At 52.8% G+C, this 137,088-nt stretch overlaps 8 protein-coding genes across 9 annotated transcripts in view; 6 read left to right on the forward strand and 2 right to left on the reverse strand.

Annotated features, from left to right (window-relative positions):
- Positions 1-2,805: 2,805 nt before the first annotated feature.
- Positions 2,806-14,595, reverse strand: WDR81 (WD repeat domain 81). The gene is made up of 10 exons (XM_084272891.1): positions 10,832-14,595; positions 10,430-10,537; positions 10,117-10,307; positions 7,902-8,092; positions 7,470-7,635; positions 7,119-7,284; positions 6,159-6,854; positions 5,841-5,986; positions 5,485-5,664; positions 2,806-4,559 (listed from the first exon to the last, which is right to left on the reverse strand). The coding sequence occupies exons 1-10, from the start codon at positions 14,388-14,390 to the stop codon at positions 4,233-4,235; spliced, it is 5,730 nt and encodes a 1,909-aa protein (XP_084129017.1). The 5' UTR covers positions 14,391-14,595; the 3' UTR covers positions 2,806-4,232.
- A 7,148-nt stretch (positions 14,596-21,743) lies between these two features.
- LOC311198927 (apoptosis-inducing factor 3-like) lies at positions 21,744-29,447 on the reverse strand (the record flags this gene model as incomplete). The annotated part of the gene is made up of 19 exons (XM_084272960.1): positions 21,744-21,852; positions 21,985-22,089; positions 22,505-22,580; positions 22,985-23,083; positions 23,247-23,364; positions 23,453-23,529; positions 23,973-24,036; positions 24,394-24,465; positions 24,877-24,992; positions 25,600-25,730; positions 26,011-26,102; positions 26,561-26,647; positions 27,075-27,187; positions 27,325-27,406; positions 27,488-27,532; positions 27,953-28,062; positions 28,156-28,265; positions 28,433-28,502; positions 29,267-29,447. The coding sequence occupies 19 exons, from the start codon at positions 29,445-29,447 to the stop codon at positions 21,810-21,812; spliced, it is 1,791 nt and encodes a 596-aa protein (XP_084129086.1). The 3' UTR covers positions 21,744-21,809.
- A 7,460-nt stretch (positions 29,448-36,907) lies between these two features.
- Positions 36,908-41,152, forward strand: TLCD2 (TLC domain containing 2; the record flags this gene model as incomplete). Its single annotated transcript, XM_084273159.1, has 4 exons — positions 36,908-37,089; positions 37,549-37,631; positions 38,470-38,552; positions 40,778-41,152. The coding sequence occupies 4 exons, from the start codon at positions 36,908-36,910 to the stop codon at positions 41,150-41,152; spliced, it is 723 nt and encodes a 240-aa protein (XP_084129285.1).
- Positions 41,153-44,423: 3,271 nt separating this feature from the next.
- On the forward strand, positions 44,424-64,233 carry PRPF8 (pre-mRNA processing factor 8). Its single transcript, XM_084273182.1, has 42 exons — positions 44,424-44,531; positions 44,640-44,808; positions 45,428-45,592; positions 45,691-45,909; positions 46,463-46,675; positions 46,952-47,077; positions 47,157-47,262; positions 47,770-47,960; positions 48,127-48,246; positions 48,325-48,514; positions 48,702-48,821; positions 49,150-49,284; positions 49,391-49,520; positions 49,877-50,073; positions 50,171-50,377; positions 50,457-50,620; positions 51,342-51,468; positions 51,589-51,781; positions 52,119-52,306; positions 53,035-53,273; positions 53,772-53,918; positions 54,161-54,371; positions 54,704-54,820; positions 54,909-55,156; positions 55,349-55,528; positions 55,970-56,105; positions 56,674-56,843; positions 57,142-57,271; positions 57,435-57,581; positions 57,772-57,932; positions 58,548-58,739; positions 59,304-59,541; positions 59,777-59,905; positions 60,452-60,565; positions 60,707-60,880; positions 61,139-61,332; positions 61,661-61,900; positions 61,991-62,132; positions 62,436-62,576; positions 62,775-62,914; positions 63,095-63,297; positions 63,907-64,233. Exons 1-42 carry the CDS (start codon positions 44,432-44,434, stop codon positions 64,059-64,061), a joined length of 7,008 nt encoding a protein of 2,335 aa, XP_084129308.1. The 5' UTR covers positions 44,424-44,431; the 3' UTR covers positions 64,062-64,233.
- Positions 64,234-64,344: 111 nt separating this feature from the next.
- RILP (Rab interacting lysosomal protein) lies at positions 64,345-69,306 on the forward strand (the record flags this gene model as incomplete). Of its 2 annotated transcripts, XM_084272815.1 has the most annotated exons (8): positions 64,345-64,602; positions 64,950-65,073; positions 65,484-65,605; positions 65,798-65,986; positions 66,334-66,497; positions 66,645-66,767; positions 67,989-68,072; positions 68,407-69,306. In XM_084272815.1, 8 exons carry the CDS (start codon positions 64,345-64,347, stop codon positions 68,534-68,536), a joined length of 1,194 nt encoding a protein of 397 aa, XP_084128941.1. In that variant the 3' UTR covers positions 68,537-69,306. The 2 variants fall into 2 exon arrangements, with proteins under 2 accessions (XP_084128941.1, XP_084128942.1); XM_084272816.1 differs by lacking the exon at positions 67,989-68,072.
- Positions 69,307-70,622: 1,316 nt separating this feature from the next.
- Positions 70,623-76,970, forward strand: SCARF1 (scavenger receptor class F member 1). Its single transcript, XM_084272979.1, has 12 exons — positions 70,623-70,800; positions 71,518-71,579; positions 71,902-72,003; positions 72,125-72,650; positions 73,048-73,266; positions 73,352-73,480; positions 73,565-73,668; positions 73,836-73,947; positions 74,022-74,146; positions 74,347-74,487; positions 74,835-75,983; positions 76,494-76,970. The coding sequence occupies exons 1-11, from the start codon at positions 70,676-70,678 to the stop codon at positions 75,830-75,832; spliced, it is 2,643 nt and encodes an 880-aa protein (XP_084129105.1). The 5' UTR covers positions 70,623-70,675; the 3' UTR covers positions 75,833-75,983; positions 76,494-76,970.
- A 2,954-nt stretch (positions 76,971-79,924) lies between these two features.
- SLC43A2 (solute carrier family 43 member 2) lies at positions 79,925-113,922 on the forward strand. Its single transcript, XM_084273138.1, has 14 exons — positions 79,925-79,939; positions 81,643-81,839; positions 89,919-90,105; positions 91,087-91,142; positions 91,926-92,002; positions 98,251-98,343; positions 99,161-99,294; positions 99,728-99,930; positions 100,529-100,672; positions 104,130-104,268; positions 104,710-104,842; positions 105,782-105,855; positions 107,564-107,687; positions 108,478-113,922. Exons 2-14 carry the CDS (start codon positions 81,680-81,682, stop codon positions 108,637-108,639), a joined length of 1,686 nt encoding a protein of 561 aa, XP_084129264.1. The 5' UTR covers positions 79,925-79,939; positions 81,643-81,679; the 3' UTR covers positions 108,640-113,922.
- Positions 113,923-115,602: 1,680 nt separating this feature from the next.
- PITPNA (phosphatidylinositol transfer protein alpha) overlaps positions 115,603-137,088 on the forward strand; it is a 28,050-nt gene continuing 6,564 nt past the window's right edge. Inside the window, 9 exon segments of the mRNA XM_084272915.1 lie at positions 115,603-115,692; positions 120,985-121,015; positions 126,978-127,123; positions 127,716-127,805; positions 127,807-127,813; positions 134,352-134,426; positions 134,809-134,892; positions 135,998-136,075; positions 136,963-137,073. Of these exon segments, the coding sequence (XP_084129041.1) occupies positions 115,673-115,692; positions 120,985-121,015; positions 126,978-127,123; positions 127,716-127,805; positions 127,807-127,813; positions 134,352-134,426; positions 134,809-134,892; positions 135,998-136,075; positions 136,963-137,073 (642 nt within the window). The 5' untranslated portion in view covers positions 115,603-115,672.

Here is a 137,088-nt window from a genome sequence, read left to right on the forward strand (position 1 = left end):
GGATGCGCCGAGGGGAGGTGGAAGTGAGGGGGAGCTGGGGGAGAGTGTGAGGGCTGGGTTTGGTTAGAGGGGGACCAGGCCAGAAGGGTACAAAATAACGTGTCCTCTGCAGAGTGCACAGTGGGGTTTTGCAATCGCAGAGCTGACTGGGATCCAGATTTTAGACAGGAGAAATAAAGGCTGTTGTTAAACAACCTCCTGTTAACCCTGAAGGTCACGGCCACTAAACACAGCAGAAGCCAAATTTCCAAAGGTTTTTCAACAGAAATCCACTTGACTAATGACAAGCCCCACAAGCTGTTTTAGCTATGGAAAAGACAATCAGAAGCCTTGCTGGGCCGGGGCACAAGCTAACCCCATAGCAGAGAGGCCACATCCTCCCCCAGCCTGCCTTCCAGGGCTCCTCGCACAGGGATTTGCCCTGTGGTGTGGTGCAGGAGAGACAACTCGCTCCCCTCGCCCTTTGCTGGCTGGGGAGAGGGCAAGGGGAGTGCAGAGACACCCCCTCCATCCATGGCTGGAGTGACTTACCTGTAGGTGACTGTGAAGACAGAGCAGCAGCAGACCCCAGAGAAATGCCATATTCCTGGAACCAAGCGAGAGAGAGGAGTTATTCCCAGCTGCCTGGCAGCAGCAAGCTGAGCCTACTCAGGTCTACAGGGAGAAAATTACCAACCTGGCCAAACAGGTTGGCGCAGGAGCTTGTGGAAAGCGATAGGGAGATGAACAATGCTGTGAAGAAACAACACAGGACTCCTGGGTCCAACGCCAAGGCAGGGAAATTGGAGAGGAAAGGAAGAGGGACCCGCGCTGGAGCTGAGCTGTAACCACAGCCAAGCTCCTACCCGATGCTGGCCCGTTGGATCCTGCAGTTCTGACCCCATCACCCTCCCTTCCCTGGGTTACAAACAGTATTTCCCTAATCAGCCCTGCACAGACTGTGCCTCTGGGTGAAGACCAAGAGCTTCTGCTCCTGTCCTTGCAAACCAGCGAGGTGTGGGCACGGCATCCTCAGCTGTGCCCCTGGCTCCTGGGAGAGCAGATACCAACCTGCCACAGAGGGACTACGGGCGCTGAGCAAGGGCTGCCTCGGAGGGACTGTGCAGGTAGAAAATGCATGGGCAGGGCAGTTCCTCAGCAGTATGTCCTGGAATAGAGAGTCCTCCCCTTCCCAGCACTCGCCTTCCCCCTTTGCTGGCAAACCCAGCCTCTCCCACCCCCGCACTCTGGTTCCTGCATGGGACAAGTTGGGAGCCAGGCTTCCAGGGCCATGGATGAAACCCCAGCCATTCCCTGGTCACCACTTCACCCAGCCATTTCCCCCTTTCCAATAGAAATAACCTCTCAGCAGAAAGACCCCATGCCAAGGCCTGGCTGCTGTCACAGCTGCCACACACTTACCACCCAGCGCTGCTTGCACCCACAACCATGAGGCCGTGACCCCCATTGCCAAGTGGAAGAAGCAAAACTTGAGGCGATTCCATTCCCTCTCCTCCTGCACCCCAATCCTGAAGCTGCCTATAACCCCAAAGTCCCCTTTCTTCCCTGGGGATGCCCATCCTCTGACCCTCTGCTGAATCCACCTCCCTCTCCCAGCGAGGGGGGTGATGCTCCTTGGAGGAGCCCCCATGTACTGTCAAATCCTCATTCGTTTGCCCCTCACCTGTGGCTGTTCATGCCCAGGACGGTGCTGGCACCTGCTTTAGCCCAGCCGGCAGCTCTGCGTGGGGCAAACACGGTCCCTTTCCAGTCCACCCCTCCTACCCGCCAGCAACGACCTTCAGCACCACCCCCCCCGTTTGGGAATTTGGCAGCAAATATTGACCTGCAGCATCCGGTTAAACATTTGTTTGGGGGACAGGAGTGAGTTGTGGGGTGGTTGGAGATGAGGACACACTTTGGGCTGCTGTATCCTCCAGAGAACGTTAACACCAAGCTCACCAGCTCCCAAACTCCCACTGGCATCCAAAGGCTGCTGTCCCTAGCAGGCTCTGCTTTCCACACGCTCCTCATGCCAGGAACATGTGCTTTTATCCCTAACCCTTAGTGGAAACACAGGGCTTGCTATTTATTACCCTGGTGTTGGAATTCTCCTTGCAGGAACCCCCCCCAGCTATTTACTCCCCGTATCCCAGCTGCATCCACTGTATCAGCTTGAAGAGATGGCTGGTGCCCAAGGCCCTGTGCCTGCATACCCGAGCAGGAGGCAGGGATGGTCGAGCTGAGCCAAGAGCAGCTGGTACCCCCCCCGGGGCACAGCACGCACCAGAGCTCTGCCGCAGGAGCTGGCTCTGGCACCGGGCTCCGCGGCACGCACACACTGCCGTGGCACAGAGGAAGAGTCTCAGGGACAGGCAGAACTCCAGCAGTCCTGTCCAGCGCAGTTTTACACCATACAGGGAAGCAATGATGATCCTTCCCAGCTCTGTTCATGTCCTCAGTGGGAGCGGGATCCCTGTGGAGCAGCAGGGAGCACCAGCAGGATGGCAGCGCTTGCAGCTATCCATTCCTTGCAGCGGGTCTCAGTTCCCAAACTCACCCCTGCTGCTGCAACCAGCAACTACTGTGGGACACACCACTGCAACTTCCCCTTGGAAAGCAGATCTGGGTCCCTGTGCCTGCTACACCCACGGCATCCTCACAGCATCCCTCCTCCAGCCCCTCAGGAACACGAGAGGAGGAGTCTCAGGGCATGGACAGAACTCCAGCAGTCCTGCCCAGTTTGGGCTCTGGCTGCCAGCACCACCCAGCCCCGCGCCGCGGCTGCGCCCCTCCAGCACAGAGCTGCCCCCCAACACCCAGCTCTGCATCTTTTCAAAGGTTTTATTAGAAGTAAATATTTACATCTATTGCAAATGGTTAATAGGCAACGCAGGACTGAGAGCTCCCCTTGGGTAGGGAAGGAGGGTGAGGGCCAACTGCTCACCTCCCCACCCCTCCCTGGGAGCGGAGAGCCGCCGTCCCAACCACAAGTGGCTCAGAGGAACTGGCAGCTGGATGAAAGCCCTCTCCCCTCCCAGGACAACATGCAGCAGGCTCCTCCTCTGCCCAAGAGAGTCCCACTCCTGATACTGGCTCTGACTAGGGTGAAGGATGGATGGGAAAAGGGCTGTGAGAGAAGTGAGGCAACTGCTCCTACGGCTGGGTCAAAGAGCGCTCTCCTCGCTGATGGGGTGGGAACAGGCAGTGCTGTCCCAAAGGGAAGGTCAGGAGACAGTGCTGGATCCTGCCTCCTGGCTCCCACCCTACAAGGGCGGGAGGGGACAAAACCGAGCACCTTTTTTTGGTGTCCTGACGTCCCCAGGAGTCTGACCAGCACAAAGGAGAGGATCAAAAGGATTTCTGGAGAGCTGCTGCTGGTGGGTGGCACGCAGGGCATTCCTCACCCGCAGGCAATCACAGGACACCGGGCTGCTGGGGCAAGAACCGCCCTACCCTACTGCTCCAGAAGCAAAAGTCCTCATGGAAGCATCTAGCTCTGGCCTCCCTAGAGGGTCATGTTCCCAAACCGTCCCTCTGCAGCAGCCCATTCCTAAATGAGCTGGCGGAGCAGACGGGGGTTTGTGCCTTGGCTCATCTCCATTCCAGACTCTGCCCTGGAGCCAGTAAGGCAGCAGAAGCGCTCTAGTTAACCTCTGCTCCTCCCATGCAGGCTTGAACTCAGCCAGCAGAACCTCAAGTGGACAGCACACCACAGGAGGAGGAGACGCCCAGCACCACACAGCTCTGAAGGTGGCAGTTCCCAGGCCCAGCTTACGCTATCCTAGTAAGACTGGTCAGTGGTTCAGGAGTGGAAGGGAAGGGCGAGTGCAGGTGGCAGTAGCTATACTGTTGTGTCCTTGTCAAGGGGCACCTCTTACCCCTTAACTGATGGGGGGGAGGACGCCTGTGGTCCATGTTACTCTGGAGGGCAGCTCACAGTCCCCTGGGGATCAGGCACACGTGGTACGGAAAGCTCCAGGCCTCTGCAGGGGTGACAGTGACCTACAACACCCGGTGTTTCTCCCAGCAGCAGTGCAGGTTTCTCAGTTATGGCTTTTTGCTTTTTAAAAGATACAGAAACAGGTTAGAGATGCTTTACCGAGCGCTCGCTACCCCCTCCCCCCTGCCTCCTCTCTTCAGAAACATCTCACTCCATCTCCTTCCGTGAGCGACGCTGCCGGCCTTCGGCTCTACTGCCAGCGCTGTGGGACAAGCCACAAGCTCCTGGCACGGGGGCTGAGGGGGTGTCTCTATGCCAGGAGGCGTATGACACCGTTGTCCGAGCCCAGCAGGAGATGGCATTTCGTGGGCAGCACCGCCAGGCTGGTCAGAGTACCCCGAAAGTTCTCTGAGCTCAGCTTGGTTGTGCTGGTGGGCAGGGCTGAGGCCTCCAGCATGGAGTAGACGCCGATCTTGTTGGCCACGGTGCCAGCCACCACCTCGTTGCCGTAGAGGTCAAACACGTGGATGGGTTCGGATGCAGATTTGTAGTGGTGCAAAGGTTTCTGCTCCAGTTCCTTCCAGACGGTCAGGGAATGGTCTGAAGAGGAGCTGATCACCACATTGCCCTCTGCAGCCTGCAGGAAGGGAAAGGCCAGTGAACCAGCACTGCCCAGCACAACCTCCCCATCCCATCCTGCAAATGACATTAGTGGGCAGCTGCCAACAATCCAGCAGTCCCGGTGCAATCCCTTGGGACAGTCCCAGCCATTTCCAAGCCATCGACGGCACTGAGCAGTATTACCAAGGTATCCAGGTGGACTCTGGGAGCTCCAGGACTCACTGGTGGCTGGAAACCTCCTGCAGTGCTACCTGAGTGCCTCAGAGCTGGCCCGTGTCTCTTCTCAACAGCATCCTGACACTCAACACAACTCGTTTATCATGTTGCTACCACAGCAGGTAAAGAGATTATTGTGTGGTGTCCATCAAACCACACTGCCAAATGATTCTCCTTCTCAGGAAAAGGAATCAGGAGGCTCTCTGACAGCCAAAAACCCTGCTAAGGGTCGAAGCCTGGAGCTGCTTATTAGCAGAGCTAGTGAGAGGGTAAACAACCCACCCCAGTGAACTTTGTTTAACCTGCATTTGGATCAAGGACACTGGAGCCCCAACACTGCTCCCTGAGGGCGGGTAAATATGGACAAGAGTTACTCATTAGAGCGACACTCACCAAGGGGGCTGCAGCCCTGAGGAGAAAGCAACACACGCACGTCTTCACAGGAGACCTGTGTCCTCTCTGCCCCTCGCTGCAGACCTGCTCACCAGGGACTGACAGCAGGGAGGGCTGATCTCCCTTTAACACAGGTTGGACCAAGAACTGCCCCCCCACAGGCAGGAGAGCCTGAGCAGCCTCTTAGGGTACACCAAGGGTTGGAAGAATGCCCAGAGGACAGAGCAGACAAGCCCTGACAAGCCGTGCCAGAAGGATGCTTCAGGCAACCTCGGCGGAACCAGGAGGCCCACGAAGCAGCCTCTCAGCCTGATCCCAGCTGAACCTCTCACCTTGATCTGCAGGATGTCTCCCTCATGGGCAGGCCACCCCCGCATGATGAGACCTGTCCTGGTGTCCAGCAGCACGATGAAACCAGAGGAGAAGCCGGCCATAACGCTGCGCCCGTTCGGACTGACAGCCAGGCAGCGGATGAGCCCGGCGCTCACTCCACTGGCCAGGCGAAACTCGTGCTGCAAGAGAGACAGTCCTGCTACCAGGGGCAGGGGGTGAGGATCTAGGGGATTCGGGATTTAGGGGACAAGAGACCCTGGGGTCCAGCTGAACTCCATGGCCCAAAGCTGGCTGCGCTGCCACCCTTAAGCACACTGATGGAGGAGGGTGGCTCGCAGAGCCCCCGGCTCCCTACCTGTAGCCCCGGCTTCCTGTGATCGATGAAGCGCAGCACGGAGTCCGCGCTGGCCACGGAGATGCTGTGATAGGGAGGTGGCATGGTGGTCACAGCTGTGATGGGGACTTTGCTGTCTAATTCATCAAAAGTCCGGAGAGGTTTGCCTGTGAAGACATGATGGAGAAGTTTACAGCAGCAGATGTATGGAGAAGGCACACAGCAAACTTCCAGTTCTGTGCTGCTTTCCAACAGGAGCCACCAAAACTCCATCCAGCTCCTCCGTCTCTAAGGACTGGACCAATTCATCCAGTCAGCTCTCACCTTCCCCTTTCTTACCTGTGAACTGGTCCCAGATGTGCACGGTCCCATCACAGCTCACCACGTGCTGCGATGCCTCCAGCTGGCTGACGTAGAAAACTGACTTCTTGTGCTCAGCGTAGGTGAAGCGCGGTGGCACCTCGCTGGTGCCGTCCCCGTAGTTGTACAAGGGCCAAAGGCGGACAGTTTTGTCCTTACTGCCACTAAGAAAGAAGTCCTCACTGCCGAGAGGTGCCACGCACTTGATGGCCCCCGAATGCCCTGAGAAACTCTGCAGCTTGATCTGGTGGAAGTGGAAGCGGGGATCGTGCTGGCTCACCCCAATCTCATACTGCCAGTAGGCCAGCCAGTTCCCACACAGCATGTGGGTGCTGCGCGGAAGGTCGTGCTTCAGGGCGTTCTCCTCGCTGGGTGAGCTGGGAATAAAGCCATCAGTGCCAGCACTGAGGCGAAGCAAGCCCAGACCCTCGCGCTGCGTGTCCACGGGGACCTGGATGCGGTTGCCCACCAGCACGCTCCCAAAGGTGCCAGAGTGACAGTCCTCGTGGTGGCCCAAGGGCTCGGTGCCTCGCGGGTCCAGGTCTGAGCCCGCTGCGCTCAGCGTTTGCTCCGGGCTGACCACCTGCAAGCTCTTTGGGTTCACATTCTCCAGGTAGGTGCTGGCCAGCTTCTCAACCAGCAAGTGGTTGGGCACCACCGTCCGGATAACGTCACCTGAAGAGAGAGAGAGAACGCGGCTCCAAGGGAAGGCATTTATCCATCGTCATCTCCCCACCACCACCACCACCACATCCCCCACAAGCCATTCATGCTGCCCCAGCCAAAGCAGTGTGAAGCCTGGTGAGCTACCAACCCAGCATGGAGAAGCAGCTGTGGGTTGCCCCCAGCAGCTCCACACCCTCCCATTTCAGGCCCAGCACGCACAGGAAGAGCGCAGAGCTCTCTCACAACCCCCAGGAGATGGTGGCTGAGCCGTACCTAGCAAGCAAGAGAAGGGGATGTAGGTGATGTAGGCCATCTCAGGGCTAAACACCTTCTGTAACTCCATCAGCACGGCTGGGTCCAGGGCCAGCAGCTTCCCATCCGACAGAGGCACCTCCATCACTGGCACCTCACAGCTGCTCAGTGACTCCGCTGTCAATCCCTGGCCAAGAGAAAACAGGAAGGTACCTGAGATCAGATGCCCTCACCACGTAATTAATTACACAACCGCAGCCTGGGATGGATGCTGCTGACACCAGTGCTGGTGTATGCAGGTATGGCCACCACATTGCCTGCAGCTGGGTACTGGGGGATGGCAGGAGGACCTCTCCCACCCACAACACTCACCTGGTCTTGCAGCTCCTGCAGCAATGAGAACGCCCCAAAGAAGGTTCTCACCGTGTCACTCAAATGCTGCTGCACCATCTCCTGCCCAATCCGCAGACAGATCAAGGCAATTAGGCTGATTGTCTTAACGCACAGGACAACGCGGGCCTGGGCACCACTGGGGAAACTGAAGAGGACATCCATTACCACATAGCCCTTTTCCACCCTTTTCCCCTCCTCTCTTCCATGCTTCCTGCCTTGTCTATATTATCACAGGCTCTTGAGCAGCACAAGCTCTACACACAGGCTGGGTAGGGTGCAAGGAGGGACACATGAGGCCAGGAGCAGCCCCACCACCCCAGAAGCATAAAGCTCCTCACAGAACCATTCCCAAATCCCCAATTCCCAGCTGTGCCAATCCCAGCCAAGAACACAGTGGACTGCAGCACTTACCCAATAGCTGTCGAAGTGAGGAAGCCCAGCACTGGGAGCAGCACCTCCTGGCTGATCTTGGGGAGAATATCCATGAGCGTGGTGTCCGAGAGACACACCACGATCTTCTGGGTCAGTGTCACAGCAGCCAGGAGCCCTGCCTCCTTCCGACTGTTCAGCCGGCCGCCGCCAGACCCACTGCCAGGAGCAACCTGCAAAAGGAGTCCTCCAGTGCCAGGGACACCATCTATCTCCTCAGCAGGACACATCACCCAAGCTCAGCCTCAAAACTCAGCCCAGTGGTGCTGGGCACGGCCCCTGGGGGAGGAACCTGGGCCCTGAGTCTCAGCAGCAGCTTGTGGCTTGTGCTCAGGGGATGAGCCCCAAAAACTGATGGGTGGATGACAGCACAAGACATGAGCCTGGAGAGAATGGGGCACAACATCACAGAATAATTGTAGGGGTTGGAAGGGACCTCGAGAGATCATCCCCAAGCTCAGGCACATCCTCTGGAGGGGTGTATCTATCTAGGGAGCTGCTTTGGCAGGGGGGTTGGACCCAATGATCTCTCAAGGTCCCTTTCAACCCCTGTGATTCTATGATCTCCCTGCGGGATGCTCCCACACCTGGGAGCCTTGGAGGGGAGAGTGACAACCCTCCCTAGAGTGCCCCAGAGCATCACCAGCCTGGACACCATGCAGCATTGTTTGCCAGCACAGGAAGAGGAGAAACCTGTGACATACACATAAGGCAGGAATCAGAGTCCTCTGTGTTGAGCCTGGATGCACAGGCTGCAGTGGAACACTCTGCATGAAACAGCCAAGGACAAACTATGGACAAACCTGCTGCTGACTTCTAGAAATCCAGAATTTCCAACTAGAAATCGAGTTATTCCAGAAATAACTTCCTGAGGCAGAAGAGCAGATCCCTTTTATCTGCTGACAACGTACTGATGCTGGTTGCAGCAATGCCAACCAGTTACCAGCACCAGCAGCAAGGCTGAAGGACTTCTTTCCAGCTTGTCCTATTTCCTAACTCCCAGACAAGCCCAAGAACACAGAGCCAATATCAAAAACCACAAACAATTCCCAGTTCCTGCTATATTTCTTGTCCACCTGCCATCTTCCAGCTCATCACAGAGGCTCTTCCTCTCCCAAAATACCCTGCTCTGCCAAATCCTGCAAGAAGGATTGACTTTATCCTAGCTGTGACCTGCAAAGTTTCATCCTTTTAATACTGGGTTGCCAAATGCTGTTCCTGGGGGGATTCATCCCCTCCTCACTCCGCCCTCAGCACCCCCAGGCATTGAGTTTAGCAAAGCAGAGCAGCTGGAGCTATGATTGCGACTGGGTGGAGACTGATTTTGCTGAAAAATGGGATTTTTTAGGGGAAAAAAAAAATCTAAGATCTCCCCTTCACCACTGGAAAAACTGACAATGCCTTTTTGTTTTCTTGAACTCAACAGCTGTGGCCTCTTTTCCTCTACGTTTCAATTCTCAAAAAAGCTACCCAAGTTTTCCATCTCAAGAAGACTCCACAGCCCAAGTGTTTATTACCACTAGAAAGGGAGTGATATGACAAATAAGCCTGTTCAAACCATTTTAGAACATTTTTTTTGATGAAAAATCAGTTTGTTTTCCAAGCAGCTGCACTGCATGCATTTTCTTGCTATTCAGCCAGGAATTTAAGTTTTTTAAGTCTTGCCATTATCTTTTATATAGCTGGAAAACCTCCTTTAGCCTCTCCCCAGCTCATCCCCTATCTACCCCTACAGACCTCCGTAACAACGCTGCTCCTCCTGCCCATTATCACAACCCCACCCTTGTGCCAGCACCACTGCAGCTCACTCGCCCAGCATGGCAAAAGAAAACCTCTTCCTTTTGCTCTGTGCACACCAGGAAAGGGTCTGGATGGGGAAAACCCCCAGCTGAACTGGGGAAGGAGGGGCTGCCACAGCCCGGTGCGGGTCCATGGTGGCTGAGGCTCACTAAAGAGCAAAGCCAATGGACACAGCGCTCTGGAATTTATAGCTGGGGGTGGAAGTGTCTCTCCCCTCTGCATCAGCCCAGCCAGAGCTGCTCAGCACACAATGATTCAGGTTGAGCTTAACCAAGCACAGATTTTTAGGCAGGAGGCTCCTGGTGAGGCTGGATTGTTTTCTGGGCATCCTCCTTCCGTGCCCGGGCGCAGCTCTCGCCCCAACGCGTGTGAGAAGAGGAGAAACAGCAATACTAACCAGGTAGCTGATGTAGGGCAGGTACTGGTAGGTGAGGACAGGCTCTCCATACAGGTAGGCCACGTGCACGAGACAGGCCAGCACAGGCCTGGACACCTGATCTCCCAGCACTGGCCGTTTCTGGTAGATATTTCCTGTACTCAGGGGACCGTTCTCATCGTTGCTGGGTACAAACTGCTGCCTGGTGGGGCCTGCCCAGAGACAACACCATGAGCTGAAGCAGCAGGCTGTACCCAAGCCCCGGGGCATCCCAGCAGACTGCCTGGGGGCACAGCCCGCTTGGGGAGCCTGGGGTCTGAGGAGCAGACATTACCGACGTAGCAGGACGTGAGCAGACGGAGCAGGTTCCTGGCGATGAAGCGGGACGTGACGGTAGGGCCCAGCTTGGCTGAGAGCCACCTCACCATCTTACAGGCTGTATCTGCAAAACAAAACACAGTCACAAGGATGGAGCCCGGCACAGCGCAGATTAGCTATCACCCAGGCGCTGCCCAGACCCTGCCTGCCCCACAGGCAGCTCCTCAGCTCTTCAGATCCCCACGCTCCATGGGAGACCTGGCATGGTACATTGGTTTTGTGGCTGTCCCCAAGCTGGGACAACAGGCACCCCCAAATCTAGCCCCAGTTTGCCCCAGGCTCTCCCCTCCTCCCACTCACTGCTTTCACGGGTGTTTGCCATGCTCAGCAGAAAGGCTCAAGGCCAGCAGGGTCTTACCCAGGAGGATGGTCTGCTCTTTGTCATCAGAGTGATCCGGCAGCTCCTCTCCCTCTCCATCCTCTGGCTCGCTGCTGTCATCAGCCAGGGTGACATCCACAGAGGCACCGGCATCCACAGCCACCGTCAGCTCTGCATCAACTGCAGTGTCATCGTGCTCCTCTTCGTCATGCTCCTCTTCCTCCTCCTCAGAGTCCTCACTCTGTTTCAGGTCCTGGCTGCTGTCCATCGACTTCAAACTGCTCTTGTCCTTCTGGGAATCCCCGTCCACAGGTCTGTCCTCACCCAGGGACACCTCGCTGGCACTGCTCTTATCGCTCAGCCGCCCAAGGCTGAGCGATTCCTGCTCCTGAGGCTGCAGGGACTCCCCGACGTAGAGGCCGCTCTGGAAGTCCTCACTCTCAGGCAGATAGGCCTGGTCGTGAAAGCTGACGCCTGAGGTGTAGTCAAGGAGGTCAAGCGCAGCAGAGCTGTGCTCCACATCCATTTTGATCTCTTCCCCAAACACACAGGACACCGGGCTTTCCCCTCCACTTTCATCGTCTTCAGCCGTGCCGAGGAAGGCTTTGCTCTCCTCCCCAGAGCTCTCGATGCCGACGAGGATCTGCAGGATGTGTGGCAGCAGGTTCAGGAGGAAGGACTGCAGCCCCAGGCGCACGATCAGCTGGGCCACAAAGCAGTCTGTGTAGAGGTAAAACCTGCCGTGGCGGTAGCAGGGGGTCTCGTACGCTCCGATCAATGGCTTGAGCAAGTATTTATTGGCATTCTTTGGGCCCAGGGATTTAGCTATGGGTTCAAAGAGATACCACGCCGCGTAGACAGCGATGTTCTCCTCGGACATCAGCGATAGGATGAAAGGCAGAAGAATCTCCAAGCCTTCAGGAGTGATTTCAGAAAGGATCCCTTCCAGCTGCTGCCACAGCTGGAAAACAAGTTCCCGGCCCTGACCTTCATCCTCTATCTTCTTCGCCTGATAGGTGAAAATGAATTTATGCAGGGCTGGGAAATACGTGGGGAAGGGGACAATGGAGCTGAAGGGACTGAGGAGCTGCGTGGGACAGGGTGGGGGGAGGCCCTGGGAGATAGGTTTGTATTCAAACAACCGCACCGCACCCCTACCCAGCCTGGTCTTCAGAAGCTTCTCCACTGGCACACTCAGCTGCAGCAGGACGTGCAGCACGTGCTGGAGTGGGGCCGGGATCTCCTTGGGATGGTAGCGGCACAGATTACGCACCACCAGGAACCGCTCCAACAGGGATGCGTCAGGCTTTGAAGGACGAATCCGCGGTGCAAATATAATCTCAGCTACCAAAATGCCCAAAGCTTGCATGTCCCTCTGGTAGAGGTTTGAGAGACCCAGGGGAGGCTCTTCCCACGGCTGCTCCATTAGCTGCATCTCACTGCTTAAGCCTTTAACTAAGAAATTATCCAGTTTCTCCAGTTCTTCCAGGGCCTGGAGTGGATTGAAGCCTTCAGGAAGCGTGATCTTCATGTCAGCCTGATCCACAGCACCTGCCTTGCTCCGGCGGAGAGGTCGGACACCCGAGGTTTTCCCTTCAGTGGCGTAAGTAGGGACGGTGGAGGGTTGTGCTGAAGGCACAGTGGCACAGGGCTGATCAGCAGCTCTACTAGCATTGGAAATTGAATCCAGGGCTTCTGTGCCTTGCTCTAAGTCATCCTCACCAGCCATGGCTTTCTCCCCAGACCAGGTGGTTTCACTAGGAGTAGCCTCCAGGACCATCCCATTAACTGCATCCGTCACCTGGCCTTGGATATCCTCCAAAAATACAGTCTCCCTGATGTTCTGGAGAAGAGGCCGGGCGATGGCTGGAGCTTCAGCAGGCGTGTAAGCAGGTCCCACCATACGCCTGGGATGCGGCTGGTCAAAGAGTTGCACAACCCCGTAAGTTGTCAGATGTGTGTGGTTGTCTACTAGATGGAGACAGACGTTCTTCTCCTTGACAGCATCCTTCCCCAGCAGCTTGTACCCAAAAGTGAGATCAATCCAGTGGTGGAGGTCCTGAGAAACTTCCCTGCTCTCCAGCAGCATGCGGTGAACTTCAATGAACTCCTCGTAGGAGCTACACCAAGACGGCACGTCCAGGTCAGGCATGTCTGGGTGGATGGATCGGAAGATAGAGGGGTCTGTGTAAAACTCTGGGATGCATTCATCCGGCGTCCAGCTCTGCATGCGCTCCATGCTGGCTGGATACTCGTTGGGCTCCCACTGGGACCTCACGTGACAGCACAGCACTGCCTTGGGTGTCCTCCGAGCCGTGTACACGTAGTAGGTGATATCCGAAAGGACATCGGAGATGTGATGGGGGACGTGAAGCTGCTCCCCACTCGACCCACCAGCAACAAACGCCTGCTTGGTCATCTCATAGGTGAAGTCCAGCTGCTTGTCTCCCTTGTTGAGTCGGAACTTGGATTTCCTTAGGTCCCTGAACTTGCCGTTTTTGGTAGTGAAGTCCACCACCCATGGAAGAACCGGGTGGTAATTGGGGTCTCCCATTCTCCTCCCAGCTAAACTGTTTAAACGCATAAGGTAGTCAAAGTTGCTGACCTGCCCGTGCACCCACTGTAACACCAGGTCTCGGAGGTCCTTCTGGCAGGCGGTGCACCTGGCCTCCTGCCCTCGCACGCCAGCGCCGCTTTGCTCGCCCGTTCGCTCCAGGCCCGCCTCCGGATTCGCTTCCTCCTTCTTTGGTCCCTCGTACTCCCTGAAGTTCACACGGAGCCGGCTGCAGAGCTTCTCATCCACTGCTACATCCCGAAGAGAAAAGGCGCCGCAAGCCAGACCCGCCTGGTGACAAGCCCTCACGGCCTGCAGCACGTGGAAGAGGAGGAAGAGGATTTTGGCGTGGCTGTTGGTGAGCTTGGCCGGGCTGAAAGTTACGATGTCGTGCAAACAGTACTGCACGTAAGGGTAGATGACATACAGCATGTTGGCTGACTCCAGCAGAGCTTCAGCCTGCAGCACGTTGGGGCAGGAGGACACACCCTTGGTGGCCGTCATGCTCTCCTTGGCAGGGGAAGCTCCGGGCGCGCTCTTGCCCACCTGAAGGATGGAGCAGCCATAAGCCTTTTGCAGGGCAGCCCGCAGGGCATCCAAGGCTGGCACAGTGGGTGGCACGTCAGCGTGCCGGTACGGCCGCACGTAAAGGCAGTGAGCCCTGCACCACAGGTTTCGGTAATTCTGGGAGGCGACGTTCTGCATGAAGCCGTGTAGGGTGTCCAGGCTGCCATTCCGCTGGTCGGAGGCGGGGGGCTGCACCCGCAGTGGGTACGCCAGCCGCTCTTTCCTCAGCCCGTGGATCTCCACCCGGGTCCAGCCCGCGGGCAGCTTCTGCACGGAGCGCTGCAGGAACGTCCTCACCTCCACGTCGCTCAGCCCCTCCGGCCGTGGGCACAGGCTGGGCAGCACCCGGCGCTCTTTGAGGCTCGCCAGCCATTTCACCGGGACGAAGGCGGTAACGTGGGTCCCCTCAGCGGCGGCGGCCAGCTGCCGACGGTCGATATTCAGGTCCTTCTCCACGCTCTGGAGGAAGCCATCCATATTGGCTTCTGCTGGAAGAAAGGCGGCCCAGAGAGGCTGTGAGTGAGCGGATGAGCGTGGCACCGTCCCTGCCCTCCCCACGGGAGCCCCAGCTTCCCCACAGAGCGGGCGCCATGCAGCGAGTCTCACTTCCCCATTGCAACCCAGGGTGGGGGGTGGGGAACCACACTGCTGTTTTTAGGAGCTTGCTCAAAAGATGCTGTATCTGGGAGAGGGACCTGGGGGTTGATAAAGGACCAGGCCTGGCTGGTGGGGACAAGATGGGACCTCCAGAGCACCAGGGAAGAGGACTGAGGGGAGAGACATGATGGGACCTGCACAGCCCTGGGGCTAGGGAAAGGGACACAGTGGGACCTCTGCGGCCCCAGAGCTGGTAGAAGGGACGTTATGGCACCTCCGTAGGTGCGAGGACTCACGATGGGACCTCCCCAGCCCCGATGCTGGGGAAGGGGACGTGTTGGGATCTCTGCAGCTGGGGACAGGGACATGCCGGACCTGGTGGGCCCTCCGCAGACCCAAGGGAGCTGCGGGGAACGCGGCGGGACCTCCACCGCCCCGTGGGGCGCGGGGCAGCGCCGGGAGGGTGATGAGGGAAGATGCCCATCAGCGGGGAGCACGTCCCCAGCACCGAGACATGGGCCCGCGGCCGGAGAGGCAGCCCCCGGCACCGTGCCCCACAGGGCCCGCGCTAGGGGAGGGATGGCGGTGCGCTGCCCGAACTGCGCCCCGCAGGCCCGAGGCCTCATCCCGGGTGTCCTCATCCCCACCCCAGGGGGTCCCTCACCGCCCCGGGGCCCCCGCAGCCGCCCGGCCCGCGGCCCCGCGTTACCTGGCGGCGGCGGCGGGCTCAGCCACGGCGGGCGGCGGCGGGGGCGGCGCGGGCCCCGGCCATGTTGGTCAGGTGACAGCGGTCACATGCGGCCGCCGCGCCGCCATGTGCCCGGGGGGCGCGGGGCTCCGGGAGGGGGAGGGACAAGGCGGGGGGGGGGGGGGCGGAACGTGGGACACGCACCCCGCCGAGCCCTCGTACCCCCGGAGCGGCCAAGGGGCCGCCGCAGCCGGGGCTGAGAGCCCCGCTCGGGACGCGGGGCCGGGCTCCCTCCAGCGACCGCGGAGACGGAGGAAAGGGGGAGGGAGGGTTTCGCAAGGCTGGGGGCGCGGTGCCTATACATGGGCAGGCGGCGGGGCATGACGCGACTGAGGTCACCGTGACGTCAAATGCGCTCCGGGCTGTCAGCTGGAGTCGGGCGAGCCGAGCTGACGAGGCAGCCGGCCTTAAAGGGGTCCCCGCGGTGGGCGGTGCTTGGGTGGACCCCACCGGCGGCAGGTGAGTGCCGGGCGAGCCGGCGCAAAGAAGCGGGGCCAGGTCAACCCACCCCGGGGCCTTCCCGCCATCCTCTCCGCAGGACCCAGCTCAGCCCCCCAGCCGGCTCCCGGGACAGCCGGGCGCTGCCCCGGGCGCGGTCTCCCTGAGCCAGGTGGAGTGCTGCAGCCGCCGCCCGGAAGACGTCAGGGTTGTCCCGCTGGGCGTGGGGCCGCCAGGTACCGCTCTGCCCGCGGGGGATCCTCCCGCGGCCCCTTTAAGGGCGCAGGGGGCTCCCGCCGGGTAGCGCGGCGCGGCGGCGGCAGCGCGGGGGCGTCACGTGGGCGGGACGTGGAGGCAGCCCATTGGCCCCCCCCCCCGCCCCCTGCCCGCTGCAATCAGCTGTTACTGGGGCGAAGGGCAGGAAACAGCCTTAAAGGGGCGCCGCACCCACTGACACCCCCCTCCCCCCGCCCTTCGGGTGGGTCGCCAGCAGCCAGCCGGGCCCGGGAGAGCAGCGCCGTGGGACCGCGGGGGGCTCCAGTCGCCGGGCCGCGTCGCCCGTCCCCTCCGCATCCCCCCCCCCAGGGCGGCCGGCGCGGAGGTCGCGGCCCCTTTAAAGAAGTTGTCCAGTCATCGCGCGGCGCTGCCAAGTCACCGGGGTCAGCCGAGTTCCCCCGGCCCCGCCCCCCGCGCCGGCTGATTGGTGCTCGGGAACAGCGCTCACTTCTGATTCGCTGCCGACTTCGAGCAACTTCTCGGAATCGGGGCTGTGTCACCGGCCCCGGCGCTGAAAGGCGCGGGCGGCGCCTCCCGGGGGCGGGGCGGGACAGGGTACGGCCGGGGCGGCCCCACGACGGCGCCGCGCCCCGCCAGGGACCCGCCGGGCGGGCCGGGCGCTTTAAGAGCCACCTCCTTCACCCGCTTGAAAATGCCAACTCACAGCACGCGGGGCACGCCGGGAACGCCGCGCCGCACTACACCTCCCGGCGTGCCCCGCGGCGGGGCGGGGCCGGCCGTTTCCTAGGCGACCGCCTGTTGGCCGGGGGGGAGCCCTGCGCTCCCCCCGGGGGGTGGGCGGGGCAGAGAGCCTGCTTTACCTTTCCATTGGCCGAGCGGCGGGCCGGGCCGGGTTGCCATTGGCGGGAGCGAGCAGCAATCAAGACGGAGGCGGGAGCGGCGGGGGCGGGGCGCGGACCTCCTGTCCCGGGAGGCGATTGGTCGGAGGTGGGGTTGGTGGGTGGCTGCGTCATGACTCCGCCAGCTGATCCGAGACGGGAGCCGGCGAGTGGGGCGGTGGGGGGAGGCGGTGGCGGCACCGGGCCCCGGCTCGGGCCGCAGCGGGGCGGCGGCGCTGGGCCGCGCCGCGCAGGTGGGTCTGGCGGGGCCGCGCCGGGGTGGGTGTCGGTGGGTGCCCAAGCTCTGCGCGATGGTCCGCCGGTGTGCTGGGGGTCGGGGCCCCCCGGTTTCGCCCCACCGCGCCCGGTAGTCCCGCCAGGGAAGGTGACCTTTGCCTGGGGCAGGGCGGCGTTGGGGGGCTCGGCTCGGCGCGACCCTCCCGGGGCTCCGCGGGCGCCGCTTGGGCCGGGCGGCTTCTCCCTCGGTGGCGGTAGGGCGGGGTGGTGGGGGGTGGGGTTGGGACCGGGACGCGCTCCCCGCTCCCGGGGGTCCCGGTGGAGCGGCTGGGGCCGCGGCCGGAGCCGCCCCGCGACGGGCGGTGGCCGCCCCGGGGGTGACCTTCACTCCTGGACCGGGCGGGGCAGACTTTGACCTGAGGCCGCTCCCCGCCGTGGGCACGAACCGGAGCATCCCGGGCAGCGCAGGGAGTGGGAGGTCGGTGGGGTGCCCCAGGGGGAGCGGAGAGACGGCGTTACTGTGGAGCGGCGGGAGGGGGCGGGGAGGAACTGTCTCCGTTTGAGGTGGGGGGGTGTGTGTGTGTCAGGAAATTGGTTTTACCGATGGGGGGACGTTGGAAGGGTGGGGGGTGACCTGGTTAATTTCGGAGGGGGGGCACCGGCTGGGGACACGGCGGGTTTTGTTGGCTGGGTGAGCTCCCACTGGGGCCCTCCCCGGTGCCGAGAAGGGGTGGGGAAGAACCCTGTTACTGGCAGCCCCCCTCCCTCTTCCCCCCACCCCCCCCCCCCCATCATCAACCCCCGGTGCCGGCGGGGCCGGTGGCTCAGCGGCGGGTGCTGATTCACGGGCCGGCGGGGGTGGAGCAGGGCCGGGACCCGCTCTCTGGAATCCGGACCAGATGTACCCGGCACGCCAGGAATGCTCGGCATCCCCGCCAGGCCCCGCCGCCGCCACCGCTGCGCCCCCGCCGCCACCGGCCCCGCACTGCGAGAGCCTCCCCGCGGGTCCCCGCCGCGGCACCCACCGGCGGCCGGGCCTTTCCCTACCTCCCGCGGAGTCCCCCGGGGCCGGCCGGGATCCCGAGTGCCTTTTGGAGTGAGGGTGTTGGCGGGGCAGCCCGGGTGGTTTTCTCATCCCCGCAGCAGGGCTGGATGCTGGGCGGGGGGGTGGTGGTGGTGGGAGGGGGGGGGGTTGGTTCCCAGAACCGAATCCCCACTTCCCGAAGCTCCTGGAGGTGCAGGGAAAGGGGGGTTCTGTTTTCCCCTGGGGAAGCAGTGAGGTCCTGGACTGGCCTCCGGGCTGACGTCCTCATCCTCTGACAAAAAAATGACATGGAAAAAAGGCCGCGCTCCCCCCCAAAATTCCCCTGGCAGAGGCTTGGCAACAGCCGCCCCTGACAAAGTGTCTTCCCCGGCAGCCGGCGGCTGGCCCCCGGCCAGGTGGGACCCTGCCAGCCTGGATGCCCGAGGTGAGCAGCCAGGGAATGCCTTAACCCCCTACCTGCGGGAGATCCCCTCCCCTCTTTCTGCTGCCACCGGGCCCTGCCAGAGCAGGTTACCTGATCTAGAATATCGGGCAGAAATGGCCTTGATTCCCCTGCGTGTCGCGGGCCGGTTTGGGGCTGGCTGCAGGTGCTGGAGCTGATAACCCTCCTGCTTTGGGAGAGGGGAGGGATGGGGAGAGTTGAGGTTGGAGCCGCTTCAGGATCCTGCGGGGTCTCAGCTCCCAGGAGCTTCCTTGGAGGGAAGGAAAAGCCGGTGGGTGAGGGCTTGGTGCTGGCATGGGGGAGAGGAGCAGCTCTGCGCCTGGGGTGGCTGCTGTGGGTGACAGCTCGGTGCGGTTTCATCCTGGCTCTGATGTGTGTGTGTGTTCCCTTCCCAGGTGCTGCCCTGCCGCCCTGCTCCTGGCTAACCAGCACCAGTTCTTCAGTGGCAAGCTTTATGTCCTTCTCTAGTAGCTAAAGCTGCCAGTTGAAGAACTGTTGAATGTAGCCACTCTCTTCTTGTCACGGGGGCTTTGGATGTCAGCCAGATCTATACCCCAAGCAACCAGGATCAGCCAGTCTGCAGCATCTTGTGGATTTGAGGGCTGAGGATGAGCTTGACCAGGATGAAGAAGTCTCCTCGTAGCCTCTGGACAGAGCCTTGGCTGGAGGAGTGCCAGGCAGCCCTGCCAGTGGGGCTGTCAAGCAGGGTGTCCCCGTCCCCCACCACGGGTGGGGTGGTACTGAGCTGGGAGATGGCTAGAGAAGACCAAAAGAGGCATTAAACTTTCTATTTTGCTAAACAGTTTGGTTTTAGGAAGTTTGTTGCCTGTGGGGTGCCTGGACTGGCCTGGCAGGGGGGTGGTGGTGCTGGGTGGAGCCGTAGCACTGGAGCTCAGTTCCCAGCTGATGCTGTGTCAGGGTCTGTGGGTGAAGGGTTGGTTGTTTGGGTCCCTTTGGTTTGTCCCAAGCAAAAGAGGTGACTCGAGGCTGGGTGTAGCTCACAGGACTGATCTGCAGCTGAGCTCAGGAGCAGGATTAGTCATGTGGCATGCCAGGCAGCGGGACGGAGCCAGAGGAGAGGGCCAGCTCCACACCCACGCTGCCCTGGTGTGGTCAGAGCTGGGTGTGGTGGGGCTGGACTGCTGGGAGAGGGTGACTCTGGGATGAGGAATCTAGGTGTTTAGAGCTGGCAGTACTGAGAGGGGCCCAGGTGAACCTTGCTGAGCTCCTCTGTGGTCCATGCTCTACCTCGCTGGTGGACAGAAGCAGAAGACTGCCCTGGAATCTGCTCTCCAGGAAAGGAGACCTCCCCTGCATTGCACTGGGTGAGAGGGGAGCTGTCTATAGCTCTCCTACAGTTTGTTGCAGGGTGAAATGTCTCTGTGTGGATCCAGCAAAGGCTCCTGGAGGTGCTTGTCCTATGGGACTGCTAGTACCACTGCCTTGGTGGCTGGGAAGCAGAGCAGTGGCTGGGGGCTGCTGCTTGGAGCCTGCCAGGAAGATCACAGCTCATCCTGGCTCCAAGGGCAGGCAGGGGGGGATTGTCCCCGTGCTGAAATAAGTCTGCAGGGTTTCAACTAAATCTGCCTGTCTGGGCTCCAGCTGCTACCAAATTCTGGCACCTGGTGATGTGCAGAAAGCAGCCTGGCATCCCTTAAACAGTAGAACTGGAGCAAATTCCTTGTCCTAGGGCTTTCCCCCTTCCATAAAGCTGCTCTGCTTGGTGTGTGCTTGCAGCAAGAAGCTGAGTTTCTTCAGGCTCATTGTCACCCAGAGGGAATGGGACCGCTGAACCCCCTCGGATCACTCCCAGAGCTGAAAGGGCTGTGGATGAACACCTCCAGCTTGAGGCAGGGCCCTTCTCTCCCCACAGCTGCCCTGCTGCAAGTCTGTGCAAAATAACCGGCACCTCCTCAGCATTCAACAAGTTCTGGAGTGCACTGTGGGGGTAAAAAGTGGTGTGTGTGTGGGGTGGGGGGTGTGTGTGTGTGTGCAGGATGCTCCAGAGCAAGGAGGAGCAGCAGCTCTTGGGCCATGGTCCCCCTCCCATGCAGCGCGGCGCTGTCGATGCTTGATATGGAGGGGAGCTGTGTGCTCCAGCCACCAGCGTCTCCGCCCTCGCGTGCCTCAGCGTCTGGGTAATGCTCAGATTCGCTGCTTCCTCCTGTCATCATGAGGGACTGACCTGCTCTGCTGAAAACCACCTCGTTTCCCCCGGTAAGATGCGGCTATTTCAGGGCAGAGATTTGCACCCACCAAGCCCCTGGAGTTGGGGAACGTAACCTGCCCGATTTCAGGTCAAATCCCCAAGTGAGAAGGTGCCAGAGTGCTGGTTTGTGCTGGTTAAACACGAAACCAGCGTTGCAGTAGCTCACCTGCTGAGCGAATTGGGGCTCTGGCTCACCCCGGGCGTCACGTAGAAGGTTTTAGGCTGCCACAGTCAGTGTCCCTGCGGGAACTTGCCCGGCTCTCGGGGTTTACCCTTCCTCCTGCAAAGCCCCATGTGACCGATGAGTAAGTGCAGTGCTTCCTGTAGAAAGCACAGCCTCGCTCCCCACTGCCTTGCAAAAAAAAAACCCTACTGACTCTTCCCTCCAGCATCCGGCCACCTCCTCGAAGCATCCAGCACTCAGCAGTGCAGCGGGAGAGGGGATGCCAAGCAGGGCCCTGGAGTCTCTACTGGAGGCTGGCAGCGGGTGGGAAGTGCTCCCCGAGGCAGCTGGTGTGATATTCAAGGTGTCTGAGGGGATGTGGGCAGGTGCTGCTGGCTCAGAGGTTGGGTGGCAGCCTCTGTCCTTAGGGGTTAGGGGTGTTTTGTGCAAGTTCCTGCACACAGATTGTCTAGCTCCCAGCTGGGAGAGCAGCTTGCCTTGGTCACAGCTTCCCTCGCTGGGAAAACCTGCTCTTTGCAAAGCAGAAGGTCAGCATGACCGGTGTGCTGAATGAAAGCTTCCTGCCAACGGCCTGCCAGAGGAGCAGGTTGGTGGATGGGTGGCTGTTCCTGCCTTCTCAGACCCTCAGCTGAGCTCCAGAATGGGGGAATCCTCCTCTTGTCCAGCCCAGCAGATCCATCCCCACCTAGAAGAGGGGAACGTGCTGCTTCGCTTTGCCCCAGCACGCGAGCGAGGAGCTGGGAGCTGCCTGCAAACACCAAATGCAGATGCTGCCTTCAGTTCTATTCATGATTTTATTTCTCTTGTGCCAGGAGGGGAGGATCTGGAGCTATTAACACTTGGTTGACTCCTTGCCCCTCACAGCAGGGCATGTACTGAGCTTAGGTTTCTGCCAGTGAGGGTATGTTGCCGATGTCACAGGCCCTGTGGGTGAGAGTGGGGTGGGGATTTGCACTGACTCCTCTGGGTGCCCTGTCCCTCAGTGGGCTCTCTGCTGGCATGCATGGGGAAACACAGCACAGAGCCGCCCACCAACTCAGTCAGGGTGTCACTTACTCTGCTTCTTCTTTAGAGATTTGTTTCCCTGAATATAAGACTTCTGCAATCAGAGACACCATGGGGTCACAGTTCAGGCTGGCAGCTGCGGTCACGAAGCCGTCCCTGAAAGGGAAGGCAGAAGAATGTGGATCTCTTCAGTGTATGTAACCTTTTGCTGCAGCATCCCTGAGGCGCTCTGCCTGGAGTCCAGCTGTGTTTTGGAGGGCTCAGGGCAGGGTGGTCAGTGCCATGGGGTGCACGGGGACTTGTGGCAGATCGCCTGGGAGGTGGGCACAGAGCCTGGGAGCAGCGGGACAGAGGGAGAGGAGATGTGTCCCAGGCTCCCTGACCAGCTGGTGTCTTCATTGAAGATGGTCCTCTTCTCCTTCCCTGCTTTGGTTTGCTCTGAAACCACCTTGCTGCTGGTTCCATGGGCAGCAGCTGCCTGCAGTGTGCAGCTGTGGGAGGTGATGTGGAGTCACAGGGGACAGGGCTGTGCTGCTGCATTGGGGCACAGACTGGTCATGGATCCACTTACCTAATGTAAAAGATCAGGAACTTCTGTTGGTCCAGGCTGCCTTTCACAACTGTATCTGTGTACCCCTTCCCACAGCCTGCAAGAGAGAGAGAGCATTGCAGCCTGCTCAGGGAGCCCTTGTACAGCATCTGCCATCCATCCCACCTCAGTGCCAGCGCAGGTACTGGTAGAGGGGACAGTGCCTGGCTGGGGTCTGGGGCAGGGCTGGCCCTGAGGCTCTCCTTGGCTTAGAGAGGGCAGTTCTTCCTTGATGACCTCTAAGCCACTGGAGATCAGCAAAAGAACAAGACCTCTGGGTTACCTTCAGCTCTAGAGCTCAGAATCAGGGTTCACACACTCTCCATGGCAGCCAGTCCAAAACTTGAGCTGCTTCAAGTAACCTCTGCAGTTGCTGTGTGTTTACAAACCCAGGTCCAGCTGGTGGCTGAGCAGATGGGCCAGGAAGCAGTTTGGCTGTCCCCATCCCTCTGTCCCTCCTACCTGCGTAGCGGATGCTTTTCCCCAACATCGTGGTCCAGAAGAAAGGAACAGTGTGCAACTCCTTCCCTTTCTTCAGCATGTTTAAGGCAGCAACGTGACCTGTGATGAACCAGCAGAGCAAATATTTTCTTGTGAGTCCTCAAAGAAGCATCCCTGATTCTTATTAACCTGCTGCCCCTCCTGCCCCGTTCCCTCCATGTCCATCTCCAAAGGGAGCTGGAGAAGCGATGCTGCTGCTGCTGCTGCTGCTGCCCTGTCTCACCGTGGGCTTCAGCCACCTGTTGGTGATGGATGCTGGACCGGTCCCCGTTGAGCAGTGCTACAGGGAAGGAGACCACATCCCCTGCAGCGAAGGTGTTTGGGATGCTGGTTTGCATACGCTAACAGAGGGAAAAACCACCCAGTAATTAGTGCGTGGTGAGAGGGGAAGGATTGGGTGTGGAGCAGGGATGCTCAGGGGGAACTCACCAGATCCACCAGGATGGCACCGCTGTCATCTCTGGCGATGGAGGTGCCCTTCAGGAATGCAGAGTTGGGGGACACTCCTGTGGGGAGAGGAGCGATGACAGATGCAGTGAAGCTCCAGGAAAACAGGGAGGAAACTTGGCCCTGGCCCTACAGTGAGGATGTGCCTGTGGCCTGCTCAGCCTGCAGTGCCCAGTGCTTGGTGCTGAGCGGCTCCAGGGGCAATAAAACCAGGGCCCAGCACCAGGCATGCTCTGGTAACACAGCAGGGCCCTACGGAGCTCAGTGAGCGTGCCAGAGTCACACTGAGAGTGTGGATCGCTCCCTCCCTCCTGCCAAGTGTCTGCTCCTGGGCTGCTGGCTTTCTCCAGGTGCTTGGGGCCAAGAGGAAGGGCTGGATGATACCAGAGTGGGGAAGAGACTGCAGGGGATGGCATCCTGAGAACAAACTGTCATGTCCTGGGTTCACTGGCTGCCTCCTCATTCCCAAAGCTGCCTTCCTCTCCCACCTGGGGTCTCTTACCTATCCCCACCACCACCACATCTGCAGGTAGTTTCTTTCCACAGGCAAGAACAGCCTCTGTGACCTAGGGAGGAAGCAAGAATCGTTAACAAAGGGTTAAAAACTCTGTCCTAATTCCTGCAGCCTCCCTGCTGCCTCATTCTTTGCTGTGGGTTATTTTTTTTTTTCCCCTCCCCAGGTTCAGATCACCTTGTCCAACTAAAGTGTGTTGCCAGGAATGTAAGAGAAAGTCATGCTGTTGTCCCTGAGATACAAACACATCCCAGTGCCCTTTGAGCCCAGAGCTGTGCTCAGTGAAAAGAACAGTGAGGGTCTAGACACAGGAGAGGAAAACCTAGATGTACCCCTGTTTATTTGGGTTTGGTTGGGTTTCTTCCCCCCCTAAAATTAGCAGTTCAGGGATCGTGATGACGTGACTGACCTTCCCATCCTTGCCTTTCAGCTCGGAGAGTTCTGTTTTCATGTAGAACTTCACCCCTTTGCTTTGCAGCATCTGCAAAGGAAGAGGAAGCTGGTTGGAGTATTCGCTAGGAAATTCCAGGCTGCACTGCTGTAAAAACAGCTGTACCCAGCCAAAAACCAGGCAGGAGGCTTAGTGCTGCTCCAGGCTGCAGAGAGGTTTTGGTAGAGTCCCTGCCTGGTGCAAGGGCCTGGAAGCCTGGCTTTGCTCTGCTCTCCTGGTGCGGGAGGTGGGTCTAGGATGCAGCAGGGCTTGGGAACGAAGCTGAGCTGGGGACGTGTTGTGGGAGAGGGGTTGGACCCATCTGTACATGAGCAAGGTGGCTTGGCCTGCAGAGTTGTGACTCAGCACTGGGGCTGGATTTCCTGGGCTGTTGTGGATCATGGGGCTGGCTTGGATAGCATGTGTTCTCCATCCCAGAAGTTAGCACCATGTTCTCCTAACCTTCATGGCGACACCTCCAACCTGAGGCCCCAGTGCCTTCTGGAAAGGGAACTCCTTTTTTTCCACCAGTGAGATGGCACCAGCCTTGTCTGAGAGGAAGGCAGCTATCTCCATTCCTGCAAGGGAAAGACACGCTCAAGGTGAGCAAGCTGCAAGCATGAACCTGCACCCTCCTCCTGCGAAACCTTTTCCCCTTCCAGATGAGAACAAATCTGGTGTAGTGCCAGAGCTTAACTGCTCTTCTGTGCCTTTCCAGGCTGAGGCATTTAGTTCCCTGATTCTTCAAGGAGGGGTTGGACTCGATGATCTCTTGAGGTCCCTTCCAACCCCTATGATTCTGTGGTTCATTCTCATGCACTACAGACCCGGATATTAGGAAATGCAAAGAACAGTTCCTGGTTGGGCACAAAACAGCTCCCTTCCTGTGCCTTTACCCCCTTACTTCCCCAGTGCTTCTGGGGAGTCCAGCTTCTCTGAAGGATGGTGAGGCTTCCATAAGGCACTTTACCCCCTGTCCATGTCCAGGAACTGTTTATAGCTCTCAAAGTTTCAGGCTATCAGAGGAAGCAGTGAGTGTGTGTGCTGTGTAACCCCCACCAGCTGTGGAGGAACCCACACAGGCGGTGAAAGAACACCCTGAGAGCCTCTAGTTAGCCTGCACGTGCAGCAGGAGTGGGTCTCAAGGCTATCACTGATGACTTCATATCCACTCCAGCCCAGTACCTACAAATGAAGCTCCTACTATCACCAGATTCTTCCCAGTTGCCAGCTCTAAGATCTTCCTAGAGTCTTCTGGGGTGTGGAGAACACACACATTCTGCAGGTCTGCACCTGGGACTTTGAGAGAGCTGGAGCTGAAAGAGAATCCAGATATATCTCATGATTAGAAATCAAAGAGAAGGGGGGGGGAGGGAGGTGTGTGGATGTGCACAGATCTATGCAGTCTCTTGGCTGTGTCATCCCATCCTGTTCTTATATCTCATCTCCTACCACCTCCCTCTCTTGTGCCTCCAGCAAGCTCTCCAAGCCCTCTTGTCCTGTCTAAGATGTGTGTGGCAAATGCTTTGGGGGTTGGAGCCCATGATCTCTCGAGGTCCCTTCCAACCCCTGTGATTCTGTGGTTTGTGCACTCACTGGCTGCCTGTTGCAATGAGCAGCCGATTGTACTTCTGAGAGGACCCATCCGTGAAGTGGACCTTCTGTTTCTGGAAATCTACTGATGCTGCCTGCAGGAGAAAGATGGCAAAGGTCAGACAGGCCCCTCTGGTGTCCCGCTGCCGTGACTCTGTGCCCTGTTTCTGGACACCCCTGGGGTGAGATGAAGAATGCTGGAGGCTCTCACTTCCCCCAGGCTTCAGGTGCAGTGAGTATGACAGCACCAAACCTGGGTTCCTTTAAGGGGCGTGCAGAAGGCTGGTTTCAAAGGTCACCCTCTTTGCAAGTGACGGGCACGGCTGTCCACGGGTAGCACAGATCAGTGTCACCCCCCCAAGGCACTCACGCCATCCCTAGCACCGGCCTTGGAGTGCTGTCCCAGAAGATAACGAGTGTACTTAGAGCCCTAATTTCTATAAATACTCATAAATAATATCTATAAATATTCCTGCAGGGGTGGGCACCCCCTCCCAAGGCAGGGACAGGACCACAACCACCCACTGAAGACAGAGCTCAGCTGTTCTTGTACCTCTTTCTCTGTCCAGAGCTCTATGCCACGAGCATCGAGGAATTCAGGTTTCCTCAGGTAGATGTCCTCATTTTTCAAGTTCATTTCCTAGAAACAAAATGGGAATAGGAACCAAAGCACTTCTTGGAGCCAGGAATACTTTTGCAGCACTTGCTGGGAAGTTTGCATGGGAGGGAAGTTTTGCATTCGTCAATCACAGCTCTCCACACCGCTCCATCCCCATCGTATTCTTGTTCCCCCTCAGAAAAACCCATCACCTCAAACTCTGGTGGGAAGAACCCAGTGAGAGGGGATAAACCCATTAGCTTATGGTGGACTCCAATCAGAGAACTTCTGGGAGGCAGAAGTGAGATGTTAGTGGGAAGTTATTCCCCTTTTCCTCACGGGTGTCTCAGAATTCCTGCTGCCTTGCCAGAAGGGGCCAGGTGATTGCTCAGCCTGGTCCTGAGCGTGGGTCGTGTCCCTAATTCGCATGGTGTACCCAGGCACAGCCCTGCCCTCATCCCATACAGACCTTGCTCAACTTAGACTTATCATATGGCCCATGTTTCTCTTTGGTGGCCATGATGATCCTGCCAGTAAAGCCCTCTTGGCGAAGCGTCTCTGCACATGCCAGGGCAGCCACACCTACAAGAGATGCTCATCTCAATCCTCTTACACGTCACTATGGAGTAGGAGGAAGGAGGCAAGTCCTCCCTGGAGAAGAGAATGGTGGTTTGCAGCATCTAGGATAAGGGGGATGCAGTACAGACCCCTTCACTGACCTCCACCTAGAAGCAACATCGTGTCCCGGTTGAGAAGGCATCGTCTGCTTGAGTCCTTCACCCGCACGCTGCTTTCTAGATCCTGGAAGAAAGTGAGAAATGCTGAAACCACGCCTAGCCCAAGGTGCTGCTCATGCTTAGTGACAGCAGGTGAGGTCCATACCTTCTTTTTTGCTGTAACAAACACCTTTCCATCTTCCACTGTTACCTGCAGGGGTGAAAGAGCGTGTGAAAGTGCTGCAGTTGTGAGGTTGAGCTTTCCTTGGAGGGTCTGGTCTGTCTGTCTTTAGTACACCAAGAGTGATTTGGATGTCAGATGATGCTGAGGAGCCCCTGAGCTTTTCTCCTCATCCCAAGGATACTCAGGAAGAGGTATAAATCCTTTTTCCTATCTGTAAGAGCTGTGCTGGCTGTGATGAATACCAGGATGTACGGCATCACCTTTGAACAAAGGAGCTTTAGGACAGACAGTTACAACATCCCAAGAAATGATTCCATGTGTAGTTTGGTGTGACCTGGACCATGGACCCCTGGTTGTGTCAGGAAGCTGGAGCTTGTGGGAGGGAACAGGTGTGAATGGTATGGAGGATGTGGCCCAAGCTGGGAGGAGGAAGAGAAATGAAGTCACCTTAAAGCTGGGAAGGCAGTCCAGAGAAGGGTACTCCTCGATGTCTCCAGTTTTGATGTTAAAGCAGGCGCCGTGCCAGGGGCAGCGCAGCCTCTCCCCTCTCAAGACTCCTGCAACAGAACCCCCCACACACACCCCAAACCAAGCAGTGAGGTCTGACCCCTCTGGCAAGGCTTGTCCCCCATGCCCAGCGCCAGGGTTACCTTTGCTGAGTGGGGCACCATAATGGGGGCACTTGCTGCCCAGGGCGCTGAACTCCTTCCTGTTCCTCACCAGCAGCACTGGGTAACCGGCCACCATCACCTCCCACAGCCTGTGGGAGAGTCAGTGAGGTGGGGGGGTGCCCTGGGGAGCAGAAGCTTGGTGCCTCACAGCCAACATGCTGCCCTCTCAACCTCCACCACGGCGGCTCTTGCCACGGCAGTGCCACACCTGCTGCCTGCATGCCAGGCCTCAGCCCCTTCCCCGCTGGGTACTCACTGTCCATCCCCCACATCAGCCTCCTTGCAGACCTCAACGGTTATGGTGTCATCACCGTCCATGCCAGTAGCTGTGGGCAAGCAGAGGGAGGGGTTGGCCACCATGGGTGCTGTTGCCTGTAGGCCCCATCTTTCCCCTCTCAGCTGACTGTCCTCACTGTCACTGCAAAATCCCACCCCAAAACATGGGGGCCCCAGGGGGTCAGCACTCAAGGAGTCCCAAACTCCTGGCACAGCAGAGAAAAACCCCCAACTGGCAGAAAACACACATTTCCCCCCCTTTTTTTTGCTTCTTTTGCTCCAAACCCAAGGCCCACCCCCTGCCCTTTCCCCCCCCCCAGCTCAACACACTTCTCTTGCGTTCAGCCCTTTGAACTGAACTGCAGCACCGGGTGAGCCAGCAGATGTGATTAACAATGGTCGTGCCACAACTCAGTACAGCTATTTATGGCAAGGCATTGCCAACTGGAGCCTGTGGCTGCCCCAAATCAGGGTCTGAGGAACCTCTTCAGCCTCTCCCAAACCTCTCCACCATTTGTGCAGTCGTTCTTTGTGCTGACTGCTGTGAAGGCAGAAATTCCTGCTCAAAACACCTCCTGGGCTAGAAAGGAGCCAAAATCTTTAGTCCTTAGTACCATCCCTGTCTTAGCAATCAGCTGAGAGGTTGAGAAGAAATCTCCATCTCCATTTTGGAGGAAATAAAAGCAAGAAAGGGTGCAGAGGAGCATTGTTTGAGGCAGGTTTTGGTGCAGGGTGGTGAGTTTCTCCTGCAGACCCCCATCGTGCCGCTGCCCTGCTGCTGGATCCCTTAGGAGAAGCATCAGGGGGTACTCACCCTGTCCTGGCGTGGGGGTGGGGAGTGGTCTGGTGACTCTCCCCCAAGTCAGAAAGCCACCGCTGCCGTTGGTGAGCTGCTTCCCTGCTGAGGTGACACCCTCACATCTTACTATGAGCGCTCTTCCTGCTGCCAGCCCACGGCTGGGTGATGCTCTCCCTGAGTTGCACAATGTCCCCATCCATCTTATCTGATTTCTGCAACTGGCCTGCCACTAATTAAGTGTATTTTGCTCAGGTTTAGATTGCAAAAGAATCAAGGGCACATAGGAACTGTCGTGCAGGTGTGGCCTAAAGACCAGGTGTGTCATGTGCAATGGGAACAGAGATTGTGTGGATGCAGTGACACCCCTCCTGTGGCTTCTCTTTGCCTCTGGTCTCAATGGAAAGCGCTCTAGGTTGGTGCAAAGTGGGTTTGCCATGCTTTGGAGTGATACCACTGCTTTTTCTGTGTTTCTGTAACGTTTTAAATGCTTTAATTTGGTTTTTTGTGTAAGCTCTGTTGATTTTAAAGAGCGTGAGGCGTTCAACACCCCTGTGCATGCCTTACAGCCCAGCTCTGCTTCACCTTCAGTCCGCTGATGTCCGGGCACGTGGTCCCATCCTCATGTGCTCCCTGAAGGATGGCATGGAGCAGCTTGCTCCTTGCTTATACTATTTTTGCAGCAAAGTGGGAGTTGCAAAAAGCCAGGAGTAACACCTACGCTGTTTGTGTCTACTCCGTTTCTTATCTTTATTTCACAGTCAATATGTTTCACAACCTTAAAATATGCCTTAAAAGTATTTTTTTGGGGAGGGGGGAGTTACTTGCATTGTGCTTCCATCACCTCAGAGTCACAGAATCACCTCCCTTGCACAGCCAGAGCTTTGCAGGGAACGGCTTTCTGCCATGCTGCGTCCCCAAATCCAGTGTGGGGGGAGGTAGAAATCCTTCACTGGGCACAGTCCAGAGAAGAGGACATGCACAGGGACACTTGGCAAGTGCAAGCTGCCTCATTTATGAAGCAGCTCACTTTCTCAGACGCACCGAGCCGTGAGCACACCTTTCAGTGCCAGGGTGCTGCCCTGTAAGGAGTGATCTCAGCCCACGGGCGATGCACGCCCATGATGGGTGCAGGTGTGAGGTGTTCTCTCCCAAAGCCAACGAGCAGCTTTTGGGTTCTGCCTTCCTGGCCAGGAGCCTGAATTGTGAAGCAATTTGGCTGCTGAACGTCCCTGTTTAAACTCTCTGTAATTATTCCCCAGGAGCGTGTTCCCACGTGGAGAAGCAGCAGCCCTTGCAGAGACATTCTCTGACTCAGCAGAAATTGCTGGAAAATGTTGTTTGCTTATGGATGGAAGCTGCAGCGTGCTGGCAAAGCCCAGGTACAAAAGCAGGCAGCTGCAGGAGGCTTTGAGTCAGATCTTGGTCCTGGGTGGTGACATTCATGCTATAGGGCTGAGCAGCTAATTCAGCTGCTGGGTGCTGCTGGATGGCAATGGGTGCCCCTGGATGCCCAGGGATGCTGTTGGATGCAGCTGAGCACTCAGGGAAAGGCTTTTAGAAAATGGAAAGAGTGGAATGTGGAACAAAATCCCCTCTTCTGATGGAGGCAAAGATGATGGCAAGGGATAGCAAGTTGTAAAGGATGTTGGATGTCAGAGGGAGGGTTTGGGTTAGCTGCAGGGATGTTGTTGCTCGGTGTCTGAGAGCCAGCACCTTGGAAGATGCAATATGTCCTCAAGGGAATCAGGCAAGGGGATGGTATTGGAGGCAGATTTTCAGGAAGATGCTCTGTAAGCAACTTTTGGCCTCCTGTTAGGTAACCCAGAGGGAGATATTCCAAGTGGGTAAGAACTTTGCTTGTAACACAGGAGAAATAAATGTAGGAAGAGAGCAAAAGGAAGCGGCGCCCTCAAAGGCGAGCAGAGCCCAGGTAGGCACTGGAGATCTCTGTCCAGACCTGCCACCTGCATTGCTGCTGACTCACAGGAGCTGCTGAGCCGCCCTCGTAGCTTGCTGGGTATCTCTGCTTTTGCTGTGTTTCCACAGGAGTTTCGAGGAGAAGACTTAATGGGAGTAGCTCTCCTCCCTGCCAGTTCCTGCTGCTGGTGCAGCTCGTCTTGTCATGCCGTGGCTGTCTCCTTGTCCCACCATGGCCTGTCCCCAGCTCTCTCAGGTCAGGGTCCTTCCCTGCCCTGCCAGACTTGCTGATTTTAACCGAGTGTTACCCGTAGAGTCGAGTGTTATTGAAGCCTGTTCAGGCGCAGGAAGAGGAAGCGAGGTGAAAACTGCAGCAGAGCTGAAATGATTAATGGGACACTGCTCTCAGAACAGCTTGGTTTGTGATATTAATAACGAGAGAATTCAGGAGGGAACATAACCTGTTCCAAGTTGTGGAGCCGGCAGCAGCGGGAGATGCAGTTAAGGAAGCTCCTGTGCTTGTATTTGTAAAGGCAGGAGGAATGGAGTGGGCTCAGCACGGCGTGGAGTGGGTGTTGTTAGGGCTGGGATGTGCTTCCACCTTCCCAGGCTCATTCTGAACCTGTCTGAATTGCAAAAAAAGGATTTAAAAACAAAAAAAAAGAGGTATGTGGTCATAAATACATCATGATGCAACCAGAAGGCACCTAGATACCTGTCAAGAATTACATCAGCTTGAGAATGGTGAACTAAGCAGGTTGCCAAAATGCTTATCCCACAGGAGAAGAATGTATGGAAAAGGGAATATTTAGTGGGAGTGACTTATTCTTACAGGGTGAGAAGAACTATATGTGCTGTCTTGTATTTTCTTCCCAAGGATTCATGTCTTGGTGATGGTGAGAGGTGGGGTACGGGCTGGGCAGACACTTGGAAAGGAGGAACCTGAAACCTCACTCATAGCAGCAGATAAAGAATCCAGTAAGTGGGCAAATATGGAGCACATCAGCTACTAAAAGCAGAGGAGAAACAGAAGGAACTGCCCATGCTGCTGTGCCTGTAGGGATTTTGTCCATGTGTCTGTGTGTGGACTTGTTTTTTATCCCCCAGCTCACCTGTGCAACTGGAGTGAGGTGGAGAGAGCACATCCTTTGTGCAACCACATCGTGGCACCTGGTCCACCTCAAGCCCTCAAGAGCCACTGAGCTCACAGCATCCTTAGGAATTTCCCAGGACTTCCAGTCCTGGGGAAAAGGAAGAAGACCCAAAGCTGAGAGCATCCAGAGCAACCTGCCATGGGGTTGTTTGTCATGTGGGCAAAGTGGGGTCTGTGTGGGTGTGGCTCTAGGATGAGGGAGTATTCCTGCACCCCGGGCTGCAGAAGGCAGCGTGGTGTCCTCTGCCAGACTGTTCAAATCCTGAGGTGGGTGGGTGGCTGAGTGATGCACACCTGGGTGTTTCTTGCATTAAACCCTGGAGCTCTTGTGTGTGTGTGAAATGGAGCTAAGGGCTGGGGTAAAAGGCAGTAAAAACTCTCTGCACTGCCAGCTCCAGCAGAAACCCTTTCCCTGCTCACCACATTCCCAGAGACTGATACACCCTTCTCCTGTGGCTGTGGCAAGCAGATCCCCAGTTCCACCTGGAGAATACGTGGCTTCCATGGCAGGAAGGTGTTTCTGGTTGGAAGGGAGGGACACACACTCAAGTTTGCATTGATTCAACTCTCTGCAATACCTGGGCATGCTCTGCCATACACAGGGTGCATCTTGCACACCCTTTCTGTGTAGAGTTACAGGCTTTCTGAATGAAAAGGTGGCTACATGGAGTAAAGCATTCCTATATCATCTGACTTCCTACGGCCCAGCAGCTGGAGCGCTGACACGCTTTAGAGGTGATGATGGCTAATTAAAGTTTGGAAGCCAAGCTGCTTGATTTGTTTTGAGATCTCAGACTCCTCAAATTATTTTAGGTGTGAGCCAGGCCTGGCATTAAATGAGCAGATGGGCTTTATGCCTCCCTGGCTGGAGAGAAGCAGATGAAGGGAGCGAGGCTTTCCAAAAACAGGAGCATGACTTTTGCCAGAAGGACTTTGCTGTGTCAGAAGCTCCCACAGTTGTTGGCTACAGCCAGTCCTGGGCGGCATCTGGGAGCAGAGTGGGTTCCTCCTTGTGTGAGGATGGTGGAGCTGTCCCCATCTCATCATGGGGTGACCTGCAAGCACCCAAAATCCCATCTAGGAATAGCGGGGAGCATGTGAGGGAGGACACAGTTCATGTGGCAGAATTCACAGAATCACAAGGTTGGAAAAGACCTTTAAGATCATGGAGTCCAACCATTCCTGTCCTCTGCTAAACCAGATCCCTGAGCACCTCATCTACCTGTCTGTTAAACACACCCAGGGAAGGTGACTCAGCCTCCTCCCTGGGCAGCCTGTGCCACATCCCCACAGATCTTTCAGGGAAGAACTTTTCCCTCCCATCTGCTCTGACCCTGCCCTGGCACAGCTTGAGGCCATTGCCCCTTGTCCCACCTCCTGTCTCCTGGCTGAAGAGACCATCACCCACCTCTCAGCACCCTCCTGGCAGGTCAGTGTAGGTGGTGATAAGGTCTCCCCTCAGCCTCCTCTTCTCCAGGCTGAACACCCCCAGCTCCCTCAGCTGCTCCTCAGAGGATTTGCCCTCCAGCTCCTTCCCCAGCCTGGTTGCCCTTCTCAGGACACACTCCAGGACCTCAATGTCCTTCTTATGGTGAGGAGCCCAGAATGGACCCAGCACTCGAGGTGCAGCCTCACCAATGCCGAGTACAGGGGCACAATCACCTTCCCAGACCTACTGGCCACACTATTTTTGACACAAGCCAGGATGCCATTGGACTTCCTGGCCACCTGGGCACACTGCTGGCTCATATTCAGCCTGCAGTCACCCAACAACCCCAGGTCCTTCTCTGCCTGACAGCTCTCCAGCCAGTCTCCCCCAGCCTGTAGCACTTCATGGGGTTGTTGTGTCCCATGTGCAGTACTCTGCCCTTGGTGTTGTTAAACCTCACCCCATTATTCACATGGGGTATTATTGAAGAAGTGATGGCTGTATAATAGGGGAAAAAAGGGGTAATCTGCCCCAGAAACTCCTACCAGTGGGAGAGAGAAAAAAGCCATTCCCCAGCTATTGAAATAACCTTCTGTACCCTCACTGTACAGCCTGGCTGCTGCTGCAAAGCCCCAGCTGTGGGGTTAGTTAGCTGTGGTACCCACAGCGCTACGGGATGAACCTAGGCACGCTGGCACTGGGAACAACCCATCACCAGGCTGAGCTGCCTCCCTGCAGAACATGAGGCCGTTTAGGGAGTGTTGGGAAACGTCTTAAAATTTGGGTGGGGGGAAAAAAAATGAAAAAAAGAAGAAGGGGAAAAAAAAAAAGAGTCAGTATTTCCAAATAAGGTGTGAACGAGGAGCCCCATCAGCTGGGGATGCTCTCCCCAGCTCTCCAGCGAGTGCGCAGGGACCTCTTGTGGCAGCCGTGCCTGGGAGCTCCTGTCCCTGCTCTGTCCGGCTTCCCTGGGGACAAGCCCGGCCCCGGGCCGGTGCTGAGTGCTTGGCCCGATCTGGTGTCAAGGGACCTGCTGGTAACGGGGCTTGGGAAGCCTCCAGCTCCTCAACTGTTCCCCCGGTCAATGCCATTGGTGCAGGGGAAGGAAGACTGGAAAACAGAGCTTGTGAGGAACCGCTGCCTAGTGATGAATCCTGGCAAAAGGAAATGAAATCTGGGTTAAATTATCCCCAGAAGTAGTTATGTATGGAGCTCCTGCTGGTGCTGCGGCAGCGGGATCAAAGCCCCTGAACCAGAGGCTCAACTAATCACGGCTTAAATTCCTCCCATGCGGAAGTGGTAGGTAAAAGCTCTCCAGTGTCCAGAAGCATTTTAACTATTCCTGTCCTCAACTCCAGCCTGGCCGAGCGTTCATCTTTCCAAGAGTAACACCCCGAACAGAGGAGCCCCTGGGATGAACAGGGCTGGGCTCACAAAGCATCTCACGGTCTGGGGCTTTACCTGCAGGCAGGTGAAGGGCAGGTTTGTCCCCACGGAAAGGGGCAATGGAGATTTCTGAGCCTAAAAAAAACCTGCAGACAACTTCTCATTCGGAATCAGCTCTCTGCAATTTTACCCTGCAATGAATGGTTAAATGATTTTTTTTCCTCCTCAGTGCCCCGAGCAGCCCGGCATGTCTCCAAGGCACGGCTCCCTTTCCTCAGCGTATCTCAATGCTAAACAGAAATGTCTTTGCGTTTGGCTTTCTCAGTAACAGATTAGCCTATGTGATCCTTCAAGTCCTAATACACGAGATTATTTATAATCCCCTGAGCAGTCAGGGCTGCCAATTACTTCAGGCAGCGTCTCCCTGCCACTTATCCACTATGAAATTACATTGTCTTGTCCGGCTTTTAAGCAAATTTCTGCAGCATGGAACAGATACTCTTCTATCAGTCAGGACCAGCTCAACCCTCTCCTTCAGCTCTGATGTAATCACTCCCCTTCTCAGCATCCCTTACATCAGCGTATGGCTTGTTAGTGTTTGTGTCCATCACCCCAGCCGGGGCAGTGACCGAGAGCTCAGGCTCTGGACGTGTCTGTTCAGCAAAAGAGAAAGGAGAAAGTTTCATCCAAAATTAATACCTCCCAGGAGAGGCAGGGTTTGACATTCATCAGTGTGTACGTGGTGACTCATCCCGTCGGCAGGAGAGACGCACGGTCTGTGCGGCAGCCGCGCTTCTGGTGGAGACATCAAAAGGCAACGAGGGAGCTGTGGAGTTACGGGAAGCTGGGAGAGCAGCGTGGCTGTGGGATGGGACTTAAAAAAAATCATGGGTACAGGATCCTGGATTCCCAGAAACCCCGGACAGCAGAGCTGGGGTATCCCAGGCTAGAGGGGAGCTCCTCTTGGGATCAGGCACAGGAAGGGGGGGTGGAGGGCAGCAGTGCTTGCTGTGGGCAGAGCTTTGGGGGTTTTTCTTGGCAGGGCAATTGGGGCTTTGTGTGTGCTGCAAGTGCCACCAGAATGGGCTGAGTGTGTCTGGGTGAGGGACAGTGCAACAGTGCAAACTGTGTCACAGTCCGGGGATGCTTTGGGGTGAAGGACCACTGGCCACAGCAACCCCCAGGGTGAGGTGCTCAGCCACCTGCTGCCACCGAGGTGGAGGAAGGGGATGAGGAAGGCATCCCCAACTCCAGCACAGTGACGGGACACCCAGGCCTCCCCTCCTGCTTTTGGGCTGGCTGTCGTTTCTGCCATACGGTGCCGGGGGAAGGCTGACGCACACCCCAGGCTGCCCATTTCCCGTTGCCCTCTCTCCCCGTGGAGAGAAGGGGGGGGGAAGCACTGCCCTGCGTGTCTACAACAGCTCCGCGCAGGGAGGGGGGAAGGATGCAGGAAATACCAGCGCCAGCAGCGGGGCGGCTCCCGCAGCCCACCCGGCCCTTCCCTGCGGGGACGATGCTCTCTGTTTCCCCCCTCCCGGCCTCCCCGCTCCCCGCCCCGCCGGCTCCGGGGCCGCGCATCCCGGCCGGGGCAGGGCGGGACCGCACGGCGGGCGTGGGGCGAGGCGGCGCCGGGGAGCTCGGGGCGGGTGGCGGTGCCCAGGGAGGCGGCAGGGCGGGACCCGGGGCCGGGCGAGGCGGAGCCGTCGGGCAGCGCCACCGGTGCCCATGGGAGCCCGGGGGAAGCTGCGGGCCGGTGCATGGATGCCCAATGGCTTTCAGCCCGGGACTGCTGGTGGTGGCCGGTTCCTTCGCCGCCTTCCGCCTGCTGAACCGGGAGCTGGAGCGGTTGGTACCACCGCCGCCCTCGGCCCGGCGCAACCGCTGGAAGTGGCGCAACATCTGGACGTCGCTGGCTCACAGCGTGCTCAGCGGCGGCGGGGCGCTGGCCGGGTGAGCGGCCCGGGCACCCCGGAGTCCCGGAGGGCACCTGGGAACGGGCGGGGGGGGACACACCGGGAGACCCCGATGGGAACCTGTGGGCAGGGGGGCACTAGAGGAGATAGAGCCCACCGAGGGGGTGGGAAGGGGGGAGGAGGGAAGGGGGGTGTTGGGGGGACTCTGAGGAGCACTGGGGAGGATGTGGACCTGGAAACTGGGGAGCACTGGGAAATGGTGGAAGGATCGAGTGGCACAGGGGGAGTAAGGCACACAGAGGCACCAAGGTAGAAGGTGATAGGGAGACTCCAGGAGAAACAGGACAGGGGTGGCCATGGGGGGACCAGGGAGACAAGAGGAGTCTGGGGGGGCAGGAGGGTCTGAGGGGCTGCATTACCGGGGGGCACCAAGGACTCTGGAGGGGAACCGGTGACCAGAGGCACTGCCCAGCACTCACAGCCCCTTTCCCCACAGGTTCTACCTCCACCCCGGGCTGTCCGAGGACCTGGTGGGCACCCACCCGCCCGGGGCACACAGCCTGGTCGCCGTGTCTGTAGGTGAGGTGGGGGGAGTGGGCTGCCCTCTGTTCTTCCCCCCGGGGGGTCTCCAGGGGCTCATCAGTGCCTGACACCAGCCCCTTGAGCCACGTCGCAGTCAGCGATGTCTCAGACACCTCAGACAATCGCCCTATTCTTGGCAAAGGACAGTGGCTCCTTTCTGTCCCACGGCACCCCCAGGAGGTACTGGGCACCATGCTACACACCACTGTCCTCATGGTGCAGCTGGGGCTTGGAGCATCCCAAAAGTGTAGATCCCAACCTGCCAGGAGCTTTGAGTCCTCTGGCTGTGTGAAGCCTTTCCTCCCCCTTTTCCTTGTCACCTTCTTGCAGATCTGTCACCAGTCTTGTGTTCAGTGCTAACGGGCTTCCCAGCATGGCTACAGCTCAGCAAGGAGGTCTGAGTAGCTAAAATGCTGACGTGGGGTCAGCTTGGTGGCAGCAAATCCTGCAGCTCTAAAGGACTCCAGGCTGAAAGGACGTAGGGTGGGATGTGATCCTGGGACAGTAACCTGGGTGAGGGTCTGTGCGCTCACCCTTCTCTGGGAACAGACCCAAGTGGTCAGTCAGCTGGTGCCTCTCCCTAGGACCATGTCCCACAGAGGGATTGCAGGAGGGACCCCACACCACAGTGATTTCCCTCTCCTCCTGGCCACGATCCTGCTCTGTGTGTAACCCACCACCCACCCAGGACTTGGGCTGAGCTCTGGCCATCACTTCCCCGGAGAGGGCTGCTCAGTCCAGTCAGGTGCAGGCCCTGCTGGGGGGGGGGGGGGTCCCTTAGCACAGCCCTTCCTGCCCCCCCCACCTTCTTTGCTCACAGCCTCTCTGATCCCAGGTTATTTCCTTGAAGACTTTGTGGACATGTTGTGCAATCAGAAACTTCACCAGTCCTGGGAGCTGCTCTTCCATCACTCTGTGGTGAGTCGATGGTGCCACAGACCCTGGCACTTGTGGCACCAGGGAGGCTGGGGGTAGGGGGTAGGGGACGGGACGGGGGGTGTGTGTTCCAGTTCAGCTCCTCTGGGTCCCGTGGGACTCGTGCACTCTTTGAGGGTCTGCAGACAGGCACCCAAAGGTGGGGTAGGAAAGGCAAATAACCCAAGTGTGCACAGGGTAGTGGGGCAGAGAGCTTGGCCAGGGCACTGATCCATAACAGCAGCGTGGACAGGCAGTGACCAAGGTGTCCCCACCGGCACTGCCACTCAGCTGCCAGCTCTGGGCCGCTTGAGCATCTGCCAGGAAGGGCTGTGCATTGCCCCCTTCCACCTCCCTCTCCCTAGGGGTCCTCTCAGTCAGGACAGAGTCATGCCCACAGGGCTGGGGTGGCAGGAGCACCTCCTCAGTGCCCTCTGCCTCCCTGGCTCCTGGTTGGGGTTCTCTTTGATCACCTCTGATGTCTGGATGTTGGAGCGCTGTGGATGCTGGGGGTGGGGGGAGTGGGATAGCCTGGAGCTGAGCAGCCAAGATGATGTGTGGTGCAAGGGAGGTACAGGGTCTGCTGGACCTGGGGATGCAGGACAGGGACAGCGCTGGGACCTACCTGGGATGAGATGAGGGAGATGGTGGTCAGACCTGCTGCCTCACAGAGCCCAGTGAGCCCTGCGGCTCTGCAGGCTGCTGCTCCAAGTCAAAAGGTCATCTCCACAATAGAGCTAATTCAGGCCAAGACAGTGACTTAGCGAGCAGGGAGCAGATAATCTCATTAAAGAGCCAATACAGAGAACAGCATTAATGGTATAAACTGAAGAAAGGACTGAGTGTACTAAAGCGTGGGCAGGCAGAGCCTGTCCTCCTGCCTGGCAGGGAGGGTGTGGGGCAGGAATCACACCGGCTCTGCCCCCAGCAGCCCCGTCCTCACCCTCTGCTGCAGCATCCAACAGCCCCAGGTTGCATCTCGCCAGGCTGGGGGCATCCCATGGGGCTCTCTCAGGCACCAAAGCCACTTAATCCCTGCAGCAGTGCATGTGCTGGGAGAATCCCTGAGCCAGCAGCAACCATAGCCCTGGGTTACATGACTCCCTTTCCCTTCCTGCCTAACTGTTCTCTCCTGTGTGGAAAAACCTGCTGGGACACAACCAACTGCATTCCGCAGGGCACAAAAGCAGGGTTAGGTCTGGCTGCTCTGTCTCCTTTGCCAACCCAGAGTTTATGGAAGTGTTTCCCTCTCTTGGGGGATAACCTGCTGGAGAAGAGCTCAGTGGAGAAGGACCTGGGGGTCCTGGTTGATGACAGGGTGGCCATGAGCCAGCAGTGTGCCCTGGGGGCTGAGAAAGACAATGGGATCCTGGGGGGCATCAGGAGGAGTGTGGCCAGCAGGTTACAGGAGGGGATCCTCCCCCTCTACTCTGCCCTGATCAGGCCCCACCTGGAGTATTGTGTCCAGTTCTGGGCTCCCTGGGATAAAAAGGACAGGGATCTCCTGGAGAGAGTCCAGAGAAGGGCCATGAAGATGATTAAGGGCCTGGAGCATCTCCCCTGTGAGGAAAGGCTGAGTGAGCTGGGGCTGTTCAGCCTTGAGAAGAGAAGACTAAGGGAGGACCTAATTAAAGCCTATAATTATCTTAGGCAGGGGATGCAGGGGGAACCAGCCAGCCCCTTTTCAGTGTCTGTGGGGACAGGACAAGGGGCAGTGGCTGCAAGTTGGAGCACAGGGAGTTCCGCACCAACATGGGGAAGAACTTTTTCACAGTGCGGGTGACAGAGCCCTGGGACAGGCTGCCCAGGCAGGTGGTGGAGTCTCCTTCACTGGAGATATTCAAGACCCATCTGGACACCTATCTCAGTGATATGTCCTAGGGAGCTGCTTTGGCAGGGGGGTTGGACCCGATGATCTCTGGAGGTCCCTTCCAACCCCATACAATTCTATGATTCTATGATTCTCCCCTGCCCAGCTGGAAAATAAAAACAACCCACCAACCGCTCAGGTTTCATGTAGCAGTGGGGAGGCCTTATCTTGTGCATGAGGCTGGGCTGGAGGCTTCGTTGCTGCAGAGATGTGTGGGGTGGTGACCAGCGGTTTGGCACTGGCGTGATAACCATTTGCACCTCTGCTCCACGCTGTGCCCAAGCATGGAGGGCTCCAGCTTGCAGCAGCTGAGAGAAACCAGCAGCTGAAGCTCTTGGTTTTTTTTTCTCCTTCCCAGGTGATTGTCTGCTTTGGAATCGCAGTGCTGCTCCATCAGTACGTGGGGTTTGCCCTGGTGGCTTTACTGGTGGAGATCAACTCCATCTTCCTGCACCTGCGGCAGATCCTGCTCATGGCCAACCTGGTGCACACCACCTGCTACCGCCTCAACAGCATCGTCAACCTGGGCACCTACGTGGTGTTTCGCATTGCCACCCTGGCCTGGATGACCCGCTGGCTCTTCCTCAATCGGGAGAACGTGCCCCCGGCAACCTACGCCGTGGGCACGGTGGGCATGGCCATCATGACACCCATGAACATCATCCTCTTCTACCGCCTGCTGCGGAGTGACTTCTTCAAGCCCAGCCGGGATGTGCAGCTGAAGGAGCAATAACCTCCTTCCCCCACGGGGCCTGGGGGATGAGCAGCCCCATGGAGGAGGCCAGCAAAGCGCAGCGGAGAGTGAGCGTGGCTGTTTCAGCCACCTTGCTTGGAGAGTCCACACTAACAGAGCACCTGGGCTTCTCTCGTGGCTGTGGATCCTGAGCCCTGCGCTGCAGGGAAGGTGCTCACCGAACAGGGATTGGGGCTTTGCTCCTCCTGCACCTTTGGATGATGTGGTTGGACAAGCGGGAGCTGCTTAGAGAAGCCCTAACAGCTTTTGCAGCTCTCTGCAGCACCACTGAGGTGGGAAGAGAGCAGAACAGGAGCTTCCCCAGTGCTCTTCAGGAAACACAACCACCACAGCACATATCTAACCCCTTTGGCGCTGTGCCCTGCAGCATCACGTCAGCCAGGGGACAGACACTGCACTCAGCCCTGCGTTGCATGTCCCATGGGAGAACCACCTGGCAAGAGAGGCTCCAAGGCTTTGCCCTCAAGGCCAGGGCCAGTAAAAGCCAAATCCTGCGCTCATGAGTCCTCCCTGAGGAGATTGTCCCAGGTGGGTGATGGAAGGAGAGGCTAAAGCCCATCTGGGTGGGTTGCTGCCCACTGTGGGGTCCAGCTCAGGGGCAGAGCCCCATGTGTTGCAGCGCTGTGCTTGGGGACATGCAGACAACTTCTCCTGACAACTGGAGCTTTTTCCACGCTGTTTTGTTCCCAGGTATGTTAAGTGCCCATAAATGAGCACAGGAGAGCATGAGTTGCTGGCAGGGATGATGCTATGTGACGGTCACCTCCCACAGACAAGGAGTTTAGACGGGCCAGATTCAGGCATCTGGCACGAATGGGAAGTCCTGCTGCAGAGCCCAGTGTAACAGTCTTACCCAGCAGCAAGGGCTCTTACTAACACGAGCATTTAATAAACAGCTGCACACAAAACAGCTTGAGAGGAAGGGGTTTAGGGGAAAAAGGGGACTCAGCATCCCAGCCGCCTCACCGCTTCTCACCCCACATTACAAACACGCTGGTCACTGGCACAGTATAACTCTCCTGGGTTTTTTTTCCCCCCTCTTCTCTTTTCCATGGAGGAAGACAAAGGTGTTTCTGGTTCCTGCCAACACTCTCCTGCCCTCGTAGGCAAAGGGAGGTTGTGGTTTCCTCAGGGCTGGCAACCAGGAGGCGAAATGTCAGCAGGGCTGGTGCCAGTTCCTGCCGTGGCTCTGTGTCACCTTTAGCCCTGCTGCAGTGAGCCACTGGCGACCTGCAGGGCTGGGAAATAGGGCAGGCTGCAGGCAGAGCACCCAGCACGTGGCTTCGCTGCTCTCATTCCCGACGCTGGCTCCCAGCAAAGCTGAGATCCTTCGGTTCCCTCTGCCTGTCCCTGGAGACTTCCTGGGACAGGCAATCAGGTGGGGTTTATATTTCCGCCCCCCCCCCTTGCATTTCCCTTTCCCCACTGATTGCCACACGCTGAACTGTTCCCCAGCTGCCCAGAGCTGTGTATAAAAGCAAGATCATCCCACTCGGGATTACGTGTGCCAGTTTGGAGACATCCACTGGATCTGTCGTGTTTTCTGTGTGGCAAACAACCTCTAACTGAAAAATATGTCTCTTTTGCTTTGAAAAGCTGGGGGATAGGCTGAAGCAGAGTGCAGCTTGGAGTAGGTGGCACTTGTTTTGAGGAGGAAAATAAGGGAACAGGCACATTTCTGCCCGGGCAGGGAAAGACGAGCAATGCATGTGGGCAGTGGGAGGTTGGAGGCGACTCGTGGCCAAAGCTGCTTATGATTCTATTTGTGGAGAGCGCGGGGAAGCTCGCAGGTGCTGGAGACACCACCTCTGTGTTTGGGTTTGTCACCTCCAGCAGTGGTTAAGTGCCCGTGTGCCTCTTGCAGATCCCACCTGGGGCGGAGGGGGCAGCCAGGTCTCCAGCTTTGTGTTCACCTTTTTCTAGCCAGTTTTCTAGGAGCTGCTCTGCTCTTAGCACAGCCTCTGCACCCGCTCAGCAAGGCTCGCTCTGTCCTCCAGCCTCTGCCCACACCAGAGGCATTGCTCAAGGCCCAGATTGTGTTACCACATTCCGTCTGTCACGTGGATGTCATGTACCCCGGGGAACACGGGTCTGGGGGCCCAAGAAGCCTGTTTTGGGAGCCTCTAATCGGATGTGATTTTCCCCCAGTGCTGCAGTGGGACAAATGGCAGCTTTGCAGCTCGCTGCCTCCAGATACAGGGGTACCCAGTGTGTGTCCCTCCTGATGGAAGATGTCAACAGCCTTGGCTTGGGGGACTTTGGGAAGGGACCTGCCCTTCTAACCCCTCCATACAGGGGTCATGGGGCTAGAGGGAGTGTCTCCCTCCAGTGATTATCTGCAGGGGAGCTACGCCCCAGCTCCCCACCCTCCCACACCCTCCTCAGCCCCACCACACATCCCTCCAGCCGAAGAGCCCACAGCACAGCCCTGTGACTCTCCCCAGGGGGGCTCCCTGAAGCCCCTGCCCAAAGCCCCAAGGCAAACGACTGCCCGGCAGCAGAACGGCCCCTGGGGCCGTGCCGAGCCCCCTCATCTGCCCGCAGGGCGCTGGGTGGGCACAGCGGGCAGGGGGGGGCTGCGCCCCGGGGGGCTGGCAGGGGGCACTCAGGGGTGGGAGGCATCGCTCCCCGGGGACTCGGGGGTGCGCGGCCCCCGACGGGGGCACACGGGGTGGGGGGGGGGGGGAAGCGGGCGCCGTCCCCGCTGAGGGGGCACCGCAGCCCCCGGGCCCTGCCCCGCGCCCCCGCCCCGGAGGCCCCGCGGCGCCCCCTACAGGTAGCGTGGGGTTATCCGGGCCAGACGCTGTCCAATCAGAGCCGGCGTCGAGCTGTCAACACCGCCTCTCTTCGCCAATCAAAAGCAGCGAGAGGCGGGACCGGAGAAGGTTCGGCGTTCCACCGGAAGTGGGCGACAGACAGCGCTTCCTTTCCACTCCGGCCCTTGGTCCCGCCTCCTGTCCCTCCTCTACGTCCTGATAGGCTGCGCCTCTTGTCTGCGGGGCTGCACGAAAGCCGATTGGTCAGGCCTTCTGACCGCACGCCTTCCCGACATCCGGGTCTCTGAAGCGCGGTGGCGGCGGCGCGGGGCCGCCATTGTGGTGGGGGCCCGCGGGGTGCCGCGGCTGCCGGTGAGCGAGGGCGGGGGGCGGCGGGGGCCTGGGGGCGGGTGGGGGATGCGGCGGGGGAGGCCGGGGGTGGCCTCGGCCCAGCCCTGAGCCCACCGCCCCCCCCTTTCTCCACCCCCGCAGGTGCGTCGCCATGGCCGCTGTCTTCCCGTACCGCGGCGGCTGCGCCCCGGTGCCCGCCCCGCTGGCTCCGCTGCCCGACTACATGTCTGAGGAGAAGCTGCAGGAGAAAGGTGGGTAGGGCCGGTCCCCTGCAACCCCCCCCCCCCTCCCGCCCCCCATCCTCCCGAGCGGCTCCGGCCCCGGGCTCGGGCCTGAGTGCCGCCTCTCTGTCCCCGCAGCCCGCAAATGGCAGCAGCTGCAGGCCAAGCGCTATGCGGAGAAGAGGAAATTCGGCTTCGTGGACGCGCAGAAGGAGGACATGCCCCCCGAGCACGTCCGGAAGATCATCCGCGATCACGGTGACATGACCAACAGGAAGTTCCGGCACGACAAGCGTGTCTATCTGGGGTAAGGGAGCCCCCACACCCCGCCCCCCACCCCCGCCCACCCCCGGCTGTGTAACAGGCGGGAGCTGAGCCCAGCCCTGCTCTGCAACCTTGTCACAGCTCCTCGTTGAAGGGAGAGCCCCTTCTCCAGAGGGTTTCCTACATCAGTCCAGCGTATAAAGCACCTTCCCTCAGGAGGAAGGGATCCCCAGTTGTACTAGGATAGCAACAGAGGATAAGCAAAGGAAGGTGTTGCTTTGAATTTATGAGAAAAACATTGCCTTTGGTAACACATTGTGTCTAGAAGGGTGGAGTGTGAAGTAGCCAGCATCATGATCCATCACACTAACCATTGCACATCCAAAAACTCCAGATGCTCATTTGCAGTGGGTTTGTTCTCATTTGTAACATTCTTAACGTGTAACAGTCTTGGAAGCCAATCCAGTAGAAAACATTGGTAGTGTGATGTGTGAAGCACAAGGAGAAAATAGAAGGTTTGTGGATTTGTCACTGGAGGCTTCTATGAACAGGGTTGATGAACGGTTTTCAGGAATGAAAGGCGTGGAGGTGATTGGGTTTGTGACAGATGGATTCTCTTGAGATCCTTTCCAACCCTGATTTCCCTTGCTATCTGATTGCAGTGCTCTGAAGTACATGCCTCATGCTGTTCTGAAGCTCTTGGAGAACATGCCCATGCCGTGGGAGCAAATCAGAGATGTTCCAGTCTTGTACCACATCACGGGCGCCATCTCTTTCGTGAACGAGATCCCCTGGGTGATAGAGCCCGTGTACATTGCTCAGTGGGGGTAAGTGCCTTCTTCCTTTGCCCTGGTGGGAACCTGGGAGCAAACATTTGTGCAGCCACAGTAAAAGTGACACTTAATGGTCTCTGGGTTTCTGCCAGCTCCATGTGGATTATGATGAGGCGAGAGAAGAGAGACAGGCGCCACTTCAAGAGGATGAGGTTCCCCCCGTTTGATGATGAAGAACCCCCTCTGGATTATGCTGATAACATTCTGGATGTGGAGCCCCTGGAAGCGATTCAGCTTGAGCTGGATCCAGAGGAAGATGCTCCGGTGTTGGACTGGTTCTATGACCACCAACCCCTGAAAGACAACAGGAAGTATGTGCCTCTGGTAGCACAGCTCACTGGGAGAGGGGGGAAGAAACAAATGCCCCACATAGATTGCCTGAACATAGCCATAGATAACCTTTGGTTGTGTTATGCTGGGCTATGGGTGGTGTTGGTGGGGAGAGAAAAACCTTCCCTCAAGGATGGGCCTCTTGTCTTCAGAATCCAGTGAGGGCAAATAAGGCCTCACTCTCCAGGAGAGCTGCTGCCCAGTTAACTGCTAAAACTTGGATGTCTCTTACTATGCTGTAAAGATGATGATCCATTTTTTCTGTTGGAATTTGAATTGATATTTGCTATAAGTGCACAGATGCTGTGTACCAGTTTGTTTATGCAGCACAGAAACTGAAGCAGTTGGTAATTTCTGGGCAGATGTAGTCCTGCAGCCTTTCTGTCTGTCTAGGAGGGCCATTGTGTTGTCTGTCCTTAATATGTTCACCAAATAATAGGCAGTGAAACGTGCTTTGTTGTTTCTGGTCCTTTGGTAAAGGCCCACTTGTCTTCCAGCTGTGTGGTGAGTCTCTTGGGCTTTGTTCTTCTGCAGGTATGTGAATGGCTCAACGTACCAGCGCTGGCAGTTCACCCTCCCGATGATGTCCACGCTGTACCGCCTGGCCAATCAACTGCTCACTGACCTTGTGGATGACAACTACTTCTATTTGTTTGACCTGAAAGCATTCTTCACCTCCAAGGCACTGAACATGGCTATCCCTGGAGGTCCTAAGTTTGAGCCTCTTGTTAGAGACATCAATCTTCAGTAAGTGTTGGGTGTAAGAGGGAAGAGAAGTGGTTATCTGGGGAAAGGGCTGGGAAGGTTGATGTGTTACCAAGTCTCTTGCCTTGGGTGAGCTATTCCTGGGTGTTTTGCTTTCTTTAGCATTAGGTCTGTGATGCACTTACTGCTTTGGACACTGAATGGTTGTTAGAGTGAAGAGAAAGCTAAAGGAAAAGTACTGCTGTGTCTTCACTCAAGAATGTTTGCCTTTCTGTCCCCTGGATGCTCATATAACTTATTTTTTTTGTCTCATTTGAGGGATGAAGACTGGAATGAATTTAATGACATCAACAAAATTATCATCAGGCAGCCAATTAGGACTGAGTACAAAATTGCTTTTCCATACCTGTACAATAACCTGCCACACCATGTCCACCTGACCTGGTAAGTGCAGCAGCCTCAAGAGCAGAGAGGGGAAGGGAAAGCTGCTGGCATGCTCTAACACAGGCTGTGTGTCATACAGGTATCATACTCCCAACGTTGTTTTCATTAAAACTGAAGATCCTGATCTCCCAGCTTTTTACTTCGATCCGCTGATCAACCCCATTTCACACAGACATTCTGTCAAGGTGAGTCACCCTTCAGGAGAGCCTGTGATATAAACCCTGCATGTGGAGGTGATGTGGCTTCAGCACCTTGTTTGTAACCTTGCTTCTGGTGGTGGCACACACACATAGGTACTGAGAGACAAAGCAGCAGCCCTTCCACAAACCCCACCACGGTTGGCATCTGTAGCCTTTTTCTGCACAAAGTTGTCTCCTTTGGTCTCTGTAGGATAAAGCCCAATCTGTAATTAACAGTGTTATTTTAGAGTCTTCTGGTAGGTTATTGATCGTTTTGCTTGTCCTCAGTGTATTCATGGAGGTGACATCTCCCTTGAGTTACCTCTGTAACACCTAGCTTTGGTTTCAGTAGCCACAGTTAGTTCTTGAGCCTTGTAGACTTCTTTTTGCTTCTCCAAATCCTCAGCACTCTCACCCTGCTACCATACAAGCAAAGAGAAGGTTCTTTCCTTTGTTAACTCTGACAGCTGAAGCAACCAGAAAACATGTTGTGTGTTGGTTTCTGCATTTCAGAGTCAGGAACCGTTGCCTGATGATGATGAAGAGTTTGAATTGCCAGAGTTTGTGGAACCTTTCCTGAAGGATACCCCGCTCTACACAGATAACACAGCCAATGGCATTGCCCTGCTGTGGGCTCCACGGCCCTTCAACTTGAGATCTGGAAGGACTCGGAGAGCTCTTGACATCCCACTGGTGAAAAACTGGTGAGTTCTTTCAAGGGGAAGGGATAATAATGTCACAATCACCAGGACATCTCATTACAGTGAAAATAAAATAAAGTTACCCTGTAGTGATTGGATTCTAGAGGTTTTTAGGAGAGTTTCTGGAGGCTCTTCTCTCAGGAATGTGAATTACCTGTGTTATCTCTAGGTATCGTGAGCACTGCCCAGCTGGCCAGCCAGTGAAAGTGCGAGTCTCCTATCAGAAGCTACTGAAATACTATGTTCTGAATGCACTCAAGCACAGACCCCCCAAGGCCCAGAAGAAGAGGTAATTTGGGGTCTGTTCAGTGGGGAACTGCTGGTCTGAGCAGGGAATTGAGCTGATTCTGTTCTTTGCTTACTCCAGGTACCTGTTCCGCTCCTTCAAGGCTACCAAGTTCTTCCAGTCGACGAAGCTGGACTGGGTGGAAGTGGGCCTGCAGGTGTGTCGCCAGGGCTACAACATGCTGAATTTGCTGATCCACAGAAAGAACCTGAACTACCTTCACTTGGATTACAACTTCAACCTGAAGCCTGTAAAGACCCTCACCACTAAGGTATTGGTCCACGTGCCGTTTTACTCAACGGTAACGTTTACCTGAAGATTGTTAAGTAGCTAGTGTGGTAAAACAGGCCACAGTGCCTCAACTGCTCCGTTGTTGTGCAGAATGAGCAAATCAGAGAGCTGTTTCATGCTTACATAACATCATTACATAAATGCTGGGGTTTTTTAATCTTTTCCAGGAAAGGAAAAAATCTCGGTTTGGTAATGCTTTCCATCTGTGCCGAGAGGTTCTGCGGCTCACTAAGCTGGTGGTAGACAGCCATGTCCAGTACAGGCTTGGGAATGTGGATGCATTTCAGGTAAGCTCTTCTCTTTCTCTCTGCATTTGTTTTAAGGGAGGCATAGGAGTTGAGAGGAGGGGTGGGATATCTGGGTAGGATTACACAGGGTGCACAAAATGACTGGGTATTGGAGTGTTCTGGAGGAGAGGGAAGGATGAAAGTGTGCAGTGTTGCATGAGTTCTGCTTTTACCTTAGTTTATAAGAATTGATCATTGTATGAATCAGCAGTGTAGGAGCTTTCTGTGGCCTGATAGGCTTTGCCCTTGGCTGTGAAATAAACCTGGCTTCTTGAGACAATGTGAAGAGTGTTTATTGCTACCTCTGACTGTGCTCCCTGCATTCCAGTTGGCAGATGGCTTGCAGTACATCTTTGCCCACGTGGGTCAGCTGACAGGAATGTACCGATACAAGTACAAACTGATGAGGCAGATTCGTATGTGCAAGGACCTGAAACATCTCATCTACTACAGGTTTAACACAGTAAGTTCCACCTTTCCACGTGATGGTGATGCTAAACTGAGCACCAAGGGGGGAATTCTGGAGTGTCAGTAAGTGACCTGCTGCTACTGTGTCTCTGTTTCTCCAGGGGCCTGTGGGCAAAGGTCCTGGCTGTGGCTTCTGGGCTCCAGGCTGGAGAGTATGGCTGTTCTTCATGAGGGGCATCACGCCGCTGCTGGAACGCTGGCTGGGGAATCTGCTGGCCAGGCAGTTTGAAGGTCAGCATGTCTTGTAAATCTTGGGCGTGGGAAGAGTGTGTGGTAAAGATTAATACTGTTCACTTGCCAGCTTGAAGGCCACTTTGCTGTTCCAAGTGGGGGTCTGTATCCGTGCTCCACATGGGTGCCATGGGCTCTGACTGGTTCAGAAAAGATGCCAAATAGAAGTGGGGCTCCCTTCCTCATAGTGCTGTGGGGTCTGTACCTTCCTAATTGTTGACTCCAGCTCCAACTCAGCGAGGTTGTGGCAGTGTAATTTCTTCAGACACCCTGCACGTCCTTGCACTCCTGCATTAGGAAGAAGAGGAGCACTGCCCAGTAATGTCAGACCTGCTGAGGTGCTTTGCTTTTCCCAGGCCGTCACTCCAAGGGTGTAGCAAAGACTGTCACAAAGCAGCGTGTGGAGTCTCACTTTGACCTGGAGCTGAGGGCAGCTGTTATGCATGACATTCTGGACATGATGCCAGAAGGGATCAAACAGAACAAAGCCAGAACCATCCTGCAGCATCTGAGTGAGGCCTGGCGATGCTGGAAGGCCAATATCCCCTGGAAGGTGAGTCTCTCACTTGGCCTTTCGGTTCGATTTTAACATCTCCCAGGTAAGAACTGCTCCTCACTCCTGCCTCCTTCACGCTGCTGTCACTCTGCAGGTACCAGGGCTGCCAACTCCTATTGAAAACATGATCCTGAGGTACGTGAAGGCAAAAGCTGACTGGTGGACAAACACAGCTCACTACAACAGGGAGCGGATCCGTCGGGGAGCCACTGTGGACAAAACTGTCTGTAAGAAGAATCTGGGCCGGCTGACCAGACTCTACTTGAAAGCTGAGCAGGAGCGGCAGCATAATTACTTGAAGGTACTTCTGTCCACCCCAAATGGGTGCTGTTTTCATAGGGAAGCTTTCACTGAGTAATGCTGGTGGTGTGGTTCTGCAGGATGGACCTTACATCACTGCAGAAGAGGCTGTTGCTGTGTACACAACCACCGTGCACTGGCTGGAAAGCAGGAGGTTCTCACCCATTCCCTTCCCCCCGCTGTCGTACAAGCATGACACCAAGTTGCTTATCTTGGCTCTGGAGAGGCTGAAGGAAGCTTACAGGTAAGCAGTGGGAAGCGGTTGTCGTCTTGGGAAAGGCTTCTTCAGCTGTTTTGTTATCCATTATCCCTGGATTTGAGTGTGTTCTTCATGGGATCTGCTACTTGGGGCAAAACCAGTGCCGTGCATGGGGATGTGGATTGTGAAGAGTTCCAGATCTCAATAGTACTGCTTGGTTGAATGTTTTCATCACACTGATGAAAGACACTGTGTCCAGTTCTGGGATCCCTGGAGAGAGTCCAGTGGAGGCTACAGAGATGATTAAAGGCCTGGAGCATCTCCCCTGTGAGGAGAGGCTGAGTGAGCTGGGGCTGTTCAGCCTGGAGAAAAGAAGACTGAGAGGGGATCTGATTAATGTTTATAAATATCTGAAGTGTGGGACACAGGGGGAAATGGGCAGCCCCTTCTCAGTGTCTGTGGGGACAGGACAAGGGGCGATGGCCTCCAGTTGGAGCACAGGGAGTTCCGCACCAATATGTGGAGGAACTTCTTCCCGGTGAGGGTGATGGAGCCCTGGGACAGGCTGCCCAGGGGTTGTGGAGTCTCCTTCTCTGGAGATATTCTAGACCTGTCTGGACGCCGACCTGTGTGACCTGTCCTAGGGACCCTGCTTTGGCAGGGGGTTGGAATTGATGATCTTTTGAGGTCCCTTCCAACCCCTGGGATTCTGTGATGCTGTGGCTGTTCCTTTGTTCACGCTTGAGCTGTTCTTTCTCACTTTCAGTGTGAAATCTCGCCTGAATCAGTCACAGAGAGAGGAACTGGGCTTGATTGAACAGGCGTACGATAATCCTCATGAAGCTCTGTCCAGAATCAAGCGACACCTTTTAACTCAGAGAGCCTTCAAGGAGGTAAGTGTCTTGGTGAAAGCCAGACCATACTAAAAGTTATGCTGCATTCAGGAACTGGATGGCAACAGGCTTTGTGTTCTCTGTCAGCTCTGAGCCTCAGTTCTGCTGCTTCTCTTTTAGGTGGGTATTGAGTTCATGGATCTCTACAGCCACTTAGTTCCTGTTTACGATGTTGAGCCCTTGGAGAAAATCACAGATGCTTACCTGGATCAGTACTTGTGGTATGAGGCTGATAAGCGGAGACTCTTCCCTCCATGGATCAAACCTGCTGACACTGAACCTCCTCCCCTCTTGGTGTACAAGTGGTGCCAAGGTTTGTGGGGTTTTCTATTCTCTGCAAAAATGAGTTTTCCTGTCAGGAGCTTGCTTCCCCTTGGGAGCTGAGCTTTTGTATTTGCAACTTGCAGTCATTAAAGGCCGTATTTTCTAAGTTTATATATATATATATATATACTGGAGGAGGAGAACTTCCATACCATTTGTGGTTGCTTTGCTTATTTCTATTCACATTTTTGGGTAGTCAGGAAGCCCCAGTGTGGAAAAAACAGACATTACGTAAAATACGCTGATGTCTTGTGCCACGAGGGTTGTTCTCCACTCTGAGGAAGGCATTTTGTCACTTAACATAACAAGCTTGTGTGTCTCTGCAGGCATTAATAACCTCCAAGACGTTTGGGAAACAAGTGAAGGTGAATGCAATGTGATGCTGGAGTCTCGATTTGAGAAGATGTACGAGAAGATTGACTTGACGTTGCTCAACAGGCTGTTGCGTCTTATTGTTGATCACAACATCGCTGACTACATGACAGCCAAGAACAACGTGGTGATCAACTACAAGGTAACAGCTGCTCTCAGGAAAGGGGGGTGTGTAGACTGTAAAATTGAGAGCTTTTGGACCCATGAGGAAGGAGGGGACACAAGACTCGCCAGAGAAAGAAGAGATGAGGGACTAAGAAAACCAGGCCCCACCTGGAGTGTTGTGTCCAGTTCTGGGCTCCCTGGGATAAAAAGGACAGGGATCTCCTGGAGAGAGTCCAGAGGAGGCTAAGGAGATGATGAAGGGCCTGGAGCATCTCCCCTGTGAGGAAAGGCTGAGTGAGCTGGGGCTGTTCAGCCGGAGAAAAGAAGACTAAGGGGGCACCTTATTAATGTTTATAAATATCTTAAGTAGGGGATGCAGGGAGAAATGGGCAGCCCCTTTTCAGTGGTCTGTGGGGACAGGACAAGGGGAAATGGCTGCAAGTTGGAGCACAGGGAGTTCCACACCAACATGTGGAAGAACTTTTCCCCAGTGAGGGTGAGGGAGCCCTGGGACAGGCTGCCCAGGGGGTGTGGAGTCTCCATCTCTGGAGAGATTCCAGCCACGTCTGGATGCTGCCCTGTGCAATATGAGCTGGGGAGCTGCTTTGGCAGGGGGGTTGGACCCCATGAGCTCTGGAGGTCCCTTCCAACCCCTGTGATTCTGTGATTTCTGGGTCCTAGGAAATAGAGCAACTGCTCAGGTAAAAGGTCTGTCATGTGTTGTGACAGTCAGTCAGGTTCTAACAATTCCCCTTGTCTCCTCAGGACATGAATCACACCAACTCCTACGGGATTATTCGTGGGCTGCAGTTTGCCTCTTTCATCGTCCAGTATTATGGGCTTGTGATGGACCTGCTGGTGCTGGGTCTGCACCGTGCCAGTGAAATGGCTGGGCCTCCCCAGATGCCCAATGACTTCCTCAGCTTCCAAGACATCGCTACTGAGGTGGCCCATCCCATTCGCCTCTTCTGCAGATACATCGACCGTATTCACATCTTCTTCAGGTGAGAGCTCCAGGGTCCTGCTTTCCTCAGCCCAACTTCTCTTCTGGCATCTTGCAGCAGATGCTGTGAATGTGGGAATCATGTGCCCAGGCTTTGGCTCTCTTTTCTAAGAAAGAGGAGTATTTGAATCAGCAAAATTCCCAGAACAACCTTTTGCTTTCACTGCTTTGCTGTAGCTTCACTGGATCAGCAACACTATCAAAAGTTCAATTGTTACAGATTTTCCACTGGCTAAATACAGCTTTTCTGAATAAAGTTTGCTGTCTGTTCATGGCAAGGTAACCAAAACAGTCCTGGTTTGCCCTGTGCTAATGAAACTGAAGTCCCCTTCCATGGGAGGGTACAGAAATTGGATCATTACCTTCAGACATGCTGTGGTGAACAGCTATCCATAAGCTGTTGTTATCCATAAGCTATCCAAAGCCGTTACTGTCTGGGCAAACCGGTGTTCTGAGAAGTTGGTCATGTAACTCCAGATCCTCCTCTCTGTGCTCCCAGGTTTACAGCAGATGAGGCAAGAGACTTGATTCAGCGGTACCTGACAGAGCATCCAGATCCCAACAACGAGAACATTGTAGGCTACAACAACAAGAAGTGCTGGCCCCGGGATGCTCGGATGCGCCTCATGAAACATGATGTGAACCTGTAAGTGGTGCTGCCTGGAAAAAGCAAGTGATGGGATAGTGGGAAAAATAGTGATAAATAACTGTTGGGAGACTGATAGGCAGGTGCTCAGGAGGAAAAGTAAGATGTCAGGGGTCTGTACTGTAATTCTGGCAGTGAGTGATGGGTGTGAGAAACTGTATAGTGCTAAGGCAGCACTGAGAACTTGCCCAGTTCCTATTTCTCTTCAGTAACAGCCTGTCACTGCACATCTTGTTTTTCAGTGGTCGTGCTGTATTCTGGGATATCAAGAACCGTCTGCCTCGATCGGTCACCACAGTGCAGTGGGAGAACAGCTTCGTGTCTGTTTACAGCAAGGATAACCCCAACTTGCTCTTCAACATGTGTGGGTTTGAGTGCCGCATCCTGCCCAAGTGCCGCACCAGCTACGAGGAGTTCACCCACAAGGATGGGGTCTGGAACCTGCAGAATGAGGTAGGGTGAGGGGTTGGTGGGCTGGGAGAGCAGTGCTCGCTTGGTCTGTGCCTGCCAGCAAAGCAGGGCTGGCATCTGCTTGTGGAGCCTGCTGAAGAGCACGCCTTGGGCAGCTCTAGCTGGGACCACTAGCAGGGTAGTTAAAACAAACTGGGTATGGACTTTCCTTACTGGGCTGGATGGGAAATCCTTGGCTGGAAATGAGCAGAGACCTGAAACTGTAGAGCTGCTGTTCAGTCTCTCCCCATATTTCATAAATATTTGGATGGCAAGAGCTCACCTTGCTTGGAGGGGGTTTCCAGGAAGGAACTGATGTCCTTGTGCTCTCGTAGGTCACCAAGGAGCGCACAGCTCAGTGCTTCTTGCGTGTGGACGATGAGTCGATGCAGAGATTTCACAACAGGGTGAGGCAGATCCTCATGGCCTCCGGCTCCACAACCTTCACCAAGGTAAAGTTGGGAGGAAGATGTGTGACTTGAGATTTCTGCAGATGCTCAGAGAACAGGCTGAGACCTGATCCTTTGCTTTTGTTTCTAGATTGTCAATAAATGGAATACAGCTCTGATTGGCTTGATGACCTATTTCCGGGAAGCTGTTGTAAATACCCAGGAGTTGCTCGATTTGCTGGTGAAATGTGAAAATAAAATCCAGACTCGAATCAAAATTGGTCTGAATTCCAAAATGCCCAGCCGTTTTCCACCCGTGGTGTTTTACACCCCTAAAGAGCTGGGAGGGCTGGGCATGCTCTCCATGGGCCACGTTCTCATCCCACAGTCTGACCTCAGGTGAGTTATGCTGCTCTGTCCTTGCTGCTCACGTGAGTTGGGTGTTTTGTTGGATGCTCTTTCCCATAGAAATAGGTGAGAATGCTAGGTGGTGGTGGGCTAGTGAGTTATGTTGCCTTTATGGTAGGTCATAGCAGTATGACCTGTGAATTCCTATCGCTCCTGCCTCACTCTTGTGCCTCCTTGCTGCAGATGGTCCAAGCAGACAGATGTTGGCATCACTCACTTCCGCTCAGGAATGAGTCATGAAGAGGACCAGCTCATCCCAAATCTGTATCGTTACATCCAGCCATGGGAGAGTGAATTCATTGACTCTCAGAGAGTATGGGCAGAGTATGCCCTCAAGCGACAAGAGGCCATAGCCCAGAACAGGTACGTCTGTGTGTGCAGTCACATCTCTCTGTGTGGGGACAAGCAGAGGGTTGAAGTCTTGCACTGTCTCAGGGTTCTAGAGAACGTGCTGGACCAGTGATACAAGCTGCTGTCTTACCACTGGAGGAGGTATGGACTCTGCAACACCTGTGGCACAGTTTGAGGGAAATGGTGTCCCAGGTGGTGCCAGGAAAGCTGATGTCAGAGCTATCTGCAGTTACTTCTGTGTACTTAAGGGGGCAGGCTTTTCCTTCGGGCTGTTTGACATCAGTGTGGTTCATAGTGATGGCTATAGAAGCTCTGCTGAGCCTCTGAGCGCTTGGCATTTTAGACCATCTCCTGCCAGAACCCTGAGATCTGTGTTACTCTGTGGTGGCATCACCTGAAATAGTCCTTAGTGCATTGAGAGGTAACGAAGCGAGGTGGGTTTCTTTTCTACAGGCGTCTGACGCTGGAGGATCTGGAGGACTCATGGGACAGGGGAATTCCTCGTATTAACACCCTTTTCCAGAAGGACCGGCACACCCTGGCCTATGATAAAGGATGGAGAGTCAGGACTGACTTCAAACAGTATCAGGTATTGACTGGGAATTTCTCTAGCTGATTGTGAGGTTCAGACAATGTCCTTTTGCCTTGGGTTATTGCAGGTCCACTCCCTTGTAGGACCTGTATCTTGGGACTAGTAGAAGGTGTTGAGAACCAAGTGCTCCAAAATCTAGTGGCTTTTGAAGTGTTTAGGTAGGTGGCAGTGTCACACCACGCTGGGCACAGATGTGTTTCCAGAAATGCATCCTGGAAAGGGGGGCAAAAAAAGGTTCCAAAACAAACATTCCAGAATTTGGAGCTTTAACAACAGTAGAAACTTTTTATTACTAAAAACCTTTAATGGTGACTCTGTAGAAAGTTTTTCAGTCCCTGCAAGATAAAAATACTGTCTTAGATTCCAGCCAGTCTGAATTGCATAGGTTCAGCAGGTTCACTGACTGAACTCATGTTTTAGATGAGAGATGTCCTCTAGGGTTGAGGCTGTGAGGGGTTTTGCTCGTTGGCTGACACAGTCCTCATTATCTTGGTTCCTAAAATAAGCGTGGCCAGGTTAAGTGATGTGAATACAGAGCTGCTCACGAGTGCTCTGTGGTCTGCAGGTCCTGAAGCAGAACCCGTTCTGGTGGACACATCAGCGCCACGATGGGAAGCTCTGGAACCTGAACAACTACCGCACAGATATGATCCAGGCACTTGGTGGAGTAGAAGGGATCCTGGAGCACACTCTCTTCAAGGGCACTTACTTCCCCACATGGGAGGGTCTCTTCTGGTAAGAGAATCCTTGACACGGGGCCTTGTTCTGCAAAGTGGAGCTTAGTGGTGCAGGTGGAGGGGTCCTTGGCCCAGTACAATCCTTGCTGTACTGATTCTGCTGAGTCTTTTCCATTTTTCAGTCATCACTTGAGCACACTGTATAGCTCAGTTGGGAGGGCACCTTGGGTTGGGAAGTGCCTTTGCATGAAGCCATCTTCCCTGCTCCTGGTGTGTGTTCCCTGCCTCTGTGACACGTGGCACATGGTAGTGGAGGTGAGGGACCTTTTGTGTAATTGACTGTCTGCCCTTTCTAGGGAGAAAGCCAGTGGCTTTGAGGAATCCATGAAGTGGAAGAAGCTGACAAATGCCCAGAGATCGGGTTTGAACCAAATTCCAAACAGAAGATTCACCCTGTGGTGGTCTCCTACCATTAACAGAGCCAACGTGAGTACCTGGTGTTTGTACCTGTAGATATTACTGAACTGCAGTTAATCAATCTAACTCATTCTTCAGAGCAACTCCTACAGGTGAACTAAACCTCCATAACAGGAGCTGCTTTCTAAACTTCCATCAGTTGCCTGTGCTCACAGCTGCTTTTCCTTTGCAGGTGTATGTTGGTTTTCAGGTGCAGCTGGATTTGACAGGCATCTTCATGCACGGCAAGATCCCCACGCTGAAGATTTCTCTCATTCAGATTTTCCGAGCTCACTTGTGGCAGAAGATCCATGAGAGCATTGTCATGGACTTGTGTCAGGTGAGCAGTGTGGTGACTCAGTTGGTTTCAGCGTGCTCAGAAAGGCCTCCTGCTAGCAGCAGAGACTGACCCAGGGACTGGAGCAGGGGTTCAGCAGTTTGGCAGGGAAGGGGGAGGAAACAGGGTTTTCCTGGGTGCCTAATTAGTTCTGTGCTGAGGATAGATTCATCTTTGACTGCCTTTTTCTCAGGTGTTTGATCAAGAGCTGGATGCTCTGGAGATTGAGACGGTGCAGAAAGAGACAATCCATCCCAGGAAGTCATACAAGATGAATTCCTCATGTGCAGATATCCTCCTCTTTGCTTCCTATAAGTGGAATGTGTCACGTCCATCATTGCTTGCAGATTCCAAGTGAGCCTTTCTTTTTTCCCTCTCCATGATCTTGCTGCTGAGTCTGTCATCTTAAGCCAAAACCCTTATCTCTTGAGCAAAGGGTTGGTTTTCTCTGGGGTTGTGGGAGGACACAGTCATGCCTGGCAAAGTGTTGGGCTCATTTGGGTGGGTAGTTGCAGCATCTCCTAGCATTGCCTTCAGAAAAATGTGGAGGTGGTCTTTGGTCATGTTTTCTCCTCTGTTTGACCCTGAGCTTAGGAGCTCTGAAGGGTTCTTCAGGAAACCCCACAAAGCTCTGCTGTCCTGGGGCCAGAATCTGGAGCGAATTGTACACCATCTGCACCCATGCTGTGTTTAGTTTGTCTGAAACCTCACCACACAATCCCCAGGGGAGATGACCCTCATGATTCAGAGTAGGGGAGTAACTGTGCTGCTTAGTTTAAACCTGCAGCTGAACCCATTTGGCTGAGAGTTTCTCTTAACAGCTTCTGCCTTCAGCAGTTGTATGAAGAGAGCAGTAGAGTCCCACGACAGAAGGGTTTGCAGATATAGCTGGCCTCTTTTTCAGATATGCAGCGACTGCAGGAGATTTTTTGTGCAAGATTAAATGGTTCTGGCTTGCTTTCTCCTTAGAGATGTGATGGACAGCACCACCACTCAGAAGTACTGGATAGATATCCAGCTGCGCTGGGGAGATTACGATTCCCACGACATCGAGCGCTACGCCAGAGCCAAGTTCCTGGACTACACTACAGACAACATGAGTATCTACCCATCTCCTACTGGTGTGCTCATTGCCATTGACCTGGCCTATAACTTGCACAGGTGAGATCTGCACCTTCTGCATTCGGCTGCAGCTCCTAGTTTGTATCTTGGTGTGTCTCTGAACTGGCTTGGAGGATGAGGGGAGAAGGCAGAAGCTGATGGGATGCAGTGACTGGGATAAGGCATCTGCTTACGAGCTGTCTGCTTGTTGAGTAACAGTTCAGTTCTCCCAGCTTGTTAGTCATTTGTTCTCTTAGGAGATAGTTCTGTCAGACTGCTCCTGGAGCTGAAGGACAGGCCTTGTTTCAGGGTCCCCTTCAAGTGGGGACAGCTGTTCTTCACTGGAAATCTAGGGGGAAGAAGCCCCAGCAAGCAGACCTCTGCTCCAGTGTGCTTGTTCAAGATGCAGGTTTTCAAAGGACTGCAGCATGTGCACGCTGTGGCTTCCTGCTGTAGGGAAAAGCTGTAGGTGAACAGCTCCCACAACACAGCAAGAGAAATCATACATCAGCATTCAGCAGGCAGAAAGGTGCCTGCTGCTGCGTGGAAAGTATTGTGCATAGACAGCCCTTCATCTCAGAGCCGGTGACAACAACAAGGTCTCCTGTTTGTTTTCCTCTCCAGTGCTTATGGGAACTGGTTCCCTGGGAGCAAACCTCTGATCCAGCAGGCTATGGCCAAAATTATGAAAGCAAATCCTGCCCTGTATGTGTTGAGGGAACGGATCCGCAAGGGGTTGCAGCTGTACTCCTCTGAGCCCACAGAACCGTACCTCTCCTCCCAGAACTATGGAGAGCTCTTCTCCAACCAGATCATCTGGTTTGTGGATGACACCAATGTGTACAGAGTGACCATCCACAAGGTAAGACCTGAGGGGAAAGGATGGGGACTGTAAGTGGCCTGTGCTTGGGGTGATTATGGAGGAATGCACGATGGAAAACTGGGAATCAGCATGGAGACAAGTTTTTGTGGTGTGCACAGAACAGCTCTTGTTTTCCTGTGTGGTTCCTGCTCTGAGCACACAACGACTCGGCTCTTGCATAGAGGTGTGGATATGCTTCTCTGCCTGTACTTCTCACTTCCACTTCTTTTCTCAGACTTTTGAAGGGAATTTGACCACAAAACCCATCAATGGAGCCATTTTCATCTTCAATCCCAGAACTGGGCAGCTCTTCCTGAAGATCATCCATACGTCTGTGTGGGCAGGACAGAAGCGTCTAGGACAGGTAGGGTCTGGCTGCCTGCTGTGCTCTGGGCTGGGCTCTGACTGTTTGGGACACTCATTGAGCAGAAAACATCATCAGGGTCTTCATCTTCCTGCTTCCCAGCATGTAATCCATGCTCAGGCCAGCACTAGCATGGGATGTCAAAAGAGTGCAGGCGGTGGTGGTGGAAGGTTTTTGAGGCTCTGAGGTGTAAAAAACCACACATCTTCAAGGAGGACTTGAGGAACAGCACTGTGCTTGCTGTTAGAGCAAATCATGTTGCACTTGGCCGTACATCCAGTGCAGTGAGAAGATTCTCAGGTGGCAAAGTCAGGGAGGAGGTGTAGCCAGCTATTTTTTTCTGAGCCAGTCAGAAGTAACTGAACTCCAGGAATGGGAACTGCCCTCTGTGACCAGTAAGAAGAAAATGCTGGGTCTTGTCACTGAACTGGAACAAGCCATAAATTTCAGTTGTATTTTTAGAATTTGGTTTGAGTCTGTAAATCCCAGTGGCACGGAGGTGCTGCTTTAGCAGAGGGATACTTCTAACCCTGCTGTCTTCTGTAGCTGGCCAAGTGGAAGACAGCTGAAGAAGTGGCTGCCTTGATTCGATCGCTTCCTGTGGAGGAGCAGCCGAAGCAGATCATAGTGACACGGAAGGGCATGTTGGACCCACTTGAGGTAACAATGCAGATACTGCTCTGTGAGGACATCAAATCTTTGGGGGATTAGAAGATGCTGATGTGTTTCTGGGAAGGAATTGAGCTGCATGAGTGTTGTGCAGTGCTTGTGAGCTAATTCCTCGTCTCGATTAAACCCCAGGTGCACTTGCTGGATTTCCCCAATATTGTGATCAAAGGCTCAGAGCTGCAGCTGCCCTTCCAGGCCTGTCTGAAAGTGGAGAAGTTTGGTGATCTCATCCTGAAGGCAACCGAACCCCAGATGGTTCTCTTCAACCTGTACGACGACTGGCTGAAAACCATCTCTTCCTACACGGTGAGCACAACGTGCCTCGTCCGCGCTTCGCTCTGCTGCTGCTGAATGAGGTGGGAGCCGAGGCTGCAGAGAATCCCTTGCAGTTTGTCACATGGGAGCACTGAGCTCTTGAGTCCATCTGGATTTTCCTTCACATGGATTCCACTGCCAATGCTTGTGCAGTGTCAGGACACCCAAACAGAGGAGCGCTCTGCTAGGGCCTTGTATGTTTGATGTCCTTCTTTGTGACTAACTGCATCTGCTGTTCTCTCCTCCAAGGCGTTCTCTCGCCTGATCCTGATTCTCCGGGCACTGCATGTGAACAACGATCGAGCCAAAGTTATTCTGAAGCCAGATAAGACAACCATAACAGAGCCTCACCACATCTGGCCAACCCTGACAGATGAGGAGTGGATCAAGGTGGAGGTGCAGCTGAAGGATCTCATCCTTGCTGACTACGGCAAGAAGAACAAGTAAGCCACTGTCCAGCTGCAATAATCCTTCCTGCTCTAAGAGCTGTTGGCCAGAGTGCTCCGTGTAGGGAGTAGAAGCCTTTCATGGGCCCTTGGCAATGAACTGCCAGCTTTGTAGGGAAGGTGGTTGTTACTGTTCATTGTTTTCTAGTAAGGCAGATAAAAATGTCTGCCCTGCACTTTTTCATGTGATTTAGTCCCTCTTTGTGTCTGGAAAGTTCTGGTTTCGTTTTTTCTCACACCCTGAGTGGTGCTGAGCTGGTTCCTTAGCAAGAAGGGTGCAGAATGTATTTTGAAATGCCTGATGTGGGTGAATTTTCTCTTCCAGTGTGAATGTCGCATCCCTGACGCAGTCAGAGATCCGAGACATTATCCTGGGCATGGAGATCTCTGCCCCCTCTCAGCAGAGACAGCAGATTGCAGAAATTGAGAAGCAAACCAAGGAACAGTCCCAACTGACAGCCACACAGACCCGCACCGTTAACAAGCACGGGGATGAAATCATCACCTCTACAACCAGCAACTACGAAACCCAGACCTTCTCCTCCAAGACTGAGTGGCGAGTCAGGTAGGAGGGCAGGCAGGGAGGTTGTGCAAGGTCAGAGGGCTCACAGAAGGATCTGCACACCCTCTGACATGGTCTCCTCTTCCTTCACAGAGCTATTTCTGCTGCCAACCTCCACCTCCGAACAAACCACATCTACGTTTCATCGGATGACATAAAGGAAACGGGCTACACCTACATTCTGCCCAAGAATGTGTTGAAGAAATTCATCTGCATCTCGGACCTGAGGGCCCAGGTGAGCAGGCACAGAGTCAGTTACAGTTGTAGCCCGTGCTGCTGGGGCACACACCCATCCTGGGCAGTTTGGGACCTGATGGCAAAGAGCCAGGTGAACCCCTTGGTGCTGGAGACACAAGTTGGAGCCAGGTCCTGATGGCTCCTTGTGGCCCAGATGTCAACAAAATTGTGATGTTCTCCTCTAGTGAGAACCTGCCAGCCAAGAGAGACTCTCCTCAGGAGCTAAGGGCAGGGCCCACCCGCTCTCATGGTTACACAGAGTCTTCTTCTGGGCTTTTAAGGAGGGTGTTTGTGTTTCTAGATTGCAGGTTACCTGTACGGAGTGAGCCCCCCTGATAACCCCCAAGTGAAGGAGATCCGGTGCATCGTGATGGTGCCCCAGTGGGGAACACACCAGACTGTGCATCTCCCAGGGCAGCTGCCACAGCATGAATATCTCAAGGTGAGTTGAGCTTCTGCTCCCAGCGTGGGTGGAAGTTCCTTGTGCTGGGTAACAAGGACCTGAGGGCAGCTGCTCAACGTGTCTGTTGGCTGTGTGGGGCTTCGGGGACTCGGCTGAAAGAGGAGCCTTTAGTCCCTGTGTGATTTTTTTACGTGCTTTGAGCGATCTTCATTCCTTTCTAAAACACTCTTTTCTCAGGAAATGGAACCTCTGGGCTGGATTCACACCCAACCAAACGAGTCCCCTCAGCTCTCGCCGCAGGATGTCACCACCCATGCCAAGGTCATGGCTGACAACCCCTCCTGGGATGGGGAGAAGACCATCATCATCACCTGCAGGTGAGAGGCAGCGAGAGGCCTCCCTGTGCCCCCCTCTGCTCAGGGAGGGCCTGTGGGTGAAGCTCTTGGGAACAAGTTACAGTCTCAGACCAAAAATTTGGCAGAAAAGGGAGTGTTTGCTCATTTCTGGTTTCCCTCTGCCCCAAATCAGTCTGACTTGCCCTGTCTCCTTCCTTTCAGCTTTACACCAGGCTCCTGCACGCTGACAGCCTACAAACTGACCCCGAGCGGCTACGAGTGGGGCAGGCAGAACACGGACAAAGGCAACAACCCCAAGGGCTACCTGCCATCCCATTATGAGAGGGTGCAGATGCTGCTCTCAGATCGCTTCCTCGGCTTCTTCATGGTCCCAGCACAAGGGTCCTGGAACTACAACTTCATGGGTGAGCTTCCCCCCCCCCCCACCCCAGGAAAAGGAACAGGAAGGGACACAACATAAATAGCTTGATGAAAAGAAGGAAATGGGATGTGTTCCTTATGCCTTCTAAAGCTTGACCTTCCTCAGAGCACCTGGCAGGGTTTTACCAGTGTTGTGGTCTGACCTTTCCTTGGTACCAGCACTGGAATGTCAGTTCTGAATGATCTTTCTGTGGGAAGAGAGCAAACTGACAGAGGGGAGAAGCAGACATCTTGTCTTTCTGGAGCGCAGTGTCTGCTCTACTGCCACTGAATAATTAATCCCTCATCAGGCAGAGGAGATGGTAATGGAAAATGCAGGAGAAAAGCTGTGCCCAGGAGGTTCTGGTATGCAGAAGGGGTTAGGAAACAAAGAGAGGGGCAGACACAGGCTCCTGTTGAGCAGAAACGGACTAGGGGTGCATTGCTCTGTAACTCTACAGGGAGGAACCCAAAGGGGGGATGATTTTGTGGGTTTAGAACCCTCTTTTTCTGGCAGGGTGTGCTTAAACCTTTACCGTGTGAGGGTAGAGAGCTTTGCTAGGCTGCTGCTGAGTGCCTTTCACTCCTGATGGGTGCTGGACTCTCTCTTCTAGGTGTTCGCCACGACCCCAACATGAAGTACGAGCTGCAGCTGGCCAACCCCAAGGAGTTCTACCACGAGGTCCATCGCCCTTCTCACTTCCTCAACTTCGCCCTGCTGCAGGAGGGGGAGGTCTACTCTGCCGACCGGGAGGACCTCTACGCCTAGTCCCGCCCTCCCCCCCAGTACTGTCCCCCCCCACTCTTAGTACTGTTGATATTCAACAGCGTCGGTCTGTCCTCCCCCTGCTCCTCACCCCCTGCTCACCCCCCGTGCCCCCCGCCCCGGGCCCTGCCTGGTCGTTGTGTTCTCTCCCCCTGGCTCAATAAATTTTTTACGAACGGGAGCGCTGCCGGTGAGATCCCGCCTCGGGAAGGGGGCGGCCCCGGACGGGGCGGGCCGGGGCCGGGGCAGGGCGGAGCGTGTGCGGGGCCTGGGGCAGCGGCGGGGGATGGCGGAGCCGTGGCGGGAAGCGGAGCCGCTGTGGCGGACGCCGCCGGAGCGCCTGGGCCCGCCGCACATTTACCGTATGGCGGGGGCGCTGGGAGCCGAGCTGCGCCGCCTCTCCGGCCGCTTCGGCCCCGAGGCCGTGGCCGGGCTGGTACCGCCCGTCGTGCGGCTGCTGGAGCTGCTGGAGGCGCTGGTGGCCCCGGCGGCGGCCGCCGAGGGGGAGGCAGCGGCAGCGCCGGCCGGGCGGCAGGACGCGGAGGTGAGCGTGGCGGGGGGGCTCGTCCGACCCTTCGGCCGCGGCCTTGACCCGCGCTGGTCTTTGCAGGGGTCCCCGTGGGGATGGCCCTGACCCGGCTGGCCCCGGGTCCCCGGCGGTTGGTCTCAGCCGGCTGTCCTCGCTCCCCGGGTGGCCCTGATGGGGCTGTCCCCACCCCCCGGGACGGCTGGGACCCGGCTGTCCCCGCTCCTCGGGATGGCTCTGACCCAGCTGTCTCCACCCCCGGGGTGGCCCTGACCCGGCAGTCCCCACGCCCCCTCCGGGACGGCCTCGACCCGCCTGGCCCCGCTCCCCGGGATGGCCCTGACCCGGCTGTGGTCGTCCCCCAGGACCCAGAGCAGCGGTTGTGGGAGGCCGAGCACCGGGAGCGAGCCCTGCACGGCCGCCTGGCCCGCCTGGAGGAGCAGAACCGGCAGCTCTTGGGGCAGCTTGCGGAGAGCCAGTCCCACGAAGGTGGGTGTCCCGGTGGGTTTGGGCTCCCCTGGTGCTACCGGGTCACCCTGCGGGGGATGACAGGTTGGGTGGAGGTCTGAACCAGCCACTCAGCCTGGAGACTTGTCCTATTGAGCAGCACAAGTGTTATCTTGTTTTGCAAGTTTATAGGGACCCTGAACCCCCAGAGCACATCCCAAACCTCCAGGAAGGTGGTGGAGGATGCAGGCTGCTGTTGCCTGCACAAGGATGTGTCAGGCACAGCCTGAAGCACCCAGCTCCCCTCTTCCCGCTGTCCCTACTCTGGTATCTGCCAGGAACGTTACAGTTTGGCTTTGCAGAAGCACCAAAGAACCTCCTAGTGGTGTGGGGTTGGGGGAATCCTTGGGTCCTGGGGCCACTCACGCCTGTCTGCCCGTGTCTGGGCTCAGATAGCACGGCGCGGAAGGAACGGGAGGTGATGCTGCGGCTGAAGGAGGTGGTGGACAAGCAGAGGGATGAGCTTCGTGCCCAAGCCCATGAGATAGTCTGCAAGAGCCGAGACACAGAGGCGGTGAGAGCTTGTGGGTGTGGTGGGTAAAGGGCCTAGGGACCTCCTTTCACGTCACCTCGCCCCGGAGGCTGTCACAGCCGGTGATCCTGCTGGGGCAGATGCCTTTCCCATGGCTCTGCATGGGCTGATGTCCCTGGGTGGGGGCCCAGAGCTGCTGCCCTGCCTCACTCTGAGCTGCCCTGGTCCCTCCAGCTGCAGGAGCAACTGCATCGCTTCATGGCCATGAACGAGGACCTGCGTCACAAGGTGGCCGTGGTGCAGGCTCAGCTCAAGAGCACGCTGGAGAAGAAGTCAGACCTGGAGGCTGCGATGCTGCAAACCCAGAAGGAAATGAGCAGGAGGAGCAGGACCAGCCCTGAGATCCAGCAGCCACCCAGCCCTGTGAGTCCAAGTCTGTGGCCCTGCTGCTACAGGGCATCACTCACATCAGCATGACCTGCCCAGCCCTCCCAGGGGCTCCTGGCACCCCCGGAACAGGACTGAGTGAGGCACTGTAACGGGAGGAAAAGGCAGAAGAGGCTTGGAGGATGAGGAGGGTTTACCATGTGTAGTAATGGGTTGTGGGTGCCGGCTGACCTGGGGAGCTGCTGTGGTCCGTGGTGGGCTGCAGCAGCTCCAGACCAGCAACTCATTCCTGAGACTCTGCCCGCTCTGCCTGCCCATGGCACCCAGCCTTGGGGCTGGGCATTCAGCATCTCCGCTCATCTGCTGACTCTCTGTCCCTGCAGGAAGCAACACCGTCACCCACAGAGGAGCTGCAGCACCAGGACGTGGGCAGGAGCCCTCCTCACTGCTGCTTCTCCAAGGAAGAGCTGCAGCAGATCCTGCAAGAGCGGAACGAGCTCAAGACCAACCTGTTCTTGGTGCAGGAGGAGCTGGCCTATTACCAGCGGTGAGTCCTGCCACAGTGATGTGGGGCAGCGAGCCGGGTCCCTCCTGTCCCTGCAGCCACCCGTGGTCCCTCAGAGGCTGCTCCTGGTGCTGTTGGGGTGGATTTCTTTGCTGGGCTCTCAGTTAACGAGCTGCTGCTCTTTACCAGAGAGCTGCTAAACGAAGAGAGAGTTCCCGGCTTCTTCCTACACGCCATGAAATCGACTATCAAAAGGCAGAGAAGAAAAATCAGGGCCAAAATGCTGGGAACGGAGGAGGAGTCAGCAAGCAGGTGAGTCCTGCTGCCAGGGCAGGAGGATGGGCAGGACAACCTGGCTGGCCAGCTGCTTCTGCGTGCTGCGACGCCCGGCAGGCAACTTCCGGGCCAAGAGCTGCCTCCTCCCTGCCTCCTTCCTGAGATCAAAGGTTTTAATGGCTGCAGTGGTTGTCTTGTCTTGTCCTGGCTGAGCCCTGGGAGCCACCACAGGAGCTGGGCCTGTCTCTGCTGCCGCTCTCCTGTCCCCACCACCAGCTAAATGCCGCTCGTCCCTGCGCCGCGGATGTGGCAAAAGGGGAGGGGGGGTGGTGGCACTGGGACTGCTGGATGGGGAAGGCTGGTCCCTGTGCGGTACAGCTGGAGGCTGTCTGCTGGAGAGCCTTTGAAGGTGACAGTAGAGATGTTCCCTGAAGGCTCCAAGAGATGTTCATGGGCAGTGTTGGCTCCAGCAGACTTCTCACGGCGGGGAGGGAAGGGGAGGACAGGCCCCTGCTGGGGACCAGCCCCTGCTCCTTGCAGCTGCTGGAGGTGGTGGGGCAGAGCCTGGGCTAAAGCTGCCCTGTGGCATGGGCAGAGCTGGGTCTCGCTGGCTTTCAGGGACTTTAATGAAGGTCTGAAGGGGGCTGAGCTCTTCTGTGCTACTGAAACCTGCTGCTTGCTTGTGCGGGGGGTCCCTGCTGCAGCAGGGGGACCTGGAGGTGTTGGGTCCTGCCCGCTCACCTCCCTGCCTGGTGAGGATAGCTGCTGCTGTACGAACCCCCTGCAGTCATCTCTCCTGGGGTATCCTACTGCCTGTGAGGCCTGACTGTCACCTCCCTCGGTGCTGGGCTGTCACCCACCTCACACCGAGCCACAGCTGGAGATGCCGACTGTCAGGCTGCTCCCCTGGAGAACGTGCACTTGCTGTGTGGGGTGAGATGCCCAAAGACTCCACTGCAGCAGCAACTGGGGACACACCACCAAGTGCCTGAGGTCTGAGGCTGGTGTCTGAAGGGCCTCACAGCTCTTGGTCGCTGAGGCAGGGTTGGGACAGGAGCATCGCTGCAGCTGGCTGTGGCTTTGGGGCAGGTCAGAGCCTGATGGTGTTTTGTGGGACAGACAGCAGCCACCTCCACATGCCCAGCTCTGCAGCAGACACCCCTTGGATTGGGAGGGAGCCCCTGGGTTGCTCTGGCACTTGCTCGTGGGGAGCCTGTGACTCAGCACAGGTTTTTTCCCCACTCCTTTGTGCTGCAGTGATGAAGATCAGGGCTCCTGGCACCTGGCTCATGGCACGGACTGCACAGATGCTCAGCCTTCTGAATCCAAAATTAGAAGCTTGTAAGTTTGCTGCTGGGGGTGGGTGGCTCTGCCAGCAGCGAGGAGGGTTGGGGCTTGGCTGCAGACTTGGCACCCACTGAGCTTGGTGCCTGCACTGCTGGGTACGAGGGGATGGAGCCAGGCTGCTCGGTGTGGGGCTGGCAGGGATGCTGCCACAGTGGGGGTTGCTTGGTTCAGGGGATCTGCCTTGCCCAGGGCAGGGGCGTGTCTCACTGCCCTCCCCACCCCCGGGGACTCGATGTCCCCCTGCCACCAAAGCAGAGGGAGTTGGGGATCTGGCTGCTTCCCTGAGAAGGCTCCTCTCCCCCACCACCGTTATCTGCTCTCTCTGCAGTTTTGGGCTGTGGTATCAGGGCAGCAGCAAGGACCCCCCCGCATCCAGCAGCTCCGGAGCCTGGGAAATCATTGACTCACTGGACGAGCCAGCAGGCAGCTGCCCAGACAGAGCCACCCCACCCCTCTGACCCCCTGAACAGGAACCGAATCTGGCTTCTCAGCAGCACTTCTCAGCATCTTCGAGAGCAGCACCGCAGCCCTGGCCACTTCCCTGTGCTGTGGTGCCGGCAGAGCGGCGGCACGGGCACCCTCCCTGCAGCCTCCCCGGGATGCTTGGCTGCAGGGTGCCAGCCTGGCACAGGACAACATGGCACCGTGGGGCATCTCTGCCCATCAGCCAAACCTTTTGTTGTGCCCAGGGCTTAACCACAAGGGTCTGGCACAGCTGTGCCCCTGCTCCCCACTTCTCAGTGCTGCTCAGCGCTGTGGGGGTCTGCACCCCTTTCCTGCCCCTGCACCCAACAGGGCTCTTTCTGTCTACTTGGTGGGTCTTTCTGCCAAGCACCTCCACTCACAACCCAGGACCCCATGGTGGGATCCTGTCCTGCTGGGGCTTCACCCCTTTCCACCCATCCCTCCCCCCATCCCTGCAATGTGAAGATGGAGTTGGGATGCCCAGCCCAGTGGGTGCTGTCCCTGGTCACAGCACAGCTGGGGGGGGGGGGCTGAGCACGCTGCACTGGGTGTCAGGGTGCTCCCGTGTCTGGGGACGGTCAGGATCAGCACTGCCAGTGCCACTCCCACACTTCCCAGGAGTGGGGTGAATCAGGGACCTCTTCCTGCTCCTACTGGGACCCCCAAAACTGGAACAATCCTCGTGTTCACAGGGCTGAGTTGGGCCTCCTGGGTCAGGACCTTTCTAGCTCTGGGACCAGAGTCAGAAATAAATCAGTCTCATTTCTCCCCAGAGGAACCTGCTGCCGCCTCTGCTCCTTCCCTGGGCAGGGCAGGGGGATGCTGCCGGGCTTCACTCGCGCCGCTGCAGCGCGGTCATCGCTTGTCGTGTGCTGGGGCAAAGGGCTGGGGCCAGTAGAGCTGTGCCAGACCCCAGAGCCCTAAACTACACTGGGGACAGAGGCTGCACAGGGGCTGTGGCCCTGGGTGTGATGGAGTTAAGTCCTGCACGGCAGCAGGAGCTTCCAGCACGGGGGCCGCTGGCCAAGCCGGCCTTGGGTAGGAAAAAGGTGTTTCCTGTGCATCTGCTGACACAAAGCTCCTGGGGAGACACGAGGTGGGATGGCAGCCAGCAGTGGTTCAAAGGCCATCACAGAGCAGGCTGTGTCCCCAGGGGGGGATGTGGGGACCGCACGTTTCAGCCCCTGCCAGGGGTGGGCAGGTCCCAGGGGGTCAGGGCTGGGGGAGGCAGTGGGTGCCTCATCTTGGTTGGGGGGGATGTTGGCTGAAGCAGCTTTGGGGGTGATGGAAGATGGCACAGGGGAAGGAGGCGGCCACAGGTGAGATGTTTGGGTGGGTGCCGGTTCTTACGTGGTCATGCAGAGCCCACAGTCACCCATTTCTGCTTCTGGGGTGGCAGTAAGGGCCCAAAATAGCCCGTGGGACAGCATTTGAGACTGCACCTGGAATATTGTGTCCAGTTCTGGGGCCCTCAGCTCAAGAAGGACATAGAACTCCTTGAAAGAGCTCAGTGCAGGGCCACAGAGATGATGAAGGGAGTGGAACACCTTCCTCTTGGGGACAGGCTGAAGGAGCCAGGCCTCTTTAGCTTGGAGAGAGGAGACTGAGGGGTGTCCTCATCAATGTCTATAAATATGTAAAGGGAAAGAGACAGGAGGCTGGAGCCAGGCTTTTCTCAGGGATGGCAGCGACAGGATGAGGGGCAATGGGTGCAAGCTGGAGCAGAGGAAGTTCCATGTGAATATAAGGAGGAACTTTGTCACTGTGAGGGTGACAGAGCCCTGGGACAGGCTGCCCAGAGAGGTTGTGGAGTCTCCTCCTCTGGAGACATCCAAACCCCACCTGGATGCGTTCCTGTGGGATTTAGTCTGGGTGATCCTGCTCTGGCAGGGGCGTTGGACTAGATGATCTTTCATGGTCCCTTCCAACCCCTAACACTCTGTGTTTCTGTGGTTCCTGATCTCTTCCCCCCCCTCCTCCCCCGCCCCACTCCTGACGTCTGGATCGGGGCGCCTCCTCCCACATTTCCTCAGGAAGAAACCCAAGGCTGGCGGGAGGAAGAGGCCGCACCACAGGAGGGACAGCACAGGACAGACAGGACAGACAGACACTGGTGCAGGGCTGGGGAGCTGATGGGATTTGGGCCCTTGTCCCTCACCAGGATGGGGAGTGCCCGGCCCATCCTCTGCCTCCAGCTGTGGCTGTGGGTGCAGAGCTCTGCCCAGGACCTCGACCCCGATGGCAGGAACGTCTGCAGGTAGGTGCCATGGGGGTCCCTGCTTGTCACCCTCTGTCTCCTGGGGCCTCTCCAGTGGGTCATCATCCATCTGTCCTTCCATGGACAGAGATCTGAGCCTGCCAGCACGGGGATACTGAGACTGGGGTGATGCTGGGGAGCGTGGTCAGGGCACACGCGGGTGTTTGGGGCATCCAGACCCTTTCTCTTGGGGTTATTTCTCACGCAGCCCCAACATGTGGGGCAGTGGGGGGGACATGGGAGTGTTGGCACAACCCTCATTGTGCACTAGGTGGGAAATGGAGGTGTAGTAAACCCCAAAGGCCTCTTGAAGCTGATGTCTCCTCTGCTTTTCTGCTGCGTCACCTCTCCGGTTGCTCTGGGCAGCAGCAGTAGTGCCTTTGCTCGTCACCAGCAAAGCTCTGAGCCACCCCCAGAGCATGGGGGAACCTAGATGGGCTCCACAGTGGCAGAGCCAGGCTGCCCCACCGCTCGTCCCCACCAGGCAGCCCCACCACCCATCCCCACTGCCCAGCCCCACCACCCACTCGGGCTGCAGCCTCTTAAATTTCCTTCCATTCTGCTGGCTTCCTTCCGGAGCAATGCCTCCAGGGCCGTGCCGCTTCCCTGCCTGGCAGGCCCACGTTCACTTCAGCCAAAGCTGGGAAGCCCCATGCAAACCCCCCTCTGGCCCCAGTACCCTTCATCCCAGCTGATGGACCCTGGGTCTCTCCACAGGCTCCCCGCCGGCCCGGCGTGCTGCCCCGGCTGGAAGCAGGAAGGGCGGGAGTGCACGGCTGGTGAGTGATGGATGGTGATGGAAGCCCAAAGCTCGGGCCCTGTGCTCAGCCACACGGCTCCTCCACAGCCCTGGGTGTCAGGGAGAAGCCTGACAGCTTTCCTCAAGCAGAGGCAGTGGGGTGCTGCACCATGAGGACCCCCCCCCCCAAACTCCCGCTGAAGAAGCTGCTGGGCCAGAGGGACTGAGTGGGGAGGGGGATGGTGGTGTCCCTGGGAAGGTTCCTTCAGCAGGGGATGCCCCGGCCGTGGGTGGTTTGGCAGTGGGGTACGACCCAGGGTGGGTGTCATCACACGCTGACGTGCCTGTCCTGCCACTGGCAGCACTGTGTGAGGGGGAGGACGCCTGCGGGGCCGACGAGGTGTGTGTGAGACCTGGGGTTTGCCTCTGCAAACCCGGCTTCTTCGGCGCAGACTGCAGCTCCCGTGAGTACTTCTCTAGGCCTCAGCCCCCCACCATCCCTCTTTGCCAGCCTGGATACTTGGGGCACTGCCAGGCTTCCCCCTTACCCCCTCCCCCATCCTTCCCATCTCCCTCTCTCTGCAGCCTGTCCCGAGCGGTACTGGGGCCCTGACTGCAAGAGGAGCTGCCCGTGCTACCCCAACGGGCGCTGCGACCCGGCGAGCGGGCGCTGCACCTGCGACCCCAACCACTGGGGACAGCTCTGCCAGTTCCCCTGCCAGTGTGGCCCCCACGGCCGCTGCGACCCCCTCACTGGCGCCTGCCGCTGCGAGCCGGGCTGGTGGGCACCCACCTGCAAGAGGCAATGTCAGTGCAACCCCGCCAGCTCCCACTGCGACCCGCTCACCGGCCACTGCCGCTGCCTGCCGGGCTGGTGGGGCAGGAGGTGCAGCTTCAAATGCTCCTGCAACCTCTCGCCCTGTGCCCAGGAGACGGGCAAGTGCAAATGCAAGGCTGGGTTTTGGGGGCCGTCGTGCCAGCGGCACTGCGACTGCTTGTACGGCTCCTGCAACCCCCTCAGCGGGCACTGCACCTGCCACCCCGGATACCAGGGCAGGAGCTGCCAAGACCCCTGCCCAGCAGGGAAATACGGGTCTCAGTGTGTGCACAGGTGAGCTGGGGGCACTGGGGGTGGGGGGGACGGGCAGTGGGTTCCCAGGGGTTGCAGCCAGACCTAGGATGGGGGGGGGGGGGAACAATTGCAGTCGTGTCTGAGCAGAGCGTGCTGAGCAGCCCTGGCTGGCTGCAGCAACAGGAAGACATCCCACTGATGCCAGCAGAAAGCTCCAGTGTCATCCCAAAGTCCAGTCGCCCTGGGTGCTGCTCCCCAGGGTGATAAAGCAGCCGCTCTCCCCGCTTGCTTCCTGCCCTGCTGTGATGGGCTAGAGGGCATTTCCCCAGGGTCCAAACTGATGCAGGATCCAGTATGGGGTGAAACCTGTGTTTCAGGGAGGGGTGGGGGGGTGTCAGGACCTCACCCCCGCCCCTCACCCCCTCTGCCCGTGCAGCTGTGGGAACTGCAAGCGCAGCCAGCCCTGCTCCCCTGTGGATGGCTTCTGCCTGGCCTGCCAGCCCGGCTGGAACGGGACCCTCTGCAAGGAGCCCTGCACACCCGGCTTCCACGGCGAGGAGTGTCTCCAGCCATGTCCCCGCTGCCGGCACGGGGAGCCCTGCGACCCAGAGACCGGGTCCTGCCTGCACTGCGAGCCTGGCTGGATGGGGCCCAGGTATGCCCAGGGCAGCCCTCAGTCCTCCTGGGGGGTCCCTGCACCGGGGCTCGGTGCCCTGATGCTCTGCTCTCTGCCTCCGTAGCTGCAACAGCTCCTGCCCCACGGGCACCTTCGGTGACGGATGCCAGTTCCTCTGCCCTGAGTGTGTTGAGGGGAGTTGTGACCCTGTGTCAGGAGTGTGCATCTGCCATGCGGGCTACTGGGGAGCCAGGTAAGGCCAGGAGCAGAGCAGGGCTGGGGGGAGAGCCCCCTGCTCTCCCTGAGGGGCTTTTCCCTCCTTTCCTCTCTCTTCCAGCTGCAACGACACCTGCCCGGAGGGGTATTTTGGAGTGAACTGTTCCTCTCCCTGCCAGTGCTCCCGGGGGACCTGTCACCCCATGCGAGGAGACTGCGTGTTGAGTAAGAGCGACCACAAACTTACTCCTCCGTGCTGGGGATGGAGGTGCTGGGGGGTTGCAACGCAGCCTGGTCCTGCCCAGTGCCTCCTGGCCCTGGTGCAGGTTGTGCTCTCCACGTGGGATGGCTCTACAGGACACACAGGACTCAACCCACCTTCTCTTGCACAGGTCTTAAGGACCACGGGGCACTTGCAGCCGCCATCCTCGTCCCTCTCCTGCTGCTGTTGCTCTGTGTTGCCTGCTGTTGCTGTGGGGCCGGCCCTGCAGATGCTAGAGACAGGTATTTTTGTATGTTTGCAACCTTTGATGTGAAGCCACCTCCTGCACCCCCTCACACCCATCTCCCCTGTGCAGGGCGGCTGTGCCGGATGACGACGTGGTGGCCAGGATGAAGCACCACGTGCGGGGGGTGCTGGCGAACCTCAGCGCTATGATACCCTGCTTTTCCCTGGGTGGCTACAAACTCCCCAAAGTCACAGGTGAAAAGAACATGCAGCGCTGCTGAAAGCCCTTCCAGGCTGTCACCCCCCACCCCACATTGTCACTATGTGGGGAGGAGGCTCTCACTTCCCTCCCACTCCCCATCCCACCGCACATCTAAGGGCAGGCGTTGCTCTCCTGCTCCAGCCCTGAGCACCCCAGGGTGCTTGAGGTCAGCTGGGTGTCTTCTCCTCACCAGTTTCCCACCACGACACGGAAATCCCCTTCAACCCCAGCTTCATCGAGCCGCCCTCAGCCACGTGGGTCTCAGACAGCTCCTTCTCCTCCTCCTTTGAGACCGACAACGAGGGACCTGAGTACTCCGTCCCTCCCAGAGAAGGTGATAGCCACAGCTTCCCCCCCTTTCCCCAGCCACCTGCAGCCCTTCTGGGCAGCCCAGGGTCAACCCCGCCCCGTTGCCAACCCTGGGTGTCCCAGGGACAGACACTGGGTGCAAGCAGCAGTTATTTTCATACCCTCGTTTTCCTCTCTGCAAGGACACGGTGGGGGCCAGGCCTGGCCTCGTGTGATGGGCTGTGCCCAGCGTGGGCAGCCCCGTTTCACAACCTCCTCCCAGGAAAACATTCCCAGGGACAATCCTATTGCATCAGCCCTGTCCTGATGTGTCCCTTGGCAGGGGGGGGGGGCAGCTGTGGAAGCCCCAACCCTCACCCCTTTCTCCTACAGGCGTCCCACTGCTGGGGGGAGCTGAGCTGCAGGATGGGGTGTCCCCCCTCGGCGAGGCACTGCTGGACCCATCTGCCTTCAACTCTGAGGATGTCTCTCAGCCCTTCACCATCCCTCGCACCTCCAGCATCGCCAAGGCCAAGCGGCCATCTGTGTCCTTTGCAGAGGGGACAAAATTCGGGGCGGTGGAGACCCCCAGCCCTGGGCGGAAGCCCAAGACCCCGTGGGGTCCATCCAAGCTTTCTTCACCTCTGGGGGACACGGCAGTGGATCCCCCCACTGAACAGCCAGCCAGTGATTGCTACGAGAGTCCTGAACCCCTCAGCAAGGGGGAGGAAAGCCATCGGCCATCGCCCCGGGCCACCCCGGGGGGCCGCCGGCGGGTGGTCTCTGGCACCCGGCACGTGGCCCAAAGAGTGGAGGCTCTTGAAGCAGCTGCAAAATCCGGCAGCTGGGAGGCCAAGGGGAAGGAACCCAACGTCACCACCATCTACATGATGGTGGGAACAGCCGGGCAGGACCCCAAGGCAGAGGCAGGTGGCGACGGACCGGTCCAGGCTGTGCTCAAGCGGCTGGGGAGCTTGCAGAGGGGCAAGTGGGCTGCAAAGGAAGAGCCCAAGGTGAGGAGGAGCACTGAAGCCATACAGAAACCCCCCCGCCGGGCTCTGGCGCAGCACAGAGACTCCGTGAATAGCTGCAAGCAGAGGGAGAGCATCCCAGAGGCTCCCGCCGAGCCATCCCCTGGCAAGCACCAGCATGTCCCTGGGAAGAGACTGTCCTTCCTTCTCTCCTCTCCCTCCCTGAAAAGCACTGGGGCCCAGCATGGGGCCAGTGGTGCTGCAGAGAAGGGCAAAACCTCTGAGTTAGACCCCAGCCTGGAAAGGGATGGAGAGGCTGCCCCGGAGGAAGAGCCGAAATATGAGAACGTGGCCACTGGCACTGCTGATTCATCCCCCAGCCCCACTGCGGAACCACTGGCTGCCCCCAGAGCCACCTGAGCCATCCTCACCTGGACTGGGGCACCGGGAGACCAGGACCCCCTCAGACCCCAGTGTGGGGGAGCTGACATTTCCCTCCCCCCCCCCAAGCTGTGAACTGGAGAGGCATCGAGCCTTCCCCTTGACCCCTCTCCTTGGTGCTGCATTGCAGGTGGGGACCCTTGCTGGCCAGCACAGCCATCGGGATGTGTGATGCTGAGAGCCACAGTGGTGGCAGCCCTGTGGCATTGCCGTGCTTCAGGGTTACTTTCTGCACACCCCCCAACACCCCTCTCCCTCCCCATGTGTCCCATTTTGTGTCTGCCACAACCCGGAGGGACAGCGATGCTCTGGATGCACCTTCATCCCTACACTGGGCATGGGGAGACGTGTCCTGTCCTCCTAACTGGGGCTGGAGGGGGCTGTGCTGGGAGACATGGGGGGCAGCAGCCCAGTTTCACCTTTCCCCCATCCCAGCTCCCACAAAGCTTCCCGGAGCCTCCTGCCACTGATGAGGATTAATTTGTGGAGCTGGGGCAGAGCTGCTGGGCTGTCCCAAGCAGCTTCGTGGGAGATGCATTTTAGCCACATATCCCCGAGGGTGGTGGGGTTGGGAGTGGGGGGTGGGGGGGGTGGGGGGCTCTGTGCTGCTCCAGCTGCTTTTGTCTCCATCCCCATGCAGGGAGCGCAGGGAAAGGCGCGTGGCACGGCCACGGGGTTGGTTTATCGACGGCCTTTTAAACCCCAGGCGATACCAAGCTGCAGTTGTGCAAGAGCAAACGTGGCAGCCGGGCTGTGACCATCAACCTGTGCACCCAGAGCGCCCGCCTGGCCCTGATAAGGATGAAACCTGCCCAGAGAACAGCATTTCTGCCCCAACCGCCCGTCACCGCCTACGCCTCGGTCCTGCCGCCGCAACGCCATCGCTAAGGGGTTGGCTGAGGCACAGGGAATGTGCTGCAGCATCTCCAGCACGGCCAGAGCCCCTCTGGAGGTGCCGGCTTGAGGGCTCTGCTGCCCTGGCAAAGGCGGTTGAGATGCCCAAGAGGGTTCACAGCATGAACTGGGTTTTGATGTATCGAAGTGGTAGAAGTTTCTTGTGTATTTTTGCAGTTGTTTTGTGGGGCATGAAAAAAAACCCTCTGGATGGAAAATTAAACGTTACCAAAGCCCTTTAGGAGTTGGGGTTCCCACCTGCCCTCAGAAAGACTCGGCCAGAAATATTATCCAATGCCTGGAAACTGGTGGCACCTTTAGGCTTTGGGGTTGTTTTTTTCCTTCAATTTCTGTTTCTGTTGAAGCTAATTCTGAATTCTTGTGGTGCTGGAGACTGGGGGCAGAGGGATGGTGAGCAGGCTGTGAGGGGACAGAGGCTGCATCATGTGAATAATCCCACTCCTGCTCTGGCACTGCTGAGCTGGGGGTGCAGGATTTGGGGTGCTCCAGCAAACAGTGGGAGTTTTGCTTTCTTTCCTTTGGCTTTTTTTGCAGGTGCTGCCCTGCAGCACAAGGTGCTGAATCCCCATGGTCCCACGTGGGTGAGGCTTCCAGCTCTGCAGAGAGCACGCAGCACTCCCTCCTTCGCTGGCATCACCCTCTGCTGCGGTTGTAACACCAAATACTCTGGTGTACAGCTCAAACCTGCTCACCCTTGGCTCTGCAAGGCTAGTCTTTGTTTTGATGCTGGTTTATCACAGCCCCACAGTTTATTTATCAGCAGCAATGTTTTTTTTTTCCTAAACCATTTGGATATTTTCAGCCTGTGAGCCGAGCAGCACTGTGCCAGAAGTGAACATCACGTGAGCCGGTTAACCCGGGGCATGGCATGTAAATAGCTGACAACAACCTGACAGCCTTTCCTTTTGAAACAGGCAGTGGGCTTTGAGAAAACGGGGCTCCTGCTGCTGCCAGCACCTTTCGTGTTGGTGGGCTGTGAGGCAGGATGTTTCTTCTGCTGGCAGATGAAGTGTCTTCCCGCTGTCTGGGCAGTGTGGGGAATGGCAGTGGGGAATTTTCAGGGCACGTGGCTGCCCCTGGACATGCCCATGGTGTGGTCACACTGTGCCTTCTTGCTAAGGATCGCTTTGGGCCGGCTCTGCTGTGGCTTTAGTTTGGGATGTGGGAGGGCTGCAAGGCAGAGCTGGCAGGTGAGCGAGGGGTTAACGTCTTCCCGTGCTGCATCTCTGACTTTCCGAATCCGGCTGCAGAGGTTTGAAGCCAGACGGTGGGAAGTGGTTCCCACGCAGGTCTGTGCTCTGCTGGGGCAGCTCTTGGCCTCATGGAGGTAGGGAGAGGCTGGAGACATTCCCCATGGCCAAAGGGGTCTGCCCCCATCACCGCAGCCTTACCATCCATCTCCTTTCCCAACCTGTCCAAGCTCTGCCTTAGAAGAGCACCGCATCGCGGCTCTGCCCGAGCCTGCTGAAGACCTCCCTGCGTGGTGGGGCAGGAGCTGCCACCTCCCTTCCAGCCCAAACTCATTCCTGGCCGGTTCCTACAGACATGTCTTTGTGCCAAAAGGCCCCAGCTTCACTTTATTTTTTTCCTCACCATGATGTTTACTCAGTCCCCGGGTGTATTTATAGACAGCAGCCGATCACCTGATAGCTTCTTTTCTCCTTCTAGGAGAGGAAAACCGAGCTCCCCGCCACGCTCCCGCTGTAGCGAAGGGTTCCCGTGTCCCCAGTCACCCTCCTCACCCTCCTCGTGCTCCTTCCCATCACAGCTCACGTTTCTTGGACACAGTGCCCAGGTTTGGGGGCTGAGGTCTCCCGGGGCCTCGTGCTGTCTCAGCCCCTGCTAAAAACCACCCAGCTCTGATCCCAGCTGCCTTGTTTTCTTCGGGCTTTTTCAATTTGTTTGTTTGCTTTGGCTCACATCCACTCTCCAGCTGTTGCAACGTTTTTACCCTTATCCCACAGCCGAGGTCGAGGAGTTTCCTCTTCCCACCCGCCGCAGCCGTGCCCCTTTCGCAGGGACGGGTCCACCTCCGTTTGCCCGGGCCCTCGGTTCTGCTGAGTGGCTCAAGAGATGTTTACCTACCCCGAGCGCTGTTTTCATCCCCTTTCAGAGGAGAAAACATCCCCTCTAACGATTTCCAGGGGTACGTGGCCACCTCCTCCAGCCTGGGACCTTGCTGATGAGGGAGGGGTCTCAGGCGGGAGTAGAAATCCCACGGGAGAGCACCCTGGAAAACAATGTGATGTGAAAATTGGGCAGAGCCGGGTGCGCCCGGGCTCAGAGCGGCTCTTGTGGCTTGCAGTGATTTTACTTCCACTGTGCAGCGCAGCCGGCGGTGCTCCTGGGTGTCGAGGGACCGGTACCCCTCGGGTTGTGCGGGGGGAAGGGTGGGGGGTCTGGGATGGGTGAGTTTCACAGGACGGATCCGGTGCCTGTAACCGCAGCCGGACGACGGGAGCCGCTGTTCCCGAAATGGCTCCGGTGCTCGGCTGGGCTTGTACGTTCCGGCGGCAGCGCGGTGCGGTTCTCCCGGCTGCCGCCCGGGGCCGGCGGAGACCGGCCGCAGCCGGCACCAAACCCCGCAGGGAATTTCCCGCTGTCGCTGCGGGACCGCGCCGTGCCGGGAGGTGGAGCGGGCGGGCCGGCGGGGCCCGGCATCATCACCTCCACCCGCCGGCGGTCCCGTTTTAATCCCTTTCCCCTGGGTTTTGTTCTTTTTTTTTCCCTGGAAAGCGGCGAGACCCATCACCGCGCCCGGGAGCCGCTGGCCCGGCGCTGCGGGGATGGGGCGGGGATGGGGCGGGGGGGCACACGCGGCTTTCGGGTGTTCCAAGGTCCCCGCTGAGGGATCCCCCCCCCCATCCCCGTGCCCAGCCCCGGCCTCCGACCGGGGAAACAGCGGCTGTGGCATCCGAGGGGCGTGTGCCCGGCCCGGTGCGGCGGGACCGGGGGGTGGGGAGGGAGGGATCGGGGTGGGTGAAGGGGAGGGAGGGAGGGACCAGGGGGGGTACCCGGGGGTGCGCGGCCCCGGCACGTGCCCCGGCGGCAGCGGAGGGCGCGGTCATTGGCCGGGACGGCGACCAATCAGCGGCGGCCGCTGTTTGCTCCGGAGGACGGATAAAAACCCCGGGTGGGACCGCGGCGGCGCGGAGTGGGGGTGCGGCGGCGGTGAGTGGGGTGCGGGGGGCACGGCTGGGGCCCTGTGTGGGCTGGGAGAGCGGGGTGTGTGCGGGATGGGGCTTGTGTGGGGAGGGAGGGGGCGCGTTGGGGGAGCGGGGTGTGATGTGGGTGTAGGGGGGGGGGGTCGTGCGTGGGAGCGGCGTGCGTTGGAGGGGGGTGGGGGGTTGATGGGGAGGGCTGTGGGGGTTGGTTTGTGGGTCGGGAGCGGGGTGCGTTGTGGGATTGGTTGGGGAAGGGGAGAGCAGGATGCGGCAGGGATGTTTGGGAGGGTTGGGGGATTGATGGGGTGCAGCGTGTGTGTGTGTGTGGGGGCTGTGGGTAGGGAGTGGGGTGTGTTGGGGGAGAGTGGGGTAGGTGAGGTGGCTGGTAGAGGGGAGAGCAGGCGGTCCCTCTTGCCATAGAGGGGGTCTCTGTGCTGAGGAAGGATGTGTGGGGCTGGGGTGGGGGATTGTGGATGCAGGGATGAGGAAGAGGAGGTGGTGGAGGGGATGTGTTGTGGGCTGTGTTGGGGGAGTGGGCCTGTGTGGTGGGGACCTGGCTGCAGGGTGGTTTCCCGGGGTGGGGGTCTCTGCACCAGTTTCTGGGGCTGAGGGGTGGCTCTGTCTGCCTGGCATGCTTGCAGGGAGCTGGGTGCTACCCCCCACAAGCAACCCAGGGCTGGGGCCTCTCCCCTGTGGAAAGCCCTGAGAAGCTGTCCTGGGTGGTGGTGGTGTGCAGCCAGCCAGTCTCCCCACAGTGCCTGGCTGGGGCATGCTGTAGGCTGGGAAAAGGCTCAGCTTGTCTAAAATGGCCACCTGCCTTATGACCCAGGGTTGGCCCGGGTGCTGAGCACCTCAGAGCTCCCTGGAGCAGTCCCTTGGCTACCCAGGGTTGCTCCTGAAACAGCTGCTTACTTTTGGGAGCCCCAGGGGCTAGGATAGGCAGATCTGGAGACAGTTAATGCTGCTGCAGCATCTGTGGGGCAGCCTGGGGATGCCAGTGTGCTGTGGTGGAGCAGTGTGTGCTGTGAGCTGTCCTGGCTGGTGCACCTGGCTGCCTGCACAGTTAGGATGGGGCCCACCTTATCTCCCAGCTGGGTGGTCTCACAGTTACCAAACAGTGCTCCTTGATGAGTTGCAGTATGAGCTGTGTATGTAGGACCCATGATGCATATAGGACTTGTGCTCACCTTCCAGAGCTGATCTGTGCTCCTATGTGGGGCAGAGCAGACCTGGCAGGTTGCTAAAGCTGCTGTTAGGACTGTGGGGTTGCCACTCTGGTCCCAACCTCTGCTTGCAAGCAGCTGGGAGAGAGGCTGGGGTGCTGGCTGAAGCCCCCCCACTCTGACAAGTGATTCTTTGCTGCCTGACCCATACAGGTGATGGGGGAAGTGGGCTGTGGGCAGTCACTAGCCGCTGCGTTTTCATACCTGTTGCTCAGGGAGTGGAACAGAGTCCTTGAATGCTCCTCTGTTGCATGGTGTGTGTGCTGGAGGGGCTGCTCCAAGGGCATCTGTGCTCTCCCACCTCCAGGTAACTCAGCAAACTGGTTGCTACCTGCGAGAACAAGCTTCACACCCGAGTGCCTTGTGTTCAGCAGCAGGTTTGCTTGTGTTCCAGCAGAGAGACCTCTTAAATCAGGCTTTTTTTTTTTCCTTTGAGTAGTGTATGTCATGCCTGTGGCCTCATTCAACATTGTTCTGGTCCCTGCAGGTTGAGACTCTGAAAGAGGCCACCTTCCCAAGCAGCGATGGCACCCACGCTCGCAACGGCCCATCGCCGGCGCTGGTGGATGGCGTCCACAGCCATCGTAGAGAACCTGCTCTTCTCTGCTGTCCTGCTGGGCTGGGGCTCCCTCCTCATCATGCTGAAAGCAGAAGGGTTTTATTCCTACCTGTGCTACGGGTTAGGTAAGGATGCTCTTGGAGATTTGTGTGAATAAGTTGCTGCTGAAGGTTGTTGGTGTGGTTCCCCGTCCCAGGGTGGTGTGGAACTGGCTAGAGTAGGGCTGAGCCCTAGATCAGTCCTGGGGTGGAAGGAAAGGGATGTGTGCTCCTTTCCCACACTGATGCTGGGGTGGTTTAACCCACCAGGCAGCTAAAACAACCAAACAGCTATCTGCTCACTTCATTGCCCCCAGTGGGATGGGGAGAGAATTGGGGTGGGGGGGGAGATAAAACTTGTGGGTTGAGGTAAAAATAATATGATAGAAAAGGAAGAGAATAATAATAAAAGAGTATATGAAACAAGTGATGCACAGCACAGTTGCTCATCACCTGCAGACCACCAGCAGCCAGCCAGTTCCTCAGCCATGGTTCCAAGCCCTGGCCAGCTCCCCCAAGCTGTAACTGAGCATGATGGCATATGGTATGGATTATTGGTATATCCTTTTGTCCAGTTGGTCAGCTGTCCTGGCCGTGTCCTCTCCTTGCTTCTGGTGCACACCAGCCTCTGCACTGGCTGAGTGGTGTGAGAGGCTGCAAAGCCCTTGAGTTGGTGTAAGCATTGCCTAGCAACAACCAAAATACCAGTGTGTTATCAACATTATTTTCCTAAATCTAAAACACAGCACTGTACCTGCTACTAGGAAGAAGGTTAATGCTCTCCCAGACAAAACCAGGACAGGTGCCATCCTTGTGATGTTGTAGTGTCTCTGTAGTTGGTGTTGCTTTGCAGAGTGATTGAAAAAGAAACCTTAAAGATTAGGTAAAGCTTTTCTGGAAAGCTGTTTCCACTTGGCCATGAGTTCTTCCTCTGCATGGTGGCCTGGCTGATATGTGCAAGGGAAGGTTTGCTGCATTCTGGAGGATGATGGTTTATAGGGAGAGTGTCCTGAGACTGTAGGAGGAACCTATGGGTACTCTTTCCTTAGTGGGAGGAAAGAAAAGAGCATGAGTGAAAATGAGATTGAGCAAGTCCAGCACTGCTGTTGAAGTTGCAGAAGTGAATTCAACTGATGTTTTCTTCTTCCCCTTCAAATGCATGGGGTGTGCTCAAACCAGGCTCTGTCTCTGGTGGCTTGAGATCCACCTTCTGGCCCTGCCAGAAGAAGCAATTGTCCATGTTGCAGACCCAGCCTTGCAGGGAAGGAGATGGTCTTGTGGCATGGGAAGGATAACCCTGGGAAAAACCACATGAAGGTGGACATAGGTATACCTCAGCCTGGACTTGGGGAGACCTCTGGACTGGGTAATCCCAGGGTGTGGTAGGGTGGACAGTAGTGCTGACAGGAATGTGAGGGCAAAGGTGTGGTATGGATTTGGAAAGCTGTTGTAGTGACAAGAGGTTTGCATGTGCTTGGAGAAGGGAACAGCAGAGCAAAGAGGCGGCAGGAGTGAGGTGGTTGGGCTCTGCCCAGAGATGTGTGATGGTGGATGAGATGAGAAGGTTGATAAAGCCCATTTAGGGCTGGTGAGCATGGAGATGGAGCAGGAAGCAGTAGGGGAAGAAGGAGGTGGAAAGAGAGTGGACCCCAGAGCTTTCAGTGTGTAATGGCTGAGAATAGCAGGGGGGGAAGCTGAACAAAGTCCAGGCAAAAAGTGACTGTAAATAGTTGTGGTGATATTTTATTCCTTTCCTCATTCAGCAGCTGCTTGCTGTGGCCTTCTCTGCTCTATGCCTGTGCCCACAGGCTGCCTCCTGTCTTGCAGAGCCTGAGTTGGTGCACCTGGCAAACACCAGTTTCTCTTGTACCAGCTGTAGGTGGCTGCTCACTCTCCATCCTGTGCTCCCTGTGTGGTGTGGCCCTTCCCAGGGTGCCTGTGCCACTCAGGTCCCCAGCAGTGCTATGGCCTGAGGGACAGTCCTCAGTCGCTGGAGCCACTGTGACTTTGTCACAGGCCTGTGAAGAGATCTCATTAAACCTATCAGGTGGAGACTTTCTGCCACCAAGATAACACACTGGAGCTGATAAGCAAATGCTGACTGTCTCTGAAAGCAGGCATTTTCCTATCTGCTTCCTGAGATGGGCCCTGCTGACGAGAGGCCTGGCTTCACTTGGGGCCCACCTCCTATTCTTTGCTTTGATTGCTTTCAATTCATCCCCCTTTGCCCCAAAACAGAGACCTTCCCCTTGGCTTCTCACCCATGTTTGCCAGTCTGTGGTCTGTCTGGCTTTCCCCATGGGAGCACCCGTGCCACAGACTGCAGGGAAGATGCAGATGTGTGGCCAGTGGTGAAATTGCTGTCCTGGGGGGGAAATGTCTTCCTCCCAGGGACCAACCTGTGCCCTGAGGCAAGAGAACATAATCCCTGGAAAGAAATGTATGTAGTCAAATATTATCATCAAATACCTGGCCATCACTGATGTACTCAGTGGTGGTCTGTGATGAGCATCGAGGACCAGTTATACCTGTTTCCCCATTGATCCATTCTTCCCCTCCTCTGTTCTTCTCCCCATTGTGCTAATCACAGTCGGGATTTGGTTGGGAAGAGGCTCAGCTCCAAGTGTGGGGAGAGTGGAATCACTTGCAGCAGTCACCAAGCTGAGTTTGACCTTTGCTGGGATGAGGATGGCCCAGCAGCTGCCCTTCTAGCACAGCCTATTCAGTTCTGCAGCCTTGGTGGGTACTTGGCTGGAAGGCTGGTGCAAACAAATTGTGACTAGTAGCCTGTGGGCACTTGTTGTCCTTAATGCTGCTGTGTGCATGTAAGTATTGCAGGGGGTGGAAAGGCTTTTCCTAATGAGCCAAAGGTTCTTGGCAGGGTTTTTGTTTGTCAGCAAAAGCTCTGCACTTTGTGATGCCTTCAACAAAAGAGAAAACTAGACCTTGTCCCTTCTGCAGGCTCCTCTCTGAAAGCAGCAGCAGCTGCCCAGAAAGTGACTGTAGCTCATGAAGGGCTCCTTCACTTTCTGTTGAATCCTTCCCTTTCCCTGTCTGTTCTTGGTTTCTGGTATTGATTTTACTCAGCCACCACGGGAAGATGTGGGGTCTGCTGGCCTCTAGCTTGGTTGTGTAAGGGGGGGGGGGGGAGGTGGACAACTAGGGGGGGAAAAAAAAAATCCCTAACAAATATTTCTAAAGCAATTGTGCAATGAGGTTTGAATGGGGGCTGGGGGTTTGTACCCATTCTGGGCAGCAGGTTTGGCCACATCCTGAAAGGTATGTTTGAAATTTGCTGACAAGGAGCTTGGTAGTGACACTTTGTTCCCATTTTAATTTTACTACGCTACTATGTGCCCTTTAACCAACTGAAGCAGCATCTTTTATTCGGTGCAAGTGCTGATTTCACAGTCTTTATCAGGATTTGAGCCTTATCAGCTGCTAAAGAACTTGATGTGTTCAGGGTTTTGCATCACCCTGATGGTACTGGGATTGGGAGGCTCAAAGCTTGGGTGCCTGAGATGTGCTTTCAGAAAAGAAAGAAATCTTGCATGTGATGATTTGCTCATGAAGAGCAGAGATAAGGAGCTCCTTGGACAGAGGGCCTTCCTCTGAGTCAGGGCAGCAGAAACCAAGAGGATGATAAGCTAATTCACTTAGCTTTTCACTCAGTCAGGTTGAGGTGCCTTGACACAGGCGTAGGGAGAGGATGCTGCCCTACAGCTCTTTGTTCCTATTCATCTGGGGGTCTGTGGTGGGGAACTTGAAGTCTGAAGGTCCCTTTCAAGCTGGTGAGATGGGGACAGCTGGTGGAAAGGCTGCACAAACGACCCTGTAAACAGGAAAAAGGTGAAGGCTGTGAGCTCCCCTGCTTGGGCAGGAAATACTGTGTTGGTTAGCAGCTGGTGGTGGTACCACAAAGCCTCATGAGAGGTGCCCAGAGCCAGAACAGCTGTAGAAAGAAATCACACCTGGGAGAGAATGGCAGTGTAACCAGAGACTGCCTGGGACATGAGGCTTTGAGGCGTGTGTCCAAAATGGGGCTCCTGGAAACTCAAGTGGCTGCAAAGAGGGGGGGAAACCCAAAAAAATGGCATTTGCAATGGTATAAAGCAAGAACATCTCCTCCCAGTTCCCAGAAGTATGACACCATCCTGAAAAGAGAAAACATGTTCTTATGTGGGCAGGCTGCAGATCAGTTGTTTGCACATGTCTCTCACTGTGCTTTTCCTTTTTTTTTTTACCCAATGCTCCCAGACTCTCTGGCCCTGGTTTTGGTGGTGTTGGTTTGTGGGTTCTTTCCCTCCTCTTTATTTTTTAGTTTGTTAAAAGAAGGAAAGTGAAGCTATGCAGGCTGTCCTCCCTCTGTGGAGCTATTGCCAGGGTGGCTGGGGGTGTCTTCCCTCCTTGGCTCCCTCTGATCCATGACACAAGATGAAAGGAAACCTCCTCTCTGCTGCCTGAGATGGCAGTTACTCTTGAAAAAGCCAGACTCGTTCCTCCACTAACATAGTGTGTGCCTGGGATTTGAAGAGGTCAGTAAAGAGCAGTTAATAATTGACCCTCTCATGAAACCCACAGCGCTTAATTTGGGAGAAGGGATGACTTTAAATGTTCCAGCACCAGCCTGAACAAATCCTGGCGCTGAGTTTGACATAAATGATTACCCAGGCAGCCTTCCTCTCACCTAAGCTGTCATTCTTTAAATAGTAACTTGAACTACTAATTGGGCAGTAGAAATCCTGCTGCTTGTAGCGGGAGAGCTGTAAAAATAGGCAGAATGTTCTTGTAATTGCTGATAAAGACTTGCAGCTTCTTCTAGCCTGACGGTGAGACAGCAGTGAGAGTACACGGGCTGAGCCCGTGCCGCTCGCTTACATGGGTGGCACTCTTGTGTGTCAGACCTGGTCTGCTTGCATGCAGGTGGACTTGGCAGGGGAATTTGGGGAGGGCACTTGCTGCTGGCTCCAAGACAGCCCTTCCCCAAAGTGCTGTTGCAGATGGAGCCAGGCACGTAGGAGATATTTTTTTTCCCCCAGCAGTGTGGTGTGTGCTGATCTGGAGCAGGATCTGAGCTGTGATTGTGGGGAAACTGCTGTTTGCTGTAGCCAGGTGAATTAGGTAGGTGAGTAGTTAGGTGGGTGAGTCGTTAGGCAGGTTCTCTGGCCATTAATCTCCTCCTAGCTGCATGTCATCTGCTGCCACTTGCTCTCTGGTCCTGATGACCTGCGAGCACGTGGATCTGCGCTCCTCAGCGAGACAGCTCTTGGCTGGACCTTGTGCATGCTGCACGTACCTGCAGCCCCTCCAAAATGTCCTGTTTATGGAGGTGGCTCAAAGGATCAGAAGATGGCACAGTGCAGAGGGCTGCTTGAATAATTTCCATTACGCCTCAGTGCATCTTCTCTTGTTGCTCAGGGGCTGCTTCTATTTTCACCAACAAGTTGTATTTCCATGTAGTGCCGTTGCCTGGCCCTTCCTTGGAGCTGGTGATGAGCAGCTGTAATCAAGGTGGTTGGTACAAGCAGGGACTGAAGCTTAGTGCCCTGTGCCCAGCCTTCCTGGCTGCAGCAAGCCTTCAGAGAGGGCTAGGTTTCCTTGCTTCTTCTCAGTGGTGTCCTCTTCACCTCCCCAGTGCTGCTGCCCATGCTGTGTTGCTATCAGAGGGTCTGTTAGCAAGTGTTGTGGGAGCTCCTTGGGGTCCTGTTGGAACTGTACAGGTCGATACATTTAAAGCTGGAGTAGATGAATTCCAGTGAGATATTTTTCTTTTGTGATCTTTGTGGGGAGGGCTGACAGGCTTCTGACATGTGCAGCCAGAAGTTTTAAGGTCACTGCACTGTCCATGTCCCTCCACCCTTCTTCTTTTCCACAGCTGAGCTGTCTCTGCAGTGTGCTGACACAGGGAAACCACTACTACTTTGTCCCTATTTCCCCCTCCTTGTTTTCCAAAGTTTAACCTCTCACCCACATCTGTTTCTATGTATTTATCTTTGTGGGGAGCCCAAGAAGCCTTGGTGCTGTGGGTGAAGCTGTGTGCCTGCCTCGTGGAGATACTGTAAGAAGTCAGTGTTTAAGATCCTGGGACATGGCAAGGGGAGATTGTGAGGGGCAGATGGATGAAAGATTGAGGTGAGCTGTGGAAACTGCAGAGAGCCTCCCAAGTCTGTCCAGGACTGATTTCTAAGGATGTGACTTGGGAGCATCAGGCTGGAGTGCTGTCCTCCTGGCAGAAGGGATGCTGGTGGGACACATGGCCTTTTGGGGATATCTCTGTTGCTTACTCTGGTTATCCGGGACTAGCAGGGCAAGAGAAGGGGCAGATCAGGTTATCAATCAGGAGCACATGGCAACGGGAAGGGACAAACAGTTGTCACTGCCAGAGGTGGTTTGAGACCATCTTAGCACAGGAGTTGGTGAGAGGAATGCCATGTGTCTTCCCTGGAGTGCTGGGAGGGAACAGAGGAAGGTTTGCAGGCAGCTCTAAGCTTCAGATATCAGCATCTGAATTCCTGCTAATACCTGATGTCTGGAAGGTGGAGCATGATTTGTTTGCAAAGGACACAAAGCTGGCAGGGTTGTTTTAGCCAGCTGGGAGAGTCGGGGTGAAACCAGTAACTGTACTGGTGCTGAGGGTTGGGCGGAAGGGAAGGAGCTGCGAGGCAGGGCTGTGTGATCCCCAGAGACATGGGGGTGGGGTGAGAGAGCAGCTGAGGGGTTCTCCATGAGCTGACCCAAGCAGCAGATGTGGAGTCTCTTGTATGTGAGACATTCCTGCTCATTCCCTAACTGGCTTCATGTGGGTGGTGACGTAGGAGCCTCCTGCCTGTTCCCCCTTGAATATTGAACTTCGTCAGATCAATTATTAAATATGGAGGAGAGTGTTTTATGTCACTGTCTTGCAGCAGCAGTAAGAAAGCAAGTGCTTTGTCATACTAGCAAAGGTTACTTCTAAGTCAGATAAGTGCTGGGAGAAGGAGAGGTGGAGTGCAGTAAAGCTCTGGGTTAATGAAGGTCTAAAGGCACGCGTGCTGGCTTGAGGAGCTGGAAGCTACCTTGGGACAGGCTTGTAACAGGACCAGAGTTGATGTGAGGTAGTAAAACTCCTGCAGAGAAAAGGGAACTTCTTTCTTCCTTATTTTTCTTTTTTAAAACTGGCCTGTTTGTTACCCAAGGTGGGTTGTGTTCAGCGTGGGAGTTTGCATGTGGGGTTCCTCAGGTACAGGCAGGAAGCAAGAGCTGGCGATAGAATTAATCTGCATGGCCTGAACACACTTGGAAATAATAGGGAATGCTAATTATGGGGCAGAAGGTAAAGACTGCATCAGTCCCTTAATAAATGGAGAAGGCAGGTGAGCTGCCAGCCCTCCTGGGAACAGGGTAGTTAAATCCAGGAAGGATTTTTCAGAGCCGGGGCAGTGGGGAAGCAGGATGGCTGCTGCAAAGCCATCCCTCATCCTGCTGCCTGCAGCGAGGATAGGAAGCTTGTTGTTGGAGCAGGCTGTTGCTCTGTGCCAGGCCTTGTCAGCCCAGTGCTTGATACCCAAAATAACTGATTTGGCTGCAGTTATTGCTTCCAGTTTGGTTAGGGACAAAAATCTGTGAGCACATGCCAGTCGTGGATTAGGAGGACCTTATTTTTGCATTAGTTCCTTCAGGTTTTGCTGGGCTTGGTCCCCTGGAATTGCCAGGGCCTTGCTGTGTAGCTGTTTTTATAAATGAATGAATTTCTGTCCTTAAATCTCTCCTTTAGTTGTTATCCTGCTGCTGCTTGGGATGCTTGTCTCTTCCTGCTCCCAGACAAGCTCACTGGGTTTCCTTTGTCCTTCTGCTGCTGTGCTTTCCCTTCTCCCTTTCCCACTGATTAGAATACGAAATGTGGTGTGGGGGGTGTATTCCTGGTGTGCTGGGGCACCCTGTGTGCAGGGCTTTTCTCTTCCCTCTGTTCTGCAATGCTGCATCCCCAGGGGTATTGCCCAGGGAGGTGGTTGAGTCACCATCCCTGGATGTGTTTAAAGAAAGGGTAGATCAGGTACTTAGGTATATGGTTTAGCATAGGATGGGAAAGGTTGGACTTGATGACCTTAAAGGTCTTTTTCCAGCCCTGTGATTCTGTGATCCCCATCCTAACACGCTGCTGTGATGGTCCTCTATTGTCCTGTGTAGAAAACACCACCAGCAGCCCTGCAGAAAACAGCACAGCTTTGGAGAACAAATGGCCTTCCTGCAATGCCCAGGATGAAATGCTGAACTTGGCCTTCACCATTGGGTCCTTCCTGCTCAGTGCCATCACGCTGCCCCTGGGAATCGTCATGGACAAGTACGGCCCTCGCAAGCTGCGGCTCCTTGGCAGGTTGGTATCCCAGGCTCCCTGGGTGAGCTGAGGGCTGAATTCACACATTGCCTGGGGCAGGTGGGTGCTGTTTGGGTGCTGCCCCTGTCTCTGGGTCCCTGCAGCATTGGGAACTGTAGGAGGAACAGGACTGGGAGCTGCTGGCCGTGCAGGCAGCACTGCAGCAGCTCCAGGGTGACTTCAGCCAGTGCAGTGAATTGCTCTGTACGGGAAGGGACTCCAGGTCCACACTTTGCTCTCCAGTGTTGCTCTCTGCTGCTGGCCAGATGGAGCCTGGAGGCAGAGCAGAGTCATTTGTGAGTCACAGAGGGTAGCTTTTTCCTTGAGCTCCGAGCAATGGCCTGAGAGGCACAAAACCAAGATGTTACATCATCGCTTGCAAGCCGGAGAGTTAACTGGGGGATAAACATGCCCTGCTTGCCTTTTTGAGGACCCTTTTCTGTTGCATGTTGCTTTCTGCCTCAAATAGCAAGGTCTTCAGCTGCATCCACCTTGGCACGTAGGGATTAGTGACTTCTTGGACACAGTACTGTGGAATTTTCATGGGCTGAACTGTACCAGAAACCAACCTGGCCCGTGGGCAGAGTGAGGAAAACCAGGGCAAGGCTCAGACCCTGCTACAGAGGAGCAGGTAGAGCTGTGAGCACTGTGGCCACAGCTGGGTCTCAGGATGAAGGCTGCTGCTGTCTTCTGTCACCTTGAGGTGAGGGCTGGCAAAGCTCTGCTGGAAAACCAGCGGGGAACTGGGTCCAGCCAGAGCTGCATCAGTACTGGGAGGAAAGGTCACTCCCTCAGCCCTTGTGCAAGGCTTGTCTGTAATATTTGGGTCTTTCCCTGGGTTTTGCTTTCAAAATTGTTATCTTCCCCCTCTCTTACAGAAAATATTGTGCTTGCTTAATGAGATAGTGGGGAGGTAGAAGCATATGTAACTTACTGTGCGTGAGGCTGGCTAAGAAGCTCATGGTTTTGGTTCCCTTTCAGTGCCTGCTTTGCTGTGTCCTGTGTGATGATTGCATATGGTGCCAGTAACCCAGACTGTAAGTGGGCATTTTCTCTGCTGAGCTGGGAGGGTTTTGGGGCTCTGGATTGGGTTTTTGGGGGAAGCAGAGAGCAACGTGCATGGGACTGTGTCCTACATCATGCCTCCAGACTGTCACTCCTCCAGTGCTATACTGGGGTTTTGCTGAGGACACAAGCCAAGCATCTGCTGGCCTATGGGAGCCGAGTAGCTTGTGGGGAGTGGGAGGCTGGGGTTTCACAACTCTAAACAGAGAGTATGGCAAGGGCCAAGGGTCTGGGATAGCCAGGTCTGGTCTCAGCTTTGTGTTTGGGCAGGGCCAGGTCCTGTAAAGGAGCAATTCCAAATACATTACTGGCTCTTCTGGGGTTGGGAAATAGGTAATAGCTCATGATGTGTGGTTGGCTTTCCTCACCAGGGATAGATGGAGCTTGCTCCTCAAGACCAGATAGTGAAATGACACTTTGGATCCAGTTCTTTCAAGTGAATCTTGCTTTTAAGACTCGTTCAGACAAGCTGCATCAGCAAGTCTGTTCATTAGAGAAAAGAAACCCTTCCATCCTTGGAGAGAGAGAGAGATGATCCCATCCTGAACTCTGTCTTGGAGGAGAGCCCTGGCCCTCCCCCTCTGTGTGGCTGGGGTGGTGGGTGCTGGGTCAGGAACAGCGTGGTGCATCCTGAGGGTGTGGATTCACTGAGGTTTTTAGTGTTGGGACCAAAGCCCTGGGGGCTCTGTCTTCTTTCCCTCTTCACCCCAGTAAAACCTAAGGGCTTTTTTTAAATTATTATTTTCTTGTTGCAGCTCTGTCTGTGCTGATATTCATTGCACTGGCTCTGAATGGCTTTGGTGGGATGTGCATGACCTTCACATCACTTACGGTAAGTGAAGAGTTATTATCTGACTCTGTTTTGCTCCCTGCCATGTCTGTGAGCTGGGCTGGGAGGAAAGAACAAAGTTCATCTTTTGCCTGTGACTTGAATAATGCACATCTTTGTGTGGTATAAAGGGTAAGTGGTCATTCCAAGGCTTTTTTTCCCCCCTAGTCTTTTTTTTTTTTAACCTGCCCCTTGCATCTCAGGTGAAGGTGGCAAGGGAAAGGGAGTATTTTTGTCTAGAGCTCAGATTGTCATATGCCTGTACACGCAGTGCTCAGCTATTTGGCAGAGGCTGGAGGTGTGTTTGCACTGGATTTAGCATTGACACATGGCAAGAAGAATCAGCAGGGCACAGACCCTTGTAGTTGGGTATGACCAGCGCTCTGCAAGCGCAGCTTGTGTCTCACTCCAGAAAAACAGTTGTTCTTGAGCACAAAAGCTTCTGTTCTTGGAATGGTGAGAGTCCCTTCCAGGTTTCCTTAGAAATGCTGCGTTGTTGGATGCACCCAGCTCCATCTGCACAGCCTGCTTAGGTCTGTTTAGTCTGTGGATTGTATTGCAAGCACTGGTCAACAACTGTCAGCTGGATCTCTACGTTTTGGGGTGGCTATTGCCTGCAAACAGAAGCAGTATTGTCCTCCAAGTAGCTGCTTCATTTTCTACCTCATTACCCTGATCCTTGTCAGTGTGACTGAAACAGGGCTGGGTGGAAAGTCTCTCAGAAAACAGTCTGGGAAGCACTGATGTTTTCCTTGAGCTGTGGCTGAAAACTTCCTGATTTGGACTGCGTTACTTTGAACTTGCAGCTGAAGTAATACTTTCTGTGACTGTTACCTCTAATTTAACAAGGCTCAGACACTGGCTGAGACTCCTGAGACCTAAATTTGGCAGCGGCTGGGTTTACAGATCACTCTGTGTACTGTGGTGTTGCTGTTCCTTTCATATACTCAAAGCTTTCAAAACTCTGTGCAGATGTCGGCCTCTCCTTCATACTCAGTGTTCCTCCACTGGAAGATTTGGCCATGGTCCCAAAGAACTAAGGGGCAAATGTCATCCTGCCACGCTTCAAACAAAAGCAAGGGAGAGAGGAGCACATCAGTACTGCTGGGGTGGGTGGGTTGGGATTCCCATCCCACAGCTCCCAGCATTGGTCCTCTCTGGGTGGTTATTATGGGGTCAGAGATTATTTTAGAGCCATCGGTGATGATAGGAGGGTAGGGAAGAAATATATTGGAAGTGCTGTGGCTTTTAGTGCCAGGAGACATAAACAAAGCCACTTGTTAGCACCCTCATTAGTGAGCCAGTTCCGCAGCACTAAAGTAATACAGTGGCAGGAAAAAGGTCAAGTCTTCCAAGAAGAGATCTAAGCCTTGAAGAGCTCTGAACTGGGTAGCAATGCTGGGTTCGCACAGGGAGACCTTGAGTGGAGCACACACCCTCCAGACAGCAGGGCCTTTCGTGAAGAGCCAAGGTGGCTTCAGGCCTGACTTCTCAAATCCAGGCTCGTGCTTCCACATTTCAATACCTGATGCACATGAATGTGATTTAAAGAGTCCAACCTGAGAGCAGTGGTGATGGTGAAAAAGCAGGTGTTATTTTGCTCACTGGCAGCTTCCAGTTTCACCCCCTGCCCGGTTCCTCCTGCACACTGGGGTGCTCACAGTTGTGTGGTGTGGTTGATCTCTTGGGGTGCCTTCCACCTGTGGTCTGTGGAGACAGGGGAACGTGGCAAGGGAGGGCCCTGGGGATGGTGGGTCTGTGGCTTGCAGTCTCTGGGCAGGGTGGTCCGCACATGCTGCGCTCTGCCTTGTGCCCCAGAGAGGCTGGAGTGAGCGCTGGAGAGGGACACTTGAAGACCTTGTTTTTTTAAGGACACTCATTACACAGAGGTGACGAGCGCTAATCAAGTGCTGGTGCCAAGTAAGCTTGTTCCTCCTGACCCAGGCACTGGCTGCCGAGCGCGCACGTGCGCGCACAAGTCAGAGCGGAGTGACTTCCTTCTCCTGCCAGCTGCAAGTGACCTGAAGTGCTCCAGGAAATGGGTCAAACCCACTGGTGCATGAGCTGGTCCTCTGCCAGGCCCGGCGGGTTCCAGTTGTTGCTTCATAGCAGGGTGGGCGTGAAAGGAGCCCCTCAGTGTGTGGGGGGTGGGATGCTCCTTGGGTGCTGCGGCTTCATGGGGTGTTGAAACCTCTCGGGACACCTGTGTGTGTGTGGGGGCACAGTGTGATTCCCCCAGGGAATGGGGATTCTTGGTGCCTGTGCAAGGGATATGTAGGATCTCTGAGGATTACAGCCTGGGACAATACTCCATGAAGCTTTGCCTCTTAGGTTTTAAAGCCTTTTTCAGTAACAAGTCCCCAGGGCATCGTGTAAGCACATGGCAAGCTGCAGAGCCAAAGCAAGCTGTCGTTCCTGGGTGCCTTGCGTTGTGGCTTGGGGAGGAGGGGGGAGCGAGCGGTGCTGTTCCCAGTTTTGGGAACAAGGTCAGGCTGTGCCTGTTGTTAAAATGCAGAGGGGGAGATTTCTGCCTCGTGACTTAGTCTTAGCCAATATAAGTGAAGATTGGAAATGGAAACAGATCCGTGTTGGTGGCTCTGACAGCAACATAGGAATCTGGCACTGGTTCTGCTCTGAAGCTATTTCATGCTAAGAAATAAACATGTGTGATAAATTACCACAAAGAGCCTTTTATAGATTGTTTTCTGTCCTGTTTTCCTTTCAAAGAATTACAGCTGCTTTGCTCCTATTTTCTGCTACAAACAGCACCCTTTAATCGGAGCAGGGGAGTATCTCTGAGTAGGGAATCTTCTCTGCTTGGAAAAATCAGGGAAATTTAGGGCTCTGATATTTTTTGTTTGAAGAAAGGGAATTTCCAGGTGCTTTGGGTGAAGCAGGCAGTCTGAGGCTTCCCTGAAGAACATACTTTTAGTGTCTGTGTAACTTCCAAATATACCACTGATATGGAAAACAAAGTTTAGCTTGAACAGAAATACCCTTCTCCAGTAGCCTAGTTCTCAGTCCCTTGGCTCTTTCTGTTGTTCTTTCAAATGGTCCTTGCAAGAGGAGAGGGAACTGGGTTTGGTAATACTACACTGGAGTCTTTTTGTGTATGGAACATGTCCTGGAAAAAGCTGAAAACGTTATAAAAATGATCAAAGGTCTTAAACTTACTATAGGGAGATGAAAAAATAATCTGCAAGAGGAAATTACTTTACAGGTATGCAATCCTAACCAGATGATAAAGGACTCTACGAAAAACCAGTTATAGTATGGTGAGAGTAAGTTGGTATCTCTCAAACAGGGCATAAAGTTAATAACACACTGTTAGTGACCTTTAAACAGGAGGCATAAGAGTTTTTGGCATTGTAGGGATTGCAGAATTGGGGCTGCCATGTCAGAATGGGCAGGAGTTAGTGGAGTCGTCCCTTCTGGCCTGTGGGAATAAGATCAGAATGAAGATTGGATCTTTTTGGTGGCAGATAAACAGAGAGCCCACTTGCTCTGTGGCTTGTTGTTTTCTCTCTGTGGTTCATTTTTATTTTCTGATGCTTGCTGCTACGAAGACAGCATGAAAAATGGCTTAGTAAATATTGTGTGTTATTTTAGTAGCTGGTCTTTAGATGAGACCTGCGGAGGCATTGCCAGCGCTGGCACTTAGTCAGAGGTTTTCTGTCTGGGTCTGAACTACTTTTCCCTTCGTCTCCCCTCTTGCCCCTCCAGGTAGTCTCAGATTTCTTTTCCTCCCAAGTGCTCAGTGTTTGCAGTTTCTGCTTTGCTTGGGTTGGATAAGACCTAAAATCTCCTATGTCCAATTGTTTTTAATCTAATTGCTTGCTTGGTGCCAAATTGGACTTGAGGAAATCTCCAGCCTTTCTAGGACTTCTGCCCCCGTCAAGGCAGAAGCAGACTTGGGTTTTCCTGGATATGGCTGCTTGCTTTCAGGCTGCTCTCTGTCTCCAGTAGCCCTCAGAGCAGGAGGATCCACCTGGGAGTTGCTTGTATGCTGTATGAAAAAGGCTTTTTGTGATCTCTGGGGAAAACCAGCCCGAGCCAAGAAGCAGCTGTGTTTGTGGAGCTCTTGCCCTGTGCTGAGCTCCCCAGTGGGAGCAGCTGGTTGTAATTTCTGGAGATTATTTTAGGTTTGGGGCATTGGAGATTAAATGAATGCTCTGCCTGGTGATGGTGACTAGCCTTTTTTTTGCAACCTGCAGATAACTGTGTTCTGCAGATGCTGTTTTCTGGGGTGTGTATTTAGGCCACTGCTTCCAAGAGGAGATTTTTCTAGGGTTTTTTTTTTTTTTAATGTGTGCCTGGTAACAGACCTTTGGATCCTCTGCTGTTTCCTGTCTGCAGCTCCTGAAAGCAGCCGGTTGGCAGCTCTCCCGCATGCAGGGACCTGGGGGTGGGTGTGGGGATCCTCGCTGCAGAGGAGTGCAGCATTTTCTGCCTCCCCGCTGCCTGTGCCTGCTCGGGGTTCACCCATCGGGCTCTGTACATCACTGCTGCTGTTCCCTGCCTGGGGTTAGCTGAGGACCTGGAGGCTGCACTGCATAGGAAGCTCTGCAGTGAGACAGAGGGGATGATAAACAGCCAGATGGACTCTGGAGTGTTCCTGCACAGGAATACTTGTGTTGTAAACACGCTGGTCCTGCCGTGACACAAGCCAGATTTGCTTTGCCTTATATGCTACTCCTGGGAAAGATGGATTTGTTTTTCAGCACTGAAAGGGGAATGTGATGACAGCATTTGCTTGCTCAGGCTCGGTTTAATGTTCTCTGAATCATTTTGTTCAGCAGCATCTTTAAACAGATAACATGCTGGTTATGCTTGCAGGCCTAGAAGGCACCCACTGTGTCCTGGTTTGAGGCGCTCTGAGGCTCACCTGGGAGTGATGCCCAAGTGAATTTGGGGGAGTAAGTGACCCAAAAAAGGAGGTGGGAGTGTACCTGAGCAGAGTCTCTGCCTGCTGACCGGCTTCAGGAGGTATCAACTGAGCTCACTGCAGCCAATCCCTTCAAAGCTTATCCCTGGAATATCCATTTTACAAGCCATCAGTAGTCAGTGATAGAAACTTGCTCAGTTCTGGGTGGGGGCTTTCTTGGAGGTGTTTTGTGGGGGTTTTAGTGTATTTTTTTATTCTTTTTTAGACAAATAAGGAGTTCTTCCTTGCCCTGAAGTGGGAAGGTCTCACAGCTCTTTATACCTACTCCATTCTGCTTTTGGGCCCTGAGTGGGAGCAGGGGCTGAACAGCCAGCCTGGAGATATTTTTGCTGTTGAGGTGGCAGAAGTGGCTGCTGTGAGCTGCTTCTAGCTGGCCCTGCCAAGAGCATTGCTTTCCCAACAGATCCTTGCAGAACCAGCCTGGTCTGCTCTCAGCAATGCCATCACACCTGATAGGAGCCCAGGCAATGAAGTGGGGTAGGTGGCAGGAATAGCAGTGTGAGGTGCTGTTGCTGGCTGCAGAGGAGTTCAGCAGCTTCATAGCTGTGCTGGGCAATAAAGCCTTGGATATCTAGCACTTGTAATTGCCTTCCTGTGCCTAGCCCCAAGCTAGTATGCTTTGGCATCTGAAACATCAAGTGGATGGAGAAATGACCAGCTTGAGGTCCTTTCATGGAGGGCCTTCTTTCACAGAAGGCACCAGGGACCTAGCTAGAGATGGAAATCTGCAAGCAACAGAGTTTGCATTTGCTCTGTTCCCTCTTGTTTTAAGAGGAACTTGCTGGTCTACTGCAAAGCTTTGCATGCAGACCCAAGATGGTAAACAAACCTGGCAGTTCAAGGTGCAAGATGTGTTAAAGACTATTCAGGAATCACAACGTGTGTCTAAAAAGAGGGTGATGGGTAGCAAACTTGGGCACATTTTTTTGGAGAGGAAAATAGGTGGTGGTTGCAGGCTTGGGGTAAGGAACTCTTAAAGGAAGTGTAAGGGCCAGAGCAAACGCTCCTGTGATAAAGATAACTGATGCAAAGTATGCTGTCAGTCTGGAAAGTAGTAATGTCATTAAGTGCATAAATCGTGGGTTGTAGAAGTTCCTTGACACTGGTGACAGCAATGCAGCTTAGGGCAATATCCTGAGACGTCATTCTTCAGTAAAACCAGCTGCTTTAGATTCTGGTATCCAGAAGTCTTCATACAAAATGCCAGATTTACTCTACTGTTAACTTTATACCTTTTGAAAACAGCCTCCTCCTTCTTCCCTTCACTTGACAGCAGCCTGTTTCAACCAAGTTTTCTTTTCCCCAGCTGCCCAACATGTTTGGTGACCTTCGTTCCACGTTCATTGCTCTGATGATTGGCTCCTATGCTTCTTCTGCTGTGACTTTTCCAGGAATCAAGGTGAGGCTGTGGGGTTGTGACTCATGACTGGTGTGGTGTGCTAGAGTTTTGCAGCATTTAGCAATAATGTGGCAAGAAAGCAGGGCCGTTTGTTAAAGCCCTTGTTTAGAGATGTGTGGTTGCAAGATTCAGTTCCTGTCTGTTAAAAAGACTTCCCAAGTGACTGCCTTGAGAATACAACAAACACTACAAAGAGAAAATGGCCTGTTTGCTAATAGAGGGTAAAATTGTAAAGTTGCTGATTCAAAGTGGAAAATCTGTAGATTTTCTTATGAAAGGTTGGGTTTTTTTAAGCTCTAAAGAGTATAGATGTGTATTAAAAACAGACATGTGTATACTTGATCTGTGTGACTGTCCCCGATCGTTGGCTTTGAACATAGTTCAGAGCTAGCAAACAGCACTGAAGGGGTGGAAGGTATGACCATGATGGATGCCTTGGTAAATTGCTAGTGGTTCTGAACTGGAGATGGCTCATTGCAGAGTTAGCTTAAGGGAGGTACAGGAAAGGTAAGGCAGTTGCAAGTGTGCAGGGAAGTTCCTGCTGGCTTTCCAAGGAGAAGATCCTAGATGAAAACCTTTGGCATACTGTTCCAGATGGACATCCTGTTGTTGTTGCTCTAGCTGCTGTTAGAGATGTGCATATGCACATCTCTTTTTCAAGCCTGCATGTCACAGTGTTGTTCTTTGTTACCCCTTGAGTTAAACACATTTCAAATGTGGCATGTTGTTCCTTCCCACAGCTTTCTCTCAGACCTCATTGGAAGAATATTGAAGTGTCTTTCTGATCTGAAAAACCTGTTAATTTCTGATTTTTCAGGTTATATATGACTTTGGGGTCTCCTTCATCCTTATTCTGCTTGTCTGGGCAAGCTGTGCAGGACTAGTTTTCCTCAACTGTTTCTTCAATTGGCCACTGGAGCCTTTCCCAGGACCAGAAGACATGGACTACTCGTAAGTGTCCTCTAGACTGGCCTTGAGGGCTAATCCCATTCGTAGTCGTCTAGAAAGTGCTGACACAGCTAATTTAGAGGAGTGGACAGGGAACTCCCTTGCATGTTGTTTATTGCTGCCATTCCCTCTTCGGCTGAGGATTTATGTCTGCTACTAGTGTTATGTCTTGACTGCTGAATACCTGTGGAAAGCAGAACTTTCCAAAGTGGAGGAATCTTAAAGGAAAATGATCTGTCAGTAGCCATAAATATTTCTATATTGACCTGTGCCAAATTGGCCCAGGGGAAGTATCTCTGTGCTCTGGACCATTTGTGGCTTTGTAGATGGAAACTAGTGCCTTAAATCCACACATAGCCTTTCTGACTCCTGCCACTTTGCTGCCTCTGACTTCCCACCCTGTGTTGCAGCTCTCATGCTTTTTGCTGCCCAACAGGGTGAAAATAAAGTTCAGCTGGCTGGGCTTTGACCACAAAATCACTGGGAAGCAGTTTTACAAGCAAGTAACGACTGTGGGGCGCCGTCTCAGTGTGGGGAGCTCCATGAAGGGCCCCAAGGAGCCGACAGCCTTGCAAGAGAACAACAAGCTCTGTCTATCTACGGTGGACCTAGAAGTGAAGTGCCAGCCTAGCAACACAGGTGTGGTTCCGTGAGTGCCCTGGGGATGTGTGTGCTTGCACAAGGCTGTCAGCCTCTCAGTTCTGCTCCTGACCTGTTTATGAGATAGCAATACATGATCCATGTGTTGCCAGGGCCAAATACCAGTCACCATTATTTGGATACAAGTTCAGTTATATAAGGAATCCTGTCCTTGTATAGTTGCCTAAATACATCATACATTATTGTCAGTGGTGGGGACAACAGCGTGGCTAACTGGTAAGGCTGCAGAAGGTCTCTGCTGTCTCTTAGGTAGGCTGTTGCCATGACAAGCAAGCCTTCCTTAATCAGTTTGAAGTTCATTTTTGCTCTAATCCAGAATTAGGAGAGTCTTCCTTCCTGTTTCCCTTGCCCCAGTTCCCTGGTAGCCAGACTCCAAGCATCCATAGCTGTTCATTAGGGAAATCTGTAAGGCACCAAGTAGTTGTAAACTGAACTCCTTGGAGCTGCCACTGGCACACAGTGTTGGAATAACTAGCTAGAAGACCTGCTACCACAAAGGCCAAAGCCTCTTCTGAAATTGTGCATGTTTATGAGGGTATGTTCCCTTCTTCAGAGACTCTTCTTATTTCTTCTGCAGCTTCCCCCTCCTTCATGAAGAGTGTCTTCAGTCCCATCTTGTTGCTCAGCCTGATCACCATGTGTGTCACTCAGCTCCGACTCATCTTCTACATGGGAGCCATGAATACCATCCTTGAGTTTCTGTCTGGAGATGAAGATCAAGGTAGGTAGCTTGAAGACTTGTATCTGCTTCCTTGGAACCAGTACCTGACCTGGACTTAGACCTTGAAAGGGGCCAGCGAGCCTGATTACTCAGCAGATACACAGTGTATGGCAATTAGGGGTGTCAGAGGGCGGCGGACAGCTGCTGGTAGGGTCTACTGGAGGGCTGGAATGGGCCCAGGGCAGAGGGGCAGCGAGGTAGGAACTTGAATGTCAAGCTAATTTTAGCCCAGTGTCTGTTAAATACTATTCCATGTTGCTTCCCCAGAAGGATTGTTGAAAGCAGCCTCTCAGGATGGGCTGTGATAACTAATTTTTTTTTTAAATGGAAAACCTATTTCATCAGGTATTTGCTCTCCTTATCCTAAGCAAGCACAAACTACAGAGCAGCTGACTCCCATGACTAATGGTTGGACTAGGTGTCTCAGCCCAGCAACTGGGGGTGGGAGAAGTGAAGTCATAGCTGTTTTGTGCAGCTTGGTGTGTGCTGGGGAGGCTCAGGGGCGCTCGCCATGCTGGACTTCTCTGTATTTATAGCTCTGATTCAGTACATGGAGCAAACAGGAAAGAGTGCACTAGTTTTCTGCTTTTGAAAATACCCAGGATTGCAAAATAAGGCATACTGCTCTTTTTTTTTTTTTTTGTCCTTTGTAGTAAAATCCAGTTTGAACTTGTTAAATCTGGATGGCGTGAAGCTGATAAATCAGGAGGCACTCCTCTGAAAACAGGAGTGAGCTCGGGGGAGGGAAGGAAACTCCAAGTGCCCTGGCATTCTCTGAATTACTCTGTCTCCTGAGCCTTTGACAGCCTGCAGCATTCGGCTCTTTATCTCCTGGCTCAAGAGCCAGTTTAGACATTAAACAGTAAAAAGGACAAACTTCACGCTGCCTTCCTTTCCCAGGGCAGCTGAGTTTGCTCCTTACCTTGTAACTCTTTCACACTGATTATTTTTTTCCCCCTTTCTTTTTACCTTGGCTTGCTCTAGTTATTTCTCTTCCCTTTTTTTTCCCCCTCCCCTCCTTGGTATTTTAGAATTAATATTAACTATACGTGCTGCCAATTCTGTTTAGATCAAGCTCCGTGTTGAAAAAGGGGTTGTGCCCCTTGGCTATATTGCATGTTTTTTCCATGCCATCTTTGAGATTTCTTCACAATTTCCCCCCCCCCCCCTTCCTCCCCCTAAGCATAGCCTGGGCTCGCAGTGCAGGCTGCTGTCTTGGTGTTTCCATGGCATCAGCAAAACAGTGGGGTTGTGTAGTCGCAGCAGTGTCAGGCTGCAAGAGCGGTTCCAAAACGTGTGTGGCTCTCTAGAAATTGTAATCTCTGTGGATCAGGAGGGGATGGGATGCTGCTCCCTTTGATTCCTCGTCCTCCTTGCAATTACTTACTTGGATGGGGTTTGCTTAGAGAGCTCCTTCCACCTGCAACTGCCCTTGGGAGCACTTGGCAAGGGGAGAAGAAAGTTGAGTCAATGCTGCGAGCGTCATGGTCAGAGAAAATGTAAATATTCCTGGGAGCAGCACAGGAGAGAAGGATGTGGGAAAAACAATGCAGATAGGGAGTAAAGGCTTTAAGTTGCACGGAGTTAAGTGTCCTTAAATCCTGCTTCCTGTGCAGATTATGGTGACCTAGACCTGTTTTGCAATCTGGAGGTTGGAAGCGCAGTCAGCCTGTGGCTACTTTATCTTCTGAAAACCCCCAAAAGACTGGGAAGAAGCTGAAGGGGCTCAGTAGCGGTGTCAATGTATTGTAGAAAGGCAGGAGAGAGTATGCTTGTGTCCAGAACTTGAAATTTGGCCACGTTGCTCAGAAATTTGATACTTTGCCTTCAAATGTGGTAATACTTGGTGATCTTGGGTAGAATCAGAGTGGGCTGGAAAACTCAGCTGTATGAGGTGCTTTCCTCATGGAAAGATGAGTAGAACAGTGGATGTCAAGGCTTGTGCCCAGGTGTGCAACCTTCATCTGTTTGCCCTGTCTAGGCTTCTATTTCTGCCACATGTATTTCTGCTGGTATTTGCTAGCTGTTGTTCTCTTTTCTTTTCTTTCCCCCCTTTCCTCCCCAGGAAAGGTTAAGGCAGTAGGTAAATGGAGGAGGCCCTGTTTTGTAGCCACTACTGTGTTTCCTTCTTTTCTCTTGCTGACCCCATAAATTTTATTCCTGGCTTCAAGTTGGCTTCTGCTCTTGCTGTTTAGAGCCCAAGATTAAGTGTTCAGAATAGCATAAAGTAGTAAAACATCAACAGCGTGGCTTGGTTCTTACCCTCTATTAAAAAATAACCAGACAACAGCAAATCAGCTCTAGGAGTGTTTGTAAAGGGTGATGCCACCTGTCTCTCTTGGCTACAGCAGTTGCTATAATGAGATGGGATGTGGGGCCACTTCAGGGCTTGCCTTTGCAGAGGTAATGGGGGCATGAATATGAGTTTGGAGCTGGAAGTTCCTTTCCATTCCCTTGCCAGCAACTGGAGCCAGGAAAGTATCATCAGGTGTCACGCCTGGGCACAGTGAAGCATCCCTTCTGGGACATGCTGCAACTGTATAGGAGAGAAGGGTTTGTTGGAAACTTCTTTCCATTACCAAGCTGACTTGGGTGTATATTGTGGCTGTACTGCCTTGGCTAGGTCTTGAAAGCTCTTTCTGGTGGTTCAGCTTGTGAGCGCTCTGTGCTGAGACGAGCAGTTTCAGTATGACATCCTAATTTTGGAGCTCTGGTATATCATGAGTCATCAGCCCGTTTGCATGATACCTACAAAAATCATCATGTGGGCTGCAGAGAGGAAGTGGAAAAAGCACTGTGGACTGGGGGAGCTGTTGAAGGGGCAGTCAGTTGAAGTCTGCTGGCATCAGCTTTCCCTTAGCAAGCCATGTAGACACTTCTCTCATCTTTAACGCATGGGAAATGTTCATTAGTTTGAGGTTTTAAATGATTACTCTCAGATGCTGGGTCTTTTTGCTGCTAATCTCCACTCCCTGCCCCCTAAGCTTGTCTATTCTGCACAAAATGGGTTAGTCCTGACCTTCCTGCTTGGCTTGTCCTTGATGGAGCTCTCAGCAAGGCAGGAGAGGAGGTGACTAAGACAGGACTGACTGTGTAGGATACGTTGCTTGTAAGAATTTTCCCAGCCAAAAGAAACCCCACTGGCACCAAGCAGTTGCTGGGTCCCATTCCTGGGGCTCTACTTGCTGTTGGGGTGATGCTGCTCAGCGTTAGTGCAGGATTGGCATGATTGAAGCAAGTGTGCCTAGTATGTCCACTCTGACGTCATCTTTGAGAGGCTAAATGATGAAGCAGGGCTTTGGTGTCCCAGCTCCTTCAGCCCTGTCTGTTAGCACATGGGGTCTGGGATCTCAGCAAGAGTGATCAGTGGCGGAGGAACAGTTTCTTTTGTCTCTTTCTTCCTGTTGCTCTTATACCACTCTTTTTAATCCTTTTTTTCTTGTTTTTCTTCCTGCAGTGGCTCTCTACACATCCATTTTTGGGGTATTACAGCTGCTGTGCTTGCTAACAGCGCCAGTGATTGGGTACATCATGGACTGGCGAATGAAAGAATGCGATGATGGCTCAGAAGAGAATGAGGAGAGCAACGCTGAGCAGTGCGTAGCGTGCGCCACACGGGACATGCAGCCACGTAGCAGGCCCCCCTCTGCTCTGCATAATGTGTTTTGTGATGAAAGACTGAAAAGAATATTGGTTCTTCAGTATAGAAAAAGAAAGCCTGAAGGAAGACTTGATAATTGCAGAGGAAAGGAGCAAACTATCTTCCATGGCCACTAAGATCAGTCAAGAGGAGCAAATGTAAATTGTAGTAGGGAAGGTTCAGACTTCCCTTCTAGCCTAACAGTAAGAGTAACAGCACTGAAATAATTGCCCTGATGTTCCTCAGCTTCCACTGATGGAGATCCCAACACCTCCTTAGGCAGACCTCTAGCCAAACTGGTTTAGACAGAGTTGAGGTGGTATGTGGAGAACCTTGCTGTGAGTTCCAGTAGCTGCTGAAAGTGCTTGTTGTAACCGAGGTTTTACTGTCCTTCCAGAAGTGACAAGAAAAAGAAAAAACGTGATCGTCAGATCCAGAAAATCACCAATGCCACCAATGCCTTTGCATTCACAAATGTCCTGCTGGTTGGATTTGGAATCACCTGTCTTATTCCTAACCTACCGTTGCAGGTGAATAGGTGAAGTGGGTGGGCATACCAGAGGGGCTGGAAGTGTGGGTCCTGACAAAGTGGCAAGCAGAACAGTGCCAGGAAGTCCTGCAAGTCAGCAGAACCAGTTAGTGACAGGAGGGCTTTCTGGCACTGCTGGGAGACTTCCTTTCTGCTTTGGGAGCCCCAGTCTTAGAATCAAAACACATAATACCATGCAGTTTACACCTCCTGAGAGAACCTAAAGAAGCAGTTAGGGTTAAAATGTCCAAGTTGATCCACAATTTATGCATGCTTAGAAGCTGTGTACACTTTCCTATGGAGATCCTCTCAGCAGTGCCTCTGCATCTAACCTGGGCTCAACTTAAGCTGCTGACGGTCAGAAAACTGGCTGCAAGCACGACACCGATATACACAGCAGGTTATTTCTGCATCAAATGCTTTGCCCAGTGGTACCCATGGGATTATAAACCTGTTAAAATATTTGTTTTGTGGCACCATCTGTTTCTGACAGAGGAGTTCAGTGATTTTTATGCTGTTTGCAAACATGCCTCAGTGACGTAGGCAAATAGATAAGGTTTGCTCATACTCACATATTGTCTGTAGTAACTTGTGGAAAATTAACTAAATTGGCCACAAACAACAAAAAAAGCATTGTGACCCTGGCCACAGGGCACTAGGGTTATGTCCTTGCAGCAGTGCCATCTACGAAGGAGGTAGGTCTTGTGTGTGGTTAACCTCAGGGGGCACCGCGCGTCAGCCTCTGCTGACAAAGCAGTGCTTGTAGAGGTGAGTACAGGTTTCTTCCGTTGTGCTGACCTGTCAGGTTTTGGTTCTGGGTTCCTGAAGCCCACCTCTGCTCCAGAAAGGAGAAGGGCTTTTAGGGAAGTGTGTGCACTGGGGTCTGGAGGACCGAGGTGGTGTCTCTGACTTGACGTTTTTTCTGCTTCTCTCTCTGCAGATTCTTTCCTTCATTTTACACACAATTGTGAGAGGATTCATCCACTCAGCTGTGGGAGGCCTCTATGCAGCTGTGTAAGTCTCTGCTTACCTATAGTGTGTGGCTGGACAGATAAACTGATATTGGGATGATAAGCTGCCCAGGTGAGAGGGAGATAGGAAGTGAAGCCTTCATGGTCAGAGGGGGAAAATGATGCAACTTGTTTCCTCAGTCACCACTGGATATGACAGTAGCTGGATTGAAGTCCTTAGCTGGTGCTTTCCTTGTTTAGAAACAGCTAAACCCTTTGGCACAGCTACTGCAGTGAGACAGGCAGGGCTATACATGGGCCTCACGTGAGACTGGGCTATTGACACTGAGGTTATAGAGTAAAAACTCAGGGTGTTTTTTGTCTCATAATGAGTAGCTATGTGCATGTCTCCAGGTAAAACATTAACATAATTGAATACATTGCTACTGGTCGGCTCTGAAATTGCATTGGTAAAGAATTGCTCAAGATACTATTACTGATGCCCACTCCCTTTCCCAGGACAGATCATCCATCCTGTTTCCAGCTTATCAAACTTATCAATAGCTGGATCTAAATGCTGTCTTCCTTATTAAGCAATGGTTTTTGTTTTGAAAACAGATCTGCCCCTCTGTTCTGAGCTGTGGGACAGAGGAACAGAAAGAAGCTGTTACCTTTCAGAGAATCATAGAATTGTTGATGTGGGAAGGGACTTCTTGAAACACTTTAGTCCAACCCTTGTGCTCAAGCAGGGTCAGCTACAGCAGGTTGCTTGGGACTGTGTCCAGAGGGGTTTTGAGTATCTTCACAGACGGACACTCCACAAACTCCATCTGTCAAGAGGCTTTTGATCCCAGTGTCTGGGGAATCCAGACTAGAAAACCCACCATTCAAAAATGCATAAACTTTTGCTTCCCTAGCAGCTGGAAGCAAAAGATTTTTGTATTAGGAAAGGTAAATGCCTGTTGCTGTACATAGTCCCTTGCTTATAAACTAATCCTGTTTGGCCATTGCAACTCCCTGGAATTTCCTGGAGTTTGAGGTATTTTTGCTTTGAATGGAACTTCTTTGAATATTTGAAGGTTGATGCACTTCTTTCTTTCCAAGCTTAAGTTTAACCTGATCTTTTTTTATTCACTGCTCAGTCAGGGAAAGAGAAAGATGTTAGATTGTTCCTGAAATTTATTTTCCCCTTAGTAGCTGATATCCAGTGCTTTCCAGCCAGCAGTACTTAGTCTGACATAGGATCAGACTTGTCCTCTAAAATGGAAAACACATACTAACCTGTTGTGCAGGTTTCAGGCACTTCTAAAGGGAGCAAATTGTTATGACCGGATGAAAATGATTGCTCAGCTGCAAATGTTGTCATCTGGATAAAGAGGCCCTGCTTTTAACTTGTAAATATCAACACACTTCTCCCTTTGCAATCGGAGCAGTAGTTGTTGTATAAGCACTTCCACCTGCCTAGGGTCCAGCTGCAAAACAAGTGCTGGATTTGAGGTTTCTTAAGTTTGAGAGCTCAGGATGAGGATGAGAATACACTGGAGAGGAAAGCCCCAGCCTTGTCATCGGCTGCACTCTGCTTGAGAGCACCATGCAGCCGTTGGGTATAGCTAAACACTCTGTGAAGGAGTTCAGGAGAGACAAGTTCTTCATATTCTGCCTGTCTTGGGACTCTGCTCTGTTGTGTTAATCAACTGGGAATGTAATCTGATCTGGGTGATGTGAACAGTCAAGGTGACATATAATAATGCTGTTGCTTTCTCTGTTGACAGATACCCCTCTACTCAGTTTGGCAGCTTGACAGGGTTGCAGTCGTTGATCAGTGCCCTCTTCGCCCTTCTGCAGCAGCCTCTTTTTATGGCATTGACAGGACCCTTGGAAGGAGATCCTCTCTGGGTAAGTTCTTAAATTTATTGTGAAAGCTCAGTGGCTGAGTTGATTTTTTGGCTCATTTCTTCGGAAACAAAAGACCTCCTGTGCATGGACCAAGGTTAAAAAGCTGCAGTTTTACATGTCCTTCAGTCTGCTGTTACCTTGGTGCTGTCCAGGAGACCCTTCCCTGTGTGAGTAATGATTCCCTGGGAAGGAAGGTCATTAACCCTTCTGCTCATGTATGGAAAGGAAGGAAGGGTGAAGGTGAAGGGGAGTCAAAATCTGTCAAGTAAAAGTGAGTGAGTCTGGGGGGGGGGCCTCAATGCAGCAGAAACAATCGGTTCAAATTACCAGTAAAACTTAGTTTGCCAGTGCTAATGTCTGGAAAGCCAAGTAGCTGTTGAGGGTAGACCTAGGGTGGTGTCTTGATGGGAATCTGTCTTGGGTGGTGCTGGGCAGGCTCCTGGTCTCTAGGCTACACGTGCCCACCCCAGCAGCCTGTTGCTCGTCAATTGGCCAGCTTGATGTAGAAGAACTGCAGTTTAAATAGCCCTGCTTGCTCTGTGGAACAGGACTCCTGCAGCCCTGATCCAGAGCAACAAATTCTTGCAGTGTTTAGCTTATATACATGGTGCTCTGGGCACAGGGGTGTAAATATAAATACAGTGGGGGGTTGTTGCCAATACACTGAGCAGGGTGTCACCCAGTTTGCTCACAGCTGAGTGACGTGGGCTGAGCTTTGACACTTTGGTATGCACAACTGGGCTGTCATTGTCTTAGCTTGCTCAAATTTGTTTTGCCTTTCTTCTTGCAGGTGAACGTTGGCTTGCTTGTTGTGAGCTTCCTGGGCTTCTGCCTTCCAATCTACCTGGTCTGCTACAGACGCAGGCTAGAGAGAGAAAGACAACAGAAGATGGATGATGCCAAACTCTTTTTCAAAATCAATGGCACTCCTAACGAGGAAGCCTTTGTTTAAACTGGTGCTTCAAATCCAACCTCCCCTGTACAGGTTCCTACCACATCCGTGGGTTCTACCTGTGGTGTAAGCCAGGCTTTTTCTCTCCTGGCTCTGCCAGTCTTTGCTCATCACTGGAGTAAGGGCTGGACATCATGACTGAGACTTCCTCAGATATATGGCAAGAGGAGACTTCCCACTCCTTACTCCAGAACATGGGACACTTTTCCTTTTTATGAATGCCACGCAGATATCGTGTCTTAAATTATCCCCTGATCACACTCACTAGTGACAGAGTCTCTGCATATAAAAGAGGGGAGAGAAGGAATAGAAGGATGGGGGAAGCAGGAAGAAAGACCATAATTTGAGTTCTAAATGTAACACACTGAAGCTTCTTCCCCACCCCTCCTTCCCCCGACCTTGGCTGACACCGTCTCAGATGCAAGCTGCACTCTCCTCCTTCCCTGAGGCTTCATAATGGTCTTTCTGCTTGATACGTAGCTGGACCCAATGGTTTTGCTGTCTATCCAGACATACCCTAGACTGTTCTTAAAGCAGGGACAGGGATTTTATTCCTATGTGCACAGCTTCAGTGTATTGCTAAATGTTGGCTGCTAGCACTGACAGCTCCCAGACCTTTTATTACTGCAAATAACACAGACTGTGAGCAATGGATCTGCCTTCCACACTGAAACGAAGAGCCTACTGGACTGCTTGGTTCTAGACCTACTCTTCTTCCCAGCCTGCAAACCACCTGTACGTGTGTTAAACTGTCTGCAGTCCTGGAACCTTTGAGACAGGAATTGGATCTTGTTTACTGATGAAGTGCTTTTGAGACGTGTTGCCTTTTGCCTCTTCTTCCCTCTGACGTGACCCTGGGAGGGGGAGCAGCAGTGTGTATTTACTAAAGTGGAGAACTTTCTGGATGCTGGGTTCTGGGGCTCCAAATACCTTGGTGCTCACGTTGTGAGCTGACTTGCTGTCAAAAAGAATCAAGAGTGCAGAAACACTCCTTTGTGTCTGGTAACTGGATCCTGTGGACGTGGCAGGGTGATGGTGATGTAATTTTTCCTCTAGCCATAGCTTATTTACGTTGTTCTGATAATAGCCTCCAAGCTGCTGAACACCAGGTTACTGTGACTGACCAAAAAGCTGCAGGTTTGTCTGTATTAAGAGCCTTCTATGATGCTCTGTCTGGACAGAGCACGTGGTGATTGATTGTATGGTGAAGCTGACTTAGAGCAATACATGTGGGTAAAGGCCTGTTCATTGTGGAGGGAAAACAAAAGGAATTCTTAACCTGCTTGTTTTTATAGAGATTTTCCTAAGTTTTGTCCAAAGTTGACTTTTCTGCCCTCAACTTTCCGGTTGAGGTCAATAGCTCTGCCTCAGTAGCTTTGTGACTAGCATTAATAGCACCATTTGGACCTGCTCAGGGCAGGACTGTGGTGCTGAGGATGAGTGTTACCAGCGGGCGTGCAGCAGCATCGCACGGGACTGGGCTCAGCTACTGGCTGTGGGAAGGTTGGGGCAGAAATAAAACAGCTACAAAGGTGGAGTGGTGTTGTCTTCTGAGCTACAAACTCCAGCATTACCATAGAGCCTGGCAGGGGTAAATCATTCGACTGCTCTGTGTCTGGTTGGGGAAGTCCAGGATTCAATCACTGCCCCGCAGGCGCTAAGCTGGGGGTTACAAACAGCAGTGCACTCGGACCTGGAAATTACCTGGAAACTGGGACTCGGCTCTCTTGCTGATGGTTTGAAGCACAGCCGGGCCTTCACCTTCCCTACGGAGCGAAGTTTGACCTCTCGCACGGCCGGCTGGAAGCCCTGTAGTGACCCTTGCTGGTGGCTTCGCCAGCACGGGCTGAGGAGGCAGCTCTGTGAGGCAGCAGCGCCCTCTCGAGTCACTGCCTCCAGCCGGGCTGCTGCGGGCGGCTCGGGTGCAGCTCCACTCCACGGTACCTTTTAGTCTTCAGTCACTCGGTTGGGAATGACTTGCCACTTGAGTATTTTACACACCTGTGGAAGCTTTTTTTTTTCTTTTTAATGTGTTGCCTTTTATTAAATGTGTTTGTTCCAAGGCAGCCTTACTGCCTGCTGTCAGCGCTCTGCTGTTCCTGAACTTGTCCTTTGTTGGCTTCTAGCTTTGGTGACTATTTAGTGACCTTCCCAGCTTTTCTTTTGTGTCAAGCAATAATTAAAGGGGTGGAGTTCTGATTCAGTTTCCTGTTCACCTGGCATTCTCAAGTGCATGTTCAAGAGACCCACCAGCACTAGTATAGCTGCCCTAGAATTCCAGAGAGCTTTCTGTGGATTTCAGCATTTCATATCCCTATACTTACTCCTAAATGTTTTGAGGAGGAGATTCCTACTCTTGCTCAGAGATAAGTGACACTACAATGACAGATTAGGTATGTTTTTAAGTAAAAGCTCAGACAGGTGAGTGCATGCCATAGTTCTCAGGCTCTTAAAACAGCTGTTGGAGGGTCTCAGTGGGTGAGCTCAGCATTATTTCCACCTCAGTTTCAGGAGATTTAATTTGATAGCTTCCACTCACGTCATGTGAATTCCTGATCTTTGAAAAATGGTGGGATATAGAATGGTGCGTTTTCATTACGTCACCATGGAGATGATGCTGCCTTTGAAGTATGTCCAGCTAAATTAAACAAAGAACCTCTTCTTCCTGCTGTCTACCTCCCTACAACAGTTCCCAGTTCCTGCCCTTTATTAGGAATATCCTCTAACCCAGTTTCATCTGGAAAAAAATAGTGGATAGGGTGGTTAGTATGTTGGCTGATATGTCGTGGTGTCTACAAGCTGCTGGTCAGCTGTGAGGAATAAGAGCTCATGCCTTGGAGTTAACAGTTTCAGGCTCTGTTTGCAGCTGGAGAGTAAGTGTGGCTTTGGCATGCAGTCACCAGGACTAGGGCTACACAAGCTGTGTAGCTGTTTGGGGTTGAGCAGACAAACAGGAGTGGTTTCTCACGCAGCGCGAAGTCCAACGGTGGGTTCAAGCATAGTGGGGAATGGAAGTGTAACTAGTTTTGAAAAGGGGCTGGTTTAAACAACGGTCTGATGCATCTGTTAACTCAGGGAGATTTTAAGTTGCTGTAAATAAGAAGGAAAGATTCCTTTTCTACGTGCTCTGTCTCTTAAGAATCGGTCCGAGATGGAGAAAATAAGCGCTGGGCTAGGTAAAGCCCTGGTCTCATCTGATGTGAACTGAGCTAACTTTAACAGTGGTCTCAAATAATGATCTATCAACCCCCCCCCCCCCCCCCAAACTGTGTCTGCATGCAAGGTGGGCAAATAATCTACTGCTTGTGGCATAGCTGCTTCAATGCAGCACCTCCCAAAGGGGTGAGCCCCGCGGAGCACTGAGTATTCTGGCTTCAGCCTCTAAGTGTTCTCTTGCAGAAACAAAGGCTGTTGGGACGGTCCTGTTACATGTGAATCATGTTCATGGGCAGTTTGCCTCATCCTTTAATGCTTATGGAGATGTAATTGTGGGTTACTTAGGTTTGGAATGGAGAACAGCATCACTGCTTTCTAGCCAAGTGATGCAGGACCAAGAAACTTCCTGACGCGCTCTTCTGTGGGCGTGAGCCACCTCATTGGGGAAAAAACAAATGGGCCACCAAAGACTGGGAAGCCACATCAATTTAAATCAATAATGCATCTACCTGTGTAACTCAAATATAGGTCAATATATTTAACTGCTTTAAATTTAATTTCTAAATACTTAAATTTAATTCCTAAATACTTGGGTTTGGGGGGTGGGTTATGCCCCTTGTACCTCCTTACCCTCATCCATCTGAGGAGGGTGGTCGTGGGAAACACCTCACCCCCATGGAACATCATCACTAACTGAATGTAATTAAGCAGAAACCTGATCTGTGAGCACTTGCTGTTTGTAGGAGCTCTCAGTTAAGGGTGTTGCCGCATCAAGGTGATTGCACCTTCTGGATAATCTGCTCCTGGCCTCTACAGACTCTCACGTGCACTTAATACATGTGTCCACGTTTAAAATAAATAAAGACCAACTAAAGAATGGGCAAGGGAGGGATGACAGCTTTTTCCTAAGCCCCATCAACAGAGTCTTTAAAACACTAATGCAATGATGCTATCATGAGGAGCAGACAGAAATCTGCGCTGTTTTGCTTTAACAGATACTTAAAAGTTTATTCAGTTACTGTCTGAGAGTATCTGGATCCTCGAGATGAAACTGGACACGTGTCTGAGGAAACAAGAAAGACAAATCTTGCTGAGATTCCAACTTAACCGCAGTGCTGCTACAGCCATTGAAATGTTTAAGTCCCACACCACTGCCTGGCCTCTTTGTGCTCTGTTTACAAAGGAAAATTGTAGGATAATGAGATTTTAATTAAATCAGTAAATCACTGAAATGTTTTCAAGTAGATTTCCCTCTTGACAGGCTAATGAATTTGGAAAATATGCCACAAAAATATGCAGTAGATACTGTAGGGTAAAAAGATTGAAATCTTTAAAACTACAAGTTTTGGGTTTTGAGGTTTTTTAAAATTTTTTTCTGAGTCTTTTCTGAATCTGGAGAGGTTTTGTTAGTCCCTACTTCCCATTTAAAAAGTGCAAAGTACTCATAATGGAAACTAGTATCACAGCAGGATTCCTGATGGAGAGGGACTGATTTTTTTTTTTGAGGGGGTTGTTTTTTTTTCTAAGTAATAATAATAAAAAGAGCCACTCCTGATTTCTATTTCAGAATGTTATCTTCTCTGGTATAGCTGAAACAGCGATGTGTTGTAGAGGACAGGTACAGTTGGACTTGACGATCTTAAATGTCTTTTTCAACCTAGTCATTCTGTGATTCTGTTCTGTAGATGCAGTCTTACATGTTAATTATAAACCCTACAGCTCCTTGTTTTTTTACCTGTGCTGCTCAGCCTGGCTGTGCAATCTGTTTTTCTCAAGTGTCCTGTGCTCCATGTTGTCATCCTCATGCTTGTCACTTCCTTGTGCCTGACCCTCTGTGATTGGCTTTTTATTCCTGGGACAACCCCCTTTTCAGGAAGCCCCATTTTTTTTTAAGCTGATGGCATTAGCCTTCCCCACCTCCTGTTCACTGAAATTCTTTTTTTTGGTAGCATTTGTCAAAATTGAATTGTAAGCTCCTTGGGGCAGGCCTGTGTCATCTTTTCTGTGTTTGTATGGTGATGTGCACTCCTGCAGTACTATTGAAAAATAAATGTGGTAATAAGTTAATCATTAGTTTTCCTTTTGAGGCTGAATGTAATAAATCATCATGTATTGCTTGGCTCCTAATGAGGTGATGTAAGCGTGAATATTACATGTGGTGTCACCTGCCCAAGGGCATGATGCCTGTTGAATGTTTCCTTCTCTAGGTTAGGAGCTAACAGCCAGGTGTCGATCGACTGCTGTTGGAGGGGAAAAAAAAGAGAAATCTTGTTTAAAATAAATAACACAGCATCTTGAGAAAGAGAATTGAGCTCCGTTACACAAAGTTGACGTGCGGAAAATAGACTCTATAACTCGAAAGTTATAAAGTAGGTATGTTTATTCAGCGCTGGGTGCACGGGGGATCTCTCCACCACAAGCGTGCACACCTACACAGCAAGCCGTTTGTGTATTTATACAATCTAATAATGAATATTCATTTTACACCTATACATATTAATTACCTGTACCCGCCTACCCTCGCCTCGTATGCTAATTAGTTTATCATCTTTCGCGCTTGCGCAGATCCTTCAAAAAAATGAGGGGCCTGGGTCTCTGGTGGTCCGTGGGGTGAAGGCCCCGAGTCTTCCTCACGATGTACTTTTCAACTTTCTTGCCTGGAATGCAAGAATCTTGCCAACCTGCAGTGTTCTTATCGGTTTGGACCAATTTATGTTCCTACAGGGAGACCTACGGATGTATTCCAGCTATCTGTTCCCTCATTAGCAAAGAGATAATTGACATTTCTGTGATGGATGTTATCCTGTTCCCATTCTGCCTCCTGAAATTTTCCTACAGCTGTTCCCTACAAAATCTACCTCCTTGCAAGCCAGTTCCTGTGGGCCTCCTTATCTGTTTCTTCAAGCTACATAATTACATGACTTAAGTCTTGTGAGCTATTCTTTCTATTTCTATATGCCCCCCCCCACATCAAAGTGAGCTGGATTAAAATAGCGAAAGACGAAAAACTGTGGCCTTAGACAGGAATGCTACAGAAGAGCTGTGGGTGGCAGTGGGAAAGCTGCTCACCTGGGGTATCCACGCTCCAGCCTGGCCATGCTAAAGGTATGGCAATCTATTTTTCCAGTCAGATAAGACAAGCCTCGCTCTGTCGTTTCAAAGGAGTAAAACTAGCTTTCTCTGGCAGCTTTTTATTGAGTGTGGGTCAGGTAAAAGGTTTGGGGTTTTAAAAGTCGTGAATATCCAGGCTTATTCTTAACGCCAAGCACAGCTGGAGCGGCTGCTGCTTGGAAGCAGTGCTGAGAACCAACCAGGACTTGAAGACGCCATAAATCGCGACCTGGGGCGCCAAGGTGGAGCCCCATTCCCTTAGGAAACCCTTCTCCGATCGCACCCTGGCTGCCTCCGTTAATACCCACGTCGTTCGCCAGCCCTGCTCTCCGAAAAGCTTTTATTTAGTCACTGAGCCACCCCCTCCACACGCCTCGAGGAGGGAGTGCGGGGCTGGTAGTGCCTGGGAGCGCCTCTGCCTCAGGCCGGGCTGAGGGGCGGGGAGCGCGCTGAGGCAGCCGCTCCCGCCCAGGGGCGCGGAAGGCGGGAATGTCTCTCGCCCGCACCCCCGCCCTCGCCCCGCGGTCGACGGCATCCCGCCTGCGTGCGCGCTGCTGAGGTAAGGACGCCTGCGTGGCGCCATGACGCAGCCGTTGCCGCAGAAACGCCCCGCCCCTGCTCCCGCCGCCTCGGCTTTCCCCCCCCTCCCCCTTTTCCCCCCCCCGTCCCGTCCCGGTGCGGCGCGGTCCAGCCCAGCGGAGCGGCCGGGAGGTGCCTGTCACCTTCAGCGGGCCGGCCCGGGCGGGAGGTGCTCGGCGACGCCGTCATGGTGCTCATCAAGGAATAGTGAGTACGCGGAGCTCCCCCCCCCCCGTCAACCCCGTCCCCCCCTCCGGCTGTGCCCCGGTCACCCCCGGCCGTTCCCGGGTGGCGCTGGCCCGGGCCTGGCGCGGTGACCAGCTGCGAGGGGCGGCCCGGCCATACCCTGCACTGCGGCCGGCGTCGGGCCGCGGAGGGATGGGGGGGCGAGGGGGGGAATGGGGAGCGCTGTGTGAGGGCCACGGCGCTGGTGGGGGCGGGAGTGAAGGTCACGGCGGCGGGAGTCGGGGCTTCCCGGGAGCCGGCGGCTGCCAGCGGCACCCTCCGCTTGGGCTACCGGCAGGTACCGGCCTCCCGCTCTCCCCCTCTGCGCAGCGCCGCTGCGGCTCTCCGGGACTCGGCCGGGCGGCTTTGGGAGCCCCCGCGGCGGGCGGCCCGGTTCGTGTTCCCCGGCCCCTTGTCCTCGCTGCCGGCTCCTCACTGTGTGTGTGTGTGGGGGGGGGGGGGGGGGTTAGGGGGGCTTCCTGGTGGCTCGGGAGGGTCTTGATGGCGCCGAGGGCCTTGCCGGTGTCGGAAGTCTGGCTGGCACCCCAGCTGGGAGCCGCCGGGTCCGTGTACAGAGGTGTCGGGGAGGCAGTGGCATCCTGCCCCCCTTCCCCTTGTCGCAGAGCTCAGCGGGGAGCCTGGTTTTGATCCCCCTCCTCCCCTTCAGCTGTGTGATTTCTGAGTAGAGACTCGAGCAAGGGTGAACCCGCCCGAAATAAGATAGCTCCACAATAATCCCCTTGGTGGGGGGATCCTCACCTTGGAGTTCTTCGCTGCCTGTGACGCTGCTGCGGTTCTTCTGCCCCGTGACGGGGAAGGAGTGGAAAACAGGCTGGACAATCAGTCGTGAGTGTGCGTGCAGCTATTAGTCACATCGCTTTTCCTAGCCTTTCATTCTGCTCCTTTATGCTCGATAACATGGCATGCTCTTTTGGGCCGCTGTACTTTGGATAGGTGTCTTCCAGCTCTGCATCTTACTGCATGTATTTCTTCCCTGAATTCCTAAGGTTAACTTAACTGTGTTCTTAATTTAAGCACGTTCCATCCTTTTAAACTTCTTCTGACTGAGGCTTCTCCCCACCACCCCCTTTGATAGCTGGCATCCCAATGACAAAGTGGGTTTTCAAGTCTTAGACACATTTGCCGTCACGACAGCGTCCTCTTCATAGCGGTTACTTTGCCAGATCGTGGACCGTGGTGTGGATTTAGATCTTAAAACTATATTGGGGGTTGTATTAATCCTCATAGTTGTCTTTAATCTTTACTTCCCACCCCCCACCAAACAGCAGACCCTTGCTGTTTTTATCCAGGAGTAGGGATGTAGAATTTAAGAGCAGCAGCAGAGCTGATCTTTGCAACATAGAGACACCGTTACCTGCTGTAGCGTTAAACTGGATCGCAGACAGAAACGGTGCTTAGTGCTTAGTTTCAGTGCATGAAAAGATAATTAACTTGCTGTTCTGTAGCACCCATTTCATTGATGTTTTCCTATTAATGTAGTTGCTTAATGCACTTTGTACTTTTCCTCTTACAGCACCTGTCTGGTTTATTTCTATTCCCGTTCATATATCTTTTTCATGCTTCTGCTTACAATCGCTTGCCCTGTACTGCAGTAGAGCACACTGGCCAGTGAGCTATGCTACCTACAGGGTGTCTTGTGAAGGTGTACTTTGAATTTCTGCCATTTCTCAGATTTCTGAGGCTGTGAACAATTCGTTTGGAGCATCGTTTCCAAAAGTCATTTGACTTGATAGTATCATTTACCTTACCAAATCAACGTATCTCCTGGTCTTTCACATTGCCTGTTCCAGAAACAAAATGCAAAGTGTAAATGTTAAGACTGAGGGGTAAAATTACCAGAATTACTAAATTTGTTTCTTTTTACAGAAGCATAATTTCTATTTTCAGAAGGGTCACCAAACCTTTTAAGTCTTGTCATGAGCTGTATTGCCCTGTTTCTTCTCCTCTTTGTGTTTTTATTAAGACATATGTAGCTCTAAGGACAGTCAAGGTTGCCACTGTACTTTAGAAATAAGCATTTATTCTTGACTTCTTAGGATTCCCAGTTAGCCCTTACAGTTGCACGTTCTGAGTTATTTCACTGTATTGGTTCTGGTATAAATCCCCCTTGACATTGTATGTGAAAGTTGCCCATTTTCCACGGTATTAGAGGCGTTTTTTGACTAAATCTCATGTTCCAGGAAGGCATTTAGACTTGTTTCGGTGTGACCTGGATATTTGAAGTACTTAGCTCTTACTGTTTTGTTGGTTCTGGTTGCCCCAACACTGCATGCAGGTACCGTACTGCCTCCCTGGTGTAGGTGGTAAAAATATGTGAGCTGTAACTGTATGTCATCTGAGCAGATTATTCTTCCATCTCTCTGACCCCTTGTCACATCCTCCCTACTAAATCAAATGGGTATTATGATGTGCTCCATCGGTATTTTAGGAGATGTTACAGAAATAGAGCAATATAACAAAAACCTGATGTCACATCTTTTATTTTCAGACGATCTGTATCATCTTCTCTGTACAGCTGCTTGTACTGATGGTTATGCAGTGGTAGCTTGAACATTTTCGTCTCTTTCAGGCTTTAGCTTTCATTTGTACCTATCTGTGCTACAGATATGCTGCATAGGTTTTGCTTGTTTGATTTTGTATTTTTGTGGTTGCAGGATTTGTAAATGCTGGTTGAGGTCTTGTTTGCTCTCCCTATTGTGATTTAAACTGCATCGGAAGACCTTGAGGAGAATCAGAGTGTAGAGACTCCCTTCCTTTTCCTGTGAAGTGATGGTAATGACACTGACCTTCTCTGCAGCTGTACTTCCCTTTTCTGTCATTTGAGGCAGATTTAAATCTGGGAGGGAACTTAAGTGTTCTTCATCATTTTCAGGCCTTTGATATCAACAGCCAGCCACACCATATAATTTCCCATAAGTTGATCAAGTTCTGTCCCAAAGTTAAGTGTCATTGTTCCCGTTGCTGCTTCTGTGAAGCTTTTCCTCTGGATCCTCTTGAGCAGTCTTCCCTCATCCTCCTTTATTGCTTGACTACTTATAAGTGTTAGTCATCCCCCATGTTATTGGTTTGTCAGGCTAAGCAAATTGTAAACTATTTATCTACTTTGTGGTTCTGTTTCTCTGTTCTTGAACATTGAACTCTAAGATAATATTCAGACCTAGTGTCTTCCAGTTTCCTAAACAGAATTTCATTAGCTTACATCAAAAAAAAGTATTTAAACTCCTTTCCAAAGCTGTTGTTTCTTTGGGCTTTCTTGGTCTTTCACCTTTACTTCTCTTTCCTCATTCTTACTGCAGTTTTATCCAGTTTGCTAATGGAACATCATGCTTGTTGGCATGGTCTACCTATGGAAATAGTTTTTTTGTTGTTGTTTTTGTTCTCTCTTATGTAAGGAATACTATACTGAATTGTACCAAAGGTCCTCTTCTATCTTGCCTTCTAGCAGATATTTTTAGGAAAGAATATATATATATATATATGTATGTGGTGCAACGGTTGTTGTTCAGTATATCCTACCAGTCAGTAAGTGGCATATAGACTTCCAGGAATTGATCAAATCTGATTTTCACATTGCTTATACTTGTGCTTGGCAAGGAATCCCATAACTTAAGTATGAATGATGTAAAGGAGTACACTTGATTGGTCTTAAGTTTGCTGCCTGATAATTTTCATTCTTTCCTGGGTTGTTCTGTTGTGAGACAGTTATTGTTCCTTCTCCATTCACTCTTTCACACCATTCATGAGACTCTGATGCCCTCACATATCTTAACCCTTTAGCTGTTTTTATTTCCAAGCTGAAAGGCTTGGTCTTCTTGCATACAAGCTTTTCCCCATCTTCTATAATCTTTTTTTGCCTTCCTTTGCTTGTTCTGCATCCTCTTTGAGGACAGGTGACCAGAACTTTAGGCAATATTTAAGGTGTTGATGCATGAGACATTGTAGTGGTGTGAGACATCACAGTGGCGTAACTGTCTCTTGGTTTTGTGTGTGTGGTGTTCCAGTTTCTGATGTATCATTTACTTTTAAACTGCCACTGAGCTGCTGTTTCCAGTTGCTTTCTCATAAGGACTCCAAGGGATTTGTTGGCGATGGCTAATTTGAGGCTCATTAACCCCAAGTGTTTGGAAAAAACAAGTGCCTATAGTGCATTATTTCACATTTCTTGACAGAACTCCTGCACTTTTCAGGAGCTTTTTCTGCAGTACTTTGCAGCCAGCATAAAGCATTGCTGGCATGAGTAATCTTGCATAATCTGCAAACTTTTGCCCGTTTTACAGTCTGTTCATGTGGTATCTTGCTGGTAACAGTCCTCTAGTGAATATATATTAAAATATTAATTCAATTTTCACCAGTATTGTTTTTTTAAAAATCAGTTTATCAATAAAGAGGACTTTTCTGTGATCTTGCTATATCCTAATTTCTTTAAGACTTATTCCTAAGGAATTAGGAATTCTTCCACTCACGGTAGCTGTATCCATTTCCTCTCCCTATCCTGCTTTGGTTCCTCCTTTCAACATCATCCTTACTGAAAGCAGAGGTCAAATACAGATCTGGTTTTGGAGATTGATACAATATTTCAGCAGGCCTTAACATACATGGGTTTTTACCAGCTTTAAATTTAGTTTTATTCTTGTCTTGTTGGGGTTTTTTTAAACAAAAAAGTGGCTTCTGGCAGTTTTTGCTCTGTAATCCAGTCAGTTGATTCTAAGAGACATTCAGGAAACCACAATGTGAAACAAAAAAGTGACTCATATATAGAAATGGCAACACCTTCCTTCAGTCAGCTCTGAGCAAGGCTTCTCTATAGTTCTCCATTCAGTGTTGTTTCCTGATGGATAGGACATAAACACATCTCACAGGGGCTTGTGACCCTTGTGGATCTCTGCAAAATTGTTGAAGCACATAACTTGTTGAGAAATAAGATGTGACTGTTGGAAGGAAGTAGTGAGAAGGAACATGCAACTGTTTGGATGCTGTAGAGATTTGTAGGCTGGTAGGATATTACCAGTAAGGGTCTCTGAGAACTATACGGGTTTTGTATAGCATTGCAGTAGTGCAGTATCATGTGTTGATTCTCTGTGAGGCTATTGTATAGCCTTGTGACTAAAGATGTGTTAGGAATGCTAGTGCTAGGTGGATGCTGGAATACTGGGGGGAGAGGAGAGCTGTGTAGCCATTGTTCTGGGGAGCATCACGTAAATTTTGCAGCTGCAGAGACATCTGTTAACTTTCTGTTTCCGCATTCCCTTTCAGCCGCGTTATCCTGCCTGTGTCCGTGGAGGAGGTAAGTCCTTTTCTTGTTGCTTCCTTTCTTCAGGACTGTAAAAAACCCCACAAAAATCCTCCCCCAAAACCCCCACAAACTTGTGATCAAAGCAGTTTGTATGAACAAAAACTGGAAAATGCAAGAGAAGGACATAGCTGTCTTCAGGACCCCGCATGCTGTTACTCATTCACCAGCTTTTTTGCCTGAATAATTGGATTCCTTTAAGCTTGAGGGTCCTGATACTCTCTCTTGTAAGTATTTCAGATTTGTTGATTACAAATCTCGTGAGGCTGTTCTCAAGTGCAGTTTCCTCCTGATTAAAATTGTTGTTCTTTTTTTGTTCTTTTTTTTTAAACATAAAGAGGAAGCTTTAGTACAAATCTGAATTACCCTTTAAACTGTGTTTTGCTGGAACTCTTTTGTTTTATGCTCTTAGACAAAGAGCAACAATTTATTCTGGTTCTTGAAGTTGGTATAGCAAAAGAAAGATTGTGTGTATCTTAGGACTCTTGAAAATCTGTCTTCTCTAGCTTTTGCAGAAAGACAACTTTCTTTTTGTTTAGGCAAAGCTCTACTTGAGAGAATAAATGTAGTCTAAAAAGGAGACAGCCATTTTGATTGCCAAACTGGTCATGGAATAGCTGTGCAAAGCTTGTGGCTGATTCTCTGCTGTTTTCTCTGGGAGTTGCAGCTTGTCTTTCCTTCCTCCCTCCTGCACGGAACACCACTCTTGCAGAGAATCTGACTGTAGAAATATTTTCAGTTTTTTCATGTTCCTACTAGCAAGGTAGGTGAGAGATTGAAATGACCAAGTCTATAGCATTTCTTTAGTAGATTCCTCCTTCTGGATTTTATTTTTCTCCTTGTGATCCTGGGCTGTAAGCTGGTTTGCGAGCTCTGATCAAGGGCTTGTTCTGACTCTTAGGGAGAGCTGTGATAACAGCACTCTTGTTATTTTTTTTTCTCTCTCCTGAATATAGCAGCTACTGTGGCAGAGACAGTGGCGAGCCAGATCATGGCAAGACTGCTTTAAGCACATCCCTTTATACCTCTGCACTCCTTTGACAGAAAACAGTTTAGAACTTGCTGTAGTGTGTTCCTGCGGCTATGAGTAAAAGAAAAGCAATGTCTAAATTGAGTTCTTTGTTCCTGCGGATCAGTCTGGTGTGACAAGCATCACATGCTGATGGAAAGCCTAGACCTCTGATCAGAGAGTGCTTTTAGGTCTATGTACTATGTTAATGAGCCTGTTAATGCCAAAAGTCTGCCTGTTGCTTACTCCTTGCCTATGGATTATATGCTTCCTCTGTGAATCTGTTTCAAGTGCTTTTAACAGAAGTCTGACTTATTGTAGCATTCCAACACCTAGACAGGGCTTCCAGGAAGGATGAGAGACTCTTTATCAGGGACTCTCATGATATGACAATGAGTTTTAACTAAAAGAGGGTAGATTTTGATTAGACATTAGGGGAAAACTTCACTGAAAGGGTGGGGAGGCACTGGCGTAGGTTGCCCAGAGAAGCTGGAAGTGTTCCCTCCTCCCTAGAAGTGTTTGAGGCCAGGTTGGATAGGGCTTTGGGCAACCTGTGCTGGTGGAAGGTGTTCCTGGCCATGGCAGGGGGGTTGGGACTGGATGGTCTCTAAGGTCCCTTCCAAGCCAAACCAGTCTGGGATTCTGGGATTAGACTAAGTATGTTTGGTTCTCTTACTGTGCCCCAGTACTACTTGTGTAAGGAAGTCTTCCCCAAAGAAAGGACTAACATGATAAGCTTTAGCAATTTAGAGAACTGGCAAGTTAGAGAAAGTCAAGGGTAATTGGTAAGAGACTCCAGAGCTTAATAAACCCAAATTTAGTATGAATAGGAGGAGCACTTCTCATAGAAATAAGCTTCCTAGATATCAGGCTGTGTAAAGAGATAGTCACAGTATCAGTATACAGATTGTTGCTTTGAGGGGGTTAGACTGGATGGAACCCAGCACAGGGTTTTTCTGAGTTCTCTGATACTAGGATTAACCTTCATCCAGTTAAAGTGAGTCCCTTGCTATGCACTTTTCCCTCCCTGGCTGGCTGCTCAGTGCCAGGCATGTTTGTGTGTAGGCTGGCTGTGTGGGAGATTGCGTTTTGGGGCGGTATGTAAATCTGCTGGTCTCTAGCAACCTCCTTGTTGGAGGATGCCCTGGGGTCATCTGTTTCAGAAGGTGTATTCCTCACCTTTGGGTTGGAAGATTTCCAGATAGTTGAGTAACCTGCTGAAAAGTTTATAAAGTGAAGAGCAAATAAACATCATTAGAAGAGAAGGCACTAAAATTCCCGTGAGAACACATTCATGTGCTTGGATTGCGGATAGAACACCAGCTTGACCAAACATAATTTCAGTTCAGACTTGCATGTTGGCACCATGTCCCCTGAATGATGCCCCTTTTGAGCTCTGGTGGTTTCCTGTGACAGACCAGATTTCAGGAGACAGTTCCTGAAGCAGGAAGAGTTCTAAAGTTTGCTTAGCTTCCTGTGTGTGTACTTACGTGGTGCGGTAGTTTTAGAGGTATGCTGAAGAAGAAAGGCTGTTCCCAGTACTGACTCAAAGGATGATTGCTGCTTTCAGTTTGTGCGTTGCTTCGACCTCCTTGCTGCGTGGAAAGATGCTGACACATCTGTTCATCACTTGGTCACTGTGCTGCTGCCTGTACTGCAAAACAGCTGTTCCAATTTCATCGCTTTCAAGGATTTCCTTTGCGCACGAAACTCCCAATAGGGCTCTGGAGGCTTGTTGTGGCTCTTGACCATGTAGCTGCTCATTAAGCATCTCTGGATAGTGAGAGGAGTTCTGATTCCACTTTAATATGGGCAGTTTTTACTTGAAAGCCTTAAGAGTGCATGCCTTCTGCATGCAAATTGTTGCCAAAAGACTGATGCTAATGTGTAAGGTAGAGAATGAAATTAATTGTGGCTTTGCAGCGTTGTAATAGGGCTGAGGGAGTCTTGTGTGTCATTCTGTGATGTGCCAGGGATTCTGTGTTTGGTCCCCTCACCCCTAGCAAATGGAACTTAACCAATTGTAAGGATTCCAAGAGAAAAACAGTGATCAGGAAGACACTGGGGAGCTGTGACTTGATGAATAAAGAGATCAACACTGAATAGTTAGCCAAGTAACTGCTAAGATGGGGAACAAAACAGTGGAGGAGAAGCCCTGGTGATGACTAAAACTTGAAGGCTGGGATGTAGGAGTTAGACTGTAGCAGACTGTCTTCTACTGGGAAACTCTGCCAAAACGTGGTCCTGCTCAAGCTCAGGCTGCAAGCTGTACTCCTGCCTTGTTGTACCCACTGTCGCACTGCAGGGAGCAGGAAGACAAGCACCTCGTTGTATCTTAGGTGTAAACCTTTACTCTTGTACCCTGACCAACATCACGTTGCTCAGTGCCACCTTTGAGAGCACGGACTTGAGTGGCTGTGTGGGTGTCTTGCCAGCTGCCGCTTGGAAATGCTGGTATGGATTAGAGCTGTGTGTACACATTCTGTGCTGCCTCTTTGTTCCTCTCACATGGGAAGGAGCTTGCCAAACACAAAGGGCGCTTATTTATTAATTGTGTTCAAAGCTGCTTGCAGGAGAATTAGCTGTTCTTGAAGATGGCTGCATTGAGATCAGGCCTCCTGAAAGAAATGTAGTGTAATGAAGATACTCTGTCAGCTGTGGAAGAGGTGGTGTGACACAGTTCAAGAGGGATAACTTCCTGCAGAAGAGAAGGTTTTTGGGAGCTCTCAGGCCTGCAAGGATGGGTTTGCTTGATGCTTTGGACTTCAGGGAGCCAGAATTGTCTGTTAACGTTTGCAGGCAGATGCTGTGGGATTTGTTCATTGGGACAGTTTTATTTGTGCCTTTTCCTCTGTTATCAATGTGATTAAAGGATCAGAAATAACAGGGAAGATTAAATGGTGAAGATGCCAAACCAAAGGGTTTATCCTCTTAGTGTCTGAACTTTGACCCGGGTATTTAAAAGGGAGAAGGAATGAATGGGAGACTGTTACTAAGAGGAATTACTTTGTGCCCCTGGAGACCTGTCCTGAGACTTGCTGCAAAGCAGTCAAAGCCATTCAGTCCTCCCTTCTAATGCTGTAGTTGCCAAACTTCTGATAAGTTCTCTTCTCTATGGGTGTACATGTGGCTCTTGCTCTACTAAGTCAACTTGCTTCTAAGATTTCACAACTCCTGTTTTGCTCTTCTGGAGGGAGGTGAGTATTCTGTTTTGTATGGGTCAGCTGTAGGGAGTCATAAGGAAAGCAATGTAGTGCATGAAATGTCAGATGGCAGAGAGTTGTATTGCAGCCCAAAATCCAGACTGAAACCCAATCTGCTGGTGACAGTGCAGGAACTGTCCAGCCAAGTGAGGGGTCCTTGTTTAACCTGGGCCACTGCCTTCTGGGAACAGCCAGCAGAGCTGTGGTCCTTAGCTTGAAAGTGGTCTGTAGGCTGCTTTTCTAATGGAGCAGTTTTACTGTATTGCTGTTTGTTTTGTTTTCAGGGATAGTCTAACAGGTAGTTAGGCTTGCTTAATATGCCACTGTGTTGAACTTGGGACTGTATAGAGCACTTGCTTAAATCCCTCTGGTATGCTTTTTGCCCTGTCCCAGATTTCCTGAGGCCAGGACATCTAGCCTTATTACTTTGGCTTAACATCTACATTCCAAGGGAAAGAAAGGTTCCCTTGGTCTTTGTTAGTACAAGATGGTACAAAACACCATGGAGCTTAGATACTGCCATTGTTTTGGATGCTCTGACAACAAAATGTAACCACCATACAAATCTGCCTTCATTGCTGAGGATGTACCAGGCCAGTGAAGTATTTCTGGGCTGTCAGCTCTGTGTAGTATTACAGTATTCCAGTCTGGGTTTAGTGTAGGGAGTGGTAAGTGCTGTTCCTGACTCTGATGCACAGCCCTATGCTGGGGTAAGAGGCAGCCTAAGGAGTGTTCCACTGCGTTGTGGATTTATGTTTTGGAGTTCTTTGGGGTTTTGGTGGTGGTGTGTTTTGGGGTGTTTTTTAATCATTGCACTTCTGATGTTTAACACTTTGTAGATTACCCTTTCAGGCTGCCCCTCTATACTACCTTTGGCTGTTTTGCTTGGTTTCAGTTCTGAAGACTTAACTCTGTTAATTTTGAACACTTCCTTTTGACTTAGTGCTTTAGCTTCTTCACCTTCAAACCTTGTCTGCTCATCTGTCTTTGCCTCAGAGGCCTGTGAGTTTTCTTCATTTGATCACATTTCTTTTGAGCTGTGCATCCCTTTTTTAGCTACCACAGACAAGAGTGGATTGGTCTTTACTTCTGCAGAGAAGACTGTTCTGTTTTGCTAATATTCTTGATTGTCCTCTGCTTTTCCCTGTGAAACATTTGGGCATGCTTCTGATGAAAGAGACTGCATAGTGTGAAGTACTCTGAGTGATTCCTGGGAAATAATGCTGCCATTTTGCCCAGAGAACTTCATGTGAACTTCCAGAGAACATCATGTGAAGTTCTTTGGGATTCCTCTGGATACAGTACTCTGTGCTTTTTAATCTAGGACTGGCAGTATGTTATTCTCCACTTGACTTAAACAATTGGGGCACCTGCTGCCAAAAAGCTTAGAAAACAATGCATTTTGCTACTGTGTGCTTGAGGTCTCCTGTGCTTTCTTTAAATGCTGTTCTGACATTCCTTTAGGCTGTTTTATTTTCTCTTTCTCCTGAATTTGTGTTGGTTTGGAGCTTGAGATTTAAGGGTTAAAGGTAATTATCCTGTTGGCAGTGCTTTTCTCCTAACTACCACTCAAGCTTTCTATATCAAAATGAAATTAAATGAGCTGCTTATCTAGACACACAAGTGGATGTCCTTTTCTCTGCCTTCTCCCCAGGCAATAAATGTATCCTAGGCTACTTCTGGTAAAGTTATTATAACTTCTACTAAATGAGCTATCACAATAATGTGTCTTCAACTTATTTAGTATCAAGTGGGACAACTGTATTCTGTGGCAGAAGCCAGTAAAAATGAAACTGGTGGAGGTGAAGGAGTGGAGGTCCTGGTGAATGAACCCTACGAAAGAGATGGAGAGCGTGGGCAGTACACACACAAGATCTACCACTTACAGAGGTATGTGAAACATTTAACTCATAGAGTCAGGCAGGGTCCTGTGGGCAAGAGGAAGGGGAGGAAGATGCAGAAGGGTTGCAGTGACAGTAAACCACAGATTATGCAAAGGCTGAAGGACGTGGAGGTAAGACAGGAAAGTAACAGTAGCTGGCACATGGAACAGGTGAATATGAGCATCACTGGTATGTCTGTATGCCCCTGTAAGTGTGGCTGGTGGCCCAAGAAAATCTGGCTCTGAGCTTTTTGAAGCAAATATGATACTGTTACGCAGTATTTTGATACTTAAATTTGGCTGAAGAGGTGGATTTCAGCTTGTTTTCAGCCTCCTTTTTTCTTAATTTCTTTGAATCTTTTTTTTCTTTCATTATGTAAAGAAGGTTTAGATTAGCCAGTCCAATTCAGCAGTCTCTGGAAATCACCATGCTGAAGGTGGGGAGAACCCCACCAGTTCCAGTTCCACCAGTGAGCACGTGTGTGAGACTAGTGTCTGCGTTTCAGGTTCTGTTCTGCCTGTCTCAAGCCTGTCTGAGCCATCGCTCTCGTTACGTGTAGTTCTTACTAATGCCTCTCTTCCTGTTTCCAAATTCTGCAGCAAGGTGCCAACGTTTGTGAGAATGCTGGCCCCTGAAGGAGCTCTGAATATCCATGAAAAAGCATGGAATGCCTATCCCTACTGCAGAACTGGTGAGTGTGGGGGGAAGGACTGCAGGGACAGAGAGGGGATTGTCCCTCTCTACTCTGCCCTCGTGAGGCCCCATCTGGAGTACTGTGTCCAGATCTGGGGCCCCCAATACAAGAAGGATGTGGAACTGTTGGAGAGGGTTCAGAGGAGCCACAAGGATGATTAGAGGGCTGGAGCACCTGCCCTACAAAGAGAGGCTGAGGGAGCTGGGCTTGTTCAGCCTGGAGAAGAGAAGGCTGCGGGGGGACCTCATTGCAGCCTTCCAGTACCTGAAGGGAGCTTATAGGCAGGAGGGGATTCGACTTTTTAAAAGAGCAGATAATGGTAGGACAAGGGGGAATGGACTAAAGCTAAAGGAGGGAAGGTTTAGATTAGATATTAGGGGGAAGTTTTTTACAGAAGGAGTGGTGAGGTGCTGGAACAGGCTGCCCAGAGAGGTAGTGGATTCCCTGTCCCTGGAGGTGTTCAAGGCCAGGTTGGATGGGGCCCTGGGCAGCCTTGTGTAGCTCCAGGCCTGGAGGTTGGTGTCCCTGCCTGTGGCAGGGGGGTTGGAGCTCTATGATCCTTGGGGTCCCTTCCAACCCAGACCATTCTATGATTCTATGACTGTGGACTGCTGGCTTTTTGGTTTGGTGGCAGGGGGACGTACGAGAGGATAATGAAGGAGGCAGCCAGTAGGGAAGCTGTTCCAGCTCTTGCCTCCTCTAAGCTCTTTCTGTGATGAGCAAAAGCAAAATGTAGTGCTGTGCAGTTAAAAGAAATGCCCTTGTCTGATGTGCTGCTGTTAATGACTGACAGTGGAAAAGAACAGACCAAGAAACAGGTAATTGTCCTACTAAAAGAGCAGATGTGCAACAGTGCGGGAATGAATCTGTGAGGGATGATTTTATGTACTCAAGTGCAGAATAGCCTGGTGTGGGGAGAAAAGTGAAAGATGCAGGAGGGGAACAGGGAAGATCGAGGTTGCCTCTTGCTTACGGTGGTTTGATGGGAGCAACAGTGTTAAGGGATTGATATTTGCTCACTTGCCAGCGTTAGTGAAGGTTGACAGGTAATGCTGCTGTTGCTTCTGGGGTTGGGGCTTTGCACAAATATCCAAATCTCATCTGACAAGTGTAAAGTGAATCCATCTGTAAAGTCTGGGGTGAGGCTCTGGGAGCTTTAATATCTTTATTAATGATATTGACAGTGGTATTGAGTACACCCTTAGCAAATTTGCTGATGATACCAAGCTGAGTGGTGAAGTTAATGTGCCAGAGGGATGGGATGCCATGCAGAGGGACCTGGACAGGCTGGAGAAGCAGACCCAGCTGAACCTCATGAGATTCAACAAAACCGAGTGCAGGGTCCTGCACCTGGGTCAGAACAACCCCCATTATCCATACAGGTCAGGAGATGATGTCCTTGAAAGCAGCCCTTAGGAAAAGGGCTTGGGGGGACTCATGGATGAGAAGCTGGACTTGAGCCACCGATGTGCATCTCCAGCCCAGAAAGCCAACCCCATCCTGGGCTGCATCAAAAGAAGTGTGGCCAGCAGGTCAAGAGAGGGGATTCTGCCCCTCTGCTCTGGGGAGACCTCACCTGGAATACTGTGTCCAGCTTTGGAGCCCTCAGCACAAGAGGATATGGACCTGTTGGGGTGTGTCCAGAGGAGGCCACAAAAATGACCAAAGGGCTGGAGCACCTCTCCTGTGAAGCCAGACTGGGAGAGTTGGGTTTGTTCAGCTTGGAGAAGAGAAGGCTCTGAGTGGACCTTATAGTGGCCTTCCAGAACCTGAAAGGTGCCTGTAAGAAAGCTGGGGAAGAACTGTTCATGAGGGCACAGAGCAGTAGGACAAGGGGTGATGGTTTTAAACTAAAAAATGGGAGATTTAGGTTGGATATTAGGAAAAAGTTCTCCCCTCTGAGGCTGGTAGATCACTGGAACAGGTTTCCCAGAGATGTAGTGGAGGCCCCATCCCTGGAGACATTCAAGGTCAGGCTTGATGGGGCTCTGAGCACCCTGATCTAATGAAGATGACCAGGCTCACTGCAGGGGGGTTGGACTAGGTGGCCTTTAAAGGTCCCTTCCAGCCTTACACATTTGATGATTCTAAGCTGCACGAAGTGCTGAAAAAATGTCCAACTAATTTTCCAAAGGAGTGTTTATTTACTTAATGATCTTTCTTACTCACTGAGGTTATTTGCCACAAGTTAAACCACTACTGTTTTCCTGGGTTTTGTTGCTGTTGGAACTGCAAATTTGACTTTGCCTCCAAACTTATGTAGCATTTTTGGCTGTGTTTTATGATGTTTGTATCTTTGAAGGGTACATATTCTGCTGTTTGGTAGTGGGACAGTTGCTATGGGAACTATAAACTTAAAAATTCCAACTGTTCTTGAAACTCAATCTCAAAAAATATTTTCAACAATTTACTTAAAAGAATTTTAAATGAAGTGTTTTAAAAGGAGGAGAAAGCTTTGCAGGAGGGAGAATAACATTACTTCACTATGTGAAATTACATGCAGCAGTCTAGTGCAATGGGTATTTCAAATACAGAATTCAGATGTTGTCATCAAGTGCAGAAAAAGTTTTTAATTTGTCACATAATTCAAGATGCTGAAACAAGACTATTTACAATCTACCTCATATTTATGCAGTTTTCTTGCTGCATATTACTTAAATTCACTAGTTAGTGTCTAGTTTATTTCCATGTTAAGTACACTGAACTGGTTTAAATGCAAACAGTTCTTTCATTAAATTCTTTAAATTGTGGAAACAGATCTGACTAAGGTGATTCCAGTAGGTTTTGTTAGATGAAATGCCTAGCTATATCCTCCTCCTCCTCCTCCTCCTGTCCCTCTTTATGGGATGCAGGGGGAAATGGCCAGCCCCTATTCAGTGTCTGTGGGGACAGGAGATGGGGTAATGGCTGCAAGTTGGAGCACAGGACATTCTGCACCAACATGGGGAAGAACTTTTCCCCAGTGAGGGTGAGGGAGCCCTGGGACAGGCTGCCCAGGGGGTGTGGAGTCTCCTTCTCTGGAGATATTCCAGCCCTGTCTGGATGCCACCCTGTGCAATATGAGCTGGGGAGCTGCTCTGGCAGGGGGGTTGGACCTGATGATCTCTTGAGGTCCCTTCCAACCCCTGGGATTCTGTGATTCTATGATTCTCCTCCACCAATTTCTGAAACAATGGAACGGAGTTAGATTGTTGTGTCACTCTTAGCTGCTTATCCATCACTTTCAACACTAGCTAGCAGTGTGTGCTTGTGTGGAAAAAAATGTGGTATTAAAATCAAGTACAAGCCTTTCCAGCACAGTATGCTACAAATGATAATATAACAACAAAAAATAATCCTCAACTGTAATAAACACCAGTATAATAGGAGATGAAGTGCTTTGTTGTGGGGGTTGGAGCAGAAGGCAGTTTCTATGTGGGGGCTGACAAATCTGTTTAGAGAATCTGCCAGCTTGACTTGAATCAAGAAAAAGCTCAGAGAAGTTGCTGAACCCTTTGCTTGCTAGTGCTGGGCAGGAGGGAGGAACCCGGGTGTGTGGTGTGGGCAGCCTTGCGCATTCCTGTTTCGCTCTGGGACACGCTGGGATATTTTGGTCCTGTGTGAGAAGACTTGGATGGCCTCATGTGAATCTTTATGCGACACAAAATGCCATGCTGACTTCCAGCCCTCTCCCTAGAGTTTTAAGCCTAAGAGCCAAGAACACAGTAAGAACTAAACCTGGTTTGACTGTGTAGGAGTTAGTGGTACTTCTGCCTCTGCCCTCTTGTACTGAGGTAGTATTAGTGTGCTGGAATACTGCTTATTTGTGTATCAGCTATCACGTAGAGCCTTTTAAGTTTGAATAAAGCAGTGCTTTTAGTTAATTGTGCATCATGGTAGTGGTTGTTGTGGTGGGGTTTTTTAATTATACAAGATTATCCTTCTTACATTTCCTTATCTCCTCCAAAAAGTTCCATTATTACTGTAATATGCATATTATATACCATTATCAAAGAAGTACCGAAGGTTGAGGGAATTTAAATGCCTAGTTTGTAACTTCCTGCAATTCTGCACACTTGTTTGTGCTGTAATATGTTGGGTTTATGTATGTTGAATGGAAGCTTTGCTTTGCTCCTTTGAGAGTATGAACTGCAAATGAGTTTGTCGTTGTGTGCATTTGCAACTTCTACAGTAAAAATGAAGTGAGGATTGCCTAATAGTTATAATCATGCACTGGTGCCAAGGAGAACAGTGTTCTTGGTTCTTTTCTGCAGTCTGACTTAAATATTAATGTCACTTAAATGTTTTCAGAAAAGCAATTTGATGTGTGTTCCACTCTTCTGGGTGTCAGCATGAGATGCCTGTGGCCAAATGTCAAGAAATTGAGAAGTTATAGCTGCAGCTGAAACGTGTAGGAGTTGCTGCTGTAACGCCATAATTTGTAGCAAGCTGAGCATCTAAGTTTTAATGGACATTTCTAAAGAGATTAATTTGTTTGCTTTACAAATGAGGAGTCTTCCCCACAGCGAAGAAATTAGGAAGATGAAGGAACCTGTTTTAAGGCAGCTGCATCGTCACAGTGCATAGTCATGGAAAAGCAGTTTGTCATGGGAAGGTGGGAGGGCTCTGGTTTATAATTACTGCTGGTTTATTCAGTGTTTTGTGTGGACTAGCAGGGAAAAAAAAATCCTTCTTGCAGAAATAATGAAATGTTCTTTGAGATGAAATTCAGCCTGTTAAAAATTAGCCTCAGCTCTGCTTGCTTGTTCTCTCCCTCCACCCCAACATGTCAGTCTAAATAATTAGCCTTCTGTAAATTGCTGTAAAAAGCAGTTTTCAAATTGTTAGGGGGTTAGGACAGTCCAAGGGCCTGCAGTTGGCAATTAAGATAGCTGGATGTGCGTGATAGGTGATAAGGGATGGTACTATCTAAGAGTGTTGGGTTGGAAACTCTCAAATGATAGTAGTGCCTTTATAACAAAATAGCTTCTTAGTAAAGCCCTCATGTTAAACTTCAGAACAAATGAGCAGAGTTCAACTTTAGCTTCAGACATCCTTATTCTTAGAGTAGAATTGCTAACGCACTCTGATGGCTCAGGTAGAACAGATGCTGACTGTTACAGGATCTTTAATTGCTTTTCTGTGTTGAATAATTGAGCCTTACTACCCAGGGAGTTCAGTTACCATGAGCAGTAGAGATGCAGAGGGTCTAGTTACTGCTTGCAGGAGTGATGAGGTCTGCACTGGCCTGAAATGCAGCATGTGTTTGCTTCAGAACTGTGGAGAGGTTTCTTATCTGCAAGCTGAGAAAGGATTGGTAAAATGCTGAACATACTTATTCCATCTTCTCATCCAGCTGGCTGGAGTCCAGAGAACAGAAGTGGCAGTACATAATTAATTGCCGCTCCTCTGGGTTTCTCCAAGTCTTGAGAATTTCCAGAGGAGAAGGGGGTGAAATTAGCTGGCTTTTTATTGACTTGCAGGGTTTTTCCCTCAATAATATCAGCAGCCCCTGGGAAGCTGAAGTTGTCCCTGTTTTGCTGGTAGAGGGAGGAGGGTGGTGGTTGCTGTATGTTCTCGTTTCACTGAAGTACTGTATCTCTTTCTTTTCATGTGCTGGTTTCTTGGACCAGTTATTACTGTAAGTATTGTTTTTACTGATGATCTGTGGCAGTATGTGTAATGTCTGAAATGAAGCATTCTGGGTATAAGAAGCTCTTTAGCTTCAGCTAAAGGCACTTTAGCTTTTGTCATTGCAATATCATGTAGATTAAATCCCCTTACCAACTGTGGCATGGTCATGAACACTTTGTAACTAGGGACAGAGATCTTTATTTACTGCAGCAGTGCTCAGCTTTGCAAATGGGAATGTATCCATGCCTAGATAAACTGATTAAAATAAAGTTAGCTCTTACTGTTATGTCCCTTAGAGTAATTTGTCTTCTGAATTTGATATTTCCTTTTACATGCTGAGTGTTTCACTGCCTTGTGCTTTTGTTTCTACTCCCTTGAGGGAGGATAGAGTTACCTTTGGAAGTCCTTTTCTACTCACAGTAATAATAAGAAATGGAAAGTGTTTTGCTTACTTGGCAGAGCTGTGCTTCTTGTCCCTTCCCTTTCCAGTGTCGAAAGCTCTCAACATGAGCTTAATATTGCTCATTTGAAGAGTTGCATCCAAATATGTACTCAGTGCTAGATCAATAATCTCTTTGAAAAGATGATTTCTGCCTAGTTAACTTACGTTACCCCTTCTAAACTCTAAATAGAGTGGCAGATATTATCCTTTACAAGAAAAGCTATTTATAAGCTCCAAATGTTTCAATAAAACAATGACACTTATGTTTTTTTTCAGTGAACAGTTTGTGGTTTATTTGATCTTGTGTATTTAGGGATCAAATGATTTCTAAAAGCAATGATGTGTTTACAGATAATTCTGAAGTTCTCCAAGTTAAACCCCAATCAAGTTATAGTTCTTTGAGTTGACTTGCCTACCACTTACCTAGTTAATAAGAACTAGAGGTATATATCCAAAGAATAACAAGAAGCTTTGTTTTGATGACAGAATGAGTATATGAAGGATGACTTCCTGATCAAAATTGAAACCTGGCATAAATCAGATCTTGGAACACAAGAGAATGTAAGTACTTGTGTCGTGTGTTTTATTCATCTCTTTAATGTCACAGTGATGCATTCCATGCTAGATTAGAGCATGGCTGTGTGGAACTGTCTATTTGCTGTGTTCTTGGATTTGAAATGCTTATCATCCTAGCAAGGCAGAGACTTCATCCTCTTGGCTTCTAATACAGGCTGAATAAAATTTTCCCCAGAACACTTCTTCTGTGCAAACAACTTTGCTTCTTTAGAAGACCTCGTATTGTGTGTATACCATGGTGTGTCCTCTCTGTATATGGAAGGGGAACATGATGTGTCTGCATCTCTACCTGGGTTTTTTTTATGATCTTAGAATGGGAATGTTCTGTAGTTCAATCAGTTACATTAGTCTTGTGCTTTCACTGCAGGTTCATAAACTGGAGCCAGATGTGTGGAAGAATGTAGAAGCTATTTATATAGACATCGCTGACCGGAGTCAAGTACTTCCCAAGGTATGGTAGGTGGGTAAGAGCTCCCTAGTGTGGGAAGCCTTGTGCTAAAAGAGGGATAAAGAACAAATTGTGTTCCCAGGGATGGTCACAGGTAACAGGACAAATGAGAAGATGGAAGGAGGAGAAAAGGCGATACTTTGTTCTAAGGATTGCTACAGTTACTGTACAAAACTAAGGAATGCTTCTGTACTGTACTGGGAAAAACCCCTAACTATATAAAAATGGAATTTTGTTTGAGTTTCCCCAATTAGTATTTCTGATGCCATTCAAATATGGCTAATTTACCTGTTTTCAGACTTGGTCCTGGGTCTTAAACCAGAACTAGTATTTATTTTAGCTTTTCTTTCTAATAAAGATGAACTGGTAGAACATGAGTATCATGTGATTCGGATAGGTTGGTCAGGTATTAAGCTGTATCTGCAAAGACAAACCATTCTGAACTGAAAGCTGCCAGAGGGGAAAGGGAATTTACCTGGGGCAGAAGACTTCTGAAGAAGATGCTAACGATTGATCACTTTTGTGACTAAACTGATGATGATTTGAGTTTGCCTTTAATTGGGGGTGGGAGTAGAGTACACACCCCAGTACATGCAGGAAGGGAATGCTGCAATTCATTTGCTGTACAATAGAGGCATAAATGATGCCTCTTTCTTTTGGATGGTACTGTGAGTTTGACTGTACTTCTAGTGTGCCATATGTGAGCATCATACTGATACAGTGCTGTGAGAAATACTAGATGCCACAGGTGCAGAGAGCATAGCTGTTGTCTGCAGCAGCCGTGTTTAGCTCCCAAAGACCAAGTGGTTACAGGAAACTATTCCTAAAGCTTTACAGATTTCCTGATAGTCTTACCCCAAAGGAGTCCTTACAAAGGTCATATCAGCTTGTTACCACTTCTTCATGTAGGTCTAGGACACAGCACGGGGGGGAGAAATATGTTTCCTTGAAGAGTGCCTGACCTAATGTTGAAGTCTGAAAACAGTAGCTCTTGAGAAGGCAGTTAGAGGTTAGTCTTTGCCCACCAGAAAAAGAAATCCTTTGTGACAGTGAGCAGCTGGGTAGCAGTAGGATAGTTTGTGTTTAATCTTGCATGTCTGTCCAACAGGATTACAAGGCAGAAGAAGATCCAGCAAAATTTAAATCTGTCAAGACTGGACGTGGACCTCTGGGTCCCAACTGGAAGGTGTGTGTTGCATGAGTTAAGGAACTGTATCAGCTTACATGACTGAAGTATAGATACTGGGTCTTGGAGCCATAGATGTGTATGGAAAACACTGGAGTCACTTCTGTAGAAGGAAATGCAGAACTCAGCTGGTGATGTGTTCTGAAGTTAAAGGAACTGGAAGAGTTTGGTACAGATAGAATGAGTTCCAAGAAATTGTCGGACCTGTTTGAATTCTCTTGGGTAAACACCAGGGATGAAATAGCAGTAGTGTTTAACCTTTCACTTAAATCCTTGGAATGTGAAGACTCTACAAGTGCAAATATGATACCGGTCTTTAAAAGGGACCCTGAATGGGATCTGGGGAACAAGTGTGATCTCTAGCAGGCAAGTCTAGTAGAAGCTGGTGTTGATACAATCTGCTTGCAAGGAGTGGATATGGCTCCTGTAAAAGGAAGTAGGAAAGTCCACCTTACCAATATTGTGAAGCTTTCTTTAAGGTTTGATAATTATGTGGATGACTCAGTTGATGTAACCCATTTCCAAAACTTTCAGACAGGGACTTTTAAGGAAACTTAAGTAGCCAAAGCACAGCAGGGAAGATACTGAGAAACATAAATTTAATGGAAGAAAAAATGGAGAACAGCAGAGAAGATGGAATGGTCTATCCTCAAAACAGAGGGCCATCTGTGGGGGAAACTAGATCTATTTTCATCATGGTCTTAAAAACCACGGAAAAAAGATGAGCAAAGATGCATCAAAACTTGTTGATAAATGATAGGCAAGGCATAATGATGCAAGATAACTGTGAGGAGCTGTGGGAAGGCTTCATAGTTATGACTGAGAGAGCTGCTTTCCTGGAGACATTTGACCCAAGTCCTGTTGTGAATATCTTTGTGTCTTTGCAGAAGGAGCTGGGGAAGCAGACAGATTGTCCGTACATGTGTGCTTACAAACTGGTAACAGTCAAGTTCAAGTGGTGGGGTCTGCAAAATAAAGTTGAGAACTTTATACAGAAGGTAAGTGAGCTCTCT

The sequence above is a fragment of the Gallinula chloropus genome, assembly GCF_964237585.1.
Source record: "Gallinula chloropus genome assembly, chromosome: 19".
NCBI classification, from domain to species: Eukaryota; Metazoa; Chordata; class Aves; order Gruiformes; family Rallidae; genus Gallinula; species Gallinula chloropus.

Excerpts from the sequence above, each read along its gene's own strand:
- WDR81 (XM_084272891.1), bottom strand. The coding sequence starts at position 14,390 with ATGGATGGCTTCCTCCAGAGCGTGGAGAAGGACCTGAATATCGACCGT. Across the intron at positions 7,285-7,469 it reads TGCAGGAGCTGCAAGACCAG|GGATTGACAGCGGAGTCACT; the intron begins GTGAGTGTTGTG and ends TCTCTTGGCCAG. Across the intron at positions 4,560-5,484 it reads GAGACATCCTGCAGATCAAG|GCTGCAGAGGGCAATGTGGT; the intron begins GTGAGAGGTTCA and ends CCCTTCCTGCAG.
- SLC43A2 (XM_084273138.1), top strand. The coding sequence starts at position 81,680 with ATGGCACCCACGCTCGCAACGGCCCATCGCCGGCGCTGGTGGATGGCG. Across the intron at positions 105,856-107,563 it reads GGAGGCCTCTATGCAGCTGT|ATACCCCTCTACTCAGTTTG; the intron begins GTAAGTCTCTGC and ends CTCTGTTGACAG. Across the intron at positions 107,688-108,477 it reads TGGAAGGAGATCCTCTCTGG|GTGAACGTTGGCTTGCTTGT; the intron begins GTAAGTTCTTAA and ends TTCTTCTTGCAG.
- PRPF8 (XM_084273182.1), top strand. The coding sequence starts at position 44,432 with ATGGCCGCTGTCTTCCCGTACCGCGGCGGCTGCGCCCCGGTGCCCGCC. Across the intron at positions 48,822-49,149 it reads GGAATGTGGATGCATTTCAG|TTGGCAGATGGCTTGCAGTA; the intron begins GTAAGCTCTTCT and ends CCTGCATTCCAG. Across the intron at positions 62,577-62,774 it reads CACAGCATGAATATCTCAAG|GAAATGGAACCTCTGGGCTG; the intron begins GTGAGTTGAGCT and ends CTCTTTTCTCAG.
- SCARF1 (XM_084272979.1), top strand. The coding sequence starts at position 70,676 with ATGGGATTTGGGCCCTTGTCCCTCACCAGGATGGGGAGTGCCCGGCCC. Across the intron at positions 71,580-71,901 it reads AGGGCGGGAGTGCACGGCTG|CACTGTGTGAGGGGGAGGAC; the intron begins GTGAGTGATGGA and ends TGCCACTGGCAG. Across the intron at positions 73,267-73,351 it reads CCTGGCTGGATGGGGCCCAG|CTGCAACAGCTCCTGCCCCA; the intron begins GTATGCCCAGGG and ends CTGCCTCCGTAG.